Source organism: Amborella trichopoda, chromosome 4, assembly GCF_054954075.1.
Source record: "Amborella trichopoda isolate Santa Cruz 75 chromosome 4, AtrichopodaSantaCruz75HAP2 v2.0, whole genome shotgun sequence".
NCBI lineage: Eukaryota > Viridiplantae > Streptophyta > Magnoliopsida > Amborellales > Amborellaceae > Amborella > Amborella trichopoda.
In genome coordinates, this window is record NC_142339.1 from 30927816 (window position 1) to 31071994 (window position 144179).

The following is a 144179-nucleotide window of genomic DNA, read 5'->3' on the forward strand; positions in this document are numbered from 1 at the left end:
AATAAGAAGAGAGAGAAGGGAAGGAAGGGAGAAGGAACACAGATGGCAATGAGATGGGGAGAGAGAAGACTCAGAGGACAATAGCTTTTGCCGGCTGTGACGTGAGGAAGAAGAATGAGGAGGAAACACAAGCGGTAATAGGCTTCTGTCAGCTGTGACATGAGAAAGAAGTGGATGAAACTCAGGCGGCAACGGTCCTCCATCGGTCGTGACATAAGGAGAGAAGAGAGAGAAAGAACACATGCGACGATGTGCTTCTGCCCTCTATGACAAAAGAGAAAGAAGGAACACAAGCAACAATAGGCTTGCGTCGGCTGTGTCAAAAAAAGAGAAGAGAGAAAGAACACAAGTGGCAATAGGCTTCCGCCATCTGTGATAGAAGAACAAGGATGGAAACCACAGGTGGCTCTAGGCTTGCGCCGACTATAACAGAAAAGAAGAAAGAAAGAGAAAACACAGGCAACACTAGGCTCACACCATCTATGACAAAAGAGAGAAAGAGAGAAAAAACACAGGAGGCGATAACCTGGCACTGTCTATGATAGAAGAGAGAAGAGAGAAGAGAGAATTTTGACAGAGGCCCAACCTACCCTCGGGCTAAGCCCGGCTCACTATTCATGTCTCATGAGCAGGAAGGCTTCACTCCAGACGATAGGTCCACCATGGGTGAATAGAGAAAAGGGAGAGGTGTAAGGAAAGAGGAAAATGATAAACAAGAGGATGAAGAGAGAGAAAGAGATAGAGATGAGAGAGAAAATAGAAGGGAGAGAAAGATAAAGATTAGAAAAGAGGAGAGCGAAAGAGAGATAAAGATGGAAAAGAGGAGAGAGAAAGTTACCTTATTGAGGGATATCAACCCTTTTTTCTCTCCCCTCTCTCTCTCTCTCTCCAAGACACACCCACAAGCTTAAGCAAGAATTGAAATCTGTATTGAATGGTTGAAGAATGAACCCCAGGTTTTTTTACAATTAGGTTTTGCATGTTTATAGAGAATTGAGCCCAAACCTGGGTGGATACCCAAAAACTACATAAAATTTAAGATAATTATCATTTAATTGAATTAAAAGAAATTCTAAAAATCGATCCAAAAGGACTGTTTTGCCCCCACTTAACAATGTGTAGAATTTCAGAACAGTCCCTGCTACAGCTTGAGAACTTGTGTGATCTTCCATGACTGATCTGAGGTTGCTCTGATGCCCATTTGATTGAAATATAATTTTTTTCTTGTAGGGATTGGCATGGCGATCAATTTGATACTAACTTCGAGCCATGAATCATGTTTTTAAGTTATGATCATGAGACTTGAATTTTGGATGAATCTTGAAAACTTCGGATCGGTTGTGACTTCGTTCCTTGATGTTTTTCATGATTTCTTCACTATAGTGCACTGAGCATGCCGTCACAATCATGTGGCAACAAACGCAGCTCGATTTTTTATCCAGACTAAGATTTCATCGTCTTAAGTTTTTGGTCGAAATCTTAAAATCCGACAGCCAAAATTTACAGCAGCTTCGACGCCTCCGTATGTGAAATCTAACCGTTCCTCGCACCCAGGGTTCAGACCAGGGATAGCCTCAGACCTTATGCACATGATGTAATTGGTTTCATGTTTATCAAGTATACGAATGCCATGATTTGGTCGCTCGAATGAGGCGTGTTGCTGTTGATTTTTCTGCAGTTGTTTCCACAGATTAGCAACTTCTATCTAGTTTTTCTCCCTGCCCGGGCATCGTCACCGAGTGTACGACATATCGAAACGCTCGTCTTGATGAGACAAATAGGCTCAATAAAATTTGAGCGGGATTCGACTTGGAATGAGTGAGATATAGGCCTCGAAAGTCACTGCCTGTGACTGTGAAAACAACCACCTTTAATGGTGTTATTGTGCAGGGTGGCCACACGGGAATAGTGTGCGGCCTACCTCTTTTGGTATTTTACCCATAACTTTGTCTTGGAGTGCCCGATTAAGCTGAAACTTGACCCATAAGGGCTTTTGACCGTGACATATCCAATGGCGGTGGTTGCACAGCTCTTTGATCCATCGAAAATAAAATTTTGGTTACATGGTCCATTTCAGGGTGCTAAAGGCCAATTTTGCCGAAATTATTTATTTGTGTTTACTGCCTTAGATATGTCGGATTGCGATGAAACTTGGCAGGTGGCCTTTTGAAGTGCTTATGAAGATCATGATCAGTTTTGAGACCATTCTGAGACTATCAAAATTTCTACTGTATGTTGAGACTTTATTGACCTGCTTCCTCTTTATTCCTCATCAGGGACCAAGGTGCTAAAAACTGTATTTAAGACAAATAGCCAAAGGGCTTCGTAATTTCTCTAAGATGGCCATACACTCGGGCGAGTCCTCGAACCCCCAAAGCGGCGCAAGGGCATTAGTGTTCTAGTCGCTAAAATCTCTCTCACCGTCAGCCTCCTATCTGCAAGCAGAGGATCTGCGTGCCCTCCACGTGCCAAGCCTCCGACATTGTTTGAGAGAGGGTTTCCGCCTCCGTCACCTGGAGGGAAACTAGGATTCCACCGACACCACTTGCAGCATGGACCATGGCTAGGAAGTTTAAGGTCATGCGGCACAGACCTGTGGGGAAATTGCATCCACCTTTGTGGCAGCATATGGCAGAGAGGGCTTGCATTTGATGCGCATGGCAGCTTGAACGAAGGATGTGCGGGCGGTGGTCTATGAAAAGTAGGCGCACTCAGAGGCTTGCAGGGGGGTTGTGGACGGTGTTCTGAATAAGATGGGCCATGACGAGGGCTTCTCGCTCGTGTGAGGGTGAGAATTTTTCAGGCTGCCACACATGTGCGATGGCACACGTGTGCTCGGGACAACTGTGTGCGAGGTCTGGGGTTCATTTTTCAGGCCATCGATACAGTTTGGCCTAGCTTACGACTATAGTGGGCTTGTGTGGACTCGGATTTAGTTTGTGCCCCGACCCTACTCGACCCATTGTCATTTTTGAATTTCTACCATGCCTAGATTCCTATGTGCCCTTGACCTTTTCGATAATGACACAACGTCATTCGTGACCTTGGGCGATATCTGACCTTTTGTGAGGGGCAAGATTGGTAAATGCATTTTACCAAGGGGATAAAAAAAAGAGGGGTAAACCCTATTTTCACCTTCATCCTTAGTGAAAACTTGGATTTTTCAGAGAGTAAGGGTTTTCAAATAAGAAGGGTTCATGGTAGGCAGGGTGTGCGCGAGGGCTTCCGGTGGGGAACTTGGTGAAGTTCTGGCAGGTAGGCTCAGGGTAGTGCCGACATAGAGCTCATGAGGGTGCTGGTCAGGAGCTCAAGGGAGTCTCGTCAGAGGGATGCAGCAGGTTTTTCGACGAGGAGTGTGCTGGTGAAGTGACGAGAGAGAGGAGTTTAGGCCATGAGTGCACGACTATACTCTAACAGGGGAATCGCAAGGGTGAAGGGTTTTTTGATGTCGGTTGCACCAGTGAGAGGACTCCGACCGAGATAGGGGACGGCTTTCCAGTGAAGAGGGAGTGAGCACATAGTAGTGCTGTAGGGGATTTCCGGTGAGCAATGAACCATGGACGAAGGGGTTTCCCAGGAGGTACCGAAGGGTCGCGCAGCAGACGAAGGGTCTTTTGGTGTTAGAAGCCAGAGGGTCACATAGAAAGCAAAAGGTCTTCCAATAAGAAGAGAGAGTCGTCTGAAAAATGAAGGGTCACAAAGGAGACCAGAGGCCGCACGTGTAGGGAGGACACATGGCAGAAGTCAAGGAGTGCTACAGCTGCGCACAGTGATCGAGGGACCGCATGCAGAGGAGGGCCAATGACGAGCCTCCACGTGGGCCTATGGCTGCCATTTATTGATCACATGCTTTTAATAGCCAACCTGTGGTGGCTTATAAAGCGTCAGGCCTCCTGGTTTGTCGAGGCCATTTTCCCTTGTAGAAGAAGCTTTCTGGTTCCCCTGTTCCTTACCTTGTGAGGGGCTCATGTCCTTAGCAGGGGTTCGTGTTCGTTCCCTGGATCTTGCAGGGCATTCTTGCCGTTCCTACCTTAGTTGTGGTCCTCGTGGGGACGCAAGCGTAAAGCCCTGGCTAGATGGTAGGCCGGTGCTTGCGGGTTCCTACTGTTTACTCGATGTCATGAGGGTGAGTCTTGAAGCCATGCGTAAGGTGGCAATGATGTCTCACCCTGAATTGCAACGGTGGGGAGATGGCTCGGCCTGGATTGCAACAGCCGATGAAGGAAGTGTTCTGCTCGAACCCCCACGCATGGCAGCTCTTTTCAGCCGAGAGTCCCCATTTGCCTTCCTTGAAGGAGTTCAAGGAAGAGCAAGAGACCTCCTCTGCATAGATGAAAAGGGCACTTAAAGGAGATCGTCACCTGAGGAGATGGCGTAGACCTAGAACTACATCCCTCGGTGGAATGTTTATTTCAGAACAATTGTGTTTTTGGGAGTTACAGGTTCAATGTAATAATTAACCAGTAACCTTGTCTTGTTCATGAAATAAAGCCTCATTTGTATTTCTCCTTCGCTCTATGGTTTGCAATATCTCGTCCCTTTTCACCTATGGTTTATTCACCTTTCAGTTTTCCTCCTGTGTATTAAGTCCATATCTTACTTGATTGGTGGGATAAGGAATGAATCAAGGAATGTGCGTTTGGCGGTGGTTATCACCATCCTTTTGTGTGAGTAACTTGGCTACCCTTGATTTTACCTGCGGGCCGTTGAGAGCCTTCCCTTTGTGCCTTCTAACTTAAACACCCTTTTAGGTTTTCATTTAAGTCCTTGAGGTGAAAACCATTTCTGGTTTCTGCCAGACCTCGAAGAAGTTTTGTGGTGCTTTTGCCCGACGTCTGCCATTTTTTTTTTTACTCACGATGCTCTCTTAGGTTTTCATCGTGCTCATATTCTATTTTGACGACCCTTGCTCACGATAGTCGATGATGCTATCGCGCCCCTTCATTCTTTTATTTTAACATTTTTACCCACGACACCCTTTCGGGTTTTTTCCGCGTCCGCCATTCTAAGAGGGGAGATGGGAGCAGGTAGGGTATCAAATTCCTTTCCTTGATGTGTGTCGAGCAGCTGCAGTTTCAATGACCTCAAAAGGGGCACTTACTTCCCTTCCATCTAGAGGATCATGTTTGAAGTCATTTTTCTACACCATGTGTCCCCAACACGAATAAAGAGAAGCCAGGTTAATAAAGCTCTGATTCACAAATGGAATTTTCAATAGTCATGGAATTGGCCATGATGAGTGAAAATGTTCTTAAGAACTTCATAAGGTCATCTGCTAAGTTTCATCGTAATCCAACATGTTTAAGGTAGCGTCGACAAAGAAATAGTTCTAGAAAAAATCAGCCTTTAGCACCTTGAAACGGACCCTATATTAACGGAGCCTCAAATGGCTATGGGGTCATTGTCATTGGATCCGAGACGGTAGAAAACCCCTATGGATCAAGTTTCAACCCAATCAGATGTTCTAAGACAAAGTTATGGGCAAAATACTAAAAGTGGGTAGGTCGCAAACTATTCCCGTCCGCCCTCCCTGCATCAGCTGTCGTTAATGGAGACTAGTTTTCACAGTTTTAGGGTCAACTTTGGAAGGCCATATCTCCTTTATCTTAAGTCGAATCGAGCCCAAATTTTGGAAGCATGTTCGTCTCGTCATGTTAAGCATTTTGATAAGTGGCACCGCCTGTGATGTCACTCGAGGAGGAGGAAACATTAGAGAGAAGTTGACGATTTGTGGTAAAAGTTGCAGGAAAATCAACAGTGACACACCTTGCTCGAGCGTCCATATCACGGCTCTCGCACGATGGATCGACATGAAACAAGTTCCATTGCATGCTCAAGGTGTGAGGCTACATTTGGGCTGAACCTCGCATTTGATGAATGGCTAGATTCTACGTACGATAACAACGAAGTTGCTGCAAATTCCGGCCACTAGAATTCAAATTCCAACCAAAAACCCAAAAATGGAAAATCATCGCTTAGGCACGAAATCAAGCTGTGTTTGTTGCCAAACGATCGTGAAGGCCTGCTCGTCGTAATTCAACAAAGAAATCATGAAGAAATGTTGAGAAACAGGCACAATCTTGATCCAAAGATCGCAAGTTTCTCACAAATTTTGCATCGCATTATTATGGCCCAAAAACACGATCCGTGATTCGAAATGGGTATTAAAACAATCATCATTTCGAGCCCAACAAGAAAACAATCATATTTTAGCCGAACAAGTGCTGAAATAACCCCGAATCAACCTTGGAATATTACACACGTTCTAGGGCAGCAGTGGGGACTGAATTGGAATTACGTGAATTGTTGGGCAAGGGTAAAATCGTCATTTTGCCCCCATTTTTAAAATTTATTTCAATTCAATTAAATTTTTATTTTCAACAATTAGGGTGAATTTAGGGCATCCACCCATATTTGGGCCCCACCTCTATATATACATGTGATATCTCAATGTAATGGACCCCAATTACGACCCCAACTTAATGAATAAAAATAAAGGCTTTAGCTTGAGTGTGTGGGTCACGTCTTGGAGAGAAAAAGAGGAGAGAGAAAAAAGGTTTGGTACCCTTGGATTAAGGTAATTTTCTCTCTCCTCCCTTCTCTCTCCTCCCTTCTCTCTCCTCTTCTTTCTTTCTCTCTCCTCTTCTTTTTTTCTCTCTCCTCTTATTTCTTTCTCTCTCCTCTTATTTCTTTCTCTCTCCTCTTATTTCTTTCTCTCTCCTCTTATTTCTCTCTCTTCTCTCTTCTTTTTCTCTCTTATTCTCTCTTATTTTTTCTCTTCTTCTTTCTTTCCTTTTTCTCTCTCCTCTCTTTCCTTTTTCCCTCCGTGTTCTTGCCTTTTCTCTCTCGTCCCTTTCTTTTTCTCTCTCCTCTCTTTCCTTTCTCTTCTTCTCTATCATGCACGGTAGTATCTACTATTGAGCTTGACATTTTTGCCCTTCTGTCAATCTCTTTGAGATGATTATAGTGAGCCAAGCCCTTCCCCGAGTGGCGGGCCGGGCTGCTGTCCAAATTCCTCCTCCTGTCGTGCACGGTGGTACCCATCGCCGCGCATGACATCTCTCACCCCATTCTTTGACAAGGACATGGAACTGGGCTCTTTTCCTAGTGACAAGGACACACATTTCATCTTTAAAGTACTGATTGAAAGCCATATCAGTCTTTAAAGCCCTTTCTTTAAAGTACTGGTTGAAATTTATACCTATCTTTAGAGCCATTTCTTTAAAATTATTGGTTGAAAGTCATAGCTATCTTTAGAGCCATTTCTTTAAAAGTACTGGTTGAAAGCCATACCAGTCTTAAAGCCCTTCCTTTAAAGTACTGGTTGAAATCCATATCATCTTTAGAGCCCTTTCTTTAAATTACTAGTTGAAAGCCATACCAGTCTTTAGAGTCCCTTTCTTTAAAGTGATGATTGAAAGTCATACTAGTCTTTAAAGTTCCTTCCTTGGAGTATTGGGTGAAAAGCAGACCAGCCTCTAAGAGTTTTTTTTTTTTTCTCCTCTTTGAGAGATTAGTTAAAAGTCATACATCTTTCATTTTCTAACATTCCCCCCTTCTTTCCTTTCATCTCTATTCTACTCTCTTTCTTCGTCTGAAAGACCAGGTGAGCATCAGACTACTCTCCATTTCTTTATTCTAGCCCTCGAATGTACGCTCGTGTGCATTCACCTAAAGACAAAGTGAGGTCCTCTGACCCACTTGTCTTGTATATTAACATGTGTGTGCGATTGCAGAAACAGGAGATAATAGGTCAAGGGAGGCAATTGCGAACCAGCCGTAGGCTTGGGGGGCTTTCCATAGTGATCTAAGAGAGCGCCCATGCAAGTCAGCCCAAGTGCATCACAAACCCAGGTGAGGTGTGTCCCGCCTCACACCCTAATTTATCTCTCACCAGTTGGTGTACTTGCCCTTGTTTTATACACAAGGTTCTCGAGAGAGAGGTCTCAGTCCCGGGTTCTCTTTGAAACCGGAGACACGTGCCACCAAGTCAACCCAACCCAGGGGTGAGATCTAGGGATCTAACCAGCTTGGCGACTCCACTGAGGACACACTACCCCATCGTTGGATCGTCCTTGTTTGGTTTGTTTCTCCTTTTATTTCTGTTGATTGCTCGCACATGGCGTTAGGGTTCTTTGACCCATTTATCCAAATCGGGGATTTTCTAATCCCCGCATTCGTAAGTTCCCTTTGGGAACAAGTTCCTTGAACTTTGTTCCCGACTTTCCTCCTAAGCAAAGACCTAGTGTCTACCTCCCAGGTCTTGACCTGGATTGGCGTGAGAAGGGATTTAGAGGTCCCTAACTCTCCATCTCCAAGCTTTAGTGGAACTCTCACCAGAGCGTGTCACATGGGTGGCACATCTACCCCCACTCACAACATGCACCTTGTTACCGGCAAGTCACTTGCCAATCGTATTTTTGCCTGCCCAGTCCCTAGCTGCAAAAGGTAAGCAAGTTATCGTTGCTCCTATGGGTCGCTGCAAGGCTACCCCCCACATTCCTGCACCACCTAGAATTTCTATGTTTAGAGACTAAACACATCGAGGAGGAGACCTTAGGGCCTCCACCTCTCGCACACACACTAAGGCTCGAAGGTCGTCCGCTAGAGCCACACCTCAGGGCAACCCTCGTATTGCCTCAAGTCGGTGTTCAGGATTGAATCTCCTGGGGCCAAATCCTGCACGCGCCATGCATGAGCATCCCACCACTTGAGGTGGCGCTATCCCTGTGTCAACCCGAGTACACGGGAGACCCCCTCATCTTCTCTCTCAGCACGCACTTGCGCACCCTGTAAGAGTTAGACTTCTGCTTGTTCCCTTACAGACACGTGCTCATGGTATCTCTGCCCCTTAAGACCAAACTGGTTACTCGAGCCTGTGTTGATGCTCAAATCACCCAGAATTCTGCCTCAAGGGGTGCACACGCACCACCATTAGGAACTATTCCTGGCTCTCGACTTAGACATCGTCACGAGCCCACCCCTACTCCAATTGTCCCTTCTCCTCAGGGCAAGCACCTCAATACATGATACTCGAAGACCTTCCCTAAGAGTACCATCTTGAACCAACCCCATCAGATCAGTCAGCTCTTGAGAAACCACAAAAGAGCTCAGGGCAAAGACTTGACGGTAGACGAAGTCCTTCAACCCCTGACTTCTTTCAAGCCAAGGAAGGAGCTCGAATTAACCCTTGTTCGAGGTCCACACCCCTTGCCTCATCTCTTGGAGAAAGCTCTCTCATGCATAAGAAAAGTAGACCAGTCTCAGTCTCAATCCCAGCTCTGGAGAGTGGTGCATCAGAGTCTCAGAGCTAAACATGACAAAGGTCTTCGAATCCTCACTCGAGAAGCGACTAAGACAACCAGGGCAACCAACTCCGTGGACCTTCTTCCCAAGAACCCTTTCTACCCACTCCAGAAGACAATAAAGCTTGAAGAAGAAGCACCAGAATCTTGCGTGGTTGTCAGCGTCATAGGAGATGACCTGACCTCGCAGCACCCACGGTCCCAAGACCGTCAAGAACCGGTTCTCACGCGCTCTGCATACAAGGCTCGAGTTTACTAGGGACACATTGAGCCCCTACTGACCGACTTGCCACAACCCATACGACAGCCACACAAGGTCTTGACTGCACCAGAGACTGACTTCCCATAAGAGAGGGTTAGCGTGATGGTCATCAACGAACTTAATGACAGCCAAGAAGAATGCATGGATAGGTTCGAACACATAATACGAGCAATGATGGAGAAGATAGACCGCATGGAAAGATGATGCAGCTCCAAGGCAGCCTCCTCCTCCTGCCTCACAAGACAATTCCATCCCTCTCCCCGTTTCACAGGCAGATATTGACGCGATGGTTACCCATAGCCTACGAAACAGGAAGATTCCAGGTATGCAGGGGACAACGCTTTACCAAAAGCCATACCCCTCGTATATTGATCAAGTCCCATTTCCCCCTAATTCCCAAAAGTGGAGGCTCCCCCTATTAATGGCACAACTTCATTGCATCAACATATCACTCATTTTCAAGCGGCATGTCATGAGACATCATCTGATGGGAGACTCTTTCTCCGTCAGTTTCTTTGGTCCAGCATTTTAGTGGTATGCTCGGCTTCCTCCTAACTTAGTGCATACTTTTCTATGGGGTTGAGAGAGGTCCAAACCATCGAGCTTCTCACCTTGACCAAGGTACCAGACAAACTCACAGATCAGTTCATAGCAAGATGGAGAGATTTGGCTACTTACCATTCCAATCCAATGTCTGAGAAGGAAGCAGTCCAGACTTGTGTGCGCAACATGCGGCCTGAGATCGCTTTGCATGTTGAGACCTCGATCCCAACCTCCATGTCAGAGCTGATCTTCAAGTCGGTCCGCATTGAGAGCCTGTTCCAACACCATGGCAAGTCACGACCACAGTCTTCAAGCTCAGGAAACGGCCGAGGTAATGGGAGTTCTAGACCTAACCCTCGAGGCAACCAGCAAAAGGGAAAGATTAGCGCGGCCGTCACTGTGATTGACCCAAAGAAGACTGCCCCTCAGACTTTGGATCTCTCAAAAGGGGTAGGTCCAATGAAGACCCGGGCAGCACACTAAGGAGGTCAACAACAACCCCAGTCATACAACAAGGTGCCTCCTCCTCCGAACCTTAATCGAAGTGACTACTAGGCTAGACAAAAGAATAAAGTCTATAGCTTCGACAAGGAATGGGTTCCCACTCTGCTGCAGCTATTGCTGGAGCAAAACATGATTGAGCTGCCTGAGATAAAGAATCCTGAACAAGCCGGTCTTGATACACACACAAATTACTGTGCCTATCATCGAAGGTTAGAGCTCACCCTAGAAGAATGCTACACTATTAAAGACCATATCGAAGCCTTGATTCGGAAGGGTCAGATAAGACCATATCGAAGCCTTGATTCGGGGCAGCAGAAGCCTCCCGTGTGGTGACAGTCTAGGAAAAAGATGAAGGCCCATACTCCCTCGATGAATTACTAGCAGATCTCCTCCAGTTACTATTCTCCATGATGCTCCAGGAGGGAATTATCACGCTGAAGCCAGTGAGGTAGGCGAAGTGCCGATGTTGGGGGTTTTACTAAGCGCAAATGTTGGGGGTTCCAGTAGGGGGTTTCATACATCAGAGTCACCTTTCCAATTGGGGGTTTTACTAACCGTGCTTTCATTGATGAACTAGGTAAAGAACTGGACGGTGCACCCACAACCATTAGAAAGCTCACATACATATTGAGCGTTAGAGGAGGGGGTTTGGCCTATCATAACTCATATGGCGCAAAACTCGAGGGGCACTTCCCCCATCACATTGCTCGTACACACGGGCTTGATCAAGGTTGTCCCTTCTCTGTATTCTTTGAGAATCGCCATGGCAAAGTCAATACAGGGAAGAAGGAGATACTAGGGACTCTTAGCGAATCATGGATGTTAGAGCATGCTCGCACTGCTTGGTCCACATGCTTGGGCGTTACTGAGGTTAGTAAGTATGTGGTGCCTCGTTTTGGCAGAAGGGTTCAAGCAACTGAGGCATATGAGCACTGGTGGAGAATCACTAACCACAGATATTGGGAGGTTCACCACCCTTGGAAAGGGAAAACCTGCAACTGGTGCCAAGAGGCCAGGAAAAGAAGAACTTCAAGATTCCTTCTTTTGCCCATGTCTTTACACTGGACTACCCTTGAAACTGAAGATCTCTTGGGATACCTCGAGAGATAATGGTAGATGACTCTTCACCACAAGTTCTTGCCCTAAAGGCGAAGACCGGAGCCTCTTTGATCATCTCAGCTCTATTTTCAAGTGGAAAGAAGGTCGGAAGGTTTTTGGCGAAGGGCATCCAGTTCAGGATTTGAATGCCCTATTAGGGAGCGGTCCTCACAACACTCTTGCTGCCAGCTCTACTCGTGGAGGGGCTCTGGGAAGACTTTACCCTCTCAAAAAGGAGGGAAGAAAAGGAAGCGACCTGCCCCTACTAGCCTCTCTATGTCGCATCCTACTACTGTGCCTCTTCAAAAATGCAAGAGTACCAGACAATCTCTCGCGCCTAAGCCAACAATTAGTTCTTCATCTTCTAGTTCTTCAGAGACTCAAGTATATAGATTAAGTTACTCTGAGCCTATCATTATTGCTTCCGATCGAGAGGTGACACCTGAGCTTGAAGTAGCGTCCCCAGCTCCAAGGGTGACTCATGAGTTGAGTTCGGTTCCATCTTCTCTCAAAAGAATGAGCTTGGACTCAGATCCATGTTCTAGGAAGAGAGCTCCTTCAGATCTAGTGGAGATTAGTGGGGCTGGAAGTATCGCGGTTGGTGAAGACCCTGTTACCATTCAGGGGGAGGAGCTCAAGGTCAATAATGCACCCGAGCAACAAGAGGTTGCTGCCCCGTATGATGCAAGCGATGAGATCATGGGTGATGCAGGCCCCAGCAATCCTCAAGGGGAGGATCTCGAGGGCTCAGAGGCTGTGGCACCCAAGAGTGCAGATCTTGGTGATAAAGGGGTTGAACACTTCGTGGCAGAAGTTCTGGCTCCAGGGGATGGAGGTCAGGAAGAAGAGGCCACTTATGAACATGTCGGAACTGACATGGTGGCTCCAGAGGGTGAAGGCTAAGGAGGGGAAGCTAGTCCTGAGGACGAAATTGTAGCTGAAGGTCCAGGGGAGGGGCTTAGTGTTGAGGGGATCAAAAAACCCGAGACAAGGGCTCGCTCGGGATCCAAGGGGCCTGAGACTGAAATGGTGGCTCCAGAGGATGAAGGCCAAGGAGGGGAAGCTGGTCTTGAGGACGAGACCGTAGCTAGAGGTCCAGGAGAGGGGCTTAATGTTGAGGGGGAGAGCAACTCAAGGCAAGGGCTTGCTTTGGATCCAAGGGGCCTGAGACTTTGAGCTTTGTGGTTGCTTCAGCAGAGGCAGTCACCAGTATGGCCATCATCCCTTTAAGCCCAGCCCTCAAAATCGAAGCTCCTTCAGTCGTGTGGCCCCAGCAGCACTGTCCAGGACTAATTTCACAGGGGTATCCATCATGATCATGAATATGCTTCGTGTGGGCATTTGAAAGTTAAAGGAACTGCCCTTCGCCAATCTCGACAATGCAATCCAGAAGCTAAGGCAAATTTCCCTCCTAGGGGATGCACAAGAGGTCCTCTCATATTTTGATGGCACCATAAATGAGCTAGAGGGATGGTGAACAAGGGCACTTCAACTGGAAACAACTGCACGGCAATTAGAGGATTCTCGCTTGGCTCTTCTGGAAGCCTCTCTCATGCGTCGTCACAAATCAATAGAGGCCCATACAGAGAAGAGGGATGTTGTGGCTTCTCGGAGATCTGACCTCAATGAAGACGTGATCGCTCACTTCAACAGAATGACAGCCCTGAAGGCAGAGATATGGAGGATGAGGGAGGAGTTTGAATGGCTCGAGAAAGAGGCGAAAGATTGAGAAATAGAAGATGAGGTCCTAGCCAAGGAAATATCATCCCTTGACTACACCCTGGGGGAGGAAACTGCCTCTTTGGAACAAGAGGCTCAATTAGTGATTGATCTGAAGAGATGCATTCAGCATGCCAAGGCTTCTTCTACTGCATCCAAAGCGAAGATCAATGATATCATTGATGGTTTTTTAAAGTGTTGTTTTGTCCCTTTTATCTTTTTTCTTTTTTTTGTATAGCGACACTTGTAACAATTTCTGGATTTATGAATGAAATGCCTCTTTTCTTTTTCTGCCTCAATCTGATCATGATGTGTGAATCCATTCTTTCTTTTACATTTATTTGCATTGCACTTCTTGCTTTCGGCTAAGCCACCTTTCGAGGTGTTCATTGTCTCCGGCCCTTCATAGAGGGGAACGACAAGGAATACCTTATGCCATGTTTCGCAGTGTGACAAGCTGTTGTGGTTTCAATGACTTCGAATGGGGGAGCAGTTGCCTCTTCCCCTCTTAATGTTTGATTAGCCAAGGGCTCGTAATTCATCGTCCTCGTAATACGGTGAGCCTGCTTGATATAAATACTCCAATCAGGTGGAATTTTGGCTTCTATTCAAGGTGAGTTCCTTTCATGCTCATTATAGTTGTTCGTCTCGGGCACAAATCCCTTCAGATGTTTTGAGGTGGTTCGCATGACTTCCAATTGGTTCTGAAGCTTTGGAACTTCACTTCTTAAGTTGACAAGGGCATCCTGCTCTTGTGGATGAGAGGGCTGCCCTTTCTCTAACTTTTCTTCTCCTGAGGAATCAAGGAGGCACAAGACCTTCATCTGACTACCGGCCTGAGCTGGTGGTGTTTTCTTTGCTTAGGGAAGCTGGAATTTGGAGTATTTTTCGAGGTGGATATTGTGCTACTTCCGCTTCCAGAAGTGCAATGGGGATATGAAAAACCTTTTGGTGGTCTGGGGCGTAAGTGACCTTTGGGGTCGAGAGGTCTATCCCCATGACTTCCTCGGTATAAGAAACAACTTTTGGTTCAGCTTCCTGTAAAGGCAACTCATGACTAAAAGATGATGAGAGGACCTCATCTCTAGGGGAAGATGAGGTTTCTTTGGAGATGGGGCCAGGCATATTGAGATGAATAGGGGTTAAGGGGAAAAATTTGTCTTGTCTTTCTTCTTCTTTGAACATGTCCACAACTGTCCGCCCTATGTCCTCAACGTCTTCATGGGACAATGATTCTGTCCTTTGCACAAATTTTTGATTATCATTATTTGACTCTTGGGGTGACACCGGTTCTATGAAGTAGTACTTTGCATCTGCATAGTGCCTCTCGGCGACAAGAAACGGTCTTTTGTCAGCATGACCATATACTGTCTCTCATCCCGAATGTACTTAAAACACTGATGCAGTGCGAACAAAACCACTCCCTGGTCATGCAACCAAGGGCGCCCGAGAAGGACATTGTAAGAGGTGTCGGTGTCGATTACATGGAATTGGGCATAATCATTCAATTCACTGATCTTAAGGTGAAGGCGAACTATGCCAGTTGGTTTGTCTCCCGACTGGTTAAACCCCTGAATCGTGATATGAGTCGGAGTGAGATCTTCATAACCCAGCCCCAATCAAGTAATAATCCTTTTTGAGATAAGGTTGACTGCCAACCCTCCATCTAACATGATCCGGTTGATGGGGCATGCAATTCACCAATTACCAAGAGAGGGCGATTGTAAAATTTCCCTCCCAACTGAAAGTTGTCATCTGAGAAGGTGATTGTCAAATAGCCACTTAAAATTGTCGGGTCTACTTCAATGGGTTCTACTTCAGTCTCATATACTTCTAGATTGGAAAGAGCTTAGACCAGAGCCATACGATAGTCCCTTGAGAACATGAGGGCATCGTAAATACTAAGAAGAGCCTGAAGCTTCCTTAGGTGCCCGATCACGTCATATTTCACATTGTCATCTTTAGCCTTTTGTATTCCTGGACCCGTCACTAGCTTGGATGGTGTGGTTGGTTAAAGGATAGGCTTAGATGGAGGAGGTTTGTTTCAGGATGCTGGCTAACTTTGCCGTGCAGTCGACATGGTTTGGGAAGTTTGGGCTGATTTGGTCGAAGGATTGCGAATTAAGGGAGTGGAGCTTTAGGGTTGAGGTTTAGGAGGTGGCTGTGTGTACAGGACCGATGGTGGCCTCAGATATTTAAGGAGTGATGGTTTAGACAAGGTATTTGGGTATGAGAGAAGCGGTGGATTAGATGGGGTACTTGGGTATGGGAGAAGTGGCAGACCAGGATACTTTAACAATTTCGACCTTTGCGGGGGCGGCTGCAGTGTCTTCCCCGACATTAGATTCATTTGGCTTGTGTTCGTTGACGCTTCGGAGATCTGAACCATGTGGCAGACTTCCTGAATATAAAAGCTCTGCCCTCTTGACTCTCTCCGCCTTTGCTCAAAGTCGGGCCCGGGATGCCACTAGGGTTTCTTTGCTTTGGGCCTTCTGCGCTTGTTGTCGCTTTCCCCATCAACAGGAGGCGATTCCGTCCTGGCACGAGCTACTAAAGCATCAGCAACCGTCAAGAACTCGGCTGCCTGAGCCAGCGTCCTTCTCAGCTGCTTCCTATGTCGTCTACTAATATTAGAACCCTTCAGTTCCTTATCAAGGGCCTCAAAATCTAGGCACTCCGAGGTTCTACCTGCAAAAGAGGTAATAGAAGAAGAGAGAGAAGAAGAAGAGGGGTTAGGGGGTGAGGGGCTTTTAAGGTCATCACCTACATCGGACCAATTCGAGCAGCTTTTTTCATCATCACTGGAGTTGGACGTGTGCAGGGGATCTTTTGGGTCCTTCCCTTGCTTAGACCGTTGGGGGGTGCTTTTAATGTCATTACCCTCATTGGACATTATCTGAGCAGATAATGACTCAGGGATTTCTTGCTGACGAGAAGAGGGAGTAGGAAAGAAATCTTGCAAGGACGGTAGAAGAGGAAGAGGTTTGAAGAACTCCTTCTCAAATTGAGGTCGGGTATCTTGCTATTCCAACGGACAACCTTTGATGCCTGTCTCCTCCTGGCACCCTTTGGGAGCACCCGTCCAGTTTTGCTAGGTTTATGGGCAGGTCTAGCTTGATGAATTGCCTCTCATTTCAGGGACTTCAATCGACTCTGCCCGTGATATACTCTCCATGGTTGAGAAATTGAGCGCTCCAGCGGATCAGGAGTATCATGACTAAAGGCTTGCAATGAAAGGTCTTCTTGAATGGGAGTAATGACTTGAGGGTCCACTTCTGGAGCGGTGCAAGCAAGGTGACCTCTTTGCACTTTCTCTGTGACTATGGTTTGGAAACCATAGCACCCGTTCAGGTCATGGCCTCATATCTGGTGATACGGACACCGGGGTTTTACGTCACGCACGAAACTTATTTGGGAACAAATAAATATTTCTTCCATGTATGCAAAGCCAGCTAGAGATGAATTACAAAGAGAAATCTTGTTTACATAAATATCATTATAAGTACAAAGAGCAAGTGCAAGAATTAACCGCCGCTTATGCCATTGCTTCTCATGTCGTTTCGTTAATTCCATCGTTATATAGAATAAATGAAAGATATTATATCGAAATTAAAAAAAATTATGGGAACAAACGCATTATTTAAGAAATATATCTAACTCAAACAAACATCTACTGCAAATGTATGGGTCGATGCAAATGCAAGTGTAGCTATCTCATATTATACACTTACACCTTCATAATAAAAAGGTTGTAAACAAATGTATGGGTCAATGCAACTATTTATCAGTTCATAATATTATCATACAACATTGCTGGAAAATCAACATCAAATGTACATTAACGTATGTTGAAGTACAAAAAATGAGGGGGAAACTGGTTGGTCTAATCAATAGTTATTAGCCTAAACGTTTCTCTCAAAAAATTAATTAAACACTTTTAATACATCATAATTTGTCATACAAAGAAAAAAGCACAGAGCAAAAAACATGCTCACAAATTAATAAGTGATAAGTAGGTTTTTCTTAGAGAGAGATAGAGAGATTTAAATCAATTGGGGTTACTTAGAGAAAGAGAGATTTAAATTAGTTGGTTTTTCTTAAAGAGAGAGAGATAAGAAATCAAGCAGGTAAGATAATATCCATGGAGATAGAAATTAAGGTTTAACTCACCACTTCACCAAAACAGATTTCGCTGACTTTTGAAATGACGAAGATTGTACCTATTTTTGCTTGATGGTCGGTCATTGATTTCACAGTCAGAGTGTGTAGCATGGTTTGGTCTAAAATGAGAATTTGTAAGAGTGTTCTTGCCAACCACAATGCATAGTGATGTTTCTATCACTGCCTGTGTTGAGATGAAGCGTAAGTCCTCATTTTATATAAATCCCCATTTATTTCTCAAAATCCTCAAAAAATCGACAAACTATAACCTCAAAAAATCAACAATCTATATTGGTTTCAATCTTAGAGGTAAAGTTCCCAACATCATATAAAGCTTATTTCTATAGAGAGAGTACCTTGATAGACAAAAGAGGTGAGACGTCCTTTACAAACCTTCATCTGCAAATGTTTTGAGGTTATAAAACATCATTTACCTGAAAAACTTTTGAGCAATTTGATAAGAGAGAGAGAGAAAGAGCTGTGAGATCTGCTTGAGAGTGGGAGAGAGGCTTTTGTAAGTGGATCTCAGAGCGGGAAGGTGCAATGAGGGAAGCGAAAATCTAATGGGGTTATTATCATGGTTATGGGCAAATTTCGCTCACAGTTATAGGTAAATTTGGCTTAGCGTCATAATGTGTTTTGATGGGAAATAAAATCCAATGGGGTTATTCAAACAGTTCCTAGTTGCTATCTCAATTTTTTTCTTGAAATTAAAAAATACTCCAATTTTGGTACATCCAAGCTGGTCCTAATTTATTGAATTTATTTTGAATTTGTATTCAAATTTATTGTAAAACATTTATGAAGGTAAGCTAAACTATTTTTTCTTCCTTAGTGAATGATATTTAGTTTTCTTCTTTTCTAATATCATTAAAAATCATATTTTGTAAGGAAGTAATTAAAAAAAAATTTCCCTTTCTTAGGCTTTTTCCAACCTGTAAGAAGCATGCTTGGAAAGTTAAAAACATTAGTGTTGTTTTGAAAGTTAAAAACATTAGTGTTGTTTTTTATTTTTTAATTTTTTGTAGATATTTATCCGAATTTTATGGTGAATTTTTGATAATTTTATGTATGCAATTATAACATTTTTAATCAAATATTACCGTTGACTTACTTTTGTCAACGTCATTTTTGCTTACCGTTCTATTTTTAAAATTTTCTAATAATTTTAAATTCTCCATAAAAATTAATTTGCAAATATTTATTATTCTTAAAATTATTTGCTATGTTAAAACATTTTTATTAACAAATTGCTATATAATTATTTTATGAATTAGTTTTCGAGATTCTTTATTTTACGGATTGTTGTTTCTTTTCGTTATGTCGATAAAATTTGATGTCACGGTTTTTATATGATATTTCGTTTTTGGTGAACATTGAGTGTTTCATAAAATAAAGAGTTTGTCTCTCTTTTGGGCTAAATTAAGATCTAAGAATAGACATGTTATCTATTTTCTATAAGTTCTTTTACTCTAATGTTTATTCAATAATTTTAAACTATTATTTATTTATTTTTTGTATTGTTCTATAACTACCAAAAAATAATATTACTTTTAAATTATTCTATTATCTTAATTCTAAATTTTCACAGTTTTAAGTTTTTTATCAGTAATTTATAATTTTAAGTAAAAAGTTTTAAGTTTTACAAATAGTTTAACTAAATTTCAAATTAAATTCTCAGTTTCAAATATTTTAAATGATATCAAATTTTTACTTTTCAGTTTTTTTCTAATTCCAACTTCTCAATGGTTTTCAAATTAGATTATAATTGATTTAATAGATTTTCAAATATTGTGAAAAGTATTGTATGCTACCATGTATGTTTTATTTTAATGGGTGATTCTATTATCTATTAATTTCTATACTTATAAGGCCCTTACTAGCTAATCTTTTTCTTAAATATGAAATTAGAAGAAGAAATTTATTGTGCCTCAAATAAATTGAAGTTTCTATTATTACATATTTTATATATTTATATTACATTTTTAATGTTTTGAAATTTCATTTATGATTCATTTTCCTTTTTCTTGAGAAATTTTAAAATACAAAAATTGATGTTATTTTTTTAGCAAATTTTAAACGTTTTGCAAATAGTTTATAGCCAATTTCTTAATGTCAAAACACGAATTTATATGAACACTATATGCTTCATGACTAGCACTTTAGCATAATTTTATGGAATGTACAATAATACGAGATATAAAGAAAGATAAAAGGTTTAAAGATTTGAGATGGGTCCTAAGTAAAAAAATCATGTGAAGCAAGAGATTGGGCTAAGTAAATAACATGTACTACCCATTGCATATTACGCGATTATTTATTTGATCGCGTATTTTTATTTTTACGTACAATACACGTAATCTCAATAGTTACAATAGGAAAAGTATACAATGAGACCATTTACTTTTAAGATAGTCACAATTAATCTTGACCATTGGATGTGAAATTGGATGGCTATATTTATTTTATTGACCAAGCTCAAACTTCAAAAGAAATTTTATCGAACTTTGTGACGCATATAAACTATCAAATTTCACCTTAGATGGTTGTAACTAATGGTGACCACCTTGTTTCAAAGGTAGTAAGAGTTAAGATCCATAGGTTGTATACAATCCCATTACAATAATACCTGATAATTTTTTAAATGGCCTAATTGTCCCTTTCAAATTTTCAAAATCAGTTTTAAAACTTTCGGATGTTCAACATCAGAAAATTGCATTTTAATGTCCCTCAACATTATCAGATTTTGAAAATCCAAAATATGCAAATCTGAAAATTGAAATTTTTAGATTTCAAAATCCAAAAATTACATTTTAGTGTCCCCATAATTTTGGATTTTTGAAATCCAAATTTTATTTTAAAATTAAAAAAATTGCATTTTAGCATCCTAGAACATTTTTGAATTTCCAAAATCCAAAATTTACTTTAAAAATTAAATTTTTGGATTTTTAAACTAAAATTGAATTTTTATGCCAAGTATCCTGTACTTTTGTTAAATTTGTATACTGAAAATTGAAAATTTTATATGCTACCTTCCCTCTCACAACAAATCCTATATTTTTATTGATTTCGGATCTTCAAGATCCATGGCAGTTTGGGAACCTCAAAATAAACCAGGTATATTTGCAATAATGGTAAATTATAGGTAATCTTTAAATAACATTAAATAAAATGGATATTAACATAATTTTCTCAAAAGAATATATTGATTTTATTCATTTTGTTTTGAGAAAACTAGTTAGAATTGGACCTTTTACTTTGACTATGAATTAAGTGTTCTTTATGAGAGAGAGACTTAATTGTGTTTGGACTGTGAAGGTCTAATCCTAATCCAAGTAAAAGTTGATATGGGTGAAGTATATGAGGAGTAATAGTTCTAGGATTCCTCTTTGATCTTGATGGCTAGTCTAAATAATGTATGGGTGCTTATTTAATCATTTATTCGACACAGACATTACTTTGAGCTCTTTATTCAAATTTGTCCTGTTAAAAGTTGGCATACCCTAGCTATGAGGCCTTACATAAAAAGGGAAATCCCTTCCACTCGCCCACATCAATATTCTAGCCCCTCCCCCCTCCCATCTCTTCCTTCATGCCACTCACTCTCATCATTGACTCACTCTCATCATTGTCTCTCTAGCCTCTTCTCTCTAGCGTTAGATGACATGCCACCTAGCAAGGTAGTGCCACTCACTCTCATCATTGTCTCTCTAGCCTCTTCTCTCTTAGGTTAGATGACACCCCACCTAGCAAGGTAGTGCCACAAGAGGGTGGCACGCAGCCTTGGCTAGCCTGAGAGGAGGCGTGGTGTTTCAATTTTAAGGAAAAAATCATTGTTTTTCAACGCTCTTAGGCTCAATTTTGTAATAGAATATCACATAGGTGCTTCTTAGATTTGAAGGACTTAAGCATGACCCATGATTAATGCACAATCAGTCTGGTAATCAGGTGTGCATTGTGCTAAGTCTGATAGGGGTGACCCTAGAAAAAGTTCAGAAAATTCCCAGGTTTTTTCCTTATTTTAGCTTTCAGTTTATTGTTCTTAATTTTAATTTGTATTAGGAATTCCTATTTGAGTTAGAATTTTATTTGTAATTGAATTCAATTTATGAATCAAAATTTCATTTTCTTTAAGGTAATAAGAGTTAAGATCCATATGCTTAATTTTGGCATTGTAAGTAGCAATGACCGGTTGTTAAATTGAGAAAGAGAGAGATGAATTTACACATTTACACTCTGAGAATCCTATATGGCTAAGACTTTCAACTACACTTTGACTGCGCATCCCAAGAACATGGAGGCAGAGCTGGGGTTCTATTCATACCCCTAATAAGGGTTTACACCCCTCGTCATTCTCTCTAGAGAAGAAAATACCATGCCTTGACGATAGGCCTTGAAATGGCTCAGGAAATGGATTGGGGGATTCTCAGCTTGTCTTTTTTCAATTCAAAGGTATTTATTAAGTTCAAAAGGTGGAAATGATGCCTTATTACAATACAACTAAATCCCTTCTCCCTTGCTTCGAGGAAGTCACCTTGGTCCATAAAAGAATGGCTTATTCTCCCACAAATGATGCAACTCGATGGAGATGACGAGCCCAACTTCTAGGATGAATTCCCACCATACCATTATGGGGCCCTGAGATTGGTGACCAATTCATAAGCAGAAGTGAGTGAAGAAGATCGGTGTCAACCCTCTTCATCAATTATATCCTCCATCAGAAATTATACCCAAGAGGATCGAACGAAAAGCCTTGAGAAGGCGGGCCACTAAGTTCATAGTTAACAATAATCGAAGATCCTGTGATGTGATGAAGAAACATGAATGGCTATGGAAGAGGTGCATGACGTGGGATGCCCTAAACTATATGGCCGACTCCAACAACTTGAATATTATTGGCTGACTGTGGCAATAGACTCCATGAATTATGGTAAGCATTGCCATATTTGTGAAATACACAGGGATTTCATACATCAGGTCAAGTTCACTACACCCTACAACTATCATGGCCGTTCTTTCAATGGGGAATGGATAGTTCAATTGCCCCAATGTTAAAATGGTCACCTATACATATTGGCAACCACAGACTATTTTTCAGATTGAGCAGAAGCTGGCCTCTTTAGGCGAGTGACAACAAAGACTGTCCGCCAACACATCATTTACAGTTTTGGCATATACCATACATAATCCTATCCGATAGTGGGTCGCACTACAAGAATAATCTCATTACCTGTTTAGCCAGAAAATTCTACATTGATTGGGAGTACTCGTCCATGTACAATCATATGGTCAGGCTGAGGCCTTTAATAGAATCCTTTGCCAGATCCTAAAGAAGGTGGTTGAAAAGAGCCAAAAGGATCGGCATGAGAAGCAGCTTAATGCCTTTATAAGCATAGCATATTATGTTAAGGAATGTCACAGATGTTATTTTCGTACTCCTTGTTTTGTTTTATGTAGGAGAGGTCCTTCCACTGGAACTTCAATTACCATCCCTTAGAATCGGAATGCGTTTGGGTTATCTAATGCCTATGTCAAGTTGCGATTTGACGAGTTGCACGCTTTCGATAAGAAACGATTCCTAGCCCCATAGAACCTCGAAGCCTATCAAGCATGTTTTTAATGTGCATTTGATAAAAAAGATCAACAACTGACCTTTTAACAAAGGGGATTTTGTCCCAATAGGAGCACCCGAAAGTAAGCTTCAACCCGAGTGGGATGGCCTTTTAGTGATAAAAAAGATTTATTCTAATGGTGCTTATCATCTTGGTAGTCCAAAAAGAGAAGAGGCAATGCTTTCGATAAATAGAATATACCCGAAAAAATACTTCTTGTTAAGGAATTTGCCTAATATGGGATGCAGAGAGAAAATAAAAACCAAAAAAATAACAATAAAATAACAATAAAATAAAAAAAAAGTTGAGAAAATATACCCTCTCTCAAATGTCTGCAAAGGAATCCACTTCAAAATAATCTCTTCACCAGACCAAATTTTATTAACTCATTTTCCAATTTACAATGAAGGAAAATATCCCTTAAATAGACTAAAAAAGAAGAAGAGAACCACTTTCCTATTTTATCTCTCCTCCTTATTTTCTCTTTCTTAACATATTTTCTCTCATCCCTATTTTCTCTCTCTTAAATTTACATGCGACCCACGTTTTACAATTCACGTGCCACCCACGTTTTACTCAAAGTTATTGTTGAAAAGATAAACCCCACATTTTACCCCAAAGCTATTGTTGAAAAGATAAACCCCTTTAGATTTAACCTTATCCTATTTATACTCCTAAATTAACCACCCAATTGATAAATTTCAATTAATATCAATTCATTCACATACAAAATAAACTCCCACCTAATTATCCTTGCGCATCTTCTATTCTTAAGTTAAAGATAAACTCAAAAATCCTAATAATAATAAAAATTAATAAAAAAAATTTCTCTGCATCATACTCCCGGGGTTGGGAGAAGCTTGACCTCAAGCTTGAAGCCAATCACCATCTATTAATTGGTGATGTAATCCCACACTACGTCTCGGCACCTTTTTTTCAATTTCTTCAAGGATAATTTCTTCTTCAATGTCTTCAAGACTAATGTAAGACTATTTGCCTGCAATTGTGTTCCAAGAGTAATTGTTGAATACGAGCTTGGGCTGATTATTCCTAACTAGGAATGGGTCCAGCTACAAAGACGCACCATATGCAATTGATGAACACTTTTGACCATTAAATTTTGGAAGACTGATTTTAATATCAAAATCTTGTTGTTGCTCTATAAGACGTGGATCTGTCTTGAAAATTTCTTAATTACACTTGAAATCAACATTCTAAAAATTAATTTTTTTTTTTTCTCTGCATCAATAAGCAACGGGTATCCCCATAGCAAATAGACAAGCATGTTCGACCCATGCCATAGGTTTTCAGGCTTTTAGACAATTAAAACCACTGCTCAATATCGTAGTTCATTCCACAAGACTCTAAAATGTTTGGTACATATCAAACCACAACATCTAGACCACTATTGCACATTGCTAGAATACACGTGCTTGAAAGGCATTATTTACTTGGGCATATGCGTCTAGGCTGTTTCTTGAAGGCATGTGCCCCTCGATAATAGTTAATCCATGCTATGTATCATCATCTCGACATATGTATAGTCTGAGCCACACGACCTTAAATTGTCTAATACTAACGAGGGCGTTTATAAAAACATCCATTCCATGCATCATTCCATGCATGTTCCACAGCATATGACCCTAAATTGTCTATCTCACGGCCTTATGACAGGGGACCTTATAATTGCCGCCTTGATGGTCATTCCTGTATCACTATAAACTACAAGTTCTTTTTTTGAGTTTTTAACTCAAGGCATCATGCCATCTATATCCCTTATCAGGTAGGGAAATGGAAGGTCTAATACGAAGTCCATCCCACACAACTATAAATTGCATGGTCTTGCTGCTAACTTAAGGCCTTTGGCCGCCTGCTTAGCAGAAAGAATATTGGAAGGCTTCACCCCATAACGAAATAAAATAAATTTCTGCAACATTTGTGAAAAACAAATTGTAATTGAAAAAAAAAAACAAACAAAGAAACAACAAACAAAGAGAAAGAAAGAGAGAGAAAGCGCTATAATTAATGATCTCAAACTTAATTTGCAATATGTATAGATAAATAAAAATCAAACATAAAAATCATTTATAAATTGCATTTTAGATATTATTTTAAATTAGGGCAAAATATTTATAAACAATAAAACTTCTTATAAAAAGTTCAAAAGTTTCTAAGGTGCTATATTTAATGTAGTTAAAACCAATGTAAACTATCATAAATAATTTTAAATCATAAATTCATAAGTACAAAATGCAAAAAGACATAGGAAGATGCTATATTACTTCTTTTCAAATTTATCATTTTAGAATTAAGATATTATTTCAATAAAAATGTAAAAAATCTCAACTTTATTTCCATCAAGGAAATAAGAAATAAGATCAAATTTCAACTCATTATCTAAAAAAATATTATCTTAGTAATTATTTTTATGTCCCATATCTTAAATTTGGGTAATTCGTTATTTGGCAACTAAAATTCTTACTTGAAATGCTAAAAAGTTGAGAGGAGTTGCATCATTTTGAAATCTATTATTATATATCATCTTTAATTAGTTTTCGAAAAAATATTTTTAATTTAGAGTATAAATTTTTTTATTTTCTATGTTACTAATTTTAAAATTTCTTAATATAAATAAACTCAGCAAGTTTTTTAATAATAATATTCGTAACTAAAACATTCAAATAACTTAGGTAGTTGTGTCATGACCATCATCATCATAGTAGATTCATGAGTCATGGAAAGTTTTGGCAAAGTTTTACGTTGATTGCCTACCTAACACAACCACTTCCTTTACTCAGGCTTGAGATGAGTTAAGGGAAAGTTTAAGATCCTCATCTTTCTTAGACAAACTTGGGTAGCTTATGTATTACTCATATTATTATGGGATTGTATGCTATGTGACCATTTATCTTTGTTGTAAAGAGGTAACAATTGCTACTAGCTATTAGATATCACATTGGATTGCTTGGGATGTATAACAAAGTTCGAGAATTAAGTTTTTGACTTTGAGCTTATTCAATACCATACACAACTAGACAATAACGATTGTGACCTCTTTGTATTAAAAATTTAAAAGTAAACGGTCTGTTTTTATCATCATCATCATCATCATTGCTTTTTTCCAATTAATTGGGGTCAGCTACACAAATTTTAGAATGTCATTCTGCTCTATTAAAGGTCATACTCCCAGTGAGGTTAAAAGTGTTGGCAATGTGGCCTTTCAAGGCCTTAAAGCCAAGAGTTTTATGCTCAGTGGGAGTTAGAGAGAGATTGAATCTGGATGCTTACAGCACTGGGGCCCATATTCATATACCCCGAGTATTTAAGGCATTGAAAGTATACGTTTGGAGAGTGTGAACTCTCTAGGAGGTGTGAGGGTCACCTCCCAGTCAGGACTATATTGATTAGAATGTTTCATAGTTGATGTGATAAGCTAGGGCTTCAAGAATCTAAACGAGAATAATAAAACCCGAGTATTTAAAAGAGTATTCGTCCTATATGGAATGGTCGGGTCATGGAAATAAACCTGTATCCTGACACGAGACCGTTCCATGACATGTGCACCTACAGTCGTATAGGGAAGTCACTCTTCTATAGTATTATCCGACTTAGAAGAGCTAGTGCACATGTGTTTTGAGAGGACCCATGTATATACATAAGAACATGTCCCACATGGGTGCACCAGTAATCCATTGAACCCCCGGTGACTGGAAGCTCTGGCTCAATGACTTTGAGGTGGCCAATTATGTGCCTCTGCCATAGACTGTGGAGCATAAATCCATTGGATCAGCTTAAGACACCAGTGGAACGTCATTCGGGTTAGCCCAATAGAAGACTCCGACTAGTATTATAAGTCTAGAGATCTCACTTATCTGTGGTTCAAATTAATCTAAAATCGATGAGAAAATATTTTATATTGATAATAAATTGTATTATAATATTGAAAAATTATATAGAGAATTTTTGAGATTTTCGAAGAATTTTTTAGATTTTTTTAAACAATGAAAAATATGATTTTCAAATTTGTTTGACATAATACCAAACAAGGGCATCCTATGGGGATGCCACATGGCATCCCTACCTCCTCACTCGTGGATGACATCATGCTGACATCATAACCATATGGGGACCTATTTATCATTAATTTTTTTGTTGGTATTATGTTATAACATGCTATCTTGTTATGTAAAGTGTTATATATTGTTATGACTTAAGTTTGATTTTAAGTCACATGCTTTGTTTTACTCATATGTATCATTTTTGACATGTGTGAGGTCATGGGATTTTGAGAATTAATTTAATTTATATTATTATCCACATATGATTTTGTAGCATGCGAGTATATCTTATGTGACACCACTTTATGGGCTTGACCCATGTGAAACTTTAGTGTTCTTAAAATCCTATTGGTGGTGTCATAAGATAGTTTATTCACATGTGTGGATGTCCCACAATATCTTTATGTCCATGTTGTCGAATTTTATTTACTCTCACAAATTATTCAAAAACCATGAGCATAAGTGTAAACATGAATTTCGACTTAATGGGAAATAAAATATGAAGTTAAGTACTTTCAAGGTAAAAATGATTACAAACATAGGTTTTAAGGAGTGAAGGGTATCAAAAGCTCATTCATTGATCTTGGTGATAAGATATGGATGAGTGGTTTGGATAAAAGCCTTTCATGTCTCATTGATCTAAGGTATCAATGATCAAGATCAAATCTATCTTTATGATCTAAGTATAAAAGTAACTTATGAGATCAATTATAACTCAAACTTAAGTATTCACTTCAAATAGAAAGAGAGAGAGCCCTTAACAAAAATGTGACCACCCATGAGACTATCTTCTTCATTGAGATTTCATTTGAAGCCCTTTCATGGAGTAATCCCTCATTTATGTGATCAAGCGCATACTATTGCTTCATTAAGGTATTGATTTTCTTCGTATATTTTTAATTCCTACCTCATTTCCATTATCAAAGCTTGCTGCAATTCTTAATTTACAGTAGCTTTTTTTATTTTTTGCTCATGAAAAATTGATATTTGAAGAGTCTCAAAGCAATAGTGTAGTCCATACACATGATATGTGTAGACTAGTTTGTTTACTCCATGATCTTGAGTAGTTTCAACTTGATTCTCTTTATCTTAATTTTTTGAAAATTTTACGGAAAATATGCAACTGATGAGATATTTATTTCATCATATTTGAGCTTATGAAATAGTCCCTTAAGTTCATTTTTTAATGTTAAAAAGTTCGTGTGGTCCCTTATGGACCAAATGGTGTAGTTTCACCATAACTTCCTTATTTTATGAGTATATTTCTCAAACTTTGAAGGGTTATTTTGATACATGTCTCTGTCATGATTTGATCCCCATTAAGTGAAATAAAAGTTATCATTTGTTTTCTGTTGGATTGATCTCCTTGAGTTATTATTATCACCCGTGCCTTAGACAATGAGACAAAATTAAGTCCTCAAAAGGCTCTTTCGTGGCCCGGGCATAAGGGGTTCGAACCATGGTTTCCTCATGTATGTTTGCATGTTAATTTAATATACTTACAGTTATTAAATAGATTCATGATTGGTTAAATTTAGTATGTTGTGTGTATATTGAGATTATTCTTTAATCTTGTGTTATGAACTTTAATGCTATGCATTATTGTTTATGCGAATTGAAATCTTATCAAATTATTAAGATCTAGTGTATGATGTGTATGAGACATTATGATATATGATGAGGATGAAAAATGAAAGTGAATTTATCGTATAATTTTAATATAATGAGGAATTGCGAGTGCAAGTCATGCAATATGTTGTAGATATGTACATTGTGAATATTTGAATATTGTATTGAGCTAATTATATTTTTTAGTAAGGGATGTGTACAAACCATGTTTGTAGGCTGGAATATATGTATTATGGTTTTGTATTAAGATACGCGTACATTTAAACCCTTGAGTTTTTATACAGTAGAAAATTTTTAAAAGATTGCATTTCTAGCCTATTGGTCTTATACCACTAACAAATGGTATCAGAGCAGGGCTCTAATAAGGTCCCTTAGTCATCCTATATTATGCATAATTTAATTTTCAAATTGCAAAAACACTTGATCATGATTGTCATGATGTATATGCTTTGAATTTAAGGATTGATAGTGTCATTGGCATGAGAACTGTGAATGATATTTTTTTGAACTGTTGTATATTTGTGAGAGAATGGTAGGGCATTCAATACTTTATATAAGAGAACAATATTTGGTGGTATTTTATGTTATTGAGTGTATTTTCATATAGAAAAAGTCTCATGACTATATTATGTATATTTTGGAAGTTATTGATCGTTTATTAAAGTATGTCAAATCTGAGAAAGATATTTCTAAGAACTTTATATCTTTTTCAGTGGGGGTTTTGATCAATCAAAACTTATGGGAATGAGTTAGGACTGCTTTATCATTTCGAGAAATCGAGTCTAGTTTAAATGTATTTTTGGGCTCATAGGAAAATTCCCCATATTTGAAAAATTATAGTCGTTTTACTTGAGGGGTATCATATTGTAATTTCTGCTACACAAAGCAGAAATGGATCTTATGAGAATCATGTTGTTTGATCCACTTCAGACCATTATTCAATGCTACTTTCTAAATGAAAGTTGTCAAATTTTGAGTTTATTTTATCTGAGAATAAATCTCATGATTAAATGCTATGTAAATTTAAAGTTATGTCTATTGAATTGGACCATACTCATCCTGAAAAATTAGAAAAACATTATTTCCTATATCCAATGTGTGAGAAGGGCATGGGTACTTTATATTTTTGTAATCCCACTATAAAGTATAAGTTGTTGAAAGTCCTTGTTAAGTTTTAATACCCGATACTCGAGTCTTGGTCTAGCTTCGAACTAGTCCTAGATAGTGTATGATGAGTTGACAACAAGACTAAAGACACATTTGGATGGATGAGACAACGATCGTAGTTACAAAAGAGATAAATAAAGGGTGAAACCAAATCACAGATCGAAGACAAATGTATTAACATATTATGACTTGGTCACTTTAAAACCATAAAGTACAACTTCTTGTTACTTATGAGTATGGTTTTATTATATTGAGAATTCATTTCTTAGAGAACAACCATTTTGGTTTTATGATATCATGCGAGCAATTATTGGTAGAATATCTTAGTGTATTATATGAGTTTAATAATTGAAAGGCTTGGTCTCGTCACATAAATTATAAACTTGAATTAGGTCGATACTTACATATTGAGATTTTGAATACTGGTGTCCACTCTTATATAAGCTTAAGTCATATGGCATATGCTTAAGTAATTTGATTCTAGATCTATGATCTATGATTCAAATTACCGATCCTATGGATATGGCTAATTCAAGATATATGGCATATGTAAGGATTGTACTTGTAATTGCTTGAGAATTATGAGATATGAGAATGTTTATTATTTGTGAGTTGCTTCATGATTTGAGAACTCATGAGATGTATCATAAATATGATATTGACTAGTCCTTATGGTGCCTCAAACTACATGCTTCATTATTTTGAGCTTGCCTAAATGATGAGATAATGTGATGTATTATATTATCATATTGTGAGTACTTAGTGATGCATGATCCCGCCATAATTCTTATGTGAATAAGTGAATGTGGTATTATGTTATGAATGGCATATGAGGATTATTACATTGCACGTTGGGCTCAATGGTCATGAAAAAGGATTTTCATGTATGAGATAATATTTTCCTTTATAGTAGCACGTTTTTCACTATTTTGAAAATTGAGATCAATCGAACCAAAATGTATCTTGAGTGTGGATTGTATTAATTAAGAAAATGTGATGAAAGAGATTTTATCTTAAACGCTTGTTCTTCTAAACGATGATTTCTATATTTAAAATTTTTTAGCACAAAAGGATGTTAGAAACAATAAAGGGGATTCCACCCCATTTTGTGTATTGCTACTTTGTATTGTCTTTCTATTAAAGAGTTATGACTATACTAAACTCAATGCTTCTTTCATTTTGGAAGATCACCCTTAAAGAGGTTCTTTTAATATTATTGTATGACAACATAACCACTTGTCATAATATTTTAGAGTATCTCATAATCATCAATCTTTGAATAAAGTTCTTTTTGAAACCTTTGGATTTTTACTTAAAAGTATAACTTATTTCCAAGACATAAATTCAAGTTATTTTGAAAGACAACCTTGTTGGTTTCAATGGGAGCATCTTTAGTAAGTCTAAGTAGTAAAATCATCCTCAAAGAGAAAACATTGGTATTGATTTTGAAAACACTTATATCTCAAATTAATTTCACTTTTGAGAAAATTGGAAGAGGCATTGAATAAGAATGCTCAGTAAATAAAATCCGAAATGAGTAATTGACCTCTTATTTGAAAATTGATTATTTTATGAATTTATGGGTCGTTTTCTTCCATTGCAGTATAAGTATTATTGTTTTCATTTAGTGCCACAGTGAGAAGTTTTAAATCACTTAGAGGCATGTCACTTGTTAGAGTTGTGAAGCATCTCTTTGATAGACTTTTGAATTTTCAATGATTAATTGTGTGACATTATGGTAATAGATCCTCACTTGTCTATACATGCATTTCATGCCATGGTGATCATATACATTCACTTTCACATAGATGATCCACTAGATAGCTTTTATCGGTCTCTAAAAGGCTAGTAGGCCTTTTAGTGGAGTACGCATAAGCCACTTGAAAATGTTTTTAATAGCATGTGAGACCTTATGTAGAGCTACATATTTATATGTGGATTATGATATGACTATATGATGATAAGGATACCTCATTTTGTGGGCTAGTCACACTGATAATAACTATCTATGCATATACTATGTGCATATGACTTAATGCAATTGGTTGTTTATCATGAGATAATTTATGATATTAAATGTGAGAGAAATCCAATAAACTTTGATAAGTTTCACAGTACATGAGATATTGTCGTAATTGATTCGAACTTATAATGTGCTTGGTCACTTGGACATGTATAATTGAACCTCTATTGATCTTGAGATTGGATCTAATTAATAGGTTCATGATGGTACTTGCTAGCCATCTAATTCGAGTGTAATATCAATAAGAGATTGAATGTATTGAGTGGTGAAATGCTTGAAAGTCTAAGTACTACTCCCACACGTTGGTTTTGAATGGATAAGGTACCAGTTCGTGACTAAGAAAACTTTGAGAACAATGCATGAGATTAAAGCATGATTTTAATGAACTTTTATTCAAATAAAAATCTGTGTTACTTGAGAACTGATATGTACATAGAGTTGTGAGCTTTTGAGCACATGAATAAATGTTGAAGATCAAGAAAGAAGATATATGTGAATATATATGTCAATATTTATGAGCATAAATTGTCATGAACATGCACATAAAAGTCTATATAAAAGTGATTAGGAAACCTGAGAATACATATGAGATACATAAGATTAGTGATGGGGAGACTATAACACATACCATATATTTTGTTAACCATTATTCCCATAAAAGTACTGTACTCTTTGTCATGCCATATATTCCAATTTTTTTTTTTTCCTTTAGGGATACTCATTGCATTATTAGACTATGTGATTGATGAAGATGACGATTACTTCCATAATTAGCACCTAGTAGATTAGTATGCCAAGCATTGGCATGAGTATGATGTGAAATGTTGACACATAAACAACATGATATTTGAATGTGGATGAAGGAGATCGAACATGACATTTAAAATGTGATTTGAGTTTATTTGACATACACTAGACATAGAAAGAGTTCATGACAATTTGCTCTAGCGATTACATATGTTTGACAACCCTTGCTTTTACTAGTTCATAACTATTGATTATATTAATGGACCATGTTGATTGACTATGCTTATGGAGCATACGATGAATTACTCTTGTGCATGATATGAGATTGAGAAAGGTAACTTGGTTGTTGATACTTGCTCTATTGCTTGATATGAGTATTGTTTCTAGGGTAAAGAGTTGATGTTTTAAATTATATCATTGTGTATAAGAATGTGAGAGAGAATCATTTATAAGGCCTCAAAAGGCCAAGTGAGAGAATGTTGGCTATGTGACCTTTCAAGGTCTTAAAGCCAAGATTTTTACGCTCAGTGGGAGTTAGAAAGAGACTGAATATGGGTGCTTAGTGCATTAGGGCCTAAATTTATATACCTCGAGTATTTGAGGCATTAAGAATATACGTTTTGAGAGTGTGACGCTCAGGGAGGTGTGAGAGTCACCTCTCAGTCATGACTATATTGATTAGAATGCCTCATAATTGATGTGATAAGCCAGGGCTTCGAGAATCCAATTGAGAATAATAGAACCTGAGTATTTAAAAAAGTATTCCTTGTATGGAATAGTCGGCTCATGGGACATGAGCCCGTATCCTGACACGAGACTGTTTTATGACATGTGCACCCACAATCATATGGAGAAGCCACTCTTCTATACTATTATCTGACTTAAAAGAGCTAGTGCACACGTGCTTTGAGAGGACCCTTGTATTTACGTAGGAACATGTCCCACAGGGGTACACTAGTAATCCATTGAACCGCCAGTAATAGGAAGCTCTGGCTCAGTGACTTTGATGTGACCAATTATGTGTCTCTGCCATAGACTGTGGAGCATAGGTCCATTGGGTCAGCTTGATACATTGGTAGAACGTCATTCAGGCTAGCCCAAAAGAAGACTCCGACTAATGTTATAAGTCTAGATATATCACTTACCTTTGGCCAAAATTAAACTAAAATTAATGAGAAAATATTTTATATTGATGATAAATTGTGTTATAATGTTAAAAAATCATTTAGAGAATTTTTTAGATTCTTAAAGAAATTTTCAGATTTTTTTAGACAATGAAAAATGTGGTTTTCAAATTTGTTTGGCATAAATACTAAACAAAGACATCCTATAAAGATGCCACATGGATCCCAAGTAGCCATAGGGATGCTACGTGACACCCCCACCTCCTCACTCGTGGATGACATCATGCTAATGTCATATCCATGTGGGGACCTATTTATCATTAATTCTTGTGTTGGTATTATGTTATAACATGTTATCTTGTTATTTAAAATGTTATATATATTGATTTAAGTCATATATTTTATTTTGTTCATATGTGTCATTTTTGACATGTGTGAAGTCATGGGATTTTGAGAATTAATTTAATTCATATTATTATCCACATATGATTTTGTAGCATGTGGGTATATTTTATATGGCACCACCTTATGGGCTTGACCCATGTGTGTTCTTAAAATCTTATTGGTGGTGTCATAAGATATTTTATTCTCATGTATGGATGCCTCATATTACCTTTATGTTCATGTCCTTATATTTTATTGACTCTCACAAATTATTCAAAAAACATGAGTAGTAGTGTAAACATGAATTTGGACTTAATGAGAAATAAAACATGGAGCTAAGAGCTTCAAGGTAAAATGAATACAAACCTAGGTTTTAAGGAGTAAAGGATTTCAAAAGCTCATCTATTGATATTGGTGATAAGATATGGATGAGTGGCTTAGGTAAAAGCCTCTCATGTGCCATTGATCTAAGGCATTAAGGATCAATATCGAATATACCTTTATGATCTAAGTATAAAAGTAACTTATGAGATCAATTATAACCCAAACTTGAGTATGCACTTTAAAGAGAGAGAGAGAGATCCATTGACAAAAATGTGACCACCCTTGAGACTATCTTCTTTATTGAGATTTCATTTGAAACCCTTTCATGGAGTAGTCCCTCATTTATGTGATCAAACTCATACTATTATTTCATTAAGGTATTGATTTTTCTTCATATATTTTTAATTCTTACCTCATTTTCATTATCAAAGCTTGCTAAAATTCTTGATTTACAATAGCTTTCTTCATTTTTTGGTCATGAAAACTTGATATTTGAAGAGTCTCAAAGCAATAGTGTAGTCCATATGCATGATATGTATAGACCAGTTTGCTTACTCCATGATCTTGAGTAGTTTTAACTTGATTTTCTTGATCTTATTTTTTTAGAATTTTTACTGAAAATATACAGCTAATGAGATATTTATTTCATCATATTTGAGCATATGAAATAGTCCTTTGAGTTCATTTTTTAATGTTGAAAAGTTCGTGTGGTCCCTTATGGACCACATGGTGTGGTTTCACCAAAACTTCTTTATTTTATGTAGTATCTTTCTCAAACTTTGAAGGGCTATTTTGATACATGTCTCTCTCATGATTTGATCCCCATTAAGTGAAATAAAAGTGATCATTTGCTTCCTATTGGATTGATCTCCTTGAGTTATTGTTATCATCGGTGCCTTAGACAATGAGACAAAATTAAGTCCTCAAAAGGCCTTTTCGTGGCCCGGGCATAAGATTGTTCTTTAATCTTGCAGTATGAACTTTAATGCTATCCATTATTGTTTATGCGAATTGAAATCTTATCGAATTATTATGATCTAGTGTATGATGTGTATGAGACATTATGATATATGATGAGGATGAAGAATGAAAATGACATTATCATATAATTTTGATATAATGAGGAATTGCAGGTGCAAGTCATGCAATATGTTATAGAGATGTACATTGTGAATATTTGAATATTGTATTGAGCTAATTTTATTTTTGGGTAAGGGATTTGTAAGGACCTATTAGGAGTGAATTTATTATTTAAATGTGTATAAACCATGTTTGTAAGCTGGAATATATGTATTATGGTTTTGTATTGAAATACTCATGCATTTAAGCCCTTGAGTTTTTATACAATAGAAAATTTTAAAAAATTACATTTCTAGCCTATTGGTCTTATACCACCAACAATAAGTCCCAATATCTTTTTTAACTGCTTCCAACCATGTCCTTTTGGGTCTCTTTATATACTTTTCCTATTATTATACTTTGAAAGTAGAAACTGAAAAATAGAAACTGACGAGCTTTAAATAATTAAAACTTCTTTACCCATTTATGAAAGAGAATCTTTTTTAAGAAAAAAATATGTAGGCTGTTATAAGATTAATAAAAATTAAGAACTTTTATTGCAAAAGCAGTAAAAGAATATATTAAACGATGACATAATAGAGTGGGGGGTTTTAGATGAAATATTATACTGGATTGGCTTTGGTCACAATTTGAGAAAATGAATATCTAGATGTCTTTCAACTGCCAGTGATCACTTCTCAATCTTGGTTAATGGAAGTCCCAAAGGTTTCTTTAAAACCACAAGAGGGATCAGACCAGGGGATCGGCTTTCCCCATTCTTTTCACTTTAATAGGGAGGCTTTTAGTTTGATGGTTAATAATATGGTTCATCGGCATTGTTTCTCTGTTTTTCGGATAAGTGATGAGGGGCCAGTTATTTCACATCTTCAGTACACTAATGATACCCTATTATTTTGTGGAGCAAACATGGATCAAATTATGAATATTATTATAGCAGAAGATTTCTTAGAAGTTGTGAGTTTTCTCTGGGACTCAAGGTTAATTTCACAAAAACCTCAATCATTGGTGTTGGTTGCCAAGAGGTGGTGGTTACTTACTTAACGCATATCATGGATTGTAAGGTGGAAGATTTTCCAATCACATATTTTGCAATACCATTATCAGATCGAAGATTACCAAAGGCGGTTTGGGACCCAATAGTCAAATGGGCAAATAAGAAATTAGATATCTGGAAAGAAATATACTTATCTCATGGAGAAAGTCATCTCTATCTAATTTGCCTATATACCAAATGTCATTATTAAGTATGCCTAGAGATATCATAAGCAAGTGGAGAAATTGATGATAAACTTCCTATGGATAAGGATGTTAAAAAGTATCACCTGGTTAGTTGGGATAGAGTCTGTACACCAAAGAATGAAGGAGGTTTGGGCATTAGGAAATTAAAGTTTGTAAATCAAGCATTGCTAGCAAAATGGTGGGGGCGTGCAATGCAATCTGATAATGTTCTATGAAAGGAAGTACTTGAATCTAAATATGGTTTGGATGTTTGCGACAATATTATTGTAAGGGGGCAGAGAGGTGAGCAGTCCTATGTATGGAGGGCAATTTCACCAATGCGACATTTCTTTTTGGCTTATTCAAGATAGACAGTTGGAAAGGGTGATAAAGCATTATTTTGGCATTCTAATGGGCTTCTGACATATCTTTTAAATGGCTTTATCAAAAGAGACTTTTGTGTAGGGGTGGCAACGAGTCAGGTATGGGGCTTCTGATATATATTTTAAATGGCTTTATCCAAATTTATATTTTAGAAGTGCAAATCCTATGGCTATGATAAATGAGGTGGCAGTTATAGACGAGACTTCTGTATAGGGGTGGCAACGGGTCGGGTATGGGTCGGGTCCTGCTGAACTCAGACCCGGATCCAAAATATTACTTGTGAACCCATACCCAGGCATGTACTTGACGAGTACAAAAACAAATATACCAGTATCCAAGAGGATATTGAGGACCCGGGACCCAGACCCACACCCAGGCTTCACAGCCTTCGCTTATGTGCCTATGTGTTTGATCCATAAACTCTTCTACCTCTTTTATAGGACTTACACCCCCATAACTCCATTTGCCTCTTCGATGTTGGGTTAATCCCATACACAATGGAGAGGGAGGGCTGGAGTTAGAGAGAGAAACAAGTATTCTATTGAGATTCAAAGATTGACCTGTTGGCTGCTATTTTGTTGCATGCATTTATTTTTTTGAATAGTAAAATAAAGCTCCCAACAGGTTTTAAAGGTTCACGTGAGCCGCAAGTTCACACCTCACACCTTATTTTCAATCCTTCCACATGCATGCATTTATACAATTTGTCCTTGATTTCACCAAGCTATGCAATGGAATTTAAGAAACACCAAGCCATCGAAGCCAAGAAGTCGCTGCCTACTCGATTAATGCAATTAAACTCCGTAGATGGTAGGGGCTAGAGAGAGAGCAAGAGAGAAAATTGTTCTTTTGTGAAGAAAAGATTTTAGTCCCACATCGAAAGATTTAGAGAGGTAGTATGAGGGGTTTCTTATAAAATGAAGGGTAGATTTCAAAAGATGAGAGAAATTTCGGGTCTCGGGTCAGGTATGGGACGGGTCCACTAGTACCCGAACCGCTACCTAAGAATCTTTGGGTCCATTATAAAGGACTTGGACCCTACCCGCAGGTCCAAGGTTTGGACCCATACCCGAACCCGTGTCGGGTAGACACAGTGGGTCCCGGGTCGGGTCCGATTCCATTGCCAGCCCTACTTATGTGGTTTAGATTATCAATTGTATATATCACTGTGCACCCCATATTGCAGTTGAGAAATACATGGATTTGCTAAAGACTTTCAAAGGTTATCATCTTTCAAGCAATACAAGTGATGAGGGTGTATGGGAATTAGAAACAAATGGTATCTACTCAGTAAAATCTGCTTACCATATTTTGTTCCATGATCGCATTAGGTGGAATCAACCTACTCGAAAGGAGATCTAAAAATGGAGAATACCCCATAAGGTGCAAGTTTTTATCTGGATTTTGTCTTAAAGAAAAATTCGAACAGTGGACAATTTAAGAAAAAAAAGAAAGATCATTGTGAATGTATGTCTATTTTGCAAACAAGATGAGGAGAATGCTTATCATTTATTTTTGCATTGCCCATATACCTATCAATTATGGTGTTGGACAATGTAAAAAGTAGAAAATTTGTTGTCTATTATTCTTCAATTTGTCGCTGCGATTCAACTTAAGATCTGTGGGATTTCAAAGATAGGAGGCTTATTATGAGATATTTTAAGCGGTGCTCTTATTTGGGAAATATGGCTTCAAAGCAATAGAAGGACTTTTGATGGTGTTGCTATAAGTATGGAGGAATTGAAAAACAAAATTGTGTTTTGTATATGGAGTTGGTTTAAAGCAGTGTTTTAAAAATCGGCGAGTTGAACCGAACTCGCCCGGTTCGACTCGGGAACCGGCACAACCTGTGCCAGTTCCGATACAAAACCGGGAACCGCCCGTTTCTAGAGAAGAACCGCCGGTTCCAATCCGGTTCTACCCGGTTCCCTCGCACGTGCACGCGTGTGACACGTGTGAGGTTACCCTAACATTTCTACTCAAACATTTTAATCTATCTTGCATAGGTATTTATATACCAAAGTGGAATACCCATCTTTCGATGTGGGATAATTCTCAAACATCATTAAATGAAAAGGGAATTTAAATATATTATATTAATCATCAAGTTATAACCATGTATGGTGAGGTGGCGTGGTGGTTAAGACCTTTGATTCTTCATGTGAGGTCTCAAGGTCAAGTCCCCTCGTGGGCGTTAATTTTTTGTGTTGTATACTTTTTTTTTGTATATATTGTATGAATATTTTTGTAAATAATATAAAAAAAATAAAAAAAATGAAAAATAAAAAAGTTTATTTTTTGTATAGCCGTTAATTTTTGTTGTATATAGTGGTATAATTATTTTTTAAAATAATATGAAAGGCATAAAAAAATAAACATAAAAAATTTATTCTATTTGAAATCTCCATCTTTCTACTAATAATCTCTTTCACTAAATTTATTATAGAAACCTAAAAAAGTAAATTTTTGAAAAATTGAAGTGTAATTTCCAAAATTTGTACGCATTTTATTAATTTTTACATTGATATCCAAATCTTTTATTTTATTTATTAATTTTTACATTATAAATCATGTAATGTACTATTTTTCTTACAGTTGTCAAAAATACATTTTAAATTAGATAATATTATAAAATATTTTTAATTTGTTATTATTTGTCTAATAAAATATTATAAAATGTAAACTAATAATTATAATTTCAATATATAATATTATAATTAGTTAGGTTTTTAATAATTTTGGATTATAGTTAGTTAGACTGTAATAATTTGGATGTTTTTAGTGGATTAGGGTTTTTCGCCAAAACGAGATTTTAATGGCCATTTTTCATTGATTAGTCTACTCTTTATAATAGTCCATGTATAATTATATATTTTATCTATGATAATTCTATCATTTTCTTTTATGTGATGCAAATTTAATGGTTAACATAAGTTTATACAGTGAAAGAGCATCTCAATATTCACAAATTGATGAAAAAAATGAAAGTTAATAATGTAGTACTTTCATTTCTTATTGGATTCCTAAAAAACAATATTTATAATGAATTTTAATAATTTTTTTGGATTTTTTTAAAGCTTTAATCCGACCGATTCAGTCGATTCCTAATCCGGATCGCAGATTTGCCGATCAGAATCGGTTTTTGAGATGCTCGATCCGGGTCACCGATCCACTTTTTAAACCATTGGTTTAAAGTAACAAAGAAAGGTTGGGGTACTTCAAGGAATGATGCTGAAAATAACTTGGATAAGTTGACTGTGCAAAGATTTATCAAGAATAGGGGTAGGAACTGCCAGTTGAAGATTGCTTGAAACTGAATTTTGATGGTTCACCCTTAGGGAACCTAGGGCAATCAGGTGTGGGAGTGTATGTAGAGATAGTGCAGGTCCTTGTGGAATGGTCACTGCAAAGCATGTTGAGATGACAACTTTGTTATCAGGGTTGTGGATCTATATTGACATGGGCTGGGAGGAAAATTTGATTATTGAAGGTGATTTTCACAATGTCCTAAAGTAACGTATAGGCCTATCAAGACCTCATTGGCGGCTACATTCTTTATGGCAAAAGTGATGGATATATCTTTGGGCGGCAGGTTCTCCTTCAACTATGTATATTGAGAAGCTAACTCCATTGTTGAGAAAGGAGTCTATGTGGATTCACTAATTGTATCTCATGCTCTCTTTTAAAGTTTCTTTGTAACTTGTTCATTATTAATAATATTTGTTACTCTTGTTAAAAAAAGAGGAAGATATTAATGATCAAATTTCATAAATAATTATAAAAGAGAATAACCAAACTTCATGGATGGGGCTTTCGAGAAGCAATAACGGCCAAGACTTTCACAACATTTCAAAAAACAAAAAAACAAAAGATGGCCCACTCAAGAGTCATACTATTCTCTTAGGTGCTTTAGAATTAGGTTAGAATATCGACAGTGTAGCCACACATTATATTTTGATTTTTAGCCCGCGTAGCAACACAATATGTTACACACCAACTAGTAATTACAGATTATATTTAACATTCTTACAACATGGAGAAACTTTATCACCACAAAAAGGAAAAAGTTAAAATGTTGTACAATTTTATTTTTTGAGTGAATTGTATAGTTGCCCACATAGGAAAACCATATAGTGAATGCAACAATTGGAGAGCTAAAGCCGCTTGAACCAAAAAAGTATTTGTTTAAAATTTTGAAATCCACATTGAAATTGCCTTACTGGTATTTCTGAAAAATAGAAATTGGACTTTGAGTTCCTAAATATTTGGATATGGCCATTTAAATATGCGAAATGATTGCTTGCTCTCGTGAGAGAATACTGTCTATTTACTCCTTGGGATAAAAAACCCAACTAGGAGCATTTCTATTACTCCAAATTCCTCTTGAACCTAGAACAACCTCAATAGAAAAAGAAAAAAATTCAAATAGCACATATTAGTGCCTAAAAAATAACATTGCAAGATTGAACATAGACCATTCAGTTTTGAGGAGGACAAGATCCAACTGTTGAAGAACTCAAAATCCAATGTTTTCTTGAAAATAATCCTCTTGTGATTCTTATATAGATCCCATAATTTAGATAAAAAATTTCTCTCAAGTAGCTCTCGTGCCTGATGAACTAGTGTGTAGTATGCTCCCTCAAGTGGATGTTGCATGCAACATTTGAATACTATATCACTTGATAAGCTGTTTTTAGGTATTTGCCTCTGATTTTTTTAAAATTTTTTATTTTTATTGTCACTAATTTGAAGAGATCACATCCCCGAAATTTGGGCTGCTGTTGGAGAAGGTCTTACTAGGAGAACTAATATCTGATACGCTCCTCAACATATAACAATTTAGGAATACTAGCGGAATCCACGTGCTTTACACATGATTTATATTCGTTTAAAATAAATTCGAAGGATTTTTAATAAGGGTGTTTACATAAGGTACTAATTTGAAGAGATCACATCCCCGAAATTTGGGCTGCTGTTGGAGAAGGTCTTACTAGGAGAACTAATATCTGATACGCTCCTCAACATATAACAATTTAGGAATACTAGCGGAATCCACGTGCTTTACACATGATTTATATTCGTTTAAAATAAATTCGAAGGATTTTTAATAAGGGTGTGGTTTACATAAGGTAGCAACCCTCAACAATCAAAGTAAGGTGCACCATTAAATTTTATCATAACATGATTAAATTTTATCATAAGATGTAATTTTTGGCATAAAAAATTCATAGGATGTCTTGAGAATCTACTGTCATTTCTAATTATAAAATTCTAGACTAAAAAACTGGTTCAAATATTGAAAATGGACAATCCAACTACTGTGTTACAAGATGCACTATTTTTTGGACTCAAAATATTTTTCTTTTTCATATTCATGCATCTCGATGTGGAGATGATCAATTAGAGGGTTTTGCAACTTTTAACTACTCTTTTATGATGAATTAATTAGGTGCACCTAAATTCTACATTTAAAGTTGCAACTTTATATAAACTTTTTTCTTTTAATAAACTATAGTTTTGTATATTAATTTTAAGTAAAATACTGTTTAGAGTCGTGCATTGTGTTATGTTTTGTGGTGCCAATTTATCATCTTGCCAGCTTAATTTGTGTGATGAGTTTAGGTGGCAATCATAAGTGACTCTAGAGATACCAAGGGAAAAGGTAATAATAAAGATTTTCTAATATAAGAATATGTAAGAACAACTTATATAGCTTATATTGAGTCAGAACAAATGTAACTTTGATATCATACATATAAAGGAATTGATTAATTTATTAAGATTAAAGTTGACATTCGATTTACATTAATATTAAGTAAACTGCTGCTTAGAACAATATAACATATCATTTTTATAGTGGCACGATGATATGTTACTCGCGTAACTTGTGTTATTATTTTAAAGAAGTAATAATCTTAATTTTAATATATTTAAAAAGGGAAAAGATCATGTTAGCCCACTACCTCACAACTATGATGTTAGCCCAATGACCCAGATTGAATCTGAGTCGATCCAATGGTCACAATTGCATTTCATATTTAAATTTTAATTTTTATTTACAAATTTAAATAACTTGAAATTTTGAGAATCTATTTTTGAAAAATAGGATAATCTATTAAAAATATCAAAAAAATAATTGCAAAAACTAAATTCATCATATTACCTCCAAAACGTTTCAGGGATATTTTAATCAATTTATTAGTTGCAAATTATTTTTTTAGTATTTTTATTAGGTGCGTCTTGATAAGAAGAATAAACACCTGAAATTTTATGTAATTTGGATGAGTAGAAAAAATATTAAATTTATATTACCAAATGAGGTCATGATCGTCAAATTGGCCTAGATTTAATCTAGAGAAATTGATTTTTAGTGTACATCTTAGTGAGTCACACCTAATAAAAATATATATAAAAAAAATAATTCACTAAAACAAAATTGACCAAAGACCCTTGAAACTTTTTGGGGCTATTTTGATCAATTTATTTCATGTAAAATATTTTTTTGATATTTTTCGTAGATTCAACTATTTTTGATGAACACACTTTCTAAATTTCAGATCATTTCGATTTATAGAAAAAATTTGAAAAATAAAACACTACTAGATAATTGTAACCATACGATAAACTTTAGACGATGATGAGGGTAGGCGAAATCACTATTCATTTTCACCTATAGGCGCTTTGCAGTATCTTCCATATCCATATGTATATTGGATATAGAAAATTGGAAGGTGCATATCGATTTCACGGTGTTTTCAATTAGAAAACGCATTTAATAGATACACTAAAAAACCGATTTCTCTAGTGAGAGTATGGGATGCTCTTTTCCCCTTGTGAATATAATTTTAATTAAAAATAAAAATTAATAGAAATTTTTTAGTATATATATAAACTTATACAATTATAATTAATAGAAATTTTTTTATAGTGAATTGTAAATTATGCATTCCATTGTGGCAATATGTTGTGCTACCCACTCAAATTGTGTCAAAGTTACTTTAGAAAAACACCATGAATGTAGACTTTATTTAGAACAAGTATAAAAAAAAATTATGATTTTGATCTTGTAATTCAAGAAATTTCTTTTCCCTTAATAATATTTCTTCTTCATATATATTTTTAATCTTGATATTATATTTATAAAGTCATATATGGATAATAAAGATTAGAAGAACTTGCCCAACAATTTGATCAACAAAGTCTTTAAGTAAATAAATGAAAATGTGAATAATCTCATGTACACAAAAGAACAATATTTTTATTTATGATTTAAATCTAAATTTATTATTAAGTATGATATTGCTCAATTATGAAGTTTATTTTAAATTATAAATTGTAAATTATAAATTATAAATTTTATAATTATAATTATAAAGCATAATTTATAATGATAATTTTAAACTCATTTATTTGATGTTTTCACATTATTTTTATAAATAAATTTATTACTTTTAAAATAAAAATTTGAAAATAATATAAAAATGAATAAATATCTACATAAAGGGCAAGATCTAATGCAACGGTTGTATTATAGTATAATGCAACCACACTTCTAGAAAACCATGTTTGTGGTATTTGTATGACTCAAAATTTTTCACACACACTCTATTCATCTCAATAATCAATCCTCCAAAAAAAATTTATTTGAAATCTAGATGTGGTGAAAATGAGTTCCCCACAACAATTAATCTAGACCATTGATTTGGTGGATTTCAAGATCTTAGCCGTTACAAACTCAAAATCATTTCTTTCTTCTTTAACATTGTTCATCTATTGACAATAAACCCATCTAAAAAATTGGAAAAGAAAAAATCCTTTTAAGGTCTCGATCTAAGCATATTAAAAAAATGGACGGTCTATGTTAATTAAATTAAAAAATAGCTTCAAGGTTGCATTTTAAAATTTTTATTTTTGGTGATTGTTCATTAGAATCAAAAGAGTGTATATTTTAAAAGTTGGATCAAACAAATGGTCCTAACATGGTTTTTAAAGGTTGTTGCATTATATTAGTATACAACCGTTGCATGAAATCACTGCCCCTATATAAAATTTATAGCTTTGGAATCAAATAGTGGGAAACAACATGAATGTAAAGTTTATAACATGAGTGCATAATTTTTTTAAATTAAATATGTTGTTTCATTTGTAATTTGCGTAATATTTGTTCGAAGTGAGAGCATAATTTTTAGTACCAAATTATATATTTTAATTTATTTAGGCTTTTAAGCAAAATTTTGAATTTCAAAAGTATAATAGATATAATAAAGTGTCTTAATTTAATTTTATAAAATTTGTAATTGTATGTTACATTCACGATTTTAATTATTATATAAAAATTAATAATGAATCAATTTTATAATAACAGTAGAATGCCAAATTAAAGAAAATACTATATACTTGTATATTATTAAAGATAAGAAGAGGATTGTTTTTACAATAAAGCTATTGGTTATTTTAGAATAATGAAAATTAGCCTCATTGCTACTCCCCCATGTGGAATTGGAAGATGTAAAAGTATATTGTCTAAAGTGCACCCATAAGAACACGTTGTATATTTGATCCATCAAAAAAAAATATTAGTAGTATTTTATGTATAAATATATTAAAAAAAATTAAATTTTGAGTTCTTAATAAAAATTTGTGACAAGAGATCATACACATAAAGATCGTAACATTAGCTACATTGTCAATGACCTCATGTTGTACTCTTCAAATTTGCAATATACACGTGTGAACTGCTTTTTGATTGACACGTAGGCAAGCACCCTTTTATGCCATGCTAATTCTTTCCATCCCAACCTAACTTGGTTCTCTCCGAACCTATGATGCTTCACATAGAGGATAGAGATGGGGCAATATTTTTGATGTAAAAATAATATCCGAAACCGTGCGAGAGGGTCCATACTCTTTTCTCCACCCCAAATTCTCTTGCATCAAGCAAATTCCTCGTCGGCTACCAAAGCCACAAATCAATAGAGGTAAGGCACTTGCTCTTCCTATCTCCCCAACAAATTACTAAATCCAATTATTAGTTTTCAAAATTATGACTTTTTTTTTTTATGACAGGTGAAATTAAAGAGAGGGGAATATTACTTCAATATACTATAGTCCATGAGTTAACAAACATATGCACCATAGCTAAAAACTGGGCATCTACTCCCTCTCTATGAAGGCATACTTAGGAGATTTTTTCGGTTTGACAGTTTAGGAACCTAAAATTTAGAGCCTTAATATTACATCTTCGAAGGAGTCCTAAATTATTTAAAATTTTGTCCAAAGGAGTAAATGGATAGTATATTTTTCGCGGAACTATAAATCTCTTAGCTTTCAATAAAATAAGCCTATTTATAATCTAATTTACCAAAATACCCACAATCAACTATGTTAGTAAAGTACTTGTGGAGGAACTTGATTGAAATATCTTAGTGCATATTTATTTTAAGAAATTATTTTGTATAATATTTTACATGTGGTGAGGTTTGTAGGTCCGTTCATTACTTAAGGAATAATATTTTTCAATTCATTTATAAAAACCTAAAGGTTGTGGATGGCTGACGTGTGGCTAAGACCCTCTGCCTTGTACACATCAGCCTTCCACGTGGACACGAACGAGTGGAAATGAGTCAACAGTACATGTGTCCACTCCAACTTCCACACTCCTTCTCACTAACTGTGTCCCCTCATACGGCTTAAAATCTCTCTCTCTAGTTTTGAAATTTTATCACTTTTTCTCACTTGCCGTTGGTTGTTTTCTCTCTCCTTCCCTTCTCTTTATTTCAGTGCTTTTCAACTCATTCTTTCCCTCTCTGTCTCTGTTCATGCTTGCCCTCCAAGGGAAGTTATTGATTTAGTTAACTCCTCATATTTTGCTGAATGACCCAAGCTTCCATGATCAGTCCCTTACATCCCACAAACTTTCTTGGTCATGGAGCCTTTCATAGAGGTTTCTGCTGTCTCTCTAAAAACAAACACTCAGGGGACTATAGCTCCATGCATGGTGGTTTTGAAAGGAGACAATTTGAACCCAGTTTGGCTATCGCCGATCAGAGGCGCAAAACTGGAACGTTCGCCCAAGTTTTAGCAGCACCCAAAGAAAAGGAAGTTGCGCAATCAAGTGGGTCCTCCAAATTGGCGAAGAAGCTTCGGATTCTGATTGCTGGGGGTGGAATTGGGGGCCTGGTTTTAGCGTTGGCGGCAAGGAGAAAGGGTTTCGATGTCGTGGTTTTTGAGAGGGATGTTAGTGCGATCAGAGGAGAGGGTCAATACAGGGGGCCTATTCAGATACAGAGCAATGCCCTTGCGGCCTTGGAAGCCATTGACATGGAGGTTGCTGAGGACATCATGGATGTGGGGTGCATCACTGGTGATCGAATTAATGGATTGGTTGATGGTATCTCTGGCGCTTGGTAACAAACTCTCACACTTGTCTTCTCTCTATTTTTCCTTTTCAGTTCCAATTTTTGTTATTTCCATCTTGTTTGATGCATTAGGATATGGTTTTTTGTTGTTTTCTTTCCTACATAGTTGTACTTCGGCCTCCAAACTTTCGCATATTGAGTCACAGGGACTCAAGTCACATGACAGAGAATCCCCAAACATATGGTGTGGGTTTGAAATCATGTTTTAGATCGCCATGTTTTTGGAATTTTGACAATAGAGTTCACACTTTTAAATTATATTGAACTACGCAGAGTTATTAGACATCTTAGTGGTGGAGATACTTAAACTTTCTTCTAACCCCATCGTCAGGACTCTTCTCTACTCACTGTGCCTTTCTAACTTCCGTTTCACAGTAAAAATTTTGTGAGCGAACATTAATTTGAACTTTTTTTAATTGGATTTGTGGACTGCACTGTGGACTTCCATACTTTTGATGTTTTGAAGAAGGCAAAAGTTTAAATAGAGCCGAGGCTCCAATCAATCAAATTAGAGCCCAAATATCCTCAATTTGATCGTCTTGACATCAAGATGCATGAACATGAGAAAAAAAATGGATTTCTAAGTTTTGGAAATAGTGAATCTTGTAATGCGTTTTTTGACCATCAATTTTCAAAATTTTCATAGATCTACTTGATCTACACTATTTTTGAAGCCTTAAATTTTATAATTAAAGATGAAAATGTATTTTAAGGCTATCACAAATATGTCCAGTATTGAAACCACATTTCTCGACACTATTTGAAGGTGCATTTTACTTTGATTGTTTAGAGCCTCGGCTCTATACAAACCACCCCCTTCCAAGAAACCCTTTTGTATTTTTCAATTTTGTTGTACTTGTAGCATACTGCTCAGTGGGCTGCAAGTAGCACCAGCCTGCTGTTGTATAAAATTGATAGCTGATGTGGACGATGGCTGGCTGATTTGTACTGTTCCTGCACTCATGTAAGCAAACTCTAAGAGGGTTGAGCAGAGGAAGGGTTCACATCAGCTGGCCTTTGATGGGATGGTAGCAGAGCTGATGCTACTTGTATCATAGAGAACTATATGTTTCAAATATCATGATCTGCTTTTCTTTGCGAAAGTAACACCTTTCCAAGAAGTATTTGAATTTTCAGATGATATGTGTGGTCTGGGACATTATCCGATCCCATTTTACTATTATTTACTAATCCTCAGATTTGAATAGTGGATTGTATTTATGGAAAACCCAGAGCATATTAACGTATATATATTTTATTTCCTTATCATATTTAAGAAAAATTCTAAAATCCTATGAAAATTATGTTCCATGGCATCACGGCTAAATATAGGTTTTCATGCTAATGACTTTTTAAATCAAAGATGTATGCTTTGTGAAGAAATTTATCAGGCATAAACATATCGCGATGGATCTCTGAAGTCAGGCATTTCACATCAGTGCGAGTAATGGACACACTGTATAGATCTCATATTTTATTGCAGAGAGGCATTAGAGCAATATATACTAGGTTCTTTTTTTAGATTTAGAAAGTTTTTTGCAACATATTTTATAAATTTTACATGCTTTAGCGTCGTCTAAAACTTTCGAACATACTTTTACAGGGGAAACTATTTCGCCAATGTGAAAGTAATCATGTATCGACATTGCTCTTTAGTGGAAGGTGTGAAGAACCATACCAATTGTTATAAGAAACAATTGGTAAATAAAGAAATGCTCTAAACAAGAAAAATAGATTAACAATAAAGATTAACATATGGACAAATTGTGTAAGTCGATCAGTAGACCCAAGGATGTAACTTATGCATTCTCTAGTATGTCCTTTAGAGGATGATCTAATTATCTAACTTGTTCTTTAGTGAGAGTGAATTGGATCCCAGTTTATCGACCTTATCTACATAATGAGGCACCGTGGTGCATGCTGTTCGCAGATGACATAGTTTTGATCGATAAAACCCCAAATGGCATCAACACGAAGTTAGAAGGATGCCCTGGAAAAGGTTTTCAAATCAGTTGGACTAAATATGTAATGCAAGTTTAGTAATAATAGGAGTAGATATGATGAAGTAGTTAAGATTGACGGTCAGGAAGTACAAAAAAGACTGCACTTTTGATATCTTGTTCGATAATCTAGAAAAATTGAGAGATTGAAGAAGATGTCGCACATAGAATTAGAGTTGGGTAGGCGAAGTGGAGATGTGCAATTGGAATTTTATGTGATTGCTGCATACCATTGAAGTTGAAGGGCAAGTTCTATAGGACAACTGTGAGGCCAGCTTTGCTCTATGGGGCGGAATGTTGGGCGGACAAACAACAATATACCTATAGAATTAGTGTAGTGGAGATGAGGATGCTAAGATGGATGAGTGACAAGACAAGAAGGGATATAATTCGAAATGAATACATTCGAGAAAATTTAGGTGTGACACCAATAAGTGATAAGATGAGAGAGAGAGTAGACTTAGGTGGGCTGGCCATCTGTGGTGCCAACCAAGTAAAACACCTGTCATGAGGAAAAGGGCAAGGGGTAGGCCCAAAAAGACGTAGTTGGAAGAAGTCCGAAAAGATATGGGGGCTTATGGGCTCATTGAGGGCACGACTTTTAATAAAGCAGAATGGATGATGATGATGATGATCTATATAACATTCAAGGTCACTCAGAATTCCTATTATTATGTCACTCCATGTGGCACATAAAGCTTGTCCTTATTGCTGCAAGATTTAACCAATAATTTAACCAAGATAGATTTTACCAGAATTAGAGTTGTAATTTAACCAGAATTAGAGTTGCAAAGGGCATTTACAGTGATAAGTACCATAGAAATAACATCGGATAATATCTTTTACTTGTCAACATTAATAAAAACAAAATTCAAAAATCTTAATCCTAGTTAAATTCAAGAATCCTAGTTTTTGGAAAGGCAACAATAGAAATATTGCTCTTTCCTTTTGAGAGAATATAACAGATAGGAAAGTAGTGCATGTAACAAGATAGGAAAGTGTATATTGCATGTAACAACATAGGAAAGTGTCTATCATACTATTGTATAATATATACAATGAAAGAACCATCACAATATAAGTGTGGGAATAATAATTTTTCAGAAGAAGTTCATTTCTCTCTCTAAAATTCTTTATGGTATTAGAGCCAAGGCAGCAACCGCCTCTTTCTCTTAGTGCTTTGACAAGCAATCTTGACTCTTGAATTAGGGTTCTCGAATTTAACTAGGATTAAGATTCTTGAATTTTGTTTTTATTAAACATATGTATGTCCTCATATGTCATGCTCGTTATATGTATACAGTGGTCACCTGAACCCATCTACTTTAAGGGCAGAAATCAACGACTTGTCCTTTTACCCCTGGCCATCCCTAGGTTATTACAGGATTCAGTTGCCATGAATCCCAGTCCAAACACTCTGGACTTATGCTAACCTCTTGTAGGTTTACCTAGCAAGGTGGATAGCAGTCGAAATAGTGACTTTTATCGTATCCGGTAATAATAACAATTCATTTTATGAGGGTCATGTTTGAGAAATTTACATAATAAGAAAGCCTTAGATTGGGTGGATATATAAAGTATCCTTCGTGTATGATGGATTTGGTGTAAATGTTGTTAGGTACTAAACAAAGATAGCACCTTCATATGCAATGTCATTAATAGGGAACCACCTGGTAAAATATTTCTCCAATTTGTAGTGGTCTTAATCAATTGCAGAGAGCACCACTTGAGGATTCAGAATCTACTCTTGAATGGAAATCAAGTAGATATCTGAGTAATAACATGCATTCACTATACGATTAGCATAGGACTTCTTACTATTCTATCTTTATAGATTGCTTATTCGAGTTATCTCAAAAATTTTGAGTTGGCGTTAGGTACGTCAAGTTTGACACATACACTCCTGCCGTGGAGCGTGGACTCCCAGTCACAAGGGTAATTAGCCGCATGACTTTGCAGCAAATACTGGCACACGCAGTTGGTGAAGATGTTATTTTTAACAACAGCAATGTTGTTGATTTTAAAGATGATGGCACAAAGGTAATTTCATCTTTTCTGGCATAATTTTGAAAACGAAAAAGCTGATCATTTACGATTCATTACTTAAGCATACATACTGCTTTAATTTTCTTTATTTCTTTATGTGCTTGAAACTGGTGCATATTGACTCACTACTTTGTTATTTAAAGAAACTAGTTATTCCGTACTTGAGGCACTCAGTGACATTTTTTTTCTATTTTTTTTCCTTCCCCCCCCCCCTCCCCCCTTATCTCTCTCTCTCTTGTGTTGAGGATTCAGGTAACTGTGGTACTTGAGAATGGAGAGCAGCATAAGGGTGATCTTTTAGTTGGGGCAGATGGTATAGGTTCTAAGGTAATCATATTGCTGTACGTTGTTAGCATGTTGAATTTCTTAGGACAAAGTATCAATTAATTGTAATAACCCTTTGTAATAACAAATTCAGTTGGAAATAGGTACGTAAGTGCTTGTTTGGACCTAAAGAAGCTATGTACTCGGGTTATACATGCTACACAGGAATTGCAGATTTTGTACCTCCGGATATAGAATCTGTTGGGTATGTTATATATTTTTTGGCACATATGTTTTATGTAGAAGTATTATGAAGTCCTTTATTTGAAATACTGGTGGCTAATTTATATGTTCCCATCTGCAATTTTAAGGACTCTCCAATGCTGCATATGCCATGGAGAAAGCATAGTTTGGTTTAGCTGTATTTTTGTGACCAAGTTGCAAATTGATATGGAAAATATCTTGATGTTTTATGAGCTGTTTCTCCTGAAGGTACCGGGTGTTTTTGGGTCACAAACAATACTTCGTCTCTTCAGATGTGGGTGCTGGAAAGATGCAATGGTATGCATTCTACAAGGAACCCCCTGGTGGAGTTGATGCTCCAAATGGTACGTCTTTTACATTTGATCATTCGCAGTAATTGTGCCTGATGGGTTTGATGCATATCTGAAACATTTATCTTGTAACAGTTGGCAGTTAAACTGTGAACATGTTTTCAACTATTAATGTCTCTGTGTAAGGACGACTTGTTTCTTCTATGAACGCCTCAATGTCTTCTTGTATCTGGATTGCTCACCACCTCCTCTAATTCTTGTTTTCATCATTTGTAACTTTCTCCTCTTTGAGCTTTGTAAGGGTGTGAGCATTTGTCTTCTTGTTCTTATACATCATTATATAAGCACTTTTTAACTGTTCCCAAGCTGATACTGTATATTATCACCTATGACAGCCTGGGATTCGGTGTGAGGCTAAAATGGTTTGGGTGTTGATTATTGCAGCAATACTTTCAACTTTGAATTTGACCACTAACCTACCCAAAAACGCAGAAAATAGAAATGAACTATTGAAGGTCTCACGTATTTATTTGTTGATCTCCTGTATTTATTGAGATCAACCAATACAAGGCTCTTTATTATGTGAAGGTGTTTCTCAAATCATATTTTACACTCATAGTTGATCCAGAGTGTGCAATTCAGCCACTGGACTTTGGCAATCCCAAAGTGCATTAATTTTGTGCTGCACATGCTCCAGTTGTATTATTGTTCCCAATTTTTAGCCACTTAAATCTTATAATAAATGGCCAACATTATGCGCTTTATTTATGAGTCCTATGGGATCCCCTTGGCAGGTAAAAAGAAAAGATTGCTCGGAATATTTGGGAATTGGTGTGACAAAGTTGTCGACTTGATCCTTGCTACAGATGAGGAGATGATCCTCCGTCGTGACATATATGACAGGCTTCCAATTTTTACATGGGGAAAGGGGCGTGTGACCTTACTTGGGGATTCCGTCCATGCTATGCAACCAAATCTGGGCCAAGGTGGCTGCATGGCTATTGAGGTAAGTGCTTCATTGACTTCATTCGCCTATTCGAGGAAATTTGTTTTTGGAATAATTGTATATTTATATTCTTTACATTGCTTAGGATATAGTTCTATCAAGAACTTATCTATATGTTTTGTTTATCTGAAATAATGTATAGATGTTTCCTTAACCAGATGTCTTTAGGAGTGTGGCTGTGCTATGTTATTTATAATATTAAGTTTGCCATTTCTCTGTGTTCACGTACATTAGCTAAATCGTTGGCTTTATTTATTTCATGTTACTGATTGATTGAAATTATATTTGCTATTATTGGAGAACTGCTGTTCTCCATAGTCATATTGTATGGGGAACTGTTGATTCCCTTATTACATATCTAGTGAGGTCTTGTTAAATATCAGTCCTACCCAACTCATCTAGCCCAACCAGACTTTCACATCCTGTGAAATAGGTCTGGATATTTTGCGAAGAACTCTTTTTGGTTGTTTACCTTTTTTATTCTATAATTACATATCCAAACCTATATTACTTTTATGTGATCAACGTATACAAATGAAGCTGCAGGGCAAGTTCTATATGATAGCTGTGAGACCAGTTTTGCTGTATGTGGCGGAATGTTGGGCGGTCAAAAAACAATACATCCATAGAATGAGTGTAGCGGAGATGAGGATGTTGAGATGGATAAGTGGCAAGACAAGAAGGGATAGAATTCAAAATGAACACGTTCAAGAAAATTTAGGTGTGGCACCAATAGGCGACAAGATGAGAGAGAGTAGACTTAAGTGGGTTGGCCATGTGTGGCGCAGACCCAGTACAACACCTGTTAGGAGGTGCAAGGGGTAGGCCCAAAAGGACAAGGGGTAGGCCCAAAAGGACATAGTTGGAAGTAGTGAGAAAAGATATGGGGACATGACCTCATTGAGGGTATGGCCTTAATAGAGCAGAATGGCGGACCAAGATTTATTTAGCTGACCCCAATTAGTTGGGAAAAGGCTTTGACGATGATGATGAGTTAGACCCATTTAGAAGTACTTATTATCACTGATAATTCAATATTTCAATAAAGTTAATGCAGATAGTGGATTCTATTGTTTGGCAGTGTGTATTATAAAGTTGTCTGAGATAGGCAGTTTATATATCAAGCCCATATCTTTGAAAAGCTGTTTTTTAAGTAATTTGCTAAAAAGTACATATTTGGCCAGAAATAGCTAAAAACAGATCAAAATGCCAAAAATTTATGTAAATAATTATATTCTATATAAAGCAATATATGTACCAAATAGCTAATAGGTAATATTTTCTGGATTATATTAATTTCAAATAAGACAGTCTCTTTTAGAGAAAATTAATTGACATCCAAATAGGCCCTTAAAATATACAACATAGATGAAGAAGAGTGCGGAAGAAGAAGGTCTAAAAGAGAGAAAGGGAGTATGAACTACAACATTCTCAACCCAATCCCCTCTCAAATTGGGCAAGCCATCTTGATCACTTATAGTCAAGGTTTTCCAGCAACCTTGGTAAGAATGTCTGTTAGCTGGTCTTCAATTTTCACATATGGAAGGCAAATTTCTTTGGTAGGAACTTCTTCTCGAATGAAATATTCGTCGGTATATCTCTATATGCTTGGTTTTATCATGCCAAACTGGTGTGTGAGCTATGCCAATGGCTGCTTTGTTATCACAATTCAAGGAGATCGACCCCTGCACATGAAAGCCGAGCTCTCGTAATAGGATTTTAACCAAAGCAATTCACACACACCATGATCCATGGATTTGTACTCTACTTTTCTTGATCAGGCTACAACTGTGATGTGGGAAAATTGACAAACAGTAAAGTCAACAAGAAAACAAGCCAAATGCAGGCAATAATTAGAAGAGACCTATGGTTTCTTCCGTAACCCAAGTAGGGTTTCAAAAAGCAGGTGACTTTTCGTTCCTTTTTTCTGAAATAAAGTGACGTGAATGAGCCTTTAGCCTCCCACGCTCCACTTTTATATTATTTTTAATGTTCAAAAGAGAATAATTGTCCATTTTTTGTAACTAAGATAATAATAGTCCATACAAATAGTCAAATGATCCATATGTCCTAACTTAAGCACAAAAGTCCATGATGCTCTTTATATAACTCGAAATGACCAAAACAATCCCAACTTAGATCATCATCATTATCATCATCCAAGCCTTATCTCAATGATTTGGGCTCGACTACATGAATCCTATTCCTCCATTCTTCTATATCACGGACTATGTCATCAGTAAGACCTAAAGTCACCATATATTTTCTTACTGCTTTTATCCATGTCCTTTTGGGCTTTCCTTTTTCCCTTTTAGAGCTTTCCATTTGAACCAAATTGCACCTCCTAATAGGTGCGGTATTAGGTCTACGTTGCACATGGCCACTCCACGTAAGTCAACTTTTTCTCATCTTATCACCAATTGACTCCACACCCAAGTTCCCTCATATATATTCATTTTGAATATTATCCTTTCTTGTCTTGTCACTCATCCATCTCAACATCTTCATCTCAGCTACGCTCATTGATGCAAAATGAGTCTTGGAAATTAAATCCGGCCTTCTTTCGACCTTAAACAAGCAAAAATTTAACAATACTGGAGGGAAAAATATGGCTGTAAATCAAGCCATGGAGAAGAAGCCATCTTTCTTCATTAATAAACAAACTCTATGTAAATATTCAAGTCTCTCTCTAAGGGGACAGTTCCACATTAAATATAAGCTAAAAAGGAATAATAAGAAAACCCAAAAATAGACTCTCTCTCTCTCTCTCCCCCACGTCAATCTCTCTTCCCCCCCCACATTAATCTCTCTCTATCTTTGACCACATCTTCCCCTCAAATCTTAATTCCCATAAAAATAGGAATCTTTCTCTTACCTTATCAACTCCTCCATAGCTCACCCATAACCTCATGTACAAACCCAATAAAATACAACTAATTAAATCCTAACTAAATACCCTTTTCCAAACTTTCATATTTTCTCTCATAGATCTTCTTTTCTAGGAAATTTCTTTACCCCTTACGTGATCAACCCTCTCCCATCATTCCCTTTCTATTTATCTAACAATCCTACCTAGAATAATATCATGGAATCCTACGAACTAGGAAATCTATCAACCTCATCATAAATGAAATAAAAATCCCTTTTTAACCCATACATGAATATCTCTAAAATTCAGTTCCAACAATAAATAAACAATAAAAAAGAAATTATATTGGATGCGATTTGCATTATACTCCCCGGGTTGGAAAAAAAACTCGTCTCGAGTTTTTCCTCTTGCATCTTCATCATCATCCCTTAGTTTTTATTTAGGTAAGTCAGTGGGGGAGAAGGCCCCCTACCCGTTTTTCATTAATAAAAAACTAGAGGAAAACAATTAACGTATAACCTTATGAAAAGGCACTTGCGCCAGATCATGTAATAAAAGAGAAGAAATAAAATCTAGTGGTCTATGGCGCCACATAGTGGCATCAGAGCCAGCAGCTGCCCTCTTAGCAAGGGCATCAACAACCATGTTAGCCTCACGAAAGACGTGTGATGGACCATCGATGAGAAGACAGTCTGGGGCAACAATTGTCAACAATCGTCTTTAGCCTCCATGGAGCATTGCATCGATTTGAAGGACATTCACAAGCAAAGCCGAGTCACTTTCAATCTGAATTGGAAAGCAATTACTTTGAATAACCAATTGAACTCTTTCCTCAAAAGTCAAGAATTCTGCATGGTTATTGGAAGCAAGACCAAAGTGTTTTGCAAAAACAACAATAAAACCACCCGCACTGTTCCTGATAACTCCACCACCACCTGCTAAGCCTAGATTTCTGAAGGAAGCACGATCAATATTCAGTTTGTAATTGTGAGTCTCAGGGAAAGACCACGCTACCTAGGTAAAGGTCACAGCTCTCTGCTGCTGCCAAGTTATCCAGAGGTTACCAGTGATAACCTTTTCTGATAAAGGAAAAGACCATTTCAACTTCTGCTAGTGTCTGAACATGCATGGTAATCCTTTTAACAATAAGCTCTCTGCTGGTGGGTCTTAACTCAAAAACTCTTATGTTGCGCTCTTCTCATAGAAACCAAATAACAGTAAAAAAGATGGAAGACCAAATATTACAGAGTCCGTGTGATTTAAATCTGAAGAGTAACCACCACCTGAGTAGATCAGGGACAGAGGTACCAAGGACAAACCTTTTTCCACATCTCCAAGCGAGTGATCTCCATATCCTGCACAAAGGCATATTGAAATAACAGATGAAAAAGATTGTCATCATGGTTACTGCAAAAGGGACATAAAGAGTCCAATTGCATGCCCCGCTGCTGTAGTAAGAATGAAGTGGGTAATTGATTATGCAAGGCCAGCCATGAAAACCACTTCTCCCTTGGGTGGCATTTGGAGGACCAAAGTGCACGAAAAATAGGTTGTGAAGAACCTTGATACCTAATAAAATCCCATGCCCTTTTAATAGAAAACGATCCATCAGCAGAATGAATCCAAACCAGTGAGTCCTTCTTGGGCTGTAGAGGGAGAGTATAATTCTCAACCTCTCTCCATATATTTGTCAAAGAATCAGATGTGGGATATGGCAGAACCCAACCTTGAGGAGCTCCACTGATAAAATCTGAAACCCTCCTTCCTATTGTTGCCCCCAAAGCTTCCTGAATGTCAGCTTCATGGATAAGAGGCTGACTTGCTAACTATGGGTCCATCCAGAAATCCACCAACTGACCATTACCGATATTCTACAACCATCGTCCTCCCTTAGTTGATGGTGAAGCCCTACATCTCCACGCAATTGTTCTTTGTAAGGCATGAAGTTGAACAACCGGTATGCATCTTCGATGGCCATCCATTTGGCATATACATTGCAGAACAAATTGCTGATTGAGGGATCAAAATCGATTACCCTTGCTGAAGAAGCATTGTTTCCAACCAAAGAATTTTGATTCTTGGCAAAAAAAACTTCCTCCCATGACAAACACATTCAAATATCTGCACATGAAATATAAATGTTGACGAACACATCCTGCACCCAGAATTACAACCGTGGGTCTTTTCTCTATGTGATCTCCTGCTTGCACCATTTTTTCACCAACCTTACCTCTCCTGGAAACTCGAGGCTCAGAGTCATCACTTGGATTAACAATTGAAGACAATGAATCAATTATTTGGTCAAGAATGCTTTGACCATCAGTAGCAACTTCAAGTTCTGAGAAGGGAAAGGCCTCCGCACTTTGACCCACTTTACATCTCACTAAATGAAATGAACCACCAGCAGCCTCAATAACATCCAATGCCTCATTGATAAAAAATTGATCAAATAAATGACTATTAAGAGAAACCAATATCTTGTATTTCTTGTGGAGGCCATTGCAAGGGTTTAGCGGTTGCAGGGAATATATCTATATAAAGGTGTAGACACTCCTTTGTGAGATATGCAAGCTCTTCTTAAATAAGGTAAATATGAGAAGTTAATCGTAGTGGCCAAGTCACCAATGAAATTGGATATGACATCTCCAAAATATTGGGTTGCTTCTCTTGCAAACTCAGTTGGAAGAATGTCAACCGTTAGACATATTATACCCTCGCCCCCCATATCCTCACGGTAAGAAGTTGTGAAGGGATTGTACTTGAAGAAAGGCTTCTCTATTGATGTGGTTTGATTAATACACTCAATTGAACCATCAACATCACATGTTACATCTGAAAATCAACAAGTGGGCATCCTTTTCTCATTATGCCTTGTAATTGCATAGTACTAAGCAATTGAGGAAATCTTCTTTCCTAGTACATACAATTCACTATTGCAGATGCATATGATGCAATTCTGTCATTGAAAATGGCAGCATAGTGTTCTGGATGTGCACAATAGTCAGCCTTATCAAATGTTTTTGCTGAGTCCGGAGGTGTGTCCATGTCTTCACAAGTTACAACACAACCATATACTTGAAAATTACCACACCAATTACGGAATGGTTCCAATAAACGACCAAACCATCCAAATTTATCATAACCATTCAACACATCATGGTTAGGCTTTTTCAGAACTGACAACCAATCACAACTCACCATGTTCGTACCAACACTCTCATCACCTCTACTACACAACTCCAATGCACACACCTAATTTTTACCACTGGCACCAACATTAACCACATCATCAACTATAGTCTGGATATCATCAACATTTTCCTTTATAAGTTGCCGAATAGAGAATCGAGCCACACCCTCCTCTTTAAAAGATTAAGGTGGAGTCTTAGCATTTAATGGCAACAAACATGTTCATGTCTGACCATTGACAATTTGCTTTGGTCAAAAACCACTATCTTGGTTTTCTCATCGAAACCCAAATCCCATTTCATTGTAGTTAGGGGTTACTTGTTCATGTTCACTAGGAGGGAATCATTTGAAAATCCAACATTGTCTTCAACAAAAATAATGTTAAAGTTAACATTTCCTTTTGATCAATACAATGTAGAATTTCTTCATTATCAGACTTAGAATCTTCTATACTTTCATCAATAAAAATGCTAAGCATATCCTCAATTATCTGCACTTTTTCACCAGATTGATCTCTAAATACATCTACTTGTTTCTCATTAGGTTTAGGACCCTTTGTGTCTTTCAAAGCATCAACCTCTCTAGTGGAAAATTTAGGATTTTCATGTACCAAAAAATCACATACCTTTCTCTGTTTACTTGTGTGATGCTCAAGTTTTGTTGTAGGGACAACAACTCCTCGAGTTGGACGCATCAGTCTCTTATCTTGGGATGATCCGGCTCTAGGGTTCGATTTGGATGTAAGAAAATTCTTTCTTTGCTCGTGTCGACACTGATTTTGGTCAACTCTCTTATGCCACTGACATTGGCTTTGGGTTGTTGATCGCCCAACTTTTCTCCGCATTCATGCTCCTGTCGATGCCGTCGTGCATCGCACCCATAAGTGCGATGAAACATAACATCAGAAGCTAAAAAGAATTAATAAGAAAACCCAAAAATAGACTCTCTCTCCCCCCACGTCAATCTGTCTCTCCCCAACATTAATCTCTCTAATCATCTTCCCCTCAAATCTTAATTCCCATAAAAATAGGAATCTTTCTTTTACCTTATCAACTCCTCCACAAGTCACCCATAACCTCACGTACAAATCCAATAAAATAGCAACTAATTAAATCCTAACTAAATACCCTTTCCAAACTTTCCTATTTTCTCTCTTAGGTCATCTTTTTCAGGAAATTTCTCTACCCCTTACGTGATCAACCCTTTCCCATCATTCTCCTTCTATTTATCTAACAATCCTACCTAGAATAGGATCATGGAGTCCTACGAACTAGGAAATCTATCAAGCCCATCCTAAATAAAATAAAAGTCCCTTGTTAATCCATATATTAATATCTCTAAAATTCAGACCCAACAATAAAAAAAAAATAAAAAAAATCTTGGATGCGATTTGCATCACTCATCTTATGGATATTTTGTTTCTTGGCCACCAAGTATTCTGTCCCATAAAGCATGGCTGGTTTACAGCCGTCCTATAGAACTTCCCCTTTAGTTTCAATTGTATGCGGGGATCACATAAAACTCTGGATGCACATCTCCACTTCGCCCACCGAGCTTCAATTCTATATGCGACATCTTCCTAAGTCTCTCCATTCTCCTGGATTATTGACCCTAGATGTCAGAAACAATTTCTTTTAGGTATTTTTTGATCATCAATGGTAGCTACTTCCTCTTTTCTATTCCTAGTATTACTTAACTTGCATTCCATATGTTCTTTCTTAGTCCAACTAATTTTGAAACCTTTAGATTCTAGAGCATACCTCCAATGTTCTAACTTTGCTTTAATGCTGCCTCTAGTCTCATTGATCAAAACTATGTCATCCGCGAATAAAATACACCACAATATCTCATCTTGTAGGTGCCTGATTAACTTGTCCATAGCCAAAACAAAGAGATATGGGCTCATTGTTGATTCTTAATGTAGTTCCATTGTCATTGAGAACTCATTTGTCTCTCCACTAGTTGTCCCCACACTAGTTAGCGCTCCCTTGTGCATATCTCTCACTATGTTAATACAACATCTGGTGACTCCTTTTTCAGCACTCACCAAATTAAGTCTCTAGGTACCCTATCATATGCTTTCTCTAAATCAATAAAGATTAATGAAGGTCTTTTCCTTCTCCTTAAACTTCTGAGTCAGTTGCCTAGATAGGAAAATGACTTCGATAATTGACCTCCTTGGCATAAAGCCAAACTGATTTTTTGATATGTGTTTCACGCCTTAATCTTTGCTCAACCACTCACTCCCACAACTTTATAGTGTGTCTCATAATTTCAATCCGTCGATAGTTCATGCAATTATGTATGCCACATTTGTTTTTACAAATAGGTACCACAATAAATTTTCTCCATTTGTCGAGCATTTTCTTTGTTTTCAATACCTTGTTAAACAACGTGGCAAGCCAACATATGTCAATCTCCCTCATTCACTTCCAGGCCTCTATCGAGATACCATCTAGTCCTAAAGCGTTTTTTTATCTTCATGTTTTTCAAAGCTTCTTTAACTTCAGGTATCCTAATCCTGTGAATGTTAAATATGACCTCCGCCCCCATTTATGTCAAAGGTTCCTCCTAACGTTGTATTCCCATAATGTTCATTATTTAACAATTTTTGAAAATGAATTGTCCACCTTTTGTTGACCGCGTGATCTTTCACCAAGATCCTCTGATCCTCACTCTTAATGCATCTCATTTGAGCTAAATCCCTACACTTCCTGTCTCTCATTTTTGCTTGTTTGATACATCCTTCTCACCTTCTCTTGTTCTTAGTTTATTGTATAAATTATCATATGCTTTAAGTTTAGTCGTACTATTTTCTTAGCATTTTTCTTAGCAGTTTTGATCATTTCATTACATTGCAAAGCTTTATAACGTGGTCATTTTTCACTACGTGATGGAGACTCTTGCACTGTTAGATGACATCATAGGGTTGCAGGAACTACTACCGATGTCTGCTGCTCCGGACCAAGTTAAAATATATAGCAAAAAAGAAGAGTGAGGGAGAAGAAGATCTAGAGAGAGAAAAGGAGAATTTTAGAGAGAGATAGAGCGAGAGAGTCATGTTGAGGCACAAGGCGGGAGTAGAGCGTGTCATGTTGGGTTTTGAATTGCCCACACGCCCCTCTCTTATATATCTAATCCACTACCAGACCCATCACCCCAACCTCAGCCTTCAACTCCTTCATCGGCGTACTCGTCTATCCCCTCCTCCACCTCATCCACAAACCAGCCTTCCCCTTCACACATCTCAACCTCCCTGCTTCAACAACCCACCCTTGACCCACTAGCCTTCCCACCCCTTAAAACATATATACATGCATTATTTTTAGCTTATACAATGGTATCCTTCAAGTGAGGGATGAGAAGCATAAGTCTTTAGGGACTTAAAGTACATCAAGTGGAGTATAAATTTCAAAAAAATCGCCGCGCTTAAAGTATATTCATGGGCTGCTTGGTAAGGAGGTATGGTTAGGATTCATTGGAACCCCCTTCACCTTCCTACATCATATGTAACTCTTGAACTTTATGCATCATAGATTTCCAGATCGCATGTGTGTTGGGCAGTGGACATTGTCATCTTTGTTAATGTTGTTATAAACTCAGTCATTTTGTTATTGTGCACTAAATTCCAAGTAACAAATCAGTACCTGATACTGAAATCATTGTATTATTTCAAAGTTTAAAATGAACCATCTACTATAATGAATTAATCATTGTAATATTATAGTACTTAGTAGAAAGTAAAATTTTACTTTTCCGTATCCATATTCATGTCTCATAGAAAAAAAAAGTTGGGAAAGCTGATGAGTCAACACATTGTGTTGTGAGTCAACTCAGTTTCGCTGCAGAATTAGTCTTGAAGCAAGTTTGACGTTGAAGGCATTTTCCTTCTGTGAGAGTGCTTTAGCTATGGAAAGTCAAAATGAAGTGATATCTTCGGCTACTCAGTTCTAGCAGCTTAGTTTTCTAATGGCATTTTGTGCAGGATGGTTATCAACTAGCATTAGAACTTGAGAGAGCTTGGAAAGAAAGCGCAGACTCTGGAAAACCTATTGACATCACTTCCTCTATAAAACGGTAAGAAATTACACTTGATTCATGTATATATCCAATTGGTAGCTGTATTCACCACATTGTGGGCCATTTTATGTGTATCCTATCTAGGCCATCCATACTATGTACCTGTTCTTACACGAAATAATACTGAGCCATGATTTTGGAGCCCATTTGCTTGTTTTCATTGTTATATTCATGGCGTGATACATTTGACCTCTTGCTTTTCCCCTTTAGATATGAGAAAGAAAGACGAGTGCGTGTTGCTGTCATATATGGTTTGGCTCGTATGGCTGCGATAATGGCTTCTACTTATAAGCCATATCTGGGTGTTGGTCTTGGGCCCTTGTCGGTATGCTCGCTAAACTGTTGATATATGCTGCAATGATGAAGCCCTTGGTAGTTCTTGCCTTGTTTTATGGCTTGAATGAGGCATGTTTCACAATCATCTATTTCTCTATACTTAATTATCAAGAACCATTTATGCAGTTTTTAACTAAGTTTCGAATACCACATCCTGGAAGGGTTGGTGGCAGATTTGTATTCAAGCTTGTTATGCCATTGATGCTCAACTGGGTGTTAGGTGGAAACAGGTAAGGCCTTGGCACAATAGTTTTTGTTCATTTCAATTTTCAATGTTCTTTGTGCTCATGCATTTCTGGATGCGGCATCCCAAAATTCTTATGAATGCTTGAATAGTTGTTCCCTTATACGCTCATATTCATTTATTTATTTATTTATTATTTTATTTTATGATTGCTATGTATTGTTGTGGATGGTTTTTTCAGAGTGAAGTATCTCTCGATGCTATTACATCATCATTTCCTGTAATTAGTCCAATTATCAACTTCTATCACAACATACATAATTCGTCTATTGCTGATGTTGATCAGCATTTACGGTTTAATGAATAATTAGTCATTTTTTTCAAGAAAACTTTATTAAATAATTCTAATAGAGTAGAAGGATATTCAATGCTAGTATTTCTTCTTCATTCCCTAGTATTGAACTGTATATTTCCTGTAAAGGAGTTCATTATTCTTTTGAGGGGAATTTGTCAAACCACACCTAAAATATCAATTATTTAACGTTTCACCCATTTATCAAACCACACCTAAACTATCAACCATCCTAAGCATGATATTGACTCTTTTGACGGGATTTTTGAAATGAAATCCAAAGAAATAGATGAGATATTCGATAATTATTCTATTAGGTGCTTTCTGATAATTTTCCTTTCTCCCAAACCCTATGGGGGGCATTTCTTAATTTTATAATTTGGGAATGCCTGTTATCATTGCAATTTAATTATTTTTATATGCTTTTATCATTTTTTTCAATTCTGCTTCTTCAGTTCTCTTTCTTCTTTTTCTTCCTCTTATGTATCTTGAAAGAATCTCGATTTGTTGTAATATTAGCTCAAGCCAATGATTTCCTTTTGTGCCCCTTAGACCTATATGGGTATCCTACTATAGTCAAATACAAGTAACTCAAACAAAAAAATAAAGGTAGTCACTGGAAAGAAATAAGAAAATAAAAATAAAGGTAGAAATATAATGCATTGCACATAATGCCCAGAGTACCCCTAACATAACAAAAATCTTCGTCAAGTTGTTGCATGAATGCCTATCATCCCCAACTAGGAAAATTATATTCTGTAACTGATTTTCCTTGCTGCTTCAGCAAAGACATCTACAAGTCGCTCTTCAATCTTATTATACTTGTTTGAGGTGTTGGATTGTGGTCCAACTATTCAATTGGAAACTGGGAGCATGTACAAGTGCTTATCTTGCTTGTTTTTCTCTACTTTCCTTCTTCCTCCCGTGAACACTGGGAGAAGAAGGTTGCTTATGTGGCTCATCCTTCTTTTCCCTTTTTCCAACAAATTATTGATGCGAATGATCACTCATTAGAGGAGAGGCCATACACCCTACAAAATTTGTTCTAACGTGCAAATACCCGAGCTTCATGGAAGGTGGTGCAGACTCCATTCATTGATGGTGAAGGACAGGAAGCATGAGTCTTGGGTACACCTCTCTTTCTATCTCTCTTTATTTCTCTCTCTAAATGGAGTTGTCTCACTCACTAGATCTTACATGGGCTCTCCTTTTATTTTTCTTTTTGAATTTGCATGTCTTAAAGGCCTCAAGCCCAATTATTTATAGATAGTTTTGTGCCCTACAATTGGATTAGGACTATGCTATAGGGTATTTTTGTCACACTTGTATCCTCAGTGCAAATAAGGAAGGAGCTAGTCGCAACTTAGGCCTGCGGGTACCAAAAATGCTTGTGGACTACGGAAGCATTGATTAAATAAGATTGATTATGGGTGAATTTGAAATGGTGTTGGATCGGCCCCAAAAGGCATGTGAGGGTAGCATTTGATTCCCTAAGGAAACGTCAAGTTTCATCTTAATCAGTCAAAGTTAAAGCTGATCAGGACGAAATTTAGTTCACAATTCCAGTTCCTATCATGTTAAAAGGTATCTCATAACTAGGGCCCAAATGCCGAGGCTTCTGATGAGCATCAGACCACCACCATTGGATTCGAAATGTTCAAATACCCAAGAATACTAAATGTTGACTCATTTGGACCTTTCTGGACCCTTCTTGGCCTAATGGGTGGGTTTTACACTATTTTGGTGCGGCCTCGGTGAACCAGTTTCCATTTATGGAAATTGTCTTTTGATTTTGGGATTTCCTTGTGAAGGTCATAACTCTCTCGTCTTGAGGCTGATCGAGCTCAAATTTCAGTATGTTGTAAGGATCATTAAGCCGCACGTTTTGATATATGGCACGGCCCGTGACAATGCCCGAAATGAGAGAACTTTTAAAGAGAAGTTGGACTTGAAAAGTCATGTAGTACATAATTTTTAAAGAGGAACATCCCTTCACTCAAATGGCCATATCTTGAAGCCCCGATATCGGATCGTCTCAAATACCAGCCCATTGCGACTGCAACTCAAGGGGCTTTGGATTTGAGGTGCGCAAGATGAAGGATCGAAAGACACCCTGTTTCAAGTTCAAGAAAGACATGCTTTCCGGTCGCTGGAGTACTATTTTCCAACGACCTTCCCAATTTGGCAGGTACTCAAATGGTGACCAAATTGAGGGGTTTTCTTTGCAAAACGAGTACAACGATCTCCCCTTCGATTTGCAATAAAGAAAAAGATCAAAGACATGGCGGTTCGCTCTACAGCAATGCTCGAAGTTCACAAGTTCATGGGTTTGGCCAGAGTTTTTGAGATCAACCTCGAAAGTACGATCCAAGCATAACAATGGGTATCAAATTGATCATGATGATGCAAGAAATATTTCTATGGTGTTCGATCGCCCGGATTGTCACCCAAACGCTTTGAAAAATGCCTTGAGACAGGGCAATGGCATGAGTCCCTTCCAAGAGGGATGGTTGTGTCATTTCCAACATTGTGGCTAGGGGCAAAATGGTTTTTTGCAAAAAAACGGGATTTTCATTTTAATTCATTTAGTTCATTTTTTTAAGCAATTGTGCCCACCCATGTTTCAATGGTGCCATATATAAGTTCTTTACTCAATTTGTAACCTAGTTTTGGTAGTTTTGAGAAGATAATCAAAATATTGAGCTTTTTGCTCTTGCTTGTGCATTGTTTCCAAACTTAAGAGAGAGGAGAGAGAAAACTTTACTACTTTGAGAACTGCCCTTGGACTACAAACTCCCAAACCCCACACTCCCAAACTTCCTAGTCCCTTCTCCCTAGACCACCCTACCACAAACCAATCCATACTCTGTAGACTGCTTTGGACCATATTCCCCATACTCCCTAATCCTCTAAAACCTATACTTCCCTATACTCCTTAGTCACCTAACCTATACTCCCTATGTTCCTTAGTATTTAGTCACCTTAACCTAGCTAGACTCATAGACAACTAAACCTAGACCCTAACCCTATACTCCAAAGCTTGAACCCACACTAAAGAGCATTCAAGGGACCATTTGGGAAGCACCTAGCCGATCGGCTCATGCTACCGACTCTAGCCTAGCTACTCGGTTTACTTTCTCTCTCGTCTTCTCTTCTCTCTTCCCTCTCTTCTTTTTCTCTTCTTTCTCTCTCCTCTTCTTTCTTCTCTCTCCTTTCTTCTTTTTTTTTCCCTCTCTTCTCTTTCTCTCTTCTTTCTCTCTCTCCCTTCTTTCTCTCTCTCTTTTTTCTCTCCCTCTCTCCTCTCTTCTTTCTCTTCTTTCTCTCCCTCTCTTCTCTTTTTCTCTCTGAGCGAGCAGCCAAGCCGCCGGGCCATCTTTCTTTCTCTCTTGTTTTCTTCTCTCTTCTCTCTCTCTCCCACGGCCCACAGCGGGCCCGTGTCCCCCCTCTCATTCTCCTCTCTCTCCCTCACTTTCACAGGCCTAGTGCTGATCCATCTTCCCTCTCTCTCTCTCATTCTCCTCTCTCCCACGGGCTGGTCGCGGGCGCATCTTCCCTTTCTCTCTCCCTCTCGTTCTACTCTCTCCCTCTCTCTCACGGGCCCTTAGCGGGCTCGTTCTCCTTTCTCTCCCTCACTCTCTCTTTCTCGCTCTCTCTTTCTCCCTCTGCCTCTTTCTTCTCTTCTCTATCTCTCTCCTCTTTTTTTCTACCTTTTTCTACTCTCTCTATCCCCCTTTCTTTTCTACCCTTTTTTTTAATATCTTACTCACTTTTCTTGCTTTGACTACCCTTGTGAGGCTCTTTGGAAAGCGATTCCCGACGGGTTGGACCCGCAGACTCTGCTCTCTCGAATCCTCCAGGGTGCTCTAGACTTTGGTCGAAGTTTAGAGACCTTTCTGACGTTCCCGGTCACCTCCTCAGGGAGGGGACGTCGGAAGGCTGTCTAAATTTTGAGAGGCTTTCTTTCTCTCATACTCATCTACTCTTTCTTTTCTCCTCTCTCTCTCTCTCTTCTTTTTTCTCTCTCCTCTATATTATCGTTTCCATTCTTCACCCCTATTCTGGTTACCTATTAGGAGGCTCTTTCGGAAGCGATTCTTGAAGGGCTAGACCCTCCGCTCTCTTGAATCCTCTGGGATACTTTGGCTTTAAGCTTAGTATATTTTATATCTTCAGTAATACCTCTTAGGAGAGGTGATATCGGAAGGCTGTTCAATTTTTGAGTCAATCCTCCTCTCTTTCACATTCTCTCTTATCTCCTCCTCCTATCACTTTGAACCTATAATCCCACCCCCCTCTCTCAACCATTAGCAATAATTTTCAAAACCCCATAAATTCCCATTAGGAGGTAAGCCAAGAGGTACACCCCAAAGACCATCGATAAGTGGATTCAAGGCTGTGTAGTGATGCGAGGGAGCCGAATTCAAACTGAGCTGCAAAGTAGGGGGGCTTTTCGCACGTGATGTAAGAGGGCACAAAGCCTAGACGCGTCCTCGAACCCAACCGGCGACGTACTTGTTCGAGCCCCTTCTCGTCGTTAAAAATTCTCTCTTCTGTTGGTTCCTATCCGTACATCAAGCACACACACAAGTGTGGGCACGTGGTTGTTTGAGTGACGGTTCTCGAGCCGGGTCCCTGAGCGAAGAAAATCCAGGCCCAACCAGACTAGACAGCATCCATGTCCCCATCTAGATTTGGATGAAATCTAGTTTTCTTGGATTAAATCAAATGTCCATATCTAATAGGAGAAATTGCAATTCATAATTTCTCAGAATTTCTACTACAAGATCTAACCAATATAATACAATATAACCAATGTGGAGCCCGCTTCCCATAGCATCATTGTACTAGGTATGCTATTTGCCAACATCTATGATCTCGACAATCATCTTCTCGCAAGTGAGTGGTAGTGAACTTGAATATTATTTTGTCCTCTTGGGAAAAACTGGGTTAGTGACTATTTTAATAGCCATTGATTATTGTAGACACTTATGATAAAAAAGGTTGACATGACTAAGTGGTTCAAGGTTCCAAATATGCTCATAAACGGTAGATGCCCTCTGCATTGGGCTTATAACAAGTAGCAAGGCTCTGCTTCTTACTCTTCCATATCATAAGAGTACCTTCGTGAAACCTACAATACCTTGTGGTGGGAAAGGGGATCAATTGGATGGCCAATCGTAGGCTACATTGGAATGCCATGGATATCTCTCATTTCTAAGGGCAATACCAGTGTTTTAAAACTCAGGAATATACATGTTTGCTTGAGTCACTTGGGAATAACGCCCTGTCGGTTCCGGGTGACTCCGACTTGGGCCATTTGAGTCTTGGCCATGTATTGGCCGGCCAGAGTGTACCCGAGTCTGTGCATCTTTCTTTTTTCTATTAAAAAATAAAAGAAAAAGAAAGAGTGGTTTCTAATTAGAATCTTGACTAGTCCAGCTTGGAACACGCTGAGCCAACTTGGTCTCGGCCTAGCTCGGATCTATACCTAGTTTCAGGTTTTAAAAAATTGGGCTTTACCCTGGATATCACTTAAGATACCTGAGAATTTGTATGGAAAATTCCATGTTTTCTCATGGAGGAAGTGTGAAACTTTACCAAGGAGGGAAGAAGAGATGAAGGAGAGGAGGAGATAATGGCGTGGAAGAGAAGGTGTCTGCGTCGTTCCAATCAATTGATGTGGACATCCTTATTTATTCGATCAATAAGTATTAGTTTTATGCCCTTATGTACATGAGAAATTATAATGAAGGACAATACTTAAATACCAAACATCAGAGTCTTGACTATTATATACAAGAAAAAAACATGTAACAATTCTAATAGAAGATAAGTAAAGAACGCAAGAAAATGTCAAAACCCTAAACTGCATAATCCATGTTCCACATGCTTGATTTCTCACTCTAATATATGTTCGAGTGTAGGATTAAAGAAACAATGCAATTTGACCACTGATTTTTGACGTGTACACTTGGGGGTTCACCATTCTGCAAGGAATAAAAAGTCAAGCATAGCAGCAGTGATTCAAAAAATGGCCAGCCTGGCACCTAGGCAGGCTAGCGGGGGCCTGGGTGCATCACCCAAGCCTAAGTGGGCCCTCTGGGAGCCGTTCCTGGATGCCTGCCTAGGGTTTGCACCTACCCAGGGGTGAAAATGCTCCTCGTGGAGGGGTATTTTTGACATCCCTTTTAATCTAAAAGGGGGTAAAGGGGAATTTGGGGGGGTAGTTTAGGTTCTAACCTAAACCCAATTTGAACCATTTTAAAGAGAAACTACAAAAATTGAAATTTTGCGATTCCCATAAGGTCGACAGATTTGTCGAAGTTTTGATAAATCGATCGAAACATTGTTCTTTTGATTTGGATTTGCTTTTGGAGATTTTTTAAGGCTATTAGAGGGTTCTTATGAAGATTTTGAGATTGGGAAACATCTCAAAGGTAGAAGTTTGAAGATCGAGCAATCAAGGTTAGTGAAAAACTTTGTATTTCAGAATGCGTAGATTATTTTGAGATGTCTTCTTTGTGTTCTAATAGAAGTGGTGATTCGGGTTCGAAATACGGCTCTAAACTGAATCCTTTAGATAAATATTGCATAAGATACACTTATTGTGAGAAGGATACAAGTGGGAGTATAAACCGGTTCCACAAACTTCTTACTGGTATAAAGGGTGATGGTGCCTCTTACAAAAGGTTCCAAATGTGATTAGGGAGGGGATAAAAATTATATGAATCTAGTAAAAAAGAAAAAAGAGAAAAAGAGTCATGCATAGCAAAGCTAAGGTTCGGTGTTCTTGTTTATGATGATGATGAGAGTGATGAGGAGGGGTATGATTAGGTAGAGCAGCTTGCTATGTCCCAATCTAGGAAAGGTAAGGGAGTTGCAGTTGGATCTGGGGGTGGGTGACCTAAGAGACCTCGGGTTGGGGGGGCCTATGCATTCGTTTTCTCCCCGGCCTGACCCTGAGGTTGCATGTGTGAGAACCAAGGAGCAAACAACCATTGAAAACAAAATCAAGAAGGTAGAGAGGGAGAGAGATGCTCAGTATATTGCTCAGTAGTTTTAAGAGGGGGCATTCCTTTCAATGGTGCTTGCCTAAGCAGCTTCTACACCATGGTAGAGGCAATTGACCGATTTAAACCCGAGTTGAAGGCCCCAACCCTATATAAGCTTTTCGAGCCTTGTTCGAAAAAAAAGAGGTGATTGTCATGAGGGAGATTGTGGAATTGCAGAAGGATGCATGGGTTCAGTTTGCGGTATTTATTATGATTGATAGTTGGAGTGATAAGATGTGAAGAAGTCAGATGAATTTTTTGGTGAATTTTCCTTTAGGGACTAATTTATTAGGTCAATTGATGCCTCTGATGATGACCATAATGCCTATTACATATTTAAAGTGTTTGAGAAGGGCATCATGGAGGTTGAGGAGCAGCATGTTATACAAGTTGTTACATATAATACTGCTCTAATGTTATTGCTGCTAATTTGTTCTGCATAGCTTACCCTCATATCTTTGGACACCATGTGCAACACACTATATAGACCTCATGTTTGAGGCTATTGGCTGTTTGAGCGAGATTACAGGTGTAGTTGAGAAGGCTAGGTTAGTTACAACTTTCATTTATATCCGTACCCTCACCCTAAGCATGATGCGCAGATTTACAAAGAAGGAGAGTGAGGCCGGGGATCATGACATTTGCTATATAGTACCTATGTCTACATAGTATACATTTGAGGAGAGTCCAATTGAGTTCACTTCTGATGATTGGAGAGAATACAAGTGGGCTAGAGATCAGTAAAGGAACAAGGTGAGTGATATTGCCCTTTCTAAGGGCTTTTTGGTGAGGGGTAAGAAGGTGAGAGATATTGCCTTTTCCTCTTATCACAGTCCTTCGCATGGTTGACAGTGACAAACCCTCCATGGGCTTCATATACGAGGCAATGGATGATAATGATGTGAGCCACTGTGAGCCAGTTTGGAAGATTATTGATGAGAAGTGGGATAGGCTGCCACATCGACCATTGTATGCAGCTGGTTATTATTTGAACCCAACTTTTTATTATGTTGATAGGGATATAAAGACAAATGACACAATTATGACTAGATTTAATGATTATAAATGACACAATTATGATTAGATTTAATGAGTGTCTGGATGTGCTAGTCCTTAATCAATATATCCAGGGCATTATATGCGCTTATGAACTAATAATTTACAAGTGCGCATTGAAGTCTTTTGGGAGGGCAATGGTGATAAGACAAAGGACCAAAATTGATTGTTTTCAATATCTCATATACAATCATAATTCATAATCCATTTGCAGCCAAATTGGTGAAGCCAAGATGGTTGTAGTGCTCCAAAGTTACAAAATTTGGTCATTCGGATCTTGACCCACTATTTCGTTTGGCTGTGAGTGGAATTGGAGTACGTTTGAGAGGGTAAATTATTTCACAGTTTATATTTTACTAATTTGTATTAGTAATTATATGTCAATTGAAATATTGATTAGTTTCATTTGATTTTATTGTATATGTTTACCATTTTTATATAAATTCATACAAAGAAAAGAAACAAGCTTGAATCAGAGAGGTTAAATAACCTAGTTCATGTGAAGTACAATCGATACTTGAAAGCGAGATTTGCTAACAGAGTCCGCTCAGAACAAAATACATATACAATGCCATGGAGTGGTTGGTTGATGATGATGAAGTAGAGGGACGTGAAGTATTGACATGGGATATGGTCATGGAGGTCTCAGGGACAGCAGTAGATCCTTTCAAGGCCACTAGATCAACTTCATGAAGGATGAGGGTGGCGGAGGAAGAGGAGGATGCAAACGCGTATTTAGAAGAAATAGAGGAAGATGAGCATTATGTTGAGGAGAGATGATTCTCATGATGATGGGCTCGACTCCGATGATGCAGCTGACCCTACTTTTTCTGATGATGACTGAAGACTCTTAAAGTTTATATTTCTTTCCTTCCTTCTTCTCTTATGTGTCTATAGTATGTATGGAGTATGGAGTATGGATTATGGAGTCCTGGAGTGTATGTGGAGTTGTGGACTATGGATTATGTATTACTTCTTTCCTTTTCTTGATGTTGAGTCGATGCCTGAATTTGAAAATTTTCAATGTTGGATTATATTTTCCTATTTTTACTATGTGTGGACTATGGACTAATGGTATGAAATGTATGGATTATGGCCTATATGTTATGCATTCTTAATGTGTCAAAGGCATATGCATTATTTCTTTTTTTTCTCAGAATCTATGGAAGAAGGACACGTGTGACCTAGCCGGAGTATGTAATAATTTTTTTTTTTCTTTTCTTCATGGTCTAGATCACTCACAAGAAATCTTTTTACAATATAAAAACTTCAAATAAAATAAAAGAAAGGGATACAATAGGATCTCAAGAACTTGAAGCCATTCAAACCATATTTTTCATTAACATAAGAAAAGACACAACTTATGCTTGGGAATAAAAGATATAATAAATAAATATGGAAGAAACAAAAGAGGGTGTCGGAGATTACCTCAACCGGGCTTCTTACACCCCACACCGAGTCACCACCTTCCGATGACGCAGGATCAATGGTTAACCTTCAATCTCAACCGGAAAAGGTAAGTTTGGACAAGCCACCCCAATGGAACATGAACCCCTTTGATCGCAAACTCAAACCCTAGGTGAATCCCCTTAGCAACCTAGTTTGAGAGAGATATGCTTCTTTTTTCTACCACAACCCTATAGTCTAAACCCCAAAAGAGAGATGAGAGATCATGAGAGAGAAGACATGAGAAACCATGGATGAGAGAGATAGTGGGGTGTGCCCCCCCTTTTGGGCTTTCAAGAGAGAGAAACTTTCTTAAAGAGAGAAAGAGAAATTCTAAGTAGGGTGTGCCCCCTAGTTTGTCAAGAGAGAGATGGAATGTACATGGTGTAAGAGATAAGGTGTAGGGATTTGGGTAGGGATCAACTCCTTTTTTATAGTGCTTGAACAAGATTAGGGTTTTTTAGGGCTTTCTTTGGCTTGCCACTCATGTGAGATTGAATATGCACTATTGATCTTGGGTGACTTGTGGGTTGAGAGATATGAGCTCCCCATTCCATAGATGGGCCATCAATATCCTATGTAAGGTGCTAGACGATTATCCCCCACTTCCTAAACCATTTTCCTGTCAATTAACTAAATAAGAAAGTAATGTCATAATATTATCCTTTTTTATTTTATGCATAAGCCTTCTCATACATTCCAAAATATTATTCAAATTTTCCTCAAGGCTTTAAACTTTCTAAAAAAACACAAACCCATCTCTCAAGCTTCAAAGCTTGACCACAAAATAAGAAAGTTTCTCTAGGTGGGGCATGCCACCGATTTGAGCACATGATGGGCCCCACCCAATATGCTATGGTGGTCCCATGCAATTTAAGTTATTTTTGTATTTTTGGAAATACACAAATCATTATTTGAATATTTAAATCATTATAAAATCAATATCTTTGCTTTTATAAATCCAAAGTTGATAAATAAAATATCTTGAGATTTAAAAAATTCAAATAACAATTGTAAAAATCAAATATAATTAAAATAAACAAAATTAGATATTTTGATGGGAAAATGATCCATATGGTCTAAGGATAAATATCCATTGGGGCACTCCATCTCCAACCGTGAACTATGAACCACCCATGCTTTTTCAAACCGACCCAGCATTACCTATGACCCACATTCCAAGCAGGGGATCATTAGTGGGTCACCAAAGTCTAGCCAATGGGCAAGGGGGCGCAGTCCCAGTATATGGATTTTAGGTCTCTCCCTGGAGACGAAACCCAAGGTCATCTTGAGCTGATATAATCCATAACTCCATGGTGCATAGGGGGTGTCTCTCGCATATGCACACGCTTCACCCTGAAAGGTGGTATGCTTTCCCGAAAACGGCTATCGATGTGCATGCCATGTGATGGTACAAATAATGAGGCTTTGACTCCATCTCTGAATGCCTCCATCACACACAAGGGTCACACAGTCCGTCGACTTACACATTCGGACATACTCCGACCTCATCAAGAGATAACCCATATAACCCTCATGGGTACGATTATCAGAGCCCAGGTAACATGGGTTTTCTCCAACCAGACCGACCTAGCATGTCAAGCACAGTCTAGTATCAGCAAACATTGTTTGCTTAGTATGGTTCACAAGGGACCACACTACCATTGAGTTCATGTTCTACTATGTATATTCATTTTACAAGCTCTAATATGGCCTTTAATGGCCACTCTCACCCAACAATCTGGACCTAAAACAGTTCAATCAGACACCTCTTGCATTTCTTGTTTTACTTGGGCGACCGCCCTCCTAGGCGCTCAGTGGCCAAGAACCCCCCCACTGCCTAGATGCCGCCTGACATTTTTTGGAACACTGCATAACAAGATGGATCCCTACTAAAGGAAATAATATTATATTGCATGTTCACTGCTTTTGACCTCTTGCTATGATGTAGCCATTAAATACACCCTTAGGAAAAGCTTTGATTCTACACCAAAAATATGCCAACAGATTAAGAGTTTACTAGTATTATTGGAGAAATGTAAGGACCAAGGTTTAGAATATGAGATTTAACCTCAGGCTAAGGGATTATGTCTTTAATCGGGATTAGGTTGAAAGGCAATCAGTCGAGTCTCTTTTTAAACATGGAATTAGCCTGCAACCATTATCTCAGTGAGCATGCAGCCATCCAAGTTGGTGAGCACCTTAAGGAGCCCACTCAAGAACTTGAATTGAAGTGTCATGTGCCATGGGGGGGAACAAAGTGCTAAGCAAGAAACATAATCCTTAGATTGCCCTTCTTTTGTAACCTGGAGGTAGGGTTGACCTTGTGAAATTGAGTTTGTGCTGAGTAAAGAGATCAGAGTGTTCTACAGAATATGGTCTAGAGTAAGCTAGATTGCAACTACTATCATGAGTTGCACTTTGAGTAAGAACTTGATCCTAGTGGTCGCCTGCTTCAGTGTCAAATGGTTTATTGGCAGCTTGGTTGAGTCGTAGCTTGGCTTACTGGGAGCTTGGTCCTGTGGTAGCTGGTCAAATGCTACCTTGGTCCATGGCAGCATGATCTTGTGGTAGGTTGGTCCAATGGTGGCTTGGTTTAGTGGCAGCTTACTCCTGTTGTGGCATGGTCCAAGTAGCACCGTGGTCCAATGGCCAATTGGTTCACTGACAGCTTGGTCCAATGGCAGTGTGGTTCACTGACAGCTTGATCAGTGGTGGCATGGTTCAAGTGGCAGGTTCTTCACTGGCGGATTGGTTCACTGGTAGCGTAGTTCAATGGCTACTTGGTCAACTGGCAGTCTACACTCAGGCAGCTTGGCTCCATGTAAAGGAACAAGCTTTGCCATTTGAAGAACTTTGAAGGCTGTTAGCGACTCGGTCTGAGCAGTGATTTGCGTATTCCATGGAGGCCGCTAGCATTGCAGACCGAATGCGTTTGAACCTGTAAAGATCCAGAATTAAACGATGTTGGTTTCTAGCATTGGTTTCTAAGAGAGGTTTATGGGGAGAGAGAAGTGAGAGCTTCATGGAGAAAGGCTCTCTAATAATACTTTGACCTTGTAGGGGTTAATGTGGGGTTGCTCCCCTATTTATATAAATTTGAAGTGTGTCCATGTTAAATGCTTCTGGGCAAATTCATGCTCATATTTTGCATGAGTGATATGTGTCAGTTGCTCACGGCATTCTGTAGCAGCATTCTTTGGGGCAACTTGCCTCTCTATCTCGGCATGCTCTGTAGCAGCTTGCTTTGTGGCTGCGTCACCCTGTTCTCACTGACTTCTTGTGATCTTTAGAATTTTTGTCATAACTTTATAGAGAGATCCCTGTTAGCAGTGATTCTTGGACCATTGAATATTTAATAGATCTACTGCAATTTGAAGTAATACATGACCCAATTTGGATATGTATTGATGCAGTTTTGTTCTTGTGAAACTAAGGGTGTCTGTTTCAGGTTTCTGAGGTTTGTTAAATGGGGAATTGGATGTCTCATAGGTTTTTGGCGCTTGGTATGAGGTTGAGTTGGCCTACAGAGAGGGGCATGGATTATGAAGATAAATATCAAAATAATAAAAATATGGAGAAATTTCAATTTCTTTATTTTTCAAAATTTTCCCCTTGATTTTGTCATTCCTAAAGGCATGTATGTATATCTGAAAATTTGACATCATGCTAGCAATATTATTTCACTAATAGTTTCATATACTAGTTTTCTAAAGTAACAGAACATCCAGGGCAATGGATTATGAAGATAAATATCAAAGTAATAAAAATATGGAGAAATTTCAATTTCATGATTTTTCAAAATTTTCCCCATGATTTTTTCATCCCTAAAGGCATGTATGTATATATGAAAATTTGACATCATGCTAGCAATATTATTGCACAAATAATTTCACATACTAGTTTTCTAAAGTAACAGAACATCATTCTGTTTGAGCTTTTCTTTCTATAAACTTATTTGTGTTGCCTGAAATGTATAAACATTAAAATATTTTAGCATGCTACAGAAATTTAGGTCCAAGAGAAATATGTTCTGATTATAATGTTCATGTTCTGGACACATTCAGAATTCCAGTCCTGAAATGAAATAAGGACCCAAAATCTTGTACAGATATAATTTCTTGGTGTTGTAAAAGGAATTCATCTACAATATTTTCATGTAACAACCATAATTGTTAATTCAGTAGAACTTGAACCAGATAGTTTTAATTATTGCTTCATCTAACAAAGCCATACAGCATCATTCTTTTGAGCTTGAACCAAATAATGTAAAGAATTTTATATTTTAAAGAAAACCCAATCTAAGTCAAGTGGGCTGTGCACCTTTTTTTTGTTCCTTCCCTTTCTGGTTTGTATTTGATGACAGGGTGGGAGGGACGTTATGAAATGATTATCGCAGGGAGTGAAAACAAGCAAATAGGCAAATTTCCATGGGGAAAATGCATTGGGATCACAACTCAAAATGGAATGTTTTGCAACTGTGTTAAATTAAGGGGCCAGTGTTCCCATCTGTATTGTTTTATGTTTACGTATGTGAAGACTAAAGGCACACTGGTGATACCCATGAGGGATCATACATTTACTGGATTCACCATAGGCCTCCGTGAGGTAGGTATGCTTGATAGCACCCTGATATCCTGATATTTCAGGATAATATAGAATTTATTATGATTTGAATTATATGAATTCGTACACCCTGTTTGATAGGGTCAAATCATATATTCTAATATTCTAATAACCTTCAAATATTTGAATTCCAGAAAATTCAAGTTGTAGTTGAATTTTGCGGGATTCAGTTTCACCGTCAAATTATTTTGTGCCTCTCTCCCTCTCTCATCCACTATTTCTCTCTCCCGAGGCCCCACCTCTTTCTCAATGAGAACCCTTTCTCTCTCTTATGATGGTTCCCCCCATCTTTCTCTCTCAATTAAGGACCTATTAGGTTTCACAATCTTTCTCACCGTGATGAAGACACCTGTTAAGGCTTGTGCCCATCTAGGACAGGCGTGTCCTCTCTCTCAAAAGGAACCCTTTCTCTCTTGGGATGCTTCGCACCATCTGTCTCTCTCAATGTGCTAAACAATCTCTCTCGGCCATGAGGAAGGGGGTTTCACAATCTCCCTATGAGGAAGACACCTGTTCGAGTTTGGGCCTTTTTTGAGGCCCATCAACACTAAAGAAGAATGGAAATCTCTACACACACACATCAATTTTTCTGAGGTCCTGTTCTGTTTAATGGTTCTTCTTTTGCGTGCTCAGTGTGTCTGGCTTTCAGCCATGGTTCCCAATATTCTTTATGACATGGATCGCACCAACCCCCCTTCTTCTGATTCAGATGCCCCTGTAACTATTCACCACAAAGATTTAGACATTGAGGTACCTTCGCCTCCTCGTGAAACACCCTTTTTGAGACGAACAGTACCATCTTTGAGTAAACAAACAGTCTGCAAGGCCCAATTGCCAAGTCTCCTTCTGAAACCAGAGAGTTACTGAAATCAATAGATTTGAAGATAGAGAGGGAAAATGTTGTGGGAAGAACTATGGAAGCAGCAAAGGCAAAAGTGGCGCCCCAATGAAGAGCTACCGTGGCCAAAGGGCTCTGACTCCTAAAAGGAGATGGGTCTAGAGTTCTTGAATTGACTGATTTAGACTCTTATTCTGGAAAATGGGGGAGCCTCTAAGAAAGTAATTAGCTATTCATGTAGTAGATCCATGTTCCATGGAATAGTGGTATTTATTTCTTGAGTTGCAGAGTAGGAGTATAAGGAGCAGATTAGTTGACAACAAATTCTTATTGGCAAAGCAATTTTTCTGAGGCCCTGTTATGTTTGAATGGTTCTTCAAGCACAATGAATCTGAGGCCCATCAAGACGCTGCAGAACCACCTTAGTAAATATTCCCCTTCTCCTTAATTTTTTTATCTGGTGTTTTGTTTTTTAGTCCATAGAAAATTGCTTGTCATTTGCAACAATAATTGGGCTAGCCCTTCATTTGTGGTGCTCGTTTAGCTTCTGGTTTGGGGTTAATTTATCCTCTTAATCATTCAAAAAAGAGTGCTTTTTCAGCGTTGTGATTTGCCAGCTTAAATGGTGGATTAATGTGCTCGCATTTTGAAAGGAGTGCAGAGAGAGAAGCTGCATAGCTATGGTGTCTATGAAGAATAAGCTCTGGTTCATTTTCTTCCTTGTTTTCTTGAAGCAACTGAGTTTTACTAGAGCTCTGCTTCATTGGTCGATATTCATTCTAGAAATGGGAAGAGAGGCTCTATGTAACCTTGAAAATTTGTTGCCTCTTTGGGTTTTCGTCAATGTTCTTTGGGGGTTAGTTTTATTCCTCATCGTCTGATTGCATGTGTGAAAGAAGGTTCACTTTTAATGGTGAATAGCAAAAATTGCAGACAAGCTCTAGTTCTGGAAGATTAGTCTTTCTTCCCAACCTTTTTTGTTTTGAGTTTCTTCACAGAGTGTTTTTGAGGGTTCTCCTCCCATTCATGGCGCTGGTCTTCACTTCTAATTGGATTGTAAACTGATTTGGTATGTGATGCCCTAGCAGCAAATCTTTCAATAGCAATCTATGGCCAATATAAGGGTGTTATACCTCTCTCACTTTGTTTATTCTTGTGCAAACTTTTCAACCTTGCTCAACAATTCGTTAATCGCTTTACATACAAGCAGACCATCAAACGTGCGTAGAAAACCCCATATCATGATAACATAAAATCCAGATATATACAAAGGAGGTCATGGCTTTATTCAGATTTCTAAAAATTTGGATATTTAAATCCTGTTTTGTCAAATCATAGAGGGACTGTCGTCTCCTCATAAGTCTCCTCGTAACTAACATGCTTCTTTGATGCACTCTTTAGAATTAATCTTTCTGTAAAGCATCAAAATCGTCCCTTGTTATATATTTTCCAGAATAAATCCAGCTTAGTCCTTTGACAATATTATAAGACTTTTCAAGTTTTATAAGTACCATTCAGTAAGGAACTTCTAATTCATTCTCTTCTGTACTTTCCAGCAGTCCCTTGGCTTCTTTACTTTCCTATAACCATGAAAATTTCCTGGACATCCTTATAGCTTTTTGAATTACTCAGATTATCGATGTATTCAATAACCCTATGAATCTCATTAACCCCTCAAAACTGCAACATTACAAAAAATATTTGGGAGGTATCACTCGGACTCAGATATGCCACAGAGATAACATTTAGCAAATTAAGAACAGTGCCTTCTAACTGGTAAATACCCAAAATTGGCACTTTTGCACATTAATTTAATGTTTTTAGATTGATTATGAATTGTTAATGCATGTCAATGTATGTATATGTACTTGATACATGATGGGATACCGGAAGCATTGATTTTTCATTAATTATGGCGATGGATTTTTAATTTGAGTTTGTAACACGAACCTCTTTTTCTCATTTTGCAGCTCAAAACTTGAAGGCCGGTCACTAAGCTGCAGAATTTCAGACAAAGTATGTCTGTTGAAAAGTTTGGAGAAATCACTACTAAGTCAATATCGTGTTCAAATTTTGGTTGTTCAAGTTTTACTCTTTCTTTTTTTTTTTTTTTTTTTTTTTTTTTTTTTTGAGGTGCTCTCTCTTGAATACTTCTTATTGGCAATAACATGTAGGAGAAAATGTAAATATCTAAATTATACATTTGTATTTATATTTGATGTGTTTGGTGAAGGCAAGTGATGAGTTAAAAAGGTGGTTTCAAGATGATGATGCACTAGAGCGCGCACTCAGTGGAGAGTATGATGTGTTCTTGCTAAGTCTATTTCTTACTCTCTTTTTCTTTGAATTTGAAGACAACAAATCCTCCTTGTTTCTGACTTTTTTGGTTCTATCATACAGATGGTTTCTTTTGCCAGCAAACAATGAAGGAAAGGATGTAATGGAACCTATTCATCTGTCCAAAGATGAACATAAGCCCTGCATTATTGGGTATACCTCCTGACTATTTAACAAAAGTAAATTCAAATTCTTCCATAAATTATTCTTTTCTTTGCTCATGTGTCGAGTGCCTTTTTGCTTCTTCATTTGGGTGCATTGCAGGAACAATTCACATGCAAGTTCTCATAATATTTCAGTCTCTATATCTTTGCCACAGGTGAATGACTTCAAAAGCTAATATTTGCAATATGTTCTCTTCTAAATAATAAGTGGAGTTTCACCTATCAATTCATTTTTCTATATCTGAACTTGAATTAGTTTATTCCTGCAAAATTTCTTGTAGTTTGTACTTTATACTCCTTCCATGTTCTGGTAGATTTGCTGCCTTTATTGAACTGAGAAATATTTGAGCTTCTATCCATTCATTACTTCCCTACTGCAATACCTGTCTCGATTATTTCTCCTTCCGCTACTGTTTTTTTTTTCTGGCTAATATAATTACTCTACTCATTGTCATAGAACAGATTAATGAATCTCTCTAATAATTTTATCAATTGTTTTTTTTCTTTGTCCGGTGTGTTTGCTTCATTGTAGTAGAAACCGCTAGTTTCTACTACTCAATGTGTGAAGTGAATTGCAAGTATGGAGGTTAGTGATTGCCCGTGATTAATTTGCACGCATCTGGGCTTTTGGCTTCCCAAATGCTTTATCTGCACACAAGCTGTTGGTTAGTTTCCAAAAAATCAATACGTTCTAAAGATCCATTTGTTGGTTTTAGTGCGTACGGTGTTGCAATCAGTCGCATTCGGGAAGCTGGTGAGGAATCTGATTTTCATTACATTTTCTTGAAGTGGTAGCCTGTGGTTTGGACCCCAAATAAAAAAGAGTTTTGAGGTGTGTGGATACAAATCTTTGCTATGCAGCATGCAGCAGACAAGATATGTTAGGCTTTAATCAAACAGCACTTGAGTAGCATTTTACACATAATGGTCTCCCAAAAGGGAATAGGTTATATTTACTGTGCATGAGGTACACTTTTAGCTCATTGTAATTTCTTTCTTTCTCAATTCTTATTGTCCAAATAAACTTATTAGCAAGATGACTGAAGCAAATGTGTCACACGAAATTAATGAGTTCTAGGATCATCTTAATCTTACAACAGCTCTATAGGGTGCATTTGTCTGAGTTCTAAGATCATCTTAATCTTACAACAGCTCTATAGCAATCGCTGGTCTCTCTGTTTTTATGAAATTACATGAGTGTGGTTTAGTAGTCAGGCACAACTCTTATTTCCATTGGAAGAGACCATGTAACAAATACACCTATAGGGTGAGTTGACAAGAACAGTACTAACAAAAATTTCCCATGCCACTTTGTCCATATCCAAAAATGGCTGTCATGACCAATTTCTGTACTTCGACTGCAACTTGTGATATTTTTTGATTCTTGTGGTGCAATGTATTAATCAAAACTTTGGTGATGATACCAATCCACTTAATTTGAGGGGATTGAAAACATTAGATCTTAGAAATTACTATATTACAAGGCAACCAACATAGATGTTCATGTCAACACTGTTTATGTAACCGAAGATCAAGCACTTGCTAATCTTTGATTAGTTGACCCGAAAACACATTGGAGAACACTTCATATCAAACTAAGGCTAATTATATACAAATTCAGCAGGTATTCATCCATAAAATTGAGTAAACAAACTTGCAAAAGTAAAACCGCAACTTTAGTTTTAATTTTAATGTCTGGGAGATGAAATTTCCAATCCGTAATGGATTGAAATCTGTCCTTAAACAAAATCAGTAAGTTGAAGTTGATTCTGATCGAATTAAAAACTAATCCTCAGCACAGAGAGAAGCGGTGGGTGTAGAATAATTTTAAATTATTTGCAGAAGTTCTCCACAACTAAACTATTTCCAGGGTTTTGAAGTTAATGGGGTGTAAAAGAAAGGGTTTTGATTTTTGATGTAAAATTAAGCTTAAAGTTTCAATGGATCTATTTAAGGTTAATTCTAGGGAGAACCTAAAGGTTAATTTTAAGGGTGAAAGAGAAAATGAAAAAAAAGAACGAATACTTAAGGATTCAAGGAAAGAAAAGAAATAAGAAGCTAGAAGGAAAGGAAAGAAGTAAGAAGGGGAAAGGAAGGAAAGAAGTAAGAAGGGGAAGATATGAAAGAAAAGTGGGAAGGGAAAAGATTAGAAAGAAATTTAAGGGTAGGACCTTGGGACCTGCTACGATGCCTTCTTTATGACTTTCAATCAATATTTCACTTCTTTCTGGGGTTTTCTATCGTCACAAAAGTTCTCAAAATAAATATTCCATGGGGTCCCTTTCTCTCCTTTTTATACATATTTACTTAAAAATTTGATTAAAGTACCCCTAAATAAAATAAAATAATTAAAAAACCAAAGTGCCTCTCAATTCTCTACGAGACCTAAAAAGATATAAATAACCTAACATAACTAAAATAATTAGAACTCCAAATAATCCTACTTTTTCTCTCAAAAAAGGAAAAAAAAAATTAAAACCCTTGATAAAAATTATTATTAAATTGTGCCATAGAAGGCTGTCATTGTCTCATCAACTATCTTTATGTCTATAAACGGTGCCAACATTTATTTGAGATGTTATGTCCAAAAATTCCATGCTGGGTATGGGCACACTAGCATTGTGTGAATAAGGGTACTATGAACATGTCATGCCTCCTATGTATGCGATGGATACTAGTGTGTTATGCATTATTTATAATCTGAGGTATGGTGGACACATTTATAATTCATATTTGGGCTTGGCTCGTGTCGTCTTGCAAGACTACTTTATAAACTTGGTCTCATACGTCGATGCAGGAAGGAAAGGTGGGAAATTAAATCCACCTTTTTTCTGAATTTCAAACAAGTAAAAATCAGCAATTATAGAGAAAAAGCATGGCTGTAAATCAAGCTAAGAAAAGAAGAACTTTCTTCTTTCATAAAATAAAATTTATTCCATTAACATAATCATCCCAAAATTTGACATCCAACCTTTTATAAACCTATGAAACCCTAAAATTAACTTGAGAACTAAGTAAATGTTTGAGACACTAAAATAACTCTAAACAATACGAAGCTTCCAAAAATACTCCTATGAACAGTAATACATGAGCATTACTTGTGAACAGTAATGTAGACAATACCTATGAATCCTAAAATCCTTAAAAAATAATAATAAATAAAAATATAAAAACCCTAGAATCCCAAAACAATTTAAAAATGTCTGAAACTAAAATTAAAATATTTTGGATAAATTTTCCCTCCATCATTCTCCCTTGGTTGGAAAAAACTCATCCTTGAGTTTTGAAGTTTTTAAGATGAATCCAACATAAAAACCACCTTCTTCTTTGTTGGCTCAATCATTGATCGTTCTAAGAAGAAACCTTATGAAAAGGATCTTGATATGTGATGAATCAATGTAAGTTTATCAAGTACGGCTATCCTTGAACTGTCATTGAAAAGTATCTTAAGAATGGTCAAGTTCATTTTTCTGGTCTTTAGAGCCTTTCTCGACGTTTATTTTATTACTCTCCAAATCAAGGACTCCAATTTGAATATTTTGAGTCAACCATGCTTCCATTGCACTATTTTGAGTCCAATGCCCTAAATCTCCTAAAATGTTTTGGCTGTTTGATATTCCTTTAGATCTTCATATTTTTCTTCGTCAAAGATTGGTTCAACCACGAAGATGGGTTCAATGACAGATGGCATTGACGGGTACGTAATTTTGAAGATGATGTCGAGTGCCACTCTTTTCATCTCTATGCTCCTCATGAAGAGTCAAGTGAAGAGGAAAGTTCTAGAAGACATCTACATGGGGGACATCACTCTAGGGTCTTCTAATTGAAGGAGGATAAAATTGATTTTGATGCAAGTTTTATCTAAAATCAATAAGTTGTAGCCTTGGATTCACGTCCAATACTTGAGGAATGCTAAGATGAAGAACAAGATCTTGTAGGATATTCGATCTATGATAAAGAAAAAAATTTCTTTGGATCTATCCTTGTAGATTCCTCTTCGATTAGGACAAACTCTTATTTGCCTCTCTTGCGCAACAACTATTTAACCCTCTCTGTTATGTTGTTGATTTCCTCGCGGCAAACTGATCAAATAGCCATCCTTATGGTTAAGACCTCTACGACCAGCCATCGCAATCTCTAGCCGTCTTTGGGCCATGCTCTAATACCACTTGTAGGAAGGCATCCACCTTTTTCTTGAACCTCAAACAAGTAAAAATCAGCAATTATAGATATAAGGCATGACTGTAAATGAAGCTAATAATAAAAAAAAAAATTTATTTTTCATAAAATAAAATTCATTCCAATAACATAACCATTTTAAAATTTGAAATCCAACCTTTTATAAGCCTACGAAACCTTAAAATTTACGAAACCTTAAAATTAATTCAAGACTCAAGTAAACCTTTAAGACTTAAAATCGTCCTAAAAAATACTAAAATTTCAAAAATACCTTTATGAACTAACATGTGAATAGTAACCATGAACAATGATGTGAATAGTAACTATGAACAAGGATGTGAATAGTATCTATGAATAGTAACTAATAAATAATAAATAAAAATATAAAAAGCCCTAGAATTCCTAAAAAACTTAAAAACCCTAAAAATATACTCTAAAACTAAAATTAAAATATACAACTTTTGAAGTTGTACAAATATTATAAATAAGAATAATTTTCCTTCCATCACCACAACACAGTTAAAAGGGGCATGAACCTTTTCTTTAGATGGTCTTCCATATTGCCTTATTTACATTCTCTCACCCAAAACACAATAAAAAGCTTTTGGGAATGGTTAAAAGATTTGATTGCACCTAGGGCAATCAAATCCTTAATGTGCATGGTATTGCATTGCTTAACAACTGAAATCAAAACACCGTTATGTCAACGATTTGTCTCAAATAGCAAAAAAAAAAAAAAAAACTTGTTAGAATCAACAGTTGTTATCTGTAGAGTGACGAAGAAAGATTTCCTTGATTTTTCATAGTTGGTGAAATCTTCTTGGTTTCACAGATGTTGGGAAAAATTTTGCAATGGGCTTAAGAGGAGCAGTAGGTTTAGGGTTTAGGCATATGGGTGTGGGGGTTGAGAGAGAGGGAGAAGAGGAGAGAAAAGGGGGATCGGGTTTGGGTGGGGGGACGATTGATTGATTACTAGGGGTGGTTTAAGTCACTTTTAATCCACACCGTCGATTTAATCTGGTATTTTTTGACAAAGATACACCCATGAGCCAATGTTATGAAAAAACAATGCTCACTAGCATACCTACTCCTGTCTCTCTCTTGATATATATATATATATATATATATATATATAGAAAATACTAGGCAACGCCTATAGGCGAAAATAAACAGTGATTTCGCCTATCCCATCACCGCCCAAAGTTCATCGCATGGTCATGATTGTCCGGTAGTGTTTCATTTTTCATTTTTTTTCTAAAAATCGAAATGACATGAGATTTGGAACGTGTATTCATCAAAAATAGGGGAATCTTCAAAAAATATAAAAACAATATTTACATGAAAACAATTGACCAAAATACCCCCGAAAAGTTTTGGGGGTATTTTGGTCAAATTTGTTTTTCTCGGATAATTTTTTTATAGTTTTATTAGAAGCACCTCAGTAAGATGTATATACCCTCCAAATTTCAGGACATTCCGATTTGTAGAAAAAAAAAATGAAAAATAAAACATTACAAGACAATCATGAACGTGCGATGAAATTTGGACGGTGAAGAGGGTAGGCGAAATCACAATTCATTTTCGCCTGTAGGCGTTGGGAAGACTTTTCCTATATATATATATATATATATATTTCTGTATGTATATATATTTGTATATATATACACATATAGGAAGAGGTAGGTCCTAAAGGACAAGGATAGGCCCAAAAGGACATGGTTCGAAGTAGTGAGAAAAGATATGAGGATTTATGACTTCATTGAGGGTATGGTCCTTGATAGAGCGGAATGGTGGATTGAGATTTGTATAGAGACCCCAAATTGTTGGGAAAAGGTTCTGATTATATATATATATACATATATATATATATAGGAAAATCTTCCTGTTAGCCCAAGGGCTAACATGAAGATAAGAGCCCAACGGCCCAGATTGAATTTGGGCCGATCTGACCGTCATGACCTTATTTCGTGTTTGAATTTTAATTTTTTTCTATAAATCCAAATCACTTGAAATTTTAAGCGTGTGTTCTTCTCATCAAGCAGCACTTAATAAAAATATAAAAAAAAATATCCATAAAAAATAAATTGACCAAAATACCCTCGAAGCTTTATCGTGGTATTTTGCTCAATTTTTTAATGTAAAATATTTTTTTGATATTTTTCAAAGGTTCATCTATTTTTGATGAATACACACTTAAAATTTCAAGTGATTTGGATTTGTAGAAAAAAAATTAAAATTCAAACACTATCAGGCATCCGTGATTGTCAGATCGGCCCAGATTCAATCTGGGCCGTTGGGTTCATATCTTCCTATTAGCCCTTTGGCAAACAGTAGCGTCATCCATATATATATATATATACCAAAAATAGAGGAAGAGGGATAAAATAAAATGCATAAGAAATGAGTAGCATTCATACATAATAACATTGATAATAACAGAAACAGAGGTGCAAGATTTACAGAAGCAGAACAGAGATGGGCACTTACGTGAAAAATCGAAGGAGAGGTGAGTGGCAGAAAACAGACTTGAAGTACTCACAGTAATCACTCAAACTTACTACAACAATAACTCAGAAAGCACTTGCTTAAAAATATTAAAACCCTAGCAATAATATTCAGAGGGGAAATCCCAAAGTGTCTACTTCTTATGCCTGGTCCTCTTTTTATAGAAGAGGGGAGGGCAGACTCCAAACGTTCTTAATTTCGCACCGACAAGGTAAGATGCCTTTTCTTTGAAGTAAAAATAAAAGGTAGGGTAAAAGAAATGGGAAAGATTCTTGTCGACTTTTTACTGTAGCAACAGTGTTTTTTGTCGGTAATAAATCTTTTTTTACTGTAGCAATAGTGATTGGTGTGTTGACAGTCTTCTTTTACTGTCATCTTTGGGACACGTATTCTGAATGGTAATGGAGTCGTTTGGGAAAATATTCCCATACAATCATCTTCGTTTGGCGGATCCAAATCTTCGGTTTCTGTATCATTTGAGGAAGTTGTTATTTTAACTTCTACTTCTTCCAAGGCAAAGAGTAATTTTTTCCTGAGCTCGGCTTTTGACAGAGTAGGGTTTTTCTGTTGCATCAGAGTGATGTGATCGGAAAACCCGATATGTGATTTTGGTGAGGAATACAGAATTGTCTTCATATAGATTTTATCGGGATCTAGAGAATCATTTCTATAATTGTCCCCTCATTTAATTGAAATTTGTCTTTGTAGTTCTGGAATATAATCCCACTGGTCTAAATCATTTTCAGAAATTTGGTAGGACCATTTTAAAATCTAGGGAATCTAATATAAAGCCATGAAATACATGTGATAGGGTCGTTTTAGACTAGCTCTATTATATTCAGAGAATTTTCTTTGTGATATTTGAAATTTTTCTGAAAGTATCTGGCTTAATGATCCCCATAACAGGAACCAACTTTTAAACCAGTTTGGAAATCCTGCTGGCTCAATTCTTTTAAACTGCACATATCATGCCTTGATATATTCAAAATAATGATAGGATTTGATTTTAAATCCTTTGGTAATTAATGCCTTTGGCTTTAAGGAATTCAGGCCCCAGTCATTATAAGAGATAATTTTATGTATTTGGAATTTTGAGTATGCTATTTCCGAGTCATTGTTTCTATAGTGGTGTACTATTGACACCGACCCGGTTTCCAATTAAATAGCTTCATACCATTCTCTACATCTTTCTCCCATATTAGGATGTAGGTGATGGCGTAGATATATGGCGGCTAATTCAGCAGGGTCTTTTTCCCTGTGTTCATTTTCTATTATGATCAGCGGGATATAAGCTGTATCAAGAAATGAAGTTCTATCAGGGTTTGGACTATTAGAGCTTAAAGGGGACTGTTGGGGAGATATTTGAATCTCTTAAGCTTGCTTTCTTATTAAAGCATTTGGATTTGATGAGGAAGCCAGGGATTTTCCTAGGCTAGAACTATTTGTAGGCAGGTGTTTTCCTGGGCTATTATATAAAGTCAGGCCTTTTCCTAAGCTAGGGACTATATCCATCGGCTGTTGGCTTCTCCTTCCCTCCCTGCAAAATTCTCTAGTACAAAAGTCGGGAAGATGGTTATTTTTCCCTTGTATATGTTCAATAGTCCAATCTGGAGGATTCTTTTCTAGTCTTTGGAATAAAGGTTTAGCATCGGAAGCTAAATTTTTATAAAAATTTGAAATATAATTTAGATATTCTAAAAATCTTTGTAATTCTTTTTAATCTTTTATGATGTCAAGGAATCTGGAAGCAAATTCAATTGCTCTATCGGTAGGAATTATCCTCCCTTGAAAGATATTATGCCCAAGGAACCTCATTTTTGTTTTAAAAAGGTTTATTTTTCTAGCAGAAACAATCAGATCAGCATTTTTTATAGCTTTAAAATATATATTTAAATGTTTCCAATGTTGGTCAATATTCTTAGAATATATGAGGACAACATCAATATAGACAATAATGAACTTGGTATACGAATTAAAAATATCATTCATAATATTCTGAAATTCTGAAGGGGCATTTTTTAACCCAAAAGGCATTACATTCCATTCATAGTGCCCGAAGGGAACATTAAATGCTATTTTATATTTATCTTTTTCCAATATTTGAATTTGCTAATATCTTGATTTTAAATCAAACTTTGAGAAAATACAGGCATTGACTAATCTATCAAGGAGATCCTTTTTTTAGAATAGGGTAGCGAATCCATCTCAAAACCTTATTCAAGGGTTTATAATTTATAACAAGGCGTGGGGCTCCCCTTTCAATTTTCGAAGCTTTTTCTATATAAAAAGCTGCACAGCTCCAGGGTGAAGAACTTTTCCTATTTAATTTTTTGTGAAGAAGTTTTTGTATTTCAGTTTTACAAATTTTTAGGAGTGCTATTCCTTTGTATTGGTCTAGCTTTAGTTGGAATTTTCTGTTCGTTAAAGCCTGGTTCATAAGGAAGTTCTACAATGTGTTTGCTTTCTATTCCAAAAAGCGCTAGGGATTTTTGAACAAACTTCTTTTTCAAGTATCGTTTTGAAATTATTAATTTTATTTTGTATTTGTGGTGATGTTAATTTTTCATCGATAGTGGGCCTAAGATAATACATTCTTGTTAGCCCACTCTTGTAGATCTACAAATAGAGGATGACCTCATTACTACTTCAGTCTCCTATTTAGGACAATCTATAGTAAATTGGAATATAGATGGGATGTCTTAGAATCAAATTCTCGATCTCATGAAACATATTACTATGTACGCCGCCGCATGTAAAGCAAGTGGAAACCAAGACCACGAAATTGCTAAAGCCATTATATGTGGTTTTACTGGATGGCTTAGAGGATGGTGGGATTTTCATATGGGCGAAGATGCAAAAAATCAAATCTTAAATGCTACTAAACAATGGGTTGTTAAAAATGAGGTAGGACTGGACAGGTCCTTGAGAATATAGTTACTGATGGATATGCAGTAAATACTCTAATATATATCATTACACCTCACTTTGTGAGAAGTACGGCCCTTTTATCAGCTAGATCTGAGGATCTACTTTCAAATCTTTGTTGTCCAACTCTCTCACATTTCAAATGGTTTAAAGATGTAGTTTATTCCAGACTGCTATCTAGAGAAGATAGTAAAGCTGACCATTGGAAAGAAAAATTCAATTCTGGACTTCCTCATTTGTTTGGGGAAAAAGTTAAGATAAGATTGAAAAATAAGCATGAAGGAATTATTCCTTATTCTTTGTATACTCTTGGAGAATTATCAGCAGAAATTTGTGCTGAAGGTCTTGTTTTATGCACAGACTTAGAATTGAAAAGACAATTCGAGAAACAAAGAATGACGGGAAAAAAGGAATTGGGAGATTTTTGTGAGCAATTCGGCTTTAACACAATACCTACTTCCAAGCCCTCTCACAAACAGAAATATAGAGACTCTAGAGATTTTAGAAAGACAAAGTCTATATATTCAAAAGAAAAGAAAAATACCTTTCCTAACATTTTTTTACAAGATCACTCCTTTAAACAAAAAGGAAAAAGAAAAATACCAATTTGCTATAACTGTGGGAAAGTAGGACATTATAAAAATAAATGTCGTATGAAAAAGAAAATAAATGCTTTAGAAATAGACCTTGAAATAAAGAAGCAATTATTTGATATCCTCTTAATTAAAAGAGATAATTCTGAAGAATTTTCTGACTCTGATGAAGAAATGTTCATCGGAGAGATAAATGATGAAGAATTGATTTTCTCCAGTTCAGATTCTGAAACAGATTCTGAAGATATTAATTGTCAGTGTAATTTCTTACAAGGCCTAAACTTAAATACTCTGACCAACGAAGAAAATCTCATAATTGACCTAATTGTTAAAATAAGTGACCCCGAGACTAAAAGAGAAGCCTTAATTCATTATATCAACATGGCCAAAGAACCTTCAAGTTCTCTTGCTCCTAAACCGACTCTTGTTCCTACTAATGAAGATCATAGCTTTAGTGATATTTTGAAAAGAGTTCAAAATAAAACTCAAAACCAAAAAGAACCTACAATTCATGATCTAAAAAATGAAATAAATGAGGTTCGAAATGAATTGATAACTCTAAAAACTAGGGTACAAATTCTTGAAATAGCAACCACTAAAAATGAAAGTGCAACCACTAAAAATGAAAGTGGAAATGAGGAAGAAAGTCCTGAAGAAGAATTTAATAATCTGATGCATGATTATAATCAAATCTGTTACCGCCCGAAATGGATGATACACTTCCAAAAGTGGTAGACGATCCACAAACTTCCATGTAATATGTTTAGAAAAATACAATATTATAAATATGTTAACCTCCTGGATAAAGTATAACCCAAAGATGGTTTACCATCATAAAAATAGTGATACAAAATGAGTTCACGTTTCAAACTACTGCTCTTATAGATTCAGAAGCCGATCTAAACTGTATAGATGAAGGACTACTTCCAACCAAATATTCAGCAAAACAACACAGGTTTTGAACACTGCTGATGGTAGTGAAATGATAATAAAATATAAATTATCTGATGCAGCAGTTTGCAATAATGGTGGATGCTTTAAATTTCCTTCTATAATAGTTAAAAGATTAAGCCAGCCTGTGATACTTGGAACTCCCTTCTTAAACATGCTTTACCCCATTAGACTTCATTGATAAACCAAGAATTCATGAAATAAATAGTATAAAAAATAAGATTTTTACGAAAGAAAGATTTCTCTTTCATTTAAAAGAAGAGGTTAAGTATAAGACTATTGATGAAAAATTAACATCACCACAAATACAAAATAAAATTAATAATTTCAAAACAATACTTGAAAAAGAAGTTTGTGCAGAAATCCCTAGCACCTTTTGGAATAGAAAGCAACACATTGTGGAACTTCCTTATGAACCAGGCTTTAACGAACAAAAAATTCCAACTAAAGCCAGACCAATACAAATGAATAGCACACTCCTAGAAATTTGTAAAACTGAAATACAAGTACTTCTTGACAAAAAATTAATTAGGAAAAGTTCTTCACCCTGGAGCTGTGCAACTTTTTATGTAGAAAAAATTTCGGAGATTGAAAGGGGAGCCCCACGCCTTGTTATAAATTATAAACCCTTCAATAAGGTTTTGATATGGATTGGCTACCCTATTCCAAATAAAAGGGATCTCCTTGGTAGATTAGTCAATGTCTGTATTTTCTCAAAGTTTGATTTAAAATCAGGATATTGGCAAATTCAAATATTAGAAAAAGATAAATATATAACATTTAATGTTCTCTTCGGGCATTATGAATGAAATGTAATGCTTTTTGGGTTAACAAATGCCCTTTCAGAATTTCAGAATATTATGAATGATATTTTTAATTCGTATACTATGTTCATTGTTGTCTATATTGATGATGTCCTCTTATATTCTGATAATATTGACCGACATTGGAAACATTTAAATATATTTTTTAATGCTATAAAAAATGCTGGTCTGGTTGTTTCGGCTAGAAAAATAAACCTTTTTAACACAAAAATTAGGTTCATTGGGCATAATATCTTTCAAGGGAGGATAATTCCCATAGATAGAGCAATTGAATTTGCTTCTAGATTCCCTGACATCATAAAAGATAAAAAAGGGTTACAAAGATTTTAGGATGTCTAAATTATATTTCAAATTTTATAAAAATTTAGCTTCAAATGCTAAACCTTTATTCTAGAGACTAAAAAAGAATCCTTCAGATTGGACTATTGAACATATTCAAGGGAAAAAAAACCATCTTCCTAACTTTCCGACTAGAGAATTTTTGCAGGGAGGGAAGGAGAAGCCAGCAGCCGAGAATACAGCCGATGGATATAGTCCCTAGCTCAGGAAAAGGCCTGACTTTATATAATAGCCCAGGAAACACCTGGCTCCAAATAGTTCTAGCCTAGGAAAATCCCTGGCTTCCTCATCAAATGCAATTGCTTTAATAAGAAAGCAAGCTCAAGATATTCAAATATCTCCCCAACAGTGCCTTTTGAGCTCTAATAGTCCAAACCCTGATAGAACTCCATTTCTTGATACAGCTTATATCCCGCTGATCATAATAGCCGAATTAGCCGCCATATATCTATGCCATCATCAACATCCTAGTATGGGAGAAAGATGTAGAGAATGGTATGAAGCTATTTTAATGGAAACCGGGTCGGTGTCAATAGTAAGCCACTATAGAAACAATGACTCAGAAATAACATACTCAAAATTCCAAATACTTAAAATTATCTCTTATAATGACTGGGGCCTGAATCCCTTAGAGCCAAGGGCATTAATTACCAAAGGATTTAAAATCAAATCCTATCATTATTTTGAATATATTAAGGCATGGGACGAAGTCTTTGTCCACCAGAATACAAAAAATACACATAGCTGGTATTCGCAGTTTAAAGGAACTGAGCCAACAGAATTTCCAAACTGGTTTAAAAGTTGGTTCCTGTTATGGGGATCATTAAGCCAGATACTTCTAGAAAAATTTCAAATATCACAGAGAAAATTCTCTGATTATAATAGAGCTACTCTAAAACGAGACTATCACAGTATTTCATGGCTTTATATCAGATTCCCTGGATTTTAAAATGGTCCTACCAAATTTCTGAAGATGATTTAGACCGGTGGGATTATATTCCAGAACTACAAAGACAAATTTCAATTAAATGGTGGGACAATTATAAAAATGATTCTCTAGATCCCAATAATATCTAGAAGAAGACAATTCCGCATTCCTCACCAAAATCAGATATAAGGTTTTCTTATTACATTGCTCTGATGCAACAGAAAAACCGTACTCTTTCAAAAGCCGAGCTCAGGAAAAAATTACTCTTTGCCTTGGAAGAAGAAGTAGAAGTTAAAATAACAACTTCCTCAAATGATACAGAAACCGAAGATTTGCAGCCGTCAAACGAAGATGATTGTGGGAATATTTTCTCAAATAAATTAGACAAAATATCAAGGACGGTACAACTCCATCACTATTCAGGACACGTGTCCCAAAGATGACAGTAAAAGAAGATTGTCGACACACCAATCACTATTGCCGACAAGAAACACTGTTGCTACAGTAAAAAGCGGACAAGAATCTTTCCCATTTCTTTTACCCTACCTTTTATTTTTACTTGAAAGAAAAGGCATCTTACCTTGTCGGTGCGGACTTAAGAACGTTTGGAGTCCGCCCTCCCCTCTTCTATAAAAAGAGGATCAGGCATAAGAAGTAGACACTTTGGGATTCCCCCTCTGAATATTATTGCTAGGGTTTTAATATTTTTAAGCAAGTCCTTTCTGAGTTATTGTTGTAGTAAATTTGAGTGATTACTGTGAGTATTTCACGTCTGTTTTCTGCCACGCACCCCTGCTTCGAGTTTTCATGTAAGTGCCTATCTCTGTTCTGCTTCTGTAGATCTTGCACCTCTGTTTCTGTTATTATCAATGTTATTATGTATGAATGCTACTCATTTCTTATGTATTTTATTTTATATATATATATATAAATATATATATATAGCTCTATATATATATATATATATAGAGAGAGAGAGAGAGAGAGAGAGAGAAGGAAGATATTATGTATAGAATTAGAGCTGGGTGGACGAAGTGGAGGTGTGCTTTTGGAGTCCACAGTGTTTGTCGTGTACTAATGAAACTGAAGGGGAAGTTCTATAGGATGGTTATAAGACCAGCCTTCTTTTATTCGATGGAATGTTAGCAGTCAGGAAACAACACATCCATCGAATGAGTGTGGTGAGATGAGGATGTTGTTTGTATGTGTATATATATGTATGCTACGAAACCTCTTTTCATTCTCACAAGGAGGTCACAATCACTCCTTGCTATTAGATGTCAAATTGGATGGCTTGGGTTAATGCCACGAAGTTCGATAAATATTTTTTGAAATTTGAGTCTTGTCAATGACACTTACAACCACTAGATTTAAAATCTGATGAACAAGAGTGATTGTGACCTCCTTATACTAAAAATAAGAGGGATCCTTGTATATATATATATATATATATATATATGAATAATGATCCTATGAGACCCTCCCACACCCATGTGTGTAGGACCCCAAAAGATCACCATTAAATTTGGAATGTATCTCTAGAAAAGTTATCACATGGGTGTGAGATTTGAATTTTCTAAAGATCTATGCCGAATTTAATGGTGATCCTTTGGGGCCCTACACACATGGGGGTTGGAGGGTCTCATAGGATCATTACTATATATATATATATATATATATATATGTAGGTTATGTGGCCTTTCCAGGCTTTAAAGCTAATAGTCTTACGCTCAGTGAGATTTAGAGAGAGATTGAATTTGGGTGCTTGGCGTACTGGGGCCCAGATTTAGATATCCCAAGTATTTGAGGCATTGAGAGTATACGTTTTGAGAGTGTGAACTCTCAGGGAGTTGTGAGGGTCACCTCCTAGTCAGGACTATATTGATTAAAATGCCTCATATTTGATGTGATAGCTAGGGCTTGGAGAATCCAATCGAGAATAATAGAATCAGAGTATTGAAAAGAGTATTCGCCCTGTATGGAATGGTTGACTCGTGGGACATGAGCTCGTATTCTGACACGAGACCGTTCCATGGCATGTGCACCCACAGTCATATGGGGAAACCACTCTTCTATTATATTATCCGACTTAGAAGAACAAGTGCACATGTGATTTGAGAGTACCCCTGTATTTGAATAGGAACATGTCCCACAGGGATGCATCAGTAATCCATTGAACCCCCTGTGACGGTAAGCTCTAGCTCAGCAACTTTGATGTGACCAACTTTGATCTTGATGGGGATGGATCTGGTTATGATCCATTGATTTTTGGTCACAACATTAATGGCAGAGATGGATCTGAGTCTAACAGATCTACTCGTGCTCATTGGCATGCGGATGATATTGATGATCGAAGATCCTCTTTTAATGGCGGTGATCATCTTGATGGGGATGGATCTAGTTATGATCCATTGATTTCTGGTCACAACATTAATGGTGGAGATGGACTTGGGTCTAACAGATCTGATCATGTGCATGCAGATGATATTGGATCTCGTCTAACGAGATCTGGAGATTGCAGAAAGGACGAAGAGGCTTTGATCCTTGATCCTGTACCTCGGGAGGGAACGGGTGTATATGATCTGGCCATGATATCAATGGCTCTAGTAGTATTATCAAGGGTGTCGATGGTTCTGGTGATCTAGCTACGAAGGTGGATTTTGGTGTTGCCTATTGTGTGGTATCTGGATATGGCGGTAACCCAAGATCTGGCTATGCTGAGATGCCTGCGAAGGATAATGTTATGAAGGATGATAATGGTGCTGCCTTTCGTGTGGTATCTGCCTATGGCGGTGACTTCAAATCTGGTTATTCTATGATGCCTGTGAAGGACAATATCTCTGGTAATACTCTTAAACATCATATCTCTTCTCTCATTGACTTACATAATACTTCCTTTGTGCATTCTAGTTCTTGCTTGGGTGTGTCTCCTGCTGGTAATGTTTTACCAAAAAAGGATGGCGTACTTGTTAGCCATGGTAATGTGAACCCTTCCTTTCCTTGGGTTGTGTTTCTAGTTCTACAGAAGATAGTCCTGAGGCTGCCTACATTGGAAAAGATTTGGGTGCTCGAAGTTCTGCCCCTTGCAATGTTATTGACTCTGGTGTGGTTGTCAATGCTGCAGAGGACAGACAAGGTATCAGTTATGTTAATCGTGATGGTTATGGGGTGCATGCGGCTACGGCTGTGGGTGAGCATGCTGATCAGCGTGCTCTTTCTCCCTGTGGGGATATTCCTAGATCCATGAATTCTGGTCTTGATGGTACTGCTCAAAGTATCATGAACTGAGAGACATTGATTGTTCAAGGTTTTGGCCTTGAAAATCTTCGTATGGGCCCTGGCCCGAGATCTACTGCTGTCGATTTTGATGGGGCCATCAGGAGTCCTGTAAGGGAAGCCTTTCCACCCTTGGTGGTTGGCTCGAGAAGCATACCATAGATGGCAACATAGGAAGTCAACCTATTGCTGGTTTGGGCAAAGGCAAGGAGGTGGATGTTACTCCTTGGACAAGTTCTTTTGGTAGTAAGAACGACCATGGATCTACTTCTTGTTCTCATGGTGAAGGTGTCATAAGGGAGGAGTTTCCATCGTTGGTTCCAAAGCACAAGAATGGAAGCTTGGCTAAACAGTTGTTGGGGCTCAGGTAGGTCCTCAGACTTGTTATTTGGTGCCAAGGGTGTTCAAAACATAGTTTACCGGAATCTCTCCACCGATCTCGCGTTTCCGATTCCAAAACCTGATTCCGCATTCCGTTAAGGAATCTCCACAGAAACCGTTTTTGGAACCAAGGAAACTCAATTCCTTAATTTCAGAATCTCGATTCAACACATGTTTAGAAACCATTTTTCGGAACTAAGGAAACTCGATTTGTTAATTTCATAATCTCGAATCAACACATCTTAAGAAACTATTTATCGAAACCAAGGAAACTCAATTCCTTAATTTTGGAATCTCGATCCAACACAACTTCAGAAATTTGAACCTAGTAAGTGTGGATAGACATTCTCAAATATGTCGAATCTGGATTCCAGTGAGGGTTAAATTTTGATTCCACGTCAATTGGAATTTGAAATCTTCCTTCGAATGCTTCTAGTGGTTGGAGGGTTTTGTTTTACTTGTGCCACCTTGGATGGCCTTTACATCAAATTTAAAATATAATTGGTAAATACAACACATACAATTAAAAGTAAAACCATGGCGTAGACATAATCCAATTTTTTCTTTGTAATAATGAAGTCAAAATCACAATTTAGAAATACTTGTCTTTGTATATAATGACCGTAAGTTCAATAGTCAACACGATCACTTTAAAATTTGGGAAACCTTTTAATAAGAGCAATCCAATATAGGTTCTGAAGTTGATGGGCCTCAAGATGTACTAGTGGCTTCCTTTCCATAAACTGAAATCTTGATCCCTGGTAGGGATCGTCAAACGCATTCCATAGTCCATATTATTGTAAATCTCGATCTCAAACTAGCATGGATCTCTGATCTATATACTTCGGAAACTTGATTCCAAATATGCTAGAATCGCAATTCGAAACAATATATCTCAGTTCTACAAATGTCAGAAACTCTATTCCATAGATGTCGGAAACTCGATTCCGCATATTAATGAATCTTGAGTCTTGGAGTGTTGATGCTAAGGGGATGGGAATCTTGATTCCAAGGAGGACAAAATCTCGATTCCATATGTGGATGAAACTTAGATCTATTTCAGTCGAAACACGATTCTCAAAAACTAGGAATCTCATTCCTAACGATTCCTATTGTACGGACAACGATTCCTAAGCAGAAATCTTCTAGCCGGCCACGATTCTGCAATTCTAGTTCCTAAAACGATTCGGTTTCCCAAGCGTTTCCAACAACTATGGTTCAAAATGGAGTGTATTACTTTGAGGAGATGGATACTTTACCTACTGAAATTATTAATGGTAAAAAATTTGTCAAAATTGAAAAGAAGTTGATGGACTCATGTCGGAGTAGGTGGGAAAACTACTTATTGGGGTACTTCTTGGGCTGCCGATCTGATTGGAATTATATGAAAGAGATGTTGAAGAAACTCTGGAGAAAATGTGGAGGCTTGAGCATGATGTTGAGGTATTCTCCGTTGATGGGGACTTCTTGATTTTTTGATTTCGTTCTAGGGAGGAGATGGTGGTTGCCCATACAGGGGGCCATGGTTTATCAACAAAAAATGTTTGGTGCTGCCAGAATGGAATCCATCAGGTCAACCCTCTAGGCATACTCGTCCAACTGTGCCAGTTTGGATCAAATTGCCAAGGTTGCTAATGATGTATTGGGAGCCAGAAATTCTGTCTTGTATTGCCTTGAATGTTGGAAAGCCCATCTTCATAGACAAACTGAAAAAATTAAGATCAAGGGCTGAGCCAAGGGTTTGTTTTTTTTTTTAAGTCTGTTGAGCCGAGGGTGTGTGTTGCATTGGATCTAGATATCATATGCTCGACTGAAGTTTGGCTGGACATGAATGGGCAGGATTATAGGCGAGAGATAGTTTATGAGTTCATGCCCTCGATCTGTTCTAAATGTTGAAGGGTGGGCCATAAGCCTAAATTATGTTGAGTAGGCTTAAGTGCAAAGGCCCCCATCAAGGTTAGTACAACAGTTGTTTCTAATGGTGATACTTCTATTAAGTTACCATCAAGAGAAGAGGGTTGGTGATTGGGAGTGTTTCGTCAAGAGTTTAGGATGGCGAATTCTCGCTCTTGCCACATAATGCAGTTCTGAACCATGAAGCCTCGTTGTTGACTACGGACAACCAGGCTGATGTAAACGGTACTACTCATTCTATGACTACACAAGATGATATCATGGCGACTGTGGTGACTGATGAAGCAGTTGTTGCACCTACAATTATGCATTCGTTAGTCCATGGCCATGATCAGACGGAATGTGAGCACAGTCTCAAGCAGGTTAACGTTAGTACTGACATAGAGAAAGATGGGGCGGAGTATGATGTTGAGGGCAGTTTGGATCCCTTGCCTATGGAGTGGATGGCATGGGGTATATTGTTGGTGGTCATAATCCCAAGTAGAAAGTCGAGTTTCAAAAAGCCATGGTCCTAGTAAGTCATGGCAAGCCGTTGGAAAAGCAAGTTGATAAGGTGGAAGGTTCTAGTTAGCGAGTGCAAGATCATGTGAATAGTGAGAAGCTTCCTCAAGCTTGAACTAGATCGCAATTAAAAGCCTCTTTGGTAGCTACTGGTGACAAGAAGGGGCTATCTTTATTAGCTACTGGTGATAAGAAAGGATTAACTCTAGTAGCTACTGATGACAAGAAGGGGTTACTCCAACAACTTTTGAAGGTAAGGTTTCCCTTAAACCTCTAATTTTATTTGTCAGTTGCAGCTTGGAATGTTAGGGGCCTTTAGGGTCAGGGCAGAATTTCGGATATTGGGGTTTTAAAAGAATAACATAACCTTGGCCTTCTTTTCTTATCCGAAACTAAGTTTCCTGTGGAGTTGAGCCGTATTTGGTCTAAAAAGTTGGGATTCTATAATAACTTTATTGCTAATGATATTGAGGGTAGATCCAGAATTTTATTCCTGTGGAATCTTTTAATTTACTCAAACAGAGTGATTGATGTAAATGATCAGCTGATAATTGTGGACGCTATTCATATTTGTAATGGACATATCTCAGTTGTTTCAGGGGTTTATGCATCTAATTATGTGTTCCAAAGGGCCATGCTTTGGGACCATATGATGGCTTTAGGAGAAACTATTAATCTTCCTTGGCTTGTATTACGGGATTTCAATACTCTATTGGATTCCTCGGATAGAGTGAGCTGTAGCAATTCTTTATCACCAGATTCAGGCAATTTTGTTCAAGTAATGTTGGTTTGTGCTTTTGCTGATCTTGGTGTAGTCAAAGGGTTGTTCTCTTGGTCTAATAGCCAGTTGAGCAGGAGATGCATTAGAAGGAGGTTTGGACTGTGCATTGGCAACTACTGACTGGGTTTTAGCTTTCCTTGAGTCCAAAATCCAGGTACTTCCTAGAGGCAACTCAGATCCCTTACTCATCTCTATTTTTTATTTGGGTTTAGTTGGGCCCAAACCTTTTAACTATTTTTTTATGTGGGAGCAACATCACGGTTTTTTGGATGTCATCTCTAATTCCTAGCAAGGCCGAGTGGAGGGGCACCCATGTATTGTTTTGTTGCTAAACTTAAGAGGCTAATGGCTGACCTTTGTTCAGCTATGTTTGGCTATGTTGGGGAATCCATTGCAGTAGGTTGACATCAACTATCACCTTGCATGAGAGCTTACGCATGGATTCTTCCAATGAGACATTCATGTCTGAGGAAAAGAGTAGAACTAGTTAAAAGGTGAGGATTCCAATGCCAAATATTTTCATCTATCGACTGTGGTGAGGAGGAATGACAGAATTATCTCCTTGAAAGATCGGAATGGGAATTTTTTGAGGCTGACATTGAAAATCATATGATTGGCTATTTCAAAGATCTATTGGCTCAGGAGAGCAATATTGACCTGCATATGGTTGATCAGTTCTTGTCGTCCTTTCTTGTCAATTCTTCTCAGAAGGACAAATTAGTGGATGCAATAAATATGGAGGAGATCAAAGCATGCATTGGGGATATGAAAAATGAAAGTGTCCCCGTCTGGATGGGTTTCAGTGGAATTCTACAAGTTTGGATGAGAAGTCATTAAAAAGGATCTTTTTCTAGCCCTTAAAAATTTCTTTGCTAAAGGTAGGCTTCTCAAGCAAATCAACTCCACTTTTGTATGTTTGATTTCTAAAGTGGATACACCTAGGGCGATGAAAACTTTTTGACCTATAGGGCTGTGTAATGTCTTGTACAAATTCATCACAAAATAATTTCTAGTCGGCTTCGAGTTGTTCTTGCTGATATTATTGATCCTAGGCAGGCGGCATTTTTTAAAAGTAGGCTTATTACAGATAATATCGTTATGGCAAATGAATTTATGTCTCTTTGCTATAGGAGTTCAGCTCGGCCTAAAATATGTCTGCAAATTGATTTGAGCAGTGCCTATGATAGGGTTTTCTGGGATTTTATTGTGTGTAGAATGCATGCTTTGGGTTTTCCTGAGTTATTTGTTTCATGGGTTCACTTGTGTATTTCCACTTCCTTCTTCTCTGTTTTGAGGAATGGCTCACCCAAGGGATATTTTAAAGGGAAAAGAGGTTTGAAGCAAGGAAATCCTCTATCTCCTTATCTATTTTTGTTGATCATGGATTTCTTTAGTAGGCAACTTAATTGTGCTATGCTGCAAGGCATGGTTCTCAGGACGTTTCCTTCAGGGTGTGACTATGGGGTCTCTCATCTATTTTATGTTGATGATGTGCTTGTTTTCTGTGAGGCATCCATTTCTTCAGCCACTGCTATGCGTGAACTTATTTTTATGTTTGAAAGGATTATTGGTCAGATTTTGAATTCATTTAAAAGCGAGGCTTTTTTTTTTTTGGTGCACCACGGGGAGGACGTTGGAGAATTATGAGGGAGTTGAAGTTCCTTGAAGGAGCCCTTCCAGTCCGCTATTGGGCTTACCATTATTTTGTGAACATCTTAGGCACAATTATTACCATAGTCTGGTGGGTAAGGTGTTCAATAAGATTGGGTCATGGCAGCCTTTATGTCTCTCATATGCAGGTCGACTTCAGTTGCTTAAGTCTGTACTCAGAGTATCAACGGTTTTCTGGCTGTTATCTTTCATTCTCCCAAAGAAAACATGTAATATGATAGAGAGACAACAGAGGAACTTCTTATGGGCTGGTGAAGTAGAGAAAAAAGGTATTCATATGATATAATGGAGAACAATGTTTCACTCAGTCTGAAGGAGGTCTCGGGATAAGGGAAATGGTGGACCTCAATATCGTAGGAATGATGAAGTTAGCATGGAGGATTTTGGAAAACCCATCCTCGTTGTTGGGACGATTCTTCAAACATCGATATTTTAGAAATTCTTCTATATGGGAGGCTGAGGCAAGAAAAGGATGTTCTTATGTATGTAAAGGGATTCTACTTGGCATATTGCACTTGAAAGGCAATATATAGTGGAATATTGGCAATGGTCAGATGGTAGATTTTTGGATGGATCCATGGTTAGCAGGTCAGTCACTATCGGATTTGCATGGTAATGACATTCAAGAGGATTTGGGAGCTGATGCAGGGAGGAGGGTTTCAGACTTTATAGGAGGTGCACCGCAATCTTGGGTTCTGCCACCTCTCACATCTGATATTTTGAGAAATATATGGAGGGAGTTTGGGAATTATACTTTTCCTCTAGGGCCCAAAAAGGATTAACTGGTCTGGATTCACTCTGCTGATGGCCTATTTTCTATTAAAGGGGCATGGGACTTTATTAGGCATCAAGGTTCATCAAAACCTATTTTCCGTGCACTGTGGTCTTCTAAATGACACACACAGGCGAAAAGGTTCTCATGGTTGCCTTGCATAATCGGTTGCCCACTTCATTTTTATGGCAGCAACGGGGCATGCAGCTGGACTCCTTATATCCCTTTTGTAGCAACCATGATATCCTTTTCCATCTATTATTTCAATGTGCTTTTGCATAGGGTGTATGGAGATCATTAGCTTGGAGATGTAGAAACAGTTTGTCCTTGGTACTTCTATCCCTGATTTACTTAGGTGGTGGTTACTTTTCAAGTTTAAATCTCATGGATTTCGTAATATTTGGTTTTCCATCTTTTTTACTGCTATTTGGTTTCTATGGGAAGGGTACAACAAAAGAGTCTTTGAGTCAAGACCTACTAGGAGAGAGCTTATTGTGAAACGGATTACCTTACATGTTCAAGCACTAGCAAAAGTTAAAAAGTGGTCTTCCACTTATCAGAAGTGGTCATTATTAATCTTCAGATAATTTGGCGTCAGCAGAGGTCAGAATCCTTTATTTCGGTGGCATGGTCATTTTTGAGGCTTAGAATTACAAGCTCAATAGTGCTTACTTGAGAAATCCAGGTTTAGCAGGTGGTGGTGGAGACATCAAGAACAAAGATGGTGGTTTCATTGCTGCTTTTACAAAGCATTTTGGTTTTGCTTCTAATAACCATGCATAATTCTTGGCACTTAAAGGAGTTCAGTTGGTTCGTCAGAGGAATTGCTTTCCAATACTGATAGAAAGTGATTCAGTCCTGCTTGTGGATGTCATTCAGAATCGATGACGTGCTGCATGACAGCTAAAGACGATTGCAGATAATTGTCGTACCAGACTTTCTTCTCATTGATGGTCCATTGCACTTGTTTTTTGGGAGGTAAATATAGTTGTTGATGCGCTCGTTAGGAGGGTATCTACTGGCCCCGGTGCCACCGTGTGATGCCATCGACCACCGGACTTTCTTCTCTTCGATGGTCCATTGCATATGTTTTTCGGGAGTCAAATATGGTTGCTGTTGGCCCCAGTACCACTGTGTGGTGCAATCAACCACCAGATTTTCTTTTTTCTCTTTTATTACATGATCTGGCCCAACCTATAAAAACAATTAGCCATTATGGCATATATGAATATTGTCTACTAATGGAGCAGAAATGCTGTGGACTAGTTTCATGTTCCAGGCTTCGCAACCAAATTCATCATATACTGCACCTACCTGTTTCAGTTGTCATTGATTGGTGTGACTTAATTGACATTAAATTTTCTTTATTGTTCAGGTCTCTAAAGTGCATGCTCATATCACTTGCAAAGACAGTGCCTTCTTCCTAACAGATTTGCACAGTCAATACGGAACATGGATCACTGAGTAAGTGTCTCTGTGTGAGAGGGAGGGAGGGAGGGAGAGTATTTACTTTGTTTATTAGTACAATGTTTTGGATGGAAAACATTGAAACCTTCCTTATCTATGCAGTATTGAGGAGAAGCGCTATCGAGTCCCTCCCAATTTGCCTATCAGAATCCGTCCATGTGATCGTGTTGAATTTGGCTCTGATAAGAAGGTCCCTCCTCTTAACTTGTGCCTCATTCGTTTTTTTAGAAAAGATCATATAATCTGTCTTCCTTGTGTTACGATCAGTATTTTTTATATCAGCTAGTCTAACCGGTTATGCAATGCCCAATAAAATAATGAGTGGCACTGGTTGGTGGGTTACCAGCCACGAACATAAGAAATGGTTCTCGAGAAACCAGCCAAACATGACGAAGAAAATGAGAGAGAGAGATTACATTAAGAATTATATGAGAGAGATTGCATTAAGAAATAATGCTTACATATATCTGTACAGGCCGTTTTTCAAGTCAAAGTGAAGACGTTTCAATTGGAAACAACTTCAACATATGGTGAGCAAGTGCTGAATCCTGTTTAGATGATTTGAGAATTGGGGTCACCAATCATGTTTGAATGAGGCCGTTGGCTGCAAGAAGGAATGAATGGTCAGGTAAAGAGCCTTTGATTTTGGTAGGCTGTGTAATTGATATTGGTTCATTGCAACCCAATATCTTTGCCTAAACACAACTGCCGCTATTTCGAGGCTGGAGAAGAGGGAGAAGTATATAGCATTACAAAATTGTAATTAAACCATTGTTTATAAGTAAATGTTTCATGATAGGTAATTTTGGATTACGGTGAATTGAATGGGCAAAAAGCATTTATCAGTTTAGCTGCCATCTTGAATGCATATGGTGGGTAGTTACAGGAGAGGATTGATTTCATAAGAAGACTAGGATTATATCGCCTCAAGATAAAAAAAATATTAATCAATTTTGTGAGAAAATAGTGACTTGCATAATCATGTTTGTCATCCTTTTATGGGTGTGGTTTGTATAGGCTAAGGCTCTAAAACAATCTAAGTAAGATTTTATATGGATCCAATGTACTCTTTATCTTCAAAGAACGGCCCAGCATTCAATGCTAGTCGAAGCTGTTGGTTCTCAGGTTGGTTGAATACTATTAATGAGAGTGGTACTTCACTATTCCTTAGTCTTGGAGACTGAATATTATTAATGAGAGTGGTAATTCACTATTCGTAATTCTTGGAGATTTTTTAGTTCATTATGCTATTTCTCTAGATTTGCATACACTTCTTGGTTCATTATGCTATTTCTCTAGGTTTGTATACAATTACATTGATCTCAGTAAAAAATGCTTTAAGAAAGATTTTGGTTATAGTTTCCCGTTTGATGGTACCAGGTTGAGGCAGTATGATATTTTGGTTTGGGATGCATTTTGTTCGACGGTTTTTTGAATGTTAAATACCATTGGAAGGTGCCCCTTCAAAAAGTGTTCAAAGATATTGGAGTAAAGGAAATCTGTATGATGCCCTGAAAATTTGTTTTCATTTCTAATTAAAAAATTTAAAACTTGAAAATAGTGTAGATCGAGCAATTGATGATCACTTGAAAATCTTAAAAATTGATGGTCCAAAAAGTGCATTGCAAGATGCATTATTTCCAAGATTTGAAATATATATGTTTCTCTCGTCTATATAACTCGAGGTCGAGATGATTGATTTGATGATTTTTTAGTATCGAAATCACCTCTTGAGGTGCGTTTTAATGTGATAGTTTAGGGCCATACCTTTATAAAACCGTTTTTTTTTGTTTTATTAGTGTGGTTTGAATAAAGTTTTCACCTTAAACAATCAAACTTTGTCATGTAATTTTGGTATAGAAAATTATTAGGATGTGAGAATATTTGTATTTCTAATGTAAACTCAAAAAATGGTTCAAATCAATCAAATTTATAAATGCATGAAAGTCTAGAAAATAAATCGGTGCAAATAATGTGTACTATTTGTAGGACCTGATATCTTCTTTTTTTTCACATATCTAAACATCTTAATGTGCAGATGGTTAATTAGATGTTTTCCAACATCTAAACAGCAAAGGATTTTAGAGGTGCACCTTAATTTTTTTTTTGTTGAAGTCAATATTTATTTTGAAAAGAACTTTCCTCTAGGCAGTGATTTTGATTTCATTCAGCCCCAATTAGAAAGAGAGCCGACAAGAGAGATTGCATAGAGATAGCCATCACCGTTAGCACACCACTAGAGAGGGACCCCATTGTTGCCATCGTTGCTGCATGCCACAAAGCCATTGTTGTTACTGTTGCTTCAAATGCTTGTGACTACTGTAAGCATCAACACATTATGCATGGCCATCATTGAAAGTTGGACTATGTGATCAAGCACGGTGTATATAAATTAAAATTTTTTTTTTCTTACACCGACAAGACCACTTATAATGTCCAATTACAAATAAATAACTCTCAAAATGAATAAAAAAAACAAAAAAAAAACATTGTTTTTACTTGTTACAACTGTTGAATATAACTCTTTAAATCAAAACTTTAACTCATTGTTTCATGGGATTGAAAGAGCTCAACAAAAAAATAAAATTTAAAGAAGTACAGTTATCGGAGATTATTTCAACCGGGTTTAGTACACCCGTGTCGAGTCTTTTCTTTCCGATAGTGCTTGGAATCTATGATCGGTCTTTTGATTCTCTTACTTATGGGAAAACGTTTTCAATGGAATATGGATCTCGATCTAAAGTCACCTACCTAAGGTATCAATATTTTAGTCTTGCTCAAGCCCTATTAGCTTGATGTTTAGAGAGATGAGAGATATAAATCAAAGAGAGAGAGATCTACTAGCTTTGTTTGGCCCCCTTTGCAACCCACTTAACTTAGGTGTGCTCCCTTTTCTTTACCAACTTGAGAGAGAGAGAAAGAGAGCTATTACTTGGGGGGTGTCCCCCTTTGAACCCACCAAAAGAGAGAGAGCTTGAATTGGGGCGTGCCCCCTCTTTTGAACTAGGGAGAAAGAGAGAGCTAGATTTAGGACGTACCCCCCCTTTTGAGAGAGAGAGAGAGAGAGAGAGAGAGAGTTTTTAATTTATTTAAAACGTTGAAAAATGATTTTATCTTAATTTATAAATCCAAATGACAATTAAATTATCAGAAGATTCACAAAAAATCAAATAAACATTTTAAAAATCATATAATATAGAAGTAATTAATTTTGATGAGAATCAGATCCGTCTAGGTCTAGGAATTTATTAATATACTGGAGCACTTCACCTTCAATTGCGGACCACGATCCACTTAACTTTCTCAAATTGACCCAGTAGCTCCCATGACCCACAGTCCCCTGCAGAGGCTTATGATTGAACTACCAAGGTCAGTCAATCGGCTAGGGGATACAATCCCAGTTTATACATTTCAGGTTCTTCCCTAGAGACAAAAACCATGGTCCCCTAGACCATGATGTAACTACGGCTCAATGGTGCATATGGGTAATCTTTCACACATGTACATATTTCACCCCTCAATGGTGGATCACTATCTCGATATGGTTATGTACATACCGTGTGATGATACAACGTTGAGGTTTTAGCCCTATCGCTAAAGGTCATTTATCACACACATGAGTCACACAGTCTTTCGACTGTCATTAGGACATACTCTAACCTCATCAAGAGCTAACCTACTAAACCTTTCTCGGTTTTATCTCTATGCCCAAGTACCTTGGGTTTTTCCTGAAAGAGTGACCATGTGCACTAATTGGAGTATATATTCTTTTTATTTCTTCTTTTTCAATTCTTTTTCTTTTACTTCACAGCTTATATCACTTACTGGTTGGGACTCGATCTCATCGGGTCTGAAGATAATGAGCGGGGACCCAGATGTGGGGTCCGGCTCGAGATCGCTCTTTTAAAAACTACAATGCATGTGGTGTGTGTGCGGGTAGGTACCAATATGGTGTGAGGTGGGACCTACCTCACGGTGGGTTCGTGACATGCGGTGACACCCTCTTAGACCACGACGGAAACCCCCCTAACTTGAGGTTGGTTTGTTCTTGGCTACCTTGTTGCACTCTGCGCCTTATGAACATACATGCGTAAGATGGCCAGACAAGCGTTAGATGTGTGATTTGTCGAGAGAGTAATTGGGGGGAGGTGACAAGGAACGTAAAGATCATTCATTAATTTGACAGCCTTTCGATGCCATCTTAATAAACAACCTTACAGTAATAATGCTATTAATAAATAGAATATTTCACAAAGGAGGTAAAGGGAGAGATGGTACTGATGTGTGTGATCAATGCAGGGATAAGGGGGGGGGGGGGAGAGGGTAAGAAGTATCGAAAGAGAGAGAGAGAGAGAAGATGAGAGAGGGGAAGAGTGATGTCAAGAGAGAGAGGAGATAGAGGACAGAGAAGAAGAGAGACCGAAGGAGAGAGAGCGAGAAAAAGAGAAATAGGAAAAGAGAGAGAGAACAAGAGGGGAAGGGAGAGAGAGCGAGACAGAGGAGGAGAGAGAGAGCAAAGAGAGAGGGGGTGAGAAAGAGAGAAAGAGAGAGAGAGAAGAAGAGAGAGATACCGAGAGATAGAGAGAAAGAGAGAGAAGAAGAGAGACTGAGGGGGAGAGAGAACGATGAAGAGAGAAGGAGAGAGATCGAGAGGGAGAGAGAGGAAGATAGAGAAGGAGAGAGAAGAAGAGAGATCGAGAGAGAGAAGATGAAGAAAGAGAAAAAGACAAGTAGAAAAACCGAGAGAGAAAGAGATAAAAGCTGAGAGAGAGGGAGGAAGAGACAGAAGCCGAGAGAAAGAGAGAGGGAAACATAAAGAGGAAGATAGAGAAATTGAGAGAGAAGGAGCAAGAGAGAGAAACCGATAGAGAAAGAGAGAGACTGAGAGAGAGAGAGAGAGGAAGAGAGAGAGAAATAGAGAAAGGAAGAGGGATTGAGAGTGCGAAGGAGAGAGAGAGGGAGAGATAGCGAGAAAAAGAGAGGAAAAACGATTGGGAGAGAGGGAGTAAGGAAGTAAGGGAGCGAGAGAGAGAACAAAAGAGAAAGGGAGAGAACAAAAATGAGAGAAGGAGAGAACGAGAATGAGAGGAGAGAGAGAAGGAGAGAGAGAGAGAAGAAGAGAGATCGAGGGAGAGAAAAAAAAAGCGAGGGAGAGAGTTTGAAGGAGAGGGAGAGAGAGAGAGACGGAGAGATCGAGAGAGAGAGGAAGAGAGAGAGCAAGAAAGATAGAGGAAGAGAGACTGAGAAAGAGAGGGAGTGAGGAAGAGAGAGAGAGCGAGAGAAAAAAAGAGAGAGAATGAAAGAACAAGAATGAGAGGGAGAGAGAGTGACCGAAAGGGAGGGACAGAGAGAGAACGAGAATGAGAGGGAGAGAGAATAAGAGAGATCGAGGAAGAGAGAGCGCAAGAATGAGGGAGAGAGAGTTCCGGCTTGAGCTCGGGTTGGGGCCCAACCCGACCCATTTGCCAAGAGAAGCGAGAATGAGAGAGACCGAGAGAGAGAACAAGGAAGAGAGGAAGAGAGAGAGAGAGAACAAGAGAGAAGAAGAAAGAGAGAGAGAGAGCAAGAGAGAGAAAGAGAGGGGAACTGACGGCTTAGCCACCTGTTCAAGTGCGAGAGAGAGGGAAAGAGATAGAGAGAGAGGGAGGGAAAGGAGGAGAGAAAGAGAAGAAGAGAGGGGATTGGAAGCTAGGGTGAGAGAGAGGGAGAGGGAGAGAGAGAGAAAGATAGGGGATCGGCAGCTAATGAGAATGAGGGAAAGAGAGAGAGAAAGAAAGAGAGAAAGAGAGGAAGAGATGGGACTGAGCTTAGCCGCCAGTTCAAGTGTGAGAGAGAGAGGGACAGAGGGAGAGAGAAAGAGAGGGGACCAATGGTGAGAGAGAGAGAGAGAGAGAGAGAGAGAGAGAGAAAGGAAGAGAGAGAGAGAAGAAAAGAGGGGATTGGTGGCGTAGCTGTCGATTCGAGTGTGAGAGAGGCCTAGCTGTTGATTCTAATGTGAGAAAGAGAGGGAGAGGGAGAGAGAGAAAGAGAGGGGACTGACGGCTTAGCCATCGGTCCGACTGAGAATGAGGAAAAAAGAGAGGGAGAAAGGAAGAGAGAAAGAGAAGAAGAGAGCAGATCAGCGGCTTAACCACCGATCCAAGCATGAGAGAGAGGGAGAGAGAGAAAGAGAGAAAATGAGCGGACCGACGGCTTAGCCGTCGATTCGACTGAGAATGAGGGAAAGTGAGAGAGAAAGGAAGAGAGAAAGAGGAGAAGAGAGGGGATCGACAGGTTAGCCACCTGTCCGAGCGTGAGAGAGAGAGGGAGAGAGAGAAAGAGAGAAATGTCGTTGGTCCGAAGAAAGAGGGAGAGAGAGAAAGGGAGAGGGAGAGAGAGACAATGTGTGTGGTTACCTAGTGTGACCCTTTAGTTGGACCAGAGACTAGGTTGGGAGTGAAGAATTTCAAATAGGAAGTGAGGGGTTTTGGGTTGGAAGTAAGAAGTTCTAGAGGTTGTCCTGTATGGGGAAAGTTCTCTCTCCCCTCCTTGGGGTAAAAGGGGGTGGAGTAAAAATATCGCAAACCAAGGGAAACTCAAGCTATTTTATTAATTTTTGCTTAAGCTTTGAAATCACCTTAAGCTTATGGTTACAAATGGTCATGTGATGCTTATATAACATCCCCTTGACACAAGGGTTGATGCTCAAAACTAAACCTAATTGCTAAAATTATATTTTTCATGATTTAAAATTAAATCCCGTTTTTTTGGTAAAATAACCATTTTGCCCCTGTCCACAATCTTGGAAATGATGAGATGGCATCCGAAAAGGTACCATGTGGCATGGTGATCGTTCGGGGCTCATTTTGGGTCCTTTTCGTAACCTTCAAGAGAAAATAATATCGTAAAAGTGATGCGCTCGGCGAGGCAATCATTTTGAAATATTATTTGATCATTGAATCCAAGTTTTGAGATTTTCTTAAAACCGGTGAAGGATGGGAATTTTGCAATCTTGAATAAGAGATCTTGCCCATTTCTTGATGTTTTGGTTTGATCTTTTTGCCATAGAACAACGAGGAAGCTGCCATGGTCGTTTTGTGACAAAAATGGCTCGATTTGGTCACCGAATTGCCACTTTTCGAATTGGGGAAGTCATCGAAATATGGATTTTGGTTGCCAAAAAAATATCCCTTTTTGCAATCTCAAAATATAGAACTTGCAGTCTTTTATCACATGTGATGTTAATCGAAGCCCTCGACGTCATAATCACAACGATCATGTTTTCAAGTCGATGGGGTTTTGTGATATGACCTTTCGATCGAGGGGGTCTCCTTCTTGCAAAAATCTGCAACAAATGAGTTTTCTTGAGTAGCTTCTCTCTAGGATTTCTTCTGTCATGGGACATGTCACTTGCCGTGCCATATATGAAAATGTGCGCTTTGACGAGATGAAGTACTTCCAGAAATTTGGGCTTAAAACGGAGAAGGTACATCATTTGGAAGATGATCCCAAAATCATAAGGCATTGTTTTCATATATAGAAACTGGTTCACCGATGGTACAATAAAATAGTGTATAACCTACCCTCTTGGGGTAAGTTGGCCCTAGAATGGTGCATAAGTGTTCGAATGAGCTGAAATTTGATATATGGGGGTTTTCAGACATTCTGAATCTAACGAAAGTAGTCTGGAACTCATCTAAGATCCCGATAATAGGGCTGTAGTTATGAGGTTTTTTTTCAGCATGTTTGAAGCCGAATTTGAAAACTTGTTTTGCGTCTGATCCACCTTAACTTCGTCGGATTGTGACGAAACTTGGCGTGTGTTCTTAGGGAGTTAAATGCTACCCCCTCATGCTTTTTGGGACCAATCCATCACCCTTTAAAATTCACTCCAGATCGGGGTTTGTTTTATTAGTGCTTTCGTAGTCCGCAGGTATTTTTGATACCCACGGGCCTAGGTCGCGTCTAGCTTCCTCCTTATTTGCACCGGGGATAAAAGTATCAAAAAATACTCTATAACACTTACAAGTAGTCTTTTTATAATAAATCAACTTCAAATAAAATAAAATAAAAGAATACAACTAGGATCTCAAGAATTTGAAGCCATTCAAATCATCTCTTTCAATGACAAATAAAAGACACAATCTATGCTTGGGAATAAAAGATACAATAAATAAATATGCAAGAAACAAAAATGGATGTAAACAATTACCTCAACCGAGCTTCTTACACTCCACATTACGTTACCACCTTCCGATGGCGCAGTATCTAATGGTCAACCTTCAATCTCAATGGGGAAAGCAAATTTTGGACAAGTCACACCAATGGAACATGAACCTCTTTTATCACAAACTAAAACCTTAAGTAAACTCCTTTGATAGCCTAGTTTGATAGAAAGCTTCTCTTTCTATCAAATCCTAAACACCTTGCCCCAATGTGAGATGAGAGATGGAAGAGATGAGACAACCACTATGAGAGACATAGAGTGGGGTGTGCTCGATAGCCTAGTTTGAGAGAAAGCTTCTCTTTCTATCAAATCCTAAACACCTTGCCCCAATGTGAGATGAGAGATGGAAGAGATGAGACAACCACTATGAGAGACATAGAGTGGGGTGTGCCCCCCTTAGGGTTTCTTTGAGGGTGAGAGAGAGTTTCCAAGAAGAGAAAGATAATTTTCTATGAGAGAGAAAGAATCTCCTTCTAAGTGGGGATGTCCCCTATTTTTTCATGAGAGAGAGAGAGAAATCTCTACTAGGGGCATGCCCCTCTATTGTATATGAGAGAGAGAAGAGAGAGATTTTAGGTGTGTAGTAGATATGGTGTAGAGTATGGGGTAGGGTCCATCCTTTTTTATAGTATTTGAATAGATTTAGGGTGAATTTGCACCATGTGAGATTGAATTTGCACCATTGATCTTGGTTACTTGTGGGGTGAGAGATATGAGCCGTCAATGCCAAAACCATTATCTCCTACTTCCTAAACCATTTTTTCATCAATTAATTCAAATAAGAAATTAATATAAGATACTATTATCCTTTCTTATTTTATTCATAAGCCTTCTCATACATACCAAAAATTTCATTCAAAATTTCCTCAAGGCTTAAGCTTTCTTAAATCAACACTTTCTTTTCTCTCAAGTTTTAGAGCTTGACCAACAAAATAGAAAGGCACCTAAGTGGGGCGTGCCTCCCTTTGTGGCACATAATGGGCCCCACCTAATGTGCTATGATGGGCTCATAAGTCCTGTTGGGCCTCCCATGCAATTAAACTAATTTTATTTAAAAAAAACATAAAATCATTATTTGAATATTTAAATCAATATAAAATCAATATCTCTATTCTTATAAATCCAAAGTTAATAAATAAAATATCTAACGATTTAGAAAAAATCAAATAAGATTTCTACATTATTAAAATAAAAAAATTAAATACTATGATGGAAAAATGATCCATATGGTCTAGAAATAAATGTGCGGGGTCTACCACCTCTAATCGTGGACTATGGACCACACATGCTTTCTCAAACAGACCTAGTGTTGCCCATGACCGACAGTCCATGCAGGGGATCATTAGTGGGTCACCAAAGTCTAACCAATGGGTAAGGGATCGCAGTCCCAGTTTATGGATTTCATTCCCCTTGTAGAGGAAACCAAAGTAATCCCGACCTGATGCAATCCATTGCTCGATGGTGCATAGGGTTTATCCCTCTCGCACATGCACACGGCATGCACATTGATAGGGATGCCGTGTTATGGTGCTATCAATGTGCATGCCGTGTTATGGTGTGCGAATGATGTTTTGGCCTCATCTTTGAAGGTCTCCATCACACACACGGATCACATAGTCTATCGGCTCACTCTTCCGGGTATACTTCGACCTCATCAAGGGATGACGCATCTAACCCCTATCGGTTTGTTTCTCTATGCCTAGGTAGCATGGGGTTTCTCTATCCAGATTGACTTAACATGTTAAATACAGTCAAGTCTCAGCAAACATCTTTTCTTTAGTATGGTCCACACGAGATCACACTCCCACTAAGTTCATGTTCCACCATGTAATTCATTTACAAGCACTGATAAAGTCTGTAATGGTCACACAAACCCAACATTTCCCATTTGGCCTTACATTATCTCATCATCACTTTCTTTTATCTCCATCTCTCTCTCATGTCTCACAAAATCATTAGGTGCAAGCCCTTTGCAAGAGTGTTTGCTATCATTACCTTCATAGGTATATAAGTAATCTTGAACTCTCTCAATTACAATCTCTCTCTTAAGCATTTTTCACTTATTCTCTCTCATTACATTAATCATGACTTTCACTATCAATCCTGGCATAAAAGAATTTATGGAGGCATCACATTTTTCTCTTTGCTGCTCGGAGTTTATCCCGAACGTGGTTGTAAACCATCTTTCATTTCTCATCACGAATCATGGACATGCTGTTGAAGAAGGTCATTATGTATCATCACCGCATGGGATCATATCTTCATGGGCTCAAAAGAGTTCTTCAATCAAGCTGCTCGCTTCTATAGCCATAACACCAGCGCCACATAGTTGGGTTGTATGGGTGAACAATATTATAATTTGTTGTTCCAGTTGGCCTGTCAAACACTAGCAGGTGCTCCCACTGGAATGTATAATTTATCTGGATCTTTCATGATAGAGTACATGTATATCTGAATATCCAAGCAGCTAAAAAAACGTGGGACTATAGCAGCTCCCACTCAATTATTACACATATAACATATACATTCTCAGCATTCCTATATCATGATCTAGTATAGCAAGTCTTATGCAATAAGTAATTCAATGCTCATTAGTTTTATAATATGTAAAACCTTCATGAACTACAAAGGTTCAACCACTCCAGTTTTCTTGGTAGTAAATCCATACAAACTAAGTTATATAATCAACACAACATGTGTCAAGGAAGCCTATCAAGATGACCTTCCTACTACATTTCATATGGTCTAAGGTCTTAGGCAATTGAGGATTCTAAATAACTAGAAACATGGGTCAAGGCATATGGGTATTTTAAAAGCAGTGCATGAATAAATGATAGTTTCCTCCCAAGTTTATAAATACCTTCAAGACTTAATGTTTTCCTCCATAATAAAAAAAATATTCACAAGAAATAGTTAGATAATAGTATGGAAGTTTAGAAAGATTTTCCATAAAAACTTAGTGGACCTTGCAAGACTATGAGGTTTTCTCAAAACCATATTCATAGACTTAGGTTTTTCTCAAATGATCTAATTTAATACATGTTTATTCTTCACAAAATCATTTTACCGCATTTAATTACCTACTAAGTCATGTTTACAGCTACAAAAACAAATCATAAAGTCCATATTGCAATTTTATCCAAAATAAAGCATGACTAAAGAATGGGTATCAAAATCTAACAAAATACTTCTTTTTGACAAACATGAAGACTTTATCAAGAGATCACATCATCACATGCAACACATCATATTACTGGATATTATTGAGAGGATGGTCACTAAGATTGAGTTCCATCAAAACACTTACTTCGTTCATATTTGAATGAGCCAAACCCATCTTTCATGTACCTTAAGTATAGTTCATACTCTAGCCCAAGGAGGCAAAAAAAAAAAAACAGGGTATTGAAAACTGGCTCTTTCAAAAATTTTAGCACCTATCACTTAATGTTCATACACTCCATACATATTTATAAAACAAACAGCCAAAAATATTACTAAAGAAGTATATGAAACATACAATAAAAACCATATAGTATGGTACCATGTAATGTGGGATAGATTTTATACGTCAAAACTATATAGTATGGCACCTGGGCTTTCTTGATTCTTTGTTTTTACTTGTTGACAAGATTTTGTGATCTTGGAAGAGCACACAACTGATGGAGAATTTATTCGTGATCGATTTCACATGTCACGAAGTTGTCAATCTCTTCGGCACTTGGATTCTCCCTTTCTCACAACATGAAGAAGTACTCTTTTTTATCCCATCATTCCAAATATCACAAATTTGATTCTTCCACTGATCTTTAGAGTTTCTATGTTGCCACCAAGTCTCTTTATATATTCCTTCATTTTAAAGAAACCAAGATGCTTTTATAAATATTATGCTTCTTTTTTTTTCTGATATTCCCAGATCGAACACTCTTCACATAGAGTGTTATATCTTGCTTGAAGTTTTACTATTACAAACCATATTCATGTCACACTATAAAATTTTTAAATGATCCCTAAAAAGGTATTTTTTATGAGGAATCCAAAGATGTGTCTTAACATGCCACATCTTTTAATTTACTGCATAATAGAACATGAGCATCCCATGATAAAAATATGATATCTCTTAATTCATAAAGAGTTTATCTCAGAATCCTTTTTAGTATTGAAATAGACTCAAAAATATAAAATAGTGCTCAGTTTCATCCCTAAATCGTACTATTTAGTAGGTCTACAATTTAGTGACATTCACATCACAATACAATTTTCTCAGTAGAAAATCAGGTTGCGCACCTCTTAATAAAATATGTGTTTCTCTCAATTCATAAAGGATTTCATCCTAAAATATTTTATGTTAAAAAAGAGACTCAAAACTAAAGCATAAAATCATGGTGTGAATATCAAGTAATACTTTTATTATAGAAATAAATAACTGATATTCATGTCAAAAAATAAATCACTAGTAAAATTCTATTTTCTCTCCACTCACAAGGAGTTTCATTTTCAAATCTATTTTGCTTGAAAGTAGATACAAAATGACAATAAATATATTTCTACAGGCCTCATATCATTATGTTAAGTAGGCTTCATAAATATAGTTATTCACATCTCAATAAAACACATCAAACGACAGAAAATTCAAGATGACCACACTCCCATTGAGTTCATGTTCCACTATATAATTCATTTACAATCGCTCATAATGCCTTTTATGAACACACACCCCCAACATTTATAACTTGGCTGGCCTAGTACGTCAAGCTTAGTCCGAGGATCATCAAATTATATTTGTCTGGTATGGTCAACACGATGACCACACTCCCACTGAGTTTATATTTCACTATTTAAAATTCTTATACAAGCTCTGGCCACATAAACCTAACAACCACAACATTCCATCTTTTGTGGACATCATCTTCGATTCCTCTATTAGAAGTAGGGTTGTGATAGCAATGTGGTCACCGCTGTGGCATGGTGATAGCGTTGGCTACATAGGAACATTTCATAAGTTTTTAGTCATGCTATATTTCTTCCAAAATTCCAATTTGAGAGAGAAGAAGAATAATACCAATTTATTCCCTCCTCTTCAACTCTGCTAGGAGATAAGTCAATCCAAAATGAAAACCTTGGAACAATCAAGAGAGACTATTGAGCACTACGCAGGAGAAATGTTTCCACTCTCGGGGGTGAAAGAGACGAAATGGCTTGAGCCGAAAGATCATCCCATCTCAGGGCCACTCCCCATTTCCAAAAGTCATGAATTTCACAGGCAGTTTAAAAGCATCGAACCTTCCAGTTGGATTCCCCCTCCTAGTGGATGGCTTAAACTTAATTTCGATGGTAGTATCAGACAACATTCTTCCAAGGTGTGTTTTGGGGGGTTACTCATAAATCATAAAGGCATTACCATCTTATCTTTTCTTTTTTTTTTGGGAGTTTCTTTTGCGTGACATCACTGAAGCTGAGCTTAGAGAGGTCAAAGAAGGGGTGTCTCAGCTTTCAGCGGAACATGGTCAAATCATTATAGAAGGGGATTAAACTATTGTTATTCGATGGCGTTCTCAACCCTCTTCAATGTCGTGGGAATTGATGCAGCCATGCCCCTTCGTGACTAGGCCAAAGAAGCGCATAACTCAAGAGGGAAGGAAAGGGCAATGAAGTAATAAGGGAAAATTATTAGGGTTATTTATTAATATTATTTTAATTATTCTTGAGGGATAATTACCAAGGCATGACTATAGAGTTATATTGTGTTTATCTTGTATCGATTGGGTTAGTTTAATGGATATAATTAGGATAAGGGTAAATTTAGAAGAGAGTTTATCTTTATCAATAATAACCAACTTGGGAGGCTTTTTTTTTGGGTAAAATATGAGAGGGAAAATGTGGGTATGTAGAAGCTCAATTTTGGCATATGAATATGAGAGAGAGAGAAAATAGGGATAGATGTAGAGAAAAGTTTTTTTATTAGTTATCTTATTTTAATCTATTTAAAGGGACATCTTCTTTCATTGTAAATCAGTCTATAAATTAAATAAAAATTGATCTCTTAAAAGAGATTGCTTTGGGGGTGGATTTCCTTGCAAACCTTTGAGAGAGGGTATTTTTCTCTCAACCTTCCTTCTTTTTATTATTAATTTTCTGATTTTATTCTCTCTCTGCATCAATTGATATCAGAGTGGGTTCCGATGGCTTCACAAGAGACACCCCTCGATGGATTAAAGGTATTGATTGGATTAGTTCATGCATGTAGCTACGAAAGTTGATGAGCTTGCACAAAGGTTCGCTCAGCTTCAGGATGGAAGGTATCCAGAGACCAGTGTTGGAACTCAAGGCAATAGAGATGAAAGAGGTATGTATCTTGTTCCTAACTGACCTTGAGCGGCCCCTGCTAATAGCGAATTCAATGAACGAATTCTTTGGTTGTTGGAAAGAGAAAGAGAACCTAGAATAAAAATTGATATTCCAGAGTACCACGGTCGATTGCATGCAAATGATTTTCTTGATTGGCTAAGTAAAGTAGAGAAAGTATTTGAGTACAAAGATATTGCATATCACAAAAAAAGTAAAATTAGTTGCCACAAAATTTTCTAGCCATGCATTGGTTTGGTGGGATGATTTATGGCAGGATCGTCTTCGAAAAGGCAAGGAAAAGATTAATTTGTGGGATTAGATGAAGACGAAGATGCACCGAGAAGTTTTACCAGTAAATTATGACCTAACTTTGTACTAAAGGTGTCAAAACCTCAAGCGAGGTGAAAAGTCAATAAGTGACTACTTAAGAGTTCTATATTTTGACATCTAGGGCAAATTTACAAGAGTATAAAGATAAAAAAATAAGTCGTTACTTGAATGGGTTAAATCAAGGTATTCAGAATGAATTAGCCTTCAAAGATGTCTATAAGATGTTTGATGCCTATACTTTGGCCCTCAAAGCAGAGGAAATAGTCAATCTGGGCCTTGGGAGAAGTAGCTCAATGACAAGAGGCTCTACTTCAATACAGAGGTAACAAGCTTTGACCTTTAGAAACCACCTATAGGGAGTGGAAACCAAACCTCTCAGAATTTCTCAACTAGGCCAAACCCTAATATAGGGAGAGGTGGTGTTAGGAGAGGGCTGGGAGCACCTAAAACACTTCGTGATAATACACAAATAGTGTGTTTCAAGTGCCAACAGCTTGGACATATGGCATTCAATTGCCCCTCACGTCAACCCCTTGTCAAAGTTAATTTGGCTGAAGAAAATTATGAAGAAGAAATTGTTGAAAGATACACCTATGAAGGCCAATGTGACATTGGGACGAACCAGTTTTATGAAGGGACTAAGTCTTTCAAAAGTGAAGTTGAGAATTTGTATAGAGATGAAGAGGGTGAAGTCTTAGTTGTCCAGCAAACTATGTTATCAACCCCAATACCTAATGAGTATAAGAAGTTGTTACAAAATAAGATTTTTCGAACAATTTGCTCATCAGGAGGCAAGTTATGCACAATACTAATTGATGGTAGGAGCAGTGAAAACATTGTGTCTAACGAGATGGTGGCTAAACTTCAATTCAAGGAACATAAGTACCCACACCCATATCACATCCAGTGGTTCATGAAAGGAGGTGAGATACCAGTTCTTACTGGTTGTTTAATCTCTTTTTCCATTGGTACTAATTATAAAGATAAAGTGTGGTGTGATGTATACCTATGGATGCATGCCACATATTACTTGGTAGACCATGGCTTTATGATCATGATATGGTGCATAAAACTAGGCCAAACACTTATTGTTTTGTTATGGATGGTATTAATATAATACTCCACCCAATGAAGCAACTTCCTACACCAAAATCTACTAAAGAGGAGTGTTCAAAGTTTCTTAATGTTCAAAAATTAAAAGGGGACAACAAGGATATAGATGTGATTTATGTATTGGTTGTAAAAAAAAATTCTGCACCGACTACAATTCTTAGGTTTCTTGACCCTCTACTTGATAAGTATAAAGATTTGATGCTTAAAGAATTACCTGATGGTCTTCCTTCAATGAGAAATATTCAGCATCACATTGACTTGGTGCCCGGATCTAACCTACCAAATTTGGCCCATTAGCAAATGAGCCCCATGGAACATGAGGAGTTACGCAGACAAGTTGTTGCTTTGCTTAAGAAGGGATTGTTTTGAGAAAGCATGTCACCATGTGCCGTCCTTGCATTACCGACTCCAAAAAAAGATGGGTCATGGAGGATGTGCGTGGACAGTCGGGCAATCAACAAAATCACAATCAAGTACCGATTTCCCATACCTAGGCTCGATGATATGTTAGATATGCTTAATAGAGCCAAGGTTTTCTAAAAGATTGATTTAAGGAGTGGGTACCATCAAATTCGGATTCGTCCTGGATATGAATGGAAAACCTCATTCAAAACTCGAGATGGACTATATGAGTGGCTTGTGATGTCATTCGGCCTTTCTAATGCACTAAGGACATTCATGATACTAATGACTAAGGTATTTCGTCCTTTTATTGGCAAATTTGTTGTGGTTTATTTTGATGATATCTTGGTTTTTAGCGCTAACCCACATGATCATCTTAACCACTTGGAACAAGTTTTTGATGTGATAATGAAGGAATCACTTATTGTGAATTTGAAAAAATGTTCATTTATGACAAACAATGTCGTCTTTCTGGGATATGTTGTTTCATCTGATAGAATTAAGGTGGATCAAGAAAAAGTGAAAGCCATAGCTGAGTGGCCGATGCTAAAGTCACTCACTGAAGTGCGATCTTTTCGTGGCCTAACAACCTTTTTATCGTTGATTTATCAGAAATTTCAACACTCTAATAGCACCAGTGACTGATTGTATGAGGGTTGGAAAGTTTTCATGGAGTCCCGCTGCTGAAAGGACGTTCACTCTAATTAAACAAAAGATGATGCAAGCACCAGTACTTGTCTTACCAGATGTTTCTAAAGTGTTTGAGGTTGAAACTGATGCATCAAATTTTGGCATAGGGGCAGTTCTAAGTTAAGAGGGACGACCATTGGCTTTCTTTAGTGAGAAATTGACTGATGCACATAAGAAATATTCGGTTTATGACCTCGAATTTTATGCAGTTGTGTAAGCCTTACGCTATTGGAGGCATTACTTGATTCATAGAGAATTTGTTCTATACTCAGATCATGAAGCACTCTGGTATTTGAGTTCCTAAAAAACGTTGAATGCACGACATGCTAAGTGGATGGCCTTCCTTCAAGAATACACATTCCTATTAAAGCACAAGGCTAGAACCCAAAATAAAGCAGCTGAGGCTTTAAGTAGAAGGTAGTGTTGCTTAGAACTTTGTCTATGGAAGTGTTGGGGTTCAAAGTGATAAAAGATCAATATAAAGTTGATCCAATTTTCAGCAAGGTGCTTGAAAGGTGTGTTGACGGGCGAGACCTTATGGGTGAGTATCTCATGCATGATGGTTGTTTATTTAAAGGTGTGCGATTATGTATACCTGATTGCTCCCTACGGGATAAGATAATCATGGAGCGTCATGGTGGGGGCTTGGGTGAACACTTTGGGAAGGGCAAAACTATGGCTATGGTTGGAGAAAAATATTTTTGGCCATGTATGCGACGAGATGTTGATCGATTTGTGACCCGATGTCGAACTTGCCAAGTATCTAAAGGTCACACACAAAATATAGGTCTTTATACTCCTCTTCCTGTTTCAAATGCCCCATGGGTTGATATTTCTACGGACTTTGTACTTGAACTTCCACGTACCACACGAGGTATGGACTCTATTTTTGTTGTTGTTGATCGATTTTCCAAAATGGCACATTTTATTCCTTGTAGAAGAACTATGGATGATACACATATCGCGAATCTCTTTTTCAAAGACATTGTGAGGCTACATGGTGTTCCTAAGTCCATTACATCTGATCGGGATACAAAATTTTTAAGTCATTTTTTGCACACTTTATGGAAGCGCATGGAAACCAAACTTCAATTTTTTAGTACCTATCATCCTTAAATAGATGGGCAGACCAAAGTAGTGAATAGGAGCCTTGATAACCTCTTGAGAAGTATTGTTGGTGATAACATATCTCAGTGGACCTCGCTTTGCGTCAGGCTGAGTTTGGTTACAACAGTTCAATAAATCGATATACAGGAAAATCACCATTTGATGGGCGGATGCCTAATCATGTGTTGGACCTATTGCCATTGCCCGTGCCAGGTAAGATAAGTGATGGTGCCAATGCTTTTGCTGAAAATTCGAGATTTTCAAGCCCAAATCAAGAAGAAAATTGAGGAGAGCAATGCAAAGTATAAAAAAGCCTCCAATGAGCATAGAAGAGAGAAGATTTTCAAGGGGGGTGACTTAGAAATGGTGTATTTGCAAAAGGAAAGGTTTCCTTTGGGAACCTATAATAAATTCAAGTCCAAAAAAGTGGGTCCTTGCAGCATCTTGAAGCAATATGGGAACAATGCATATAAGGTAGAATTACCAAAGGCATTGGATATCTCCTCGATAATTAATGTTGCTGACTTATTTGAGTTTCATGGAGACCTTCTAGAAGTCACAGAAGATGTAGTTGATATGATGAAGAAATTACCAAGAAAGAAAGACGACAAAATTGAGCAAGTTTTGAAGACTGAAAGCTTTCAAACTCGAAAGGGTTCCTATCACCAATTTCTAATCAAATGGAAGGGCAGGCCATAGTCTGATAGCATGTGGATTTCTGAGCCAGAGTTCAAAAGAGTGGATCGAGACTTATATCGCATATATACTGAAGCCAACTCGTCGGAGTCGAGTTCCTTTCAACTGGGGGGGATTGATACAGTCATGCCCCTTCATGACTAGGCTAAAGAAGGGTCGCAGAACCCAAGAGGGAAAGAAAGGGCAATGACATAAGAAAGAGAATTATTTGAGTTATTTATTAAGATTATTTTAATTATTCTTTTGTTTAGGGAGTGTGCACGGATAATTAGTAGGGCAAGACTTTAGAGTTTATATTATGTTTATTTTGTATCGATTGAGTTAGTTTGAGGGATATAATTAGGATAAGGGTAAATTTAAAAGAGAGTTTATCTTTATCAACAATAACCAACTTAGGAGAGTTTTTTTTAGGTAAAACATGGGAGGAAAAACATGGCTAACTAGAAGCCCAATTTTGGCACATGAATATGAGAGAGAGAAAATAGGGATAAATGTAGAGAGAAATTTTTTATTAATCTTTATTTTAGTCTATTTAAAGGGACATCTCCTTTTATTGTAAATCAATCTATGAATTGAATAAAAATTTGTCTCTTGAAAGAGATTCTTTTGGAGGTGGATTCCCTTGCTGTTTTTTGAGAGATGGTATTTTTCTCTCAACCTTCCTTCTTTTTATTGTCAATTTTCTGGTTTTATTCTCTCCCTGCATCAGGAATGGACCTCAATCATGGATGAAATTACTTTGATCTTAGCTACTAAGGAGGTTCAGTTCCTTCACATCAATCGAGAGATAAATGACGATGCTGATGCTTTGGCTAAATTAGGTTCTTTGTAGTTTATCTCTTCTTTCCTCTAATCTTTGTTCTTTTCTTCTTCTTTTCATTTTGCTCTCCCTTTGCTCTCTTATTCTTTCCTGTCTTTGTTCTCTCTTTTTTGCACTTGTAATTTCTCATTTTCTCAAAGAAAGCTTACTGTTAACTTAAAAAAAGAAAAAGAAAAGAAATCTCCTACATTCCATGGCATTCCATGGCATTTCACACATAATTTCACAAAAAATGATCTCTCTCTCTCTCTCTCTCTCTCTCTCTCTCTATCTCTCTTGCACTATCAATATGAGTTTACTTCATTCATTTATCAAATATTTTTAGGGATTGTATACTATGAGGTCGTTTATCTTTGGTATATGGAGGCCATAATTACTATAATCATCCGATGTAAAATTTGATGGTTTCGGTATACTATGAAGCTCAAAAAATTTCTTTTGAATTTTGAACCTACTTAATGGAATAAATGCAACCATTTAATTTCACATCTAATGGTCAAGATAAATTGTCACCCTCGTATATCAAATATAATATAAGTGGTTGCATTGTATACTTTTCCATATTTTTACGATGAGACTGATGTTACAAAGCAATAGTCACCTAAAGAAACGGATTCTACAAAATTTCAACGTCTATTTATTAAGTATTAATAAAGTTCCATGGTACTCTGGCTTCACCTTGGCACTAAGTATTAGTCAATACTCTAGTGTTATTTAATATCAAAATCATGTTGTTTATAACTGTACTCTTTCTAAAGTGTTATTTTGAAAAGAGAGAAAGGCCATGGATATGTCGGTTATTTTAATTGTTGAAGGTGGTTATTTTGGTTGTTAGATTTCAAGAGGTGGGAGATGGTTGGTGGTCATCTCAGCCACCTCTTGAAATCTAAGTAGTTAATGGAAGTTTAGTAGTTATAATTGTCATAACTACATATGGGGACCTATCTCAACTTAAAAGCCAAATTTTCACTCTATAAATGAGGCCTTTTTCCATTTTAAACACAACTTATCTCCGCCAAATTTTCAGTAATAACTAATTTCTTTCTCTAGAAATAACATTTCTAGTAATAACTACTTTCTCTCTAGAAATAAAGACAACTCTGATTCATTAAAGGCTCGCTTATATTATAGAGACCTGATGACTAATTTGATTGATAAGGTATTGGTATCTTGTTGTTTAATTAGTCCCATTCCCTCCATGTGAGACCACGTGAGATACCACCTTCACGTGATATTCCCACTTCTTCTCAAGCGCTCATATGGCCCTTTTATAGTGCCTCCCTACCCACATTACTCCTGAAGTTTTTGATGAGGGATAAAAATGCAGGTTTCAATATACCTCAAGCTTGTTGCTAAGATTATCAAGGTAAAAAATTAGCAAATTATCTGTAGTAAATTTTTTGTTGTTTGCAAGTTAGCAAGGTAAAGAGTGACTCCAAATAGTTGGGAAAAGACTTTGATGATGATGATGATGAACTTAACAGAGTAAATAACACACTATAAATGTAAGATATTTGCAAGTTATACAACGTAAAACATTACCAAGATAATACATTTAAAAAAGTTGCAAGTTATAAAAAGTAAAATGATTAGCAATTTATTAGCAAGTTATCAAATGTAAAAGATTTGAAACTCACAAAACGTAAAAAATTAGTAGTTATAAATTGTAAAAGATTTGCAAGTGTTATAAAACGTACGAGGAACATGCTCCACTCCTCCAAAAGCTTCGAACCAATGATTTTGGAGGAAAACCTATATATACTCCACTCGATGATTTTGGAGGAAAAAGTTTGTATAAGGTCTCAACCTTATACTGTACTAGTAAAGTGCATCTTAAGTACCTACTAGTGAAGCTTGCTCTAATGCTGGAAAACCCTCAAAGCGATCATCTCAACCTCAAGATTCGTTGACATGAAAAAAACAATGACATTTGTAGTCCTAAAAATAATTCATCTCCTAACACATTATCTGGGCTGTCCATTTTCAAGATTTTCAATTGTTAATGGATTTGCTTGATCGTCATTATGATTAAAACTGTAAATTTCATAATTTGGGCAACAATAGATTTTCATATCATCACGAGGCTTTGTAGCATCAAAACTACATTTTTGGCATAGTTTTGAGGTGCACCTTACTTCAATAGTATAAGGTTAGCAACTTATACAAACCACACCCATATATATATATATATATATATATATATATATATATATATATGGAAAACGATCCTGGCTGGCCACATGTTGATAGCTACAGTGTCAACCAATGGCCTAGATTGAATCTGGACCCAATCCAGTGGTCACGTATTTGAATTTTCATTTTTGTTATATAAATCCAAATCACTTGATATTTTGAGCGTCTATTCTTAAAATATAGTAGAATCTAATAAAAATATTTAAAAAATAATTCAAAAAATATAAATTGACCAAAATACCTCCAAAATTTTATGGGGGTATTTTGATCAATTATATTTTGCGAATTAAGTTTTTTTATATTTTTATTAGGCGCGCCTTGAAGAGTAAAATGTACGCCTAAATTTTCAAGTGATTTGGATTTGTAGAAAAAAAATAAAAATTCAAATACGAAATAAGGTTGTGACTGTCAGATCGGTCCAGATTCAATCTGGGTCATTGGTTGACTGACACTGTAGCAGTCAGCCCGTGGGCTGACAGCATCCACTCCCTATATATATATATATATATATATATATATATATATATATATATAAGAAGATATTACAAAACGGTTATAGCGACTGAGCCGCCAGCTCCCTCCCTTTTATTACTCTCTCCGCTTCCCTCTCTCTCTCTTGCTTTCCTTTCTTTCTCACCCTCTCTCTTTCCCTTCTCTCTCTCTCTCTCTCAAGTCAATTGTGCCGGTGACTAAGCTATCGGCTCCCTCTCTTTCTTTCCCTTCTCTCCCTCTCTCTCTTTCCTTTCTTTCTCTCCTTCTCTCTTTCTTTCTCTCAATCTCTCTCTCCTCTCTCTCTTTATCATTTTCTCTCTCTCTCTTTTCCTCTCCCTTTCTCTCTTTCTCTCTCTTTCTCTCTCTTTCTCTTATCCTCTCCCTTTTTCTCTTTCTCTCTCTTACTCTCTCTTACTTTTTATTTCTGTCTCTTCCATTCTCGATCTCTCTCTCTCTTTCGTTCATCTCTTTCTCTTTCACTTATGCATGGAAGGAGGCTTCGCTGGGGTTCGTTTGGATCGGGTACGTCCTGCAGTTCATTTCCCTAGGCATCATCCGAAGTGTCATCTCTCTCTGTCTCTTTTTCTCTTACTCTCTCTGTCTCTCTCCCCCTTTTACTTTCTCTTTCTCTCTCTGTCTTCCTTTCTCTATCTCTCTCTCTTTCTCTCATGTCTTTCTCTTTCACTTCTGCATGGAAGGAGGCTCTATTGGGGTTCGTCTAGATCGGGTACGTCCCACAGTTCAGTTCCCTATACATCCTCTGAAGTGTTCTCTCTCTCTCTCTCCCCCTCTCAGCCTCTATCTTTCCTACTCACTCTTTCTATCTCTTTCTTACTCTCTCTTCCTCTCTCTCTCTTTCTCTCGGTCTCTCTCTTATCTTTGTATCCTCATTCCCCCTTTATCTTGTCATTGCTCCTTCCCCTGATCCTTATACTATCTTCTCCTTCATCACCATAGGATCCTTCGTTAAGATGGAACAATAAGATTGCCAAATTGACAATGGACTCCACAATCACCCCATTTTACCTTCACCATTCATTCATATACTCATCTAATGACAAGTCAGGGTCTTCGGGCCTGCTTGTCTGGACGTCTTACGTGTATGTGTGCGTATAGGAACATAAAGAATGAGTAAAGGGAGTTGACACTGAACTAGCCTCAAGCATAGGGGCTTTCTTCGTGATCTAAGAAGGTGCCCATGCAAAACACCCGAGCGTGTCACAGACCCAACATGAGGTGAGTTCCACCTCACACCACACAATCCTCTCTCACTAAGTTGGTACCCTGCCCGCACACACGCACCACGGTCCCAAGTTAGCGATCTCTAGCCGGACCCAGACCAGGGTCCCCGTACGATAGTACAACCCGACCTGAACAAGATCGAGGCACACAATCAGCAGTTTGGGGATTGATTCATTAAATTTGTATCGCGATAGTGTAAAACCTACCCGTTTGAGTCAATTTAGGCATAAAACCCTATTGGATAATCCGATTGAGCTCAAATTTGGTCCTCGAGGGTTTTTCGATGTTCTGAATGCAACGGCGGTGGTCTGGTACTGTTCTAAAGTCACTAGTACAGAGCTGCAATTATAAGGTATTTTCTTGGCATGATAGTACTCTTCTCAGGTTGTCTAGTTTGAGGTTTATTTCACAGTACAACTTTGGTCTAGCAGTGTCTTGAGTATCAGCAGAACCAAGTTATCACTGGCTCTCTCCTTATTCATGTGGGGGATGTAAATACATAAAAATGATGTATAACAATCATCAGAAAATGTTTCCAACTCATCTAATGCCCCCATCGTGAAGCTTTCCACCTTTATATGCATAAAATCTTCCATTCTGATGGGTGGATTGCTTTGGTCATAAGGGGATTCGCTTAACATCCCTGCCTCTAGTGTTGTGGGTTTCTGAGGGCTCGAATTCTAGGTCCCAATTGGGTTTTACGTAAGGTGCTATGAGGTTGGCCCCGAAGTCATATTAGAAGGTCTATGAACAGTTCCTTAGCCTTCTATGAGGGAATTACCTGAGAAGCTAGACTATTGTTCGAGGTGTTGGAAGCCCTAAGTTCGTCTGGCCCTAGGATTGGCCTCTTCAACATCCCTTCATCCTGTCGAGGTGGGTCACTTGTGAAGCGCTGTGGGGCCGGCCTTTTGAACTGTCTTAGAAGTGTTATGTGTAGTTCATCAGCCTATTGTGGGGAAACCGCCTTAGGGATTAGATTGTCACTTGAGATACTGGAAGTCTCAGGTTCATCTACCCTTAGGATCGGCCTTTTCATTAAGTATTCATCCCACTTAAGGGGGTCATTTGTGATGTATGGTGAAGATGGCCCTCGTATTATCTCGAGAAGGTCTTCTTGAGGTACATGGGGGACTAGCAAGACTATGCTCCTAGTAGGGGAGATTGGTGGCCTCAATTCTCCTATCCTTAGGTCCACATTTATCAGAGTGGTGGCATCCTTTAGCCGATTGCCATTTTCATCGGTCATCATGGGTATCTTTGAGCTGACTCGTTCTTCAGACTTTGGCTTGGTGTCCTAGAGCTAAGGCAATCCTTGATGGGGTTTGAGAATCCCATGTGGAGTTTGGTGTTATCTAATGGGGTCTTTCCCTCTTTCAGTGGTCCTTCTTGTTTATCCTTTCCCATGTCTCAATGCCACACCAGATGAGCTTCTTGTTTGGATTGGGTCTCCTTTTTGGGAATCACATGTACCTATCTGCCCCCATAGTTAGGAGACATTATACCTTCACGATATGAGGGTGAGGTTTATCTTTGTGGTATAAAGGTTGATCCGGGATTCGATCAAATAAGGATTGGGTGCTAGCCAGTTGACCCTTCACCCCTTTAGAGAATATAACTCCTTTTAGCATCGAGTTGTTCGGGAGTGGCGTGCCCCCATGACTTAAAAGGTGTTTGTACTCATGATTAGCTTTTTTCATCCTTAGGCCGACCTTAACAGGCTTGGTGAGTGGACACCCAATGACTCACAAAGAATCAAGAGGGTCAGGTAGAAATGTAGAGCTCGGTTGGCCTGGGTCCGGAAGTAGCAAAGCTCTATTGGGAAAACTAGTGACATTCCCCATTAGTGGGTTTAAGGGACCAAGGCTTATAAGATCGGGGTTTTGAATACCCTTAAGGATGAGATTGATCTACCCTTTAGGCCTTTCATAAGCCTCAGTGAGGGTGTGTGAACACCCTAGCCTTCTCTGGTCGTTCTTTTCTTGCTTTGAGGTTTCCGTGATTGTCGCAGCTACCCCCTTTTCCTTAGTGTCCAGGTCACGCCCGATATGAAAGCCTTGGTAAAAGAGTGTATGTCAGGCTTTGGGCGACCCATAATTGTACTTTCTGTACCAGAATCGAATTTGTTTGAAATAAGGAGAGCTTCATAATCTTTCGGGGGCCAAATTGCTAGCCTCAAAAGTTAAAGTAGTACATTGAGGTTCATCATATATTACCAGAGGGGTTATGGATCCCGAGCTATTGATGCCCCATAATTGATCAAGTTCCAGCAAATTGACTGGTTGAGGTTGTCAGCAAAAATCCTAACCACCCCATGAGCAGTAGGAATTTTGAGACATTAGTGAAGTGTTGAGGCTATGGCCAGATTTTCATGAAGCCAGAGCTGCCCTAGAAGTAGGATAAAGGAGGGATCTATATTTGAGACATAAAATTTCATTATTTGGGATATAGGTCCTACTGTAAGTGTTAGGGGTACAATGGCCTCTGTCTGCCTCTTACTCCCATCATAGGACGTGACGGTGAGCTTAGAGGGTTCAAACAACACTAGATCTATGCCTATCCTCTCTAATGTCCTTACCAGACAAACGTTGAGGGCTGCCCCATTATTTATAAGTACCCGAGGAATCCTGTGCCCTGTGGCGTAAATAGTTAATGTATAATGTCTGATTATGATATCAGTAAATATTAGGGGGAAGGTCATTGTCACTAAACATGATAAACATCGAAGCCTTCAATTGGATGATCATCCCACTGAGTTCTTCCGATCCCATGTTGGGGGAGACATGTGCCCTTTGGAGCATGCTCTCGATCTGGGTCCAGTGGGTTAGGGAACTCCTGAGCAAATCTAGTGTGGATATAGAGGCTAGAATTTTTTCTAGATGAGCTGGGAGATCATAGGTATAAGGGATACCAGAGGTTGTCCCCTTTGAAGTTAGTTCAGTGCATGAAGTCAGGTAGTCTGTAGCAAGTGAGGTGTGGGGGAAGGATTTTTCTATCCGCGTTTGTAAGGTCCCGTTCTTGAGTTGGGTAGGTCTAAAGTGATGGTCATGCCTTGTGACATATGATTACCCCTTCGACAAGGGCGTAGGAAGGTTCCTCATTAATCTTGTATCGACCCCCTCATACGTTCTGTTTAATTGAGTTGTTTTTTCGGTGGGAAGGCCACCTTTCATACTAATCGTTCTAGGTCAGTAGCGGAGGAGTGACTTTCCACTTCAGGCTCCTTATTGGGAATTGTCTTAACATCTTGATGTTGTAGCAAGGGTTCCTGAGGAGCAGTTTCCCTTAAAACCTTGAACCTTGGGGTAATAGGCATTATGCATGAGAAGTAATGAGGGGTCCCAGGTGTGCAGGTCCTTATCAGCCACCAAGACTGCTGTTTTTTCTTTCAGATCGACCGCTAGAGCTTCTGTGACTGTCTCAGGTGGCATGCTTGGATGGGGATTGTTGCTTCAAGATTCCAACTTTCTAATTGACCTCTTGAATGAGCTCACCTTGTTTGACCACCTTGATCACCCCTAATTCTATCAAGTTTTCAATTTGATGCTTCAAGGGAGCGTAATTTTGGGTGGTATGGTGGTAGTATTGCTGCCATTCGCACCATCTTGTCTTGTCTTTCACCTCATATGGCGGTGGAGAGGGAGAGCTAAGTCTCCTTCCTTAAGGAGTTGTCAAGGAATTCAGCCAAAGGTTGCCTCAAGGGAGTGAAGCGTCTTTGTGGTTTTATAGGCTGATTGTGTTGCCTATACCTATTGCCATTCTCGGTCTCATTCTCTCGATGGTCTTGACCAACAAGTGTATTCTGATTGTCAGGACTTTCTTGGTGGAGGGTGATATCGTTCACCTCCCCGGCTTGTTGTGTCTTTCTTCGAGCCATTTTTCTTGCCTTTGATTCTTGACCGACTTAGTATCGGCCAACGGGGACTTGGTCCTCCCGTACTACGCGATCCTATCTGACATGATGTTGAAAGTAAGAGGGGCATCGCTGTAATTGAAAAATGTTTTGTATTCCAAATTGGCATTTTCCAGTAACATACTAACTTTGGCAGGGTCTGATAAAGGGCATTCTATGACCCTGCAGCCATAGCATTGGACCGGTTGACAAAGTCGGTGAACACTTCGTCAGGTCCTTGTTTGAAGGCTGATAGTTGCCCGAGGGAGATCGGGTGTGGCTTCTTGGCCTGGTGATATATCACAACTTTTTTAAACATCTCTCGACATGATGCATCAGGGTAATCCCTTACAAACTCATTATACAAACTCATTATACTAAGTGATGGCATGTCCTGCGAGACTGTGGACGAACATCGCTTTTAGTGCAATCATATTATCTCAAATTGCCAGTACGTCTAGTAAATAGCTGGTTACATGAAGTTGTGGTTCTCCCTTGCCATTAAAGCGATTTCAAATTTCTGGTGGCAAGAAGTTCATAGGTAGGTCGGTGAATCCATCTAAGTAAGACTCATCGCAGGGCTCTGTGAGAGCCAGATCATTGACCCCCAACCTTTGTAGCGCTTCACACATCTTTCATTTGTCCTTCTAAGGATTGGTATTTCATGTCCGCTTTCATGGATGATACCCAAGGGTTACTTTCTAAAGTGGCAGGTTGACCAGCCGAGTGTGGAAGAGTTGGCTAGTGCGGTGGCGTGTATATTTGTGCCATAGGAGGAGCTTCCCTGGATTGAGGATTATAGAACCGGTATGATGGCTCAAAGGCAGGTCGATTAGGGACCATTCCTGGGTCATATTGTGCTTGACCAGGTTAAGGGGGCCTTAGGTTAAGTTGGGCCGAGAAGTTAGCTGCATGCCTAAGGCTAGGGTTCCCCATGGCTTGGAGAACATCTTGGGCTATCCTATTTGGATTTACAAGATTATCTACCACTGGTTGGTTCATCCCTAGAGAAAACTGGGCCACACTAGGGTTGGGTGCTAGCCTAATACTAGGTTGAGCGGTCCTAAGAGGAGCTTGATCGGCCCTAAGTTGCTGCAGACATTAGAAGATCCTATTGCACTCTCCCTAGAGGAATGCTCTCTACTGGGCGGATGGAAGTTATTGGTACAGTAGGATCACCTATGCTTAAATCACGGGCTTGATCACTACCGAAAGCACATACCCTATCTTGTATCCAGCATCGAGACGGCGGCGACACTCTAGCTTATTGAAGGACTTCACCTGGCTTGATCCCTCGGCAGTTTAGGGTGCTTCGGGTGGTGCAAAATTAATGATCGCTATAGCCAGACAGGTGATGTAATTTGTCTCTGAACTGATGACTAGGTGACCTAACAATGGATCCAGGCTGGGACTGGGTTCCACAGTCCCATGGGATAGTTGTGTGCTGTCTCGATGAACGGTCGGACGACGTAACCGACCTTCCACCACCATACTTGGGTCGACTCGGTGTTCGACTCGGTACGAGTTGGTGGTCGACTCGGTGTTCGACTCCCCCACCACCATACTTGGGTCATAATACTTCTCGCTACTTACGCACAGTTCAAGAAAAAAGACACAGGTGAGTCAGCTTTTCGACAAGATGGCAAGTGGATGGGCCATTGCATGCGAATCGATCATTCGATTCGTGTGAGACAACCGACAAAAAGAGAGGAATTCATTCAATAACCAATCTCAACTGAGCGGGTTCCACCAACGAGAAGAGCGCTAGCGGGTAAGGCCAGGCTTAGAGCTCCTACTTAGAGTAAGACCTAGTTTTAAAAATGAGGTGAGATACCAGGGTACACCCACCTTTGGTCCGAGCTACTCCTATAAGCGACCATTGGTCCAAAGTATTGTGAGGTGTTCTAAAAGGCCGAGTTTAGGGAGAGGGTATTCTCGCAAAAGGCCCACGATCCCTACTGCACTTAGTCTAGAAATTAGGTGCCTACTCCAAAAACATGAAGGCCAGATATAAGTTTTTTGAAAAACTATATTTGAGAAAGTTTGACCTTTTTATGCTTGAGTGAAAAAGCGCAAGTAGGACAAATAGAACTCATGCACGTGAAAGAGTGTGTTAGACAATCAATATAGTGCTTAAGCAAAAATGAACATGAGGCACTTTATTACACCAAGTGGAGTGCGCTTCAACACAACGAGCCAGATTGAGGCACAATGTAAATGGAGAGCTAAGCGCTCTGGCAATGACTTCAGTGCCGAGCACCTTGATGCTAGGCGGAGATCCGAAGCATGGGTCAAACGAAGAGTACGTCTTGTCGAATCAAGCACACGTAGAGTCGGGTATAACCCTACGCGGGGCGCAAGATAGGAATGAGGAAGAGGGTCCATCGCAAACAAAGATGTCGGGAAGGCACGAAAAGGAAGGAAAGTGATAAAAGCTATACTATCAACAAAGGAAGGATGGTCCGGGGCAACAGGATCTCGGCACCAATGTCAATAGCACTCAAGCTCTGTGGTCCTAGAAGGTCACAGTCGAAGGTCGAGGGGTCAGGGTCCGGCGACATTGCAAATGGAGTCAAACCCTTTTGCTTGAAACTCAGCAAAAAAGGTGAAAAAGGCCAACAACAAACCCCTAAGGGCAAAGTGGCTTTCTGGATCCCTAAAGGCTTGGTGCCACTGGCAATGGCACCAACGACTGCGCCACTGTCACTGGACTCCGGACTTCCAGAAAGCACACGGGGGTAAACTAAGATGGGAAAATCTTGCCGAGGGGAGTTTTGACACTTCCCTTGGTAAGTTTTGTCAATTTCGAGCCTCAAAAGGAAATAATGGCTCGCAGTGACCCAGGATGAGTTCCGCATTGCTGGAGACCTTTCGAAATAAAGGTCTGAGAGGTCGCTTCAGTGGTTGAGATGGAATGAAAGCTAAACGAACGCCACTGCTGGCGTCGGACTGTTTATACTCGAAATTGTGGGTAGGGAAGTATGCCTCTGCCTTAATTTCGGGTGGTAACAAATCGATGAGTTAATAGAATATGGGCTCTGTTAAGTTACGTTCCAAGGGAGAATCGAGCTCGATAACAGTGTCCCTATCGGATCACCAACAAAGCCGGCTTCTCTTCTATCTTAACCTTGGAACTCAACCAATAAGACTAAATAAAAGAAAGAGATGAAAGGGAAGAACAAAAGAAAGAAGGTTAGGATGAACAAAATAGAGAGAAGTAAGGAATGGTTCATTAAAAAGGGGAGGAGGAGGATAAGCACAAATAATTAACAAAGGATAATGAAAAATGTGAGAATGGGAGATGTAATTAAAAGAAAATAGGGATGACTAACCTATTGAACAAAATACAAGGGAAAGGGATGAAACAAATACACAAGAGATTGGAAAGTGAGAGCAGTGAAGAGATGGGATTCCCATCACAAAATAAGGGAAAAGAAAAGAGGTAAAAGTAAGGTACCCTAAATAGAATGAAAGAACATAATAAAGAAGAATCGACAATCACTAGATTAGAATACGTGATGGATGAGAGAGATCTATACCATTACACTAATGAGAAGGTGGAAGAAGAGCACAAACCATCAAAGAGATGGGTAAAACAAGGCATAAAGATACTATTATCGAATAGAAAAGATAAAGGATCAAAGCAAACATAGAGAATCTATACTAGCAAGAGAGAGAGAAAACAAGAAGAGACATCAATATAACAAACCAAGAAGAATACATGCTATAAAAGGAAAATAAGTCCCTACTTAATGAAGAAGAGAATGGGGGAGAGATATCTACCTCATTATTACTAATAGTAAAGAGCGGAAGATGATTAAACACAAAAGATCCACTAGAAATAAATGCTCTCAAGGAAGATAAATGTTATTTAATGAGGAGAGTGAGAGATAAAAGAGGTTTCGCGAAGAGAGTGAGAGATAAAAGAAATGCCTCATCGCGAGAAATGAAAGCACATCCTCTTAATACTCTTAATAGGGAAAGATCTCATGAATAAAAAGGGTAAATTGGAAGGAGTAAATATAACCAATCAAAATAAATACATGCAAACCTAAAAGGGGGAAATGATCATATGATGAAAGAGATAAAATGAGATAGAGATTAAATATAACTATCCTAGTAAAATAAATACTATATTAAATAAAGGAGCATAAAAGGTCAAAAGTGAGTGAAAATAAAGGAGAATAAGTAAATCTAGCTAAAGGAAATAAATGCAAAGTTCAAAAACAAAAATAGGGAACTACAGTAAGAAATAAAGAAGAAGATGAAAGAAATCGTGACTATAAATGATATATGAAAATAAGTTTTAGGAAATCAAACAAAGAGCAAAAAGAGGGGAAAATGACATATAGGCCAGGCCCCTAGGCCCAGTGCCCAAAGTCGGCGCTGATTCAGATAGTAAATTTGCACAATCAACCCAAACTTTCTATGTTCTTAAAGTAGCAAATAGAAATAAAAAGAAGGGGGCCATGAAGGTCTGATTATCTGAACTACCTTTGGTTTGAAGTGTAGTTTGAAGGAGTTTGTGTTTGTAGCTTTGGATTTAAAGGGTTGGTAGGATGGGGGTTGTTCAAAGGGGATCTTTAATCAAGCTCAAGCTTAGGTTTAGAATTAGGAGATTTCTGGGCATAATCTAGGTGCAAAAAACATCAAGATCTCGGACCTTTTTCTTGAGGAAAAAGGGGCTTTTTATTGGTGAAAATGAGCCCATGATAGCCTGTATCCAGTTTTGTGCAAAATTTGGAGTCATCAGAGCTTTGACACCATTTGGAATGGTGCTGGTGTTAGTTGGAATGACGCCATGCCATTAATTTCATAATAATGACGGTCAGTAGAAATTAAATGCTCATTAATATGGGATATGTACGACCTGTCAGATTTTGGCACCATTGGCAATGGCACCCAGCACTGCTCAAGACACGTGGTGTGCTCCGATTGCTTTGATTTTGTCATCCACAATTTGAAGCTATTCCAACTAGTGCCGACGACATTTAGAATGTTGCTAAATACCAATTATCCTGTCGCCTTGGTTGTACTTGCTTCTGATCATCATCCAATAGAAAATCGACAACCTCACTCCGTATTGACAACTGACATATCAGTATGGGTCTGTCAAGGTGGTGGGCACAGATTGACATGTCCACCTGTCACATCGGTCACTTCGATCAGGCTGTGTCCTGGCTATTGAAGGGCTCGGGCCCTAGCGCTATTGGAAATGGTGTTGATGGTATTGGCTCTGCCGCCAAGCCTCTTGATCCTATTCTGGTCTTGAAGGTGGATCCTGTTGGAGCTTGAAGATGGGGGCCCAAGACTTGGAACCGATGGGAATGGTGTTGGCGCCATTGGAAATGGCAACATGCCTCTGGTGTCCCGGGTCCCCCATGTCATGACCTCGGTGCATCTGGTACCTTGCTGATTGATTTTGGGTAGGGCTTTGGTGCCCGTTGACGTAACATCAGAGCATTTCCTCTTGAATGGTTTATAGTCATGCCGCTTTGGGTCTGCCTCGCCTTGTTCAGCCTTTTGATGCCTTTGGTCCCATTTGAGCAATAAGGGTTTGATGGATGCCCGGTATACGGAAAATGGGTACTGGTGGGGTGAATGGTTTAAAATACCCGGGTAGTCTGCTAAGGACATTTCAACCTATTAATAACCTTTCTAGTCGAGATCGGGGCGTCTACACATGTGTTCTAGCTATCGACACTCTATTAATATTTCCACCATGCAACTGCCATCACCACTACCTAAAGCTAACGCTCCATTCAAAATACGACCACAACTTTAATACTTGCTCTTAGATTACAATATCACTTACATTACAACACGAAGAAATGAATAACAGGCCTATGGAACTATGGGAAGCCAAAATTACAGTTAGGTGACCAAAGATTACCTCAAATGGACTTGTCAACGCACTATGCTAGATCCCTCCTTCCAATAGAACTAAGATTGGCGGCCTTTCTTGCTTCTAACCAGGGAATCACCAAGGAGAACTCCTAATCCACTCAAAGCACTCTTCACTAGGCTTAGAAGAAATAATAAAAGTGGGCTAAAACCTTCTTCTCAAGTGTCCCGAAAAAGTGAGAGAAAAGTGCTTCAAATACGTAAGTATTGAGCACACAACAACTAGAAAACACAAAGAGAGGGTTAGTGGCAAGAGAGGTTTGTATCAGCAACAGGGATTGAATTTGGAGCCAGTACTGACAATCATCAAAAAGCAGACCTTCCCTTGTGTTATGTCTGGAATATATATATATAGCAAAAAAACGAAAACTACAAAGGAGTTTTCCTTCTTTTTTTTTCGTTTGGAAAGTTTTCAAGATTTTTATAGCATTTTATAGGATTAGATATATTTCATGCTCTATGAACTAGATCAGATATTTCAAGCTTTATCCACTTTGTATTAGATATTTCATGGGCTTCAAGTACTTTATTGATTCATCTCTTTTTCAGGTGACTTTGAGATCTTTAATAAGGGAAACCTGACCAACCACAAAACAATGCACGTTACTAAAGATACTACATAATAAATCATGAGTTTCACATTGGTAACTTGATTTTCCAACTTCAACCATAGTAATGTTTATGTAACTTAAAAGCAAGAGATTAAATACTACATATCTGATTTTTATTTGGTGCCCAGCCAATTTTTTTTTTTTTGAACAAAAACAAAAAAGTTTTCTTTTTGTTCAATCAAATTTATGGCTACTATTGGAATTTCTCATAGCCATCTACCTGTTATGGAATTTCCTCTCCTAGATTGAGCATGAAAAAATACTCCTTAATAATAATAAGTATCCACAATTCTCAACAAACACTAATTAGGGCTTGATTGTTATGTTCTTCTATTTTCTTTTTATCTTTCTTTTGTTGTTTAATTGTAGGGACCGAACTTGTGATCTAGAATTACAATTGTCCACAAACAACGGCTCCATCTCATTATCGGCATTGCAATCTCGAGATAAAGAAACCCTCATGGGAGGAATTGATAAAATTAAGGTTCCCATCCTTAGATATTCGAGGGTGGGGGTGTTGGGATCGATTGGTGAAAAATCAACAAGGGTTAATAACATTTAAAATTATTGTACATTTACATCAATATAAACAAACAATGGAAATAATAAGGCATCAAAAGAACATCATGGAATAGAAAATACAGCGTCAAACAACCACAGAGCATAAAGATTTAACGCGGCTTGGTCACAAAACATGACCTACATCCACAAGAGAATGGCACGAGACTTTACTTACTGATTTAGGAAGATTACAAGAGAGATTAAGTCCCAAAACTCCAATTTTTAGCAGCTTTGACTCTCTCTAAACAGGGCCCAAAATAGAGTCCAAACACACTACAAAAGTGTACTTTCTCTCTCTAAAACGGGGCTTGCAACAAGGTCCCAAAACACCTAAGCTTATGCCAAAAAATCTGCACTTTCTCTCTCTATAAAGTGGGAAAAAATAGGGCCAACAGTAAATCCTACGTGTGCTCTCCTTATCTTCCTGCTCTCCTTTTCTTCCTTCTCTCTATCTTTTCTCTCTCTTTTTCTCACTCTAAAATAATGAGTTTCAAACTCCTTATACTTGGGTGGTTACTAGACACCACAGCCCTTGGATTAAAAGGCAATCCAATGGCCTTGATATGGAGAAAAAAAGGCAACAACGTAATGGAAAATAAAGCCCAAAGTTCATATGTGCGATTTGGCTTCACACATCTAACAATCATTCACTTGAAGACAAATTACCAAGTACACAAATAACAATCTCTCACTTAAACACAACTATGCAAGCTTCTGGAGTAATCTCAAATGTGTCATTCTCCATCCATATAAGATTATTCTTTCCTTGAGGAACCTAGAGAGCCTAAACAATGCCGCAAGCTCTCTAGCTCAATAACATCTATGAGCATGCCTTGTTCATATTACTTCGTGTCTATTCTTCTCATGCAAATTCCACCTTCTTCAACACTTGCATCCTCGAGCACTTGAGGCCATCTTGCAATCACACATGCTTTAAATGAATCATTGCTTATACACGCATAAGCACAATAACCGGTGGTTGATCTCATATCACCGAGATCCTTTACATCAATCTCTCCCGCGAAGCCTTGAAAATCTTGGCAATCCATGCCCATACTTCTTAATTTCTGAAATAGCCATTTCACTTCATTCCAACATTTTCTCCCCATGCTAAATACAGGCCAATCAAGAAAAACACAAGCAAGTGAAATGATAAATTTTATACAAATCATGGCAATTAAGAAAATCAACATAGAGTGGGATGCAACACTCTAATTACATTGGCCATGCATTCACCAAATTTTGAACATTGGTTCGAAGGAAATTCATGCGGAGCTTCAAGTTTCACATCCTCTAGTAAGGGCTTTAAGTCTTGCCGATTATCCTTGTCAAGAACTTGCTTTGTACCATCAAGTTCTTTCATTGCCAAACCATGTACCTCTTGTTGAACTTCTTCTTCTTCTTCAACAATTAAATTTACCCTTTTATTTATAATTGTGGTCCCTAACAATTTGCACAAGTTTCTTTCTCAACTCCCTTCATCATTACTAGAGCCCCCTTTAAAACTTTGAGCACTCCACCTTGCCCAGTGAATTTGTAACCTTCCATATCGAGAGTAGGTTGTGAAATCAAGCTCTTTTTCACAGTTGGCACATGTCTCATATTTTCAATGTAGGAACCATACCATCATACATTTTTATGTGAATATTTCCAATGCCCAAAATTTTACGAGCCTATCATTACCAAAATAGACAAAGCCACCATTCATATTTATGTAGGATGAAAAATATGATCTTTCTTGGCAAATATGAAATGAAGCACCAGAGTCCAAGACCCAACTATCTTCATTAGAAAGTGTTGTGCAAGTAACACTAAAAGTGACCCCATCTTCATCATCAGGAACTGTTATTGCTTAGGCATGGCCATTATTGCCCTTGGCCTTTTGCTTATTTTTCAGATTATTGTAATATTTTCTTGTATGACCAGGTTTTTTGTAATACTAGCAAGTAACCTTCTTACCCTGTGACTGGGATTTGCCTCTGCCATGATATTTACCCATATTAAATCGATAAGGTTGATCTCTATTATGCTCTTCCTCTATCTCCTGCTGCCAATGCTTGATTTGATTCAACAAACATTTGTGTGGATGTCTTTCTAGTCTCTTCATTTAACAATGAAGCTACAACATCCTTCAAACTAAAGGTGTTACCTATTGTATTTATCACACTGGTAACCAAGGTATCCCAACTAGTAGGCAAATAACTCAGGAAAAACAAACATAATATTTTTTTCATCCAAATTCACTTTCAGATACCTCAATTGTGCAGATATGAAATTAAATCCACTCACATGCGATCTAATAGTTGCACCTTCTTTCATTTTTTTAAAAAAACAAACAACTTTTTCATCGCATGCAATTTATTTGCACCAGAGGGTTGCTCAAAATATTGCTTTAAAGATTTCTAAAGCTCTAACCAAGGTATCCCAACTAGTAGGCAAATAACTCAAGAAAAACAAACATAATATTTTTTTCATCCAAATTCACTTTCAGATACCTCAATTGTGCAAAAATGAAATTAAATCCACTCACATGCGATCTAATTGTTGCACCTTCTTTCTTTTTTTAAAAAAAACAAACAACTTTTTCATCGCATGCAATTTATTTGCACCAGAGGGTTGCTCAAAATATTGCTTTAAAGATTTCTAAAGCTCTACAATCATCCAATAAAATTAATGGTGAAATATATGGTCTAATAGTTGTCAAATGTTTTCGATCAAGAACATCTCATTCATAATCTTCTATTCCAACAGGCATGGCCTCTTTTCCTTAAAGTGGCCTATCTAGTTCTTTTAAAATACGATAATCTTTTATCATCATCTTCCATATTAGTCAATTACTTTGATTTAATTTTTCAAATTTCATTGTCCTTTCCATTTTAGGGAAAATACAAGAAATAACCACAATAGTAAAAACCCTTTCTTCATAGACACAATGAAGAAGAAGCCCTAGGCTCTGTTACAGGGTTTTTGGAATCGATTGGTAAAAAAATCAACATGGCTTTATAACATTCACAGTTATTATACATTCATATTAATATAAACAAACAATGAAAATAATATAGTATCAAAATAACATCATGGAATGAAAAATACAACAACAAATAACCCATATAGCATAAAGATTTATAACATTCACAGCTATTGTCCATTCATATTAATATAAACAAACGATGTAAATAATATGGTATCAAAATAACATCATAGAATGAAAAATACAACAACAAACAACTCACAGAGCACAAAGATTTAACGTGATTCGGTCATAAAACATGACCTATATCTATAGGAGAATGGCATGAGACTTTACTTACTGATTTGGGAATATCACAAGAGAGATTGAGTCTTAAAACTCCAATTTTCAACAGCTTTAACTCTCTCTAAATAGGGCCCAAAACCGGGTCCAAAGACACTA

The 144179-nt window shown here is 37.8% G+C and overlaps 1 protein-coding gene across 5 annotated transcripts; it reads left to right on the forward strand.

Annotated features, from left to right (window-relative positions):
* The first annotated feature begins 46408 nt into the window (after window positions 1-46408).
* LOC18432804 (zeaxanthin epoxidase, chloroplastic) lies at window positions 46409-107329 on the forward strand. 5 transcript variants are annotated; one of them, XM_006842904.4, is made up of 16 exons: window positions 46409-47748; window positions 51638-51800; window positions 52059-52133; window positions 52235-52335; window positions 52563-52678; window positions 53419-53630; window positions 63674-63765; window positions 63979-64093; window positions 64231-64334; window positions 81629-81674; window positions 81892-81956; window positions 82059-82148; window positions 82260-82314; window positions 106075-106163; window positions 106269-106356; window positions 106642-107329. In XM_006842904.4, exons 1-16 carry the CDS (start codon window positions 47216-47218, stop codon window positions 106720-106722), a joined length of 2025 nt encoding a protein of 674 aa, XP_006842967.2. In that variant the 5' UTR covers window positions 46409-47215; the 3' UTR covers window positions 106723-107329. The 5 variants fall into 5 exon arrangements, with proteins under 5 accessions (XP_006842967.2, XP_020522024.1, XP_020522025.1 ...); XM_020666365.2 differs by having other exon boundaries at window positions 47008-47748; window positions 81892-81971; XM_088863967.1 differs by lacking the exons at window positions 46409-47748; window positions 51638-51800 and having other exon boundaries at window positions 52225-52335; window positions 81892-81971.
* The last annotated feature ends 36850 nt before the right edge of the window (window positions 107330-144179 follow it).

Excerpts from the sequence above, each read along its gene's own strand:
- LOC18432804 (XM_020666365.2), top strand. The coding sequence starts at position 47,216 with ATGACCCAAGCTTCCATGATCAGTCCCTTACATCCCACAAACTTTCTT. Across the intron at positions 64,335-81,628 it reads TGGGTGTTAGGTGGAAACAG|CTCAAAACTTGAAGGCCGGT; the intron begins GTAAGGCCTTGG and ends CTCATTTTGCAG. Across the intron at positions 81,972-82,058 it reads GGAGAGTATGATGTGTTCTT|ATGGTTTCTTTTGCCAGCAA; the intron begins GCTAAGTCTATT and ends TCTATCATACAG.